Below are 144179 nucleotides of genomic sequence, written 5' to 3' on the forward strand. Positions count from 1 at the left end.
GTAAAAACCTGAGAAATCCGTCCGTCTTCGTCATTTGTTATCGAATCTCCTTAAAGCCAGATCGTCACATTGGCCGCTCTTCTCTCTGAAACGGTTGTACTTATCGTCTGCAAAGCTATGTCGCGTGCTGCGGTATGCGGAGACTCTAAAAGCACCATAGTAGAACACAGATAAAGCTTCTAAGTTGATGTAATAGGCAGTAAGTAGTAGTACAATTCAAGTTTTAGGTATCGATTATTGACTTTTTAGCTGGCTTTGGTGCCTTGGACATGAGCTAGGACCTTAAGAATCTGCATTAAAGGAGGACTAGCAGCCGAGTTGCACGGGAGAATGTGAAAAGTGTTCAAATAGAGTAAAAACCGGAGAAATCCGTCCGTTTTAGTCATTTTTATCGAATCGACTTAAAGCCAAATCGTCACATTGGCCGCTCTGCTCTCTGAAACGGTTGTACTTATCGTCTGCAAAGCAATGTCGCGTACGGCGGTATACAGAGACACTAAAAGCCCCATAGTAGAACACAGATGTAGCTTCTAAGATGATGTAATAGCCAGTAAGAAATAGTACAATTCTAGTTTTATTAATCGGTTATTGACTTTTTACCCTTGTTTGGTGCCTTGGACATGAGCTAGGAACTTAAGATTTTACATGCAGGAGGACTAGCAGCCGAGTTGCACGGGAGAATGTGAAAAGTGTTCAAATGTAGTAAAAACCAAACTGAGAAATCCGTCCGTTTTCGTCATTTGTTATCGAATCGACTTAATGCCAGATAGTCACATTGGCCGCTCTTCTCTCTGAAACGGTTGTACTTATCGTCTGAAAAGCTATGGCTCGTGCTGCGGTATGCGGAGACACTAAAAGCTCCATAGTAGAACACAGATGAAGCTTCTATGATGATGTAATACCCAGTAAGAAGTAGTACAATTCAAGTTTTAGGTATCGATTATTTGCTTTTTAGCTGGCTTTGGAGACTTGGACATGAGCTAGGACCTTAAGATTCTGCATGAAAGGAGGACTAGCAGCCGAGTTGCACGGGAGAATGTGAAAAGTGTTCATATGTAGTAAAAACCTGAGAAATCCGTCCGTTTTCGTCATTTGTTATCGAATCGACTTAAAGCCAGATCGTCACATTGGCCGCCCTCCTCTCTGAAACGGTTGTACTTATCGTCTGCAAAGCTATGTCGCGTGCTGCGGTATGCGGAGACACTAAAAGCACCATATTGGAACACAGATGAAGCTTCTAAGTAGATGTAATAGCCAGTAAGAACTAGTACAATTCAAGTTTTAGGTATCGATTATTGACTTTTTAGCTGGCTTTGATGCCTTGGACATGAGCTAGGACCTTAAGATTCTGCATGGAAGGAGGACTAGCAGCCGAGTTTCACGGGAGAATTTGAAAAGTGTTCATATGTAGTAAAAACCTGAGAAATCGGTCCGTTTTCGTCATTTGTTATCGACTCGACTGAAAGCCAGATCATCACATTGGCCGCTCTTCTCTCTGAAATGGTCCTAATTATCGTCTGCAAAGCTATGTCTCTTGCTCCGGTATGCGGAGACACTAAAAGCACCATAGTAGAACACGGATGAAGCTTCTAAGTTGATGTAATAGCCATTAAGAAGTAGTACACTTCAAGTTTAAGGTATCGATTATTGACTTCTTAGATGGATTTGGTGCCTTGGACATGAGCTAGGACCTTAAGATTCTGCATGAAAGGAGGACTAGCAGCCGAGTTGCACGGGAGAATGTGAAAAGTGTTCATATGTAGTAAAAACCTGAGAAATCCGTCCATTTTCGTCATTTGTTATCGAATCGACTTAAAGCCAGATCGTCACATTGGCCGCTCTTCTCTCTGAAACGGTTGTACTTATCGTCTGCAAAGCTATGTCGTAAGCTACGGTAGGCGGAGACACTAAAACCACCACAGTAGAACACAGATGAAGCTTCTAATTTGATGTAATAGCCAGTAAGAAGTAGTACAATTCAAGTTTTAGGTATTGATTATTGACTTTTTAGCTGGCTTTGATGCCTTGGACATGAGCTAGGACCTTAAGAATTTACATGCAGGAGGACTAGCAGCCGAGTTGCACGGGAGAATGTGTAAAGTGTTCATATGTAGTAAAAACCTAAGAAATCCGTTCGTTTTCGTCATTTGTTATCGAATCGACTTAAAGCCTGATTGTCACATTGGCCGCTCTTCTCTCTGAAACGGTTGTACTTATCGTCTGCAAAGCTATGTCGCGTGCTGCGGTTTGCGGAGACACTAAAAGCACCATATTGGAACACAGATGAAGCTTCTAAGTTGATGTAATAGCCAGTAAGAAGTAGTACACTTCAAGTTTAAGGTATCGATTATTGACTTCTTAGATGGATTTGGTGCCTTGGACATGAGCTAGGACCTTAAGATTCTGCATGAAAGGAGGACTAGCAGCCGAGTTGCCCAGGAGAATGTGAAAAGTGTTCATATGTAGTAAAAACCTGAGAAATCCGTCCGTTTTCGTCATTTGTTATCGAATCGACTTAAAGCCAGATCGTCACAATGGCCGCTCTTCTCCCTGAAACGGTTGTACTTATCGTCTGCAAAGCTATGTCGCGTGTTGCGATATGCTGAGACACTAAAAGCACCATAGTAGAATACAGTTCAAGCTTCTAAGTTGATGTAATAGCCAGTAAGAAGTAGTACAATTCAAGTTTTAGGTATTGAATATTGACCTTTTTGTTGGCTTTGGTGCCTTGGACATGAGCTAGGACCTTAAGATTCTGCATGAAAGGAGGACTAGCAGCCGAGTTGCACGGGAGAATGTGAAAAATGTTCATATGTAGTAAAAAAATGAGACATCCGTCCGTTTTCGTCATTTGTTATCGAATCGACTTAAAGCCACATCGTCACATTGGCCGCTCTTCTCTCTGAAACGGTTGTACTTATCGTCTGCAAAACTATGTCGCGTGCTGCGGTATGCGGAGAAACTAAAAGCACCGTAGTAGAACACAGATGAAGCTTCTACGTTGATGTAATAGCCAGTAAGAAGTAGTACAATTCAAGTTTTAGGTATTGATTATTGACTTTTTAGCTGGTTTTGGTGCCTTGGACATGAGCTAGGACCTTGATATTCTGCATGAAAGGATGACTAGCAGCCGAGTTGCACGGGAGAATGTGAAAAGTGTTCATATGTAGTAAAAACCTTAGAAATCCGTCCGTTTTCGTCATTTGTTATCGAATCGACTTAAAGCCAGATCGTCACATTGGCCGCTCTTCTCTCTGAAACGGTTGTACTTATGGTCTGCAAAGCTGTGTCGCGTGCTGCGGTATGCGGAGAAACTAAAAGCACCATAGTAGAACACAGATGAAGCTTCTAAGTTGATGTAATAGCCAGTAAGAAGTAGTACAATTCACGTTTTAGGTATCGATTATTGACTTTTTAGCTGGCTTTGGTGCCTTGGACATGAGCTAGGACCTTAAGATTCTGCATGAAAGGAGGACTAACAGCCGAGTTGCACGGGAGAATGTGAAAAGTGTTCATATGTAGTAAAAACCTGAGAAATCCGTCCGTTTTTGTCATTTGTTATCGTATCGACTTAAAGCCAGATCGTCACACTGGCCACTCTTCTCTCTGAAACTGTTGTACTTATCGTCTGCAAAGCTATGTCGCATGCTGCGGTATGCGGAGACAGTAAAAGCACCATAGTAAAACACCGATGAAGCTTCTAAGTTGATGTAATAGCCAGTAAGAACTAGTACAATTCAAGTTTTAGGTATCGATTATTGACTTTTTAGCTGGCTTTGATGCCTTGGACATGCGCTAGGACCTTAAGATTCTGCATGAAAGGAGGACTAGCAGCCGAGTTGCACGGGAGAATTTGAAAAGTGTTCATATGTAGTAAAAACCTGAGAAATCCGTCCGTTTTCGTCATTTGTTATCGACTCGACTTAAAGCCAGATCATCACATTGGCCGCTCTTCTCTCTGAAATGGTCCTAATTATCGTCTGCAAAGCTATGTCTCTTGCTCCGGTATGCGGAGACACTAAAAGCACCATAGTAGAACACGGATGAAGCCTCTAAGTTGATGTAATAGCCAGTAAGAAGTAGTACACTTCAAGTTTAAGGTATCGATTATTGACTTCTTAGATGGATTTGGTGCCTTGGACATGAGCTAGGACCTTAAGATTCTGCATGAAAGGAGGACTAGCAGCCGAGTTGCACGGGAGAATGTGAAAAGTGTTCATATGTAGTAAAAACCTGAGAAATCCGTCCATTTTCGTCATTTGTTATCGAATCGACTTAAAGCCAGATCGTCACATTGGCCGCTCTTCTCTCTGAAACGGTTGTACTTATCGTCTGCAAAGCTATGTCGTATGCTGCGGTAGGCGGAGACACTAAAACCACCACAGTAGAACACAGATGAAGCTTCTAATTTGATGTAATAGCCAGTAAGAAGTAGTACAATTCAAGTTTTAGGTATTGATTATTGACTTTTTAGCTGGCTTTGATGCCTTGGACATGAGCTAGGACCTTAAGATTTTACATGCAGGAGGACTAGCAGCCGAGTTGCACGGGAGAATGTGTAAAGTGTTCATATGTAGTAAAAACCTGAGAAATCCGTTCGTTTTCGTCATTTGTTATCGAATCGACTTAAAGCCTGATTGTCACATTGGCCGCTCTTCTCTCTGAAACGGTTGTACTTATCGTCTGCAAAGCTATGTCGCGTGCTGCGGTATGCGGAGACACTAAAAGCACCATATTGGAACACAGGTGAAGCTTCTAAGTTGATGTAATAGCCAGTAAGAAGTAGTACACTTCAAGTTTAAGGTATCGATTATTGACTTCATAGATGGATTTGGTGCCTTGGACATGAGCTAGGACCTTAAGATTCTGCATGAAAGGAGGACTAGCAGCCGAGTTGCCCAGGAGAATGTGAAAAGTGTTCATATGTAGTAAAAACGTGAGAAATCCGTCCGTTTTCGTCATTTGTTATCGAATCGACTTAAAGCCAGATCGTCACATTGGCCGCTCTTCCCTCCGAAACGGTTGTACTTATCGTCTGCAAAGCTATGTCGCATGCTGCGGTATGCGGAGACACTAAAAGCACCATAGTAGAACACAGATGAAGCTTCTATGATGATGTAATAGCCAGTAAGAAGTAGTACAATTCAAGTTTTAGGTATCGATTATTGACTTTTTAGCTGGCTTTGGTGCCTTGGACATGAGCTGTTACCTTAAGATTCTGCATGAAAGGAGGACTAGCAGCCGAGTTGCACGGGAGAATGTGAAAAGTGTTCATTTGTAGTAAAAACCTGAGAAATCCGTCCGTTTTCGTCATTTGTTATCGAATCGACTTAAAGCCAGATCGTCACATTGGCTGCTCTTCTGTCTGAAACGGTTGTACTTATCGTCTGCAAAGCTATGTCGCGTGATGCGGTATGCCGAGACACTAAAAGCACCATAGTAGAACACAGATGAAGCTTCTAAGTTGATGTAATAGCCAGTAAGAAGTAGTACAATTCAAGTTTTAGGTATCGAATATTGACTTTTTAGCTGGCTTTGGTGCCTTGGACATGAGCTAGGACCTTAAGATTCTGCATGAAAGGAGGACTAGCAGCCGAGTTACACAGGAGAATGTGAAAAGTGTTTATATGTAGTAAAAACCTGAGAAATCCGTCCGTTTTCGTCATTTGTTATCGAATCGACTTAAAGCCAGATCGTCACATTGGCTGCTCTTCCCTCCGAAACGGTTGTACTTATCGTCTGCAAAGCTATGTCGCATGCTGCGGTATGCGGAGACACTAAAAGCACCATAGTAGAACACCGATGAAGCTTCTAAGTTGATGTAATAGTCAGTAAGATGTAGTACAATTCAAGTTTTAGCTTCTGATTATTGACTTTTTAGCTGGCTTTGGTGCCATGGACATGAGCTATTACCTTAAGATTCTGCATGAAAGGAGGACTAGCAGCCTAGTTGCACGGGAGAATGTGAAAAGTGTTCATATGTAGTAAAAACCTGAGAAATCCGTCCATTTCTTCATTTGTTATCGAATCGACTTAAAGCCTTATTGTCACATTGGCCGCTCTTCTCTCTGAAACGGTTGTACTTATCGTCTGCAAAGCTGTGTCGCGTGCTGCGTTATGCGGAGAAACTAAAAGCACCATAGTAGAACACAGATGAAGCTTCTAAGTTGATGTAATAGCCATTAAGATGTAGTACAATTCAAGTTTTAGCTACTAATTATTGACCTTTTAGCTGGCTTTGGAGCCTTGGACATGGGCTAGGACCTTAAGATTCTGCATGAAAGGAGGACTAGCAGCCGAGTTGCACGGGAGAATGTGAAAAGTGTTCATATGTAGTAAAAACCTGAGAAATCCGTCCGTTTTGGTCATTTGTTATCGAATCGACTTAAAGCCAAATCGTCACATTGGCCGCTCTTCTCTCTGAAACGGTTGTACTTATCGTCTGCAAAGCTATGTCGCGTGCTGCGGTATGCGGGGACACTGAAATCACCATACTAGAACACAGATGAAGCTTCTAATTTGATGTAATAGCCAGTAAGAACTAGTACAATTCAAGTTTAGGTATCGATTATTGACTTTTTAGCTGGCTTTGATGCCTTGGACATGAGCTAGGACCTTAAGATTCTGCATGAAAGGAGGACTAGCAGCCGAGTTGCACGGGAGAATTTGAAAAGTGTTCATATGTAGTAAAAACCTGAGAAATCCGTCCGTTTTCGTCATTTGTTATCGAATCGACTTAAAGCCTGATTGTCACATTGGCCGCTCTTCTCTCTGAAACGGTTGTACTTATCGTCTGCAAAGCTGTGTCGAGTGCTGCGGTATGCGGAGAAACTAAAAGCACCATAGTAGAACACAGATGAAGCTTCTAAGTTGATGTAATAGCCAGTAAGAAGTAGTACACTTCAAGTTTAAGGTATCGATTATTGACTTCTTAGATGGATTTGGTGACTTGGACATGAGCTAGGACCTTAAGATTCTGCATGAAAGGCGGACTAGCAGCCGAGTTGCACGGTAGAATGTGAAAAGTGTTCATATGTAGTAGAAACCTGAGAAATCCGTCCATTTTCGTCATTTGTTATCGAATCGACTTAAAGCCAGATCGTCACATTGGCCGCTCTTCTCTCTGAAACGGTTGTACTTATCGTCTGCAAAGCTATGTCGTATGCTGCGGTAGGCGGAGACACTAAAATCACCACAGTAGAACACAGATGAAGCTTCTAATTTGATGTAATAGCCAGTAAGAAGTAGTACAATTCAAGTTTTAGGTATTGATTATTGACTTTTTAGCTGGCTTTGATGCCTTGGACATGAGCTAGGACCTTAAGATTTTACATGCATGAGGACTAGCAGCCGAGTTGCACGGGAGAATGTGTAAAGTGTTCATATGTAGTAAAAACCTGAGAAATCCGTTCGTTTTCGTCATTTGTTATCGAATCGACTTAAAGCCTGATTGTCACATTGGCCGCTCTTCTCACTGAAACGGTTGCACTTATCGTCTGCAAAGCTGTATCGCGTGCTGCGGTATGCGAAGACACTAAAAGCACCATATTGGGACACAGATGAAGCTTCTAAGTTGATGTAATAGCCAGTAAGAAGTAGTACACTTCAAGTTTAAGGTATCGATTATTGACTTCTTAGATGGATTTGGTGCCTTGGACATGAGCTAGGACCTTAAGATTCTGCATGAAAGGAGGACTAGCGTCCGAGTTTGCCCAGGAGAATGTGAAAAGTGTTCATATGTAGTAAAAACCTGAGAAATCCGTCCGTTTTCTTCATTTGTTATCGAATCGACTTAAAGCCAGATCGTCACATTGGCCGCTCTTCCCTCCGAAACGGTTGTACTTATCGTCGGGAAAGCTATGTCGCATGCTGCGGTATGCGGAGACACTAAAATCACCATAGTAGAACACAGATGAAGCTTCTAAGTTGATGTAATAGCCAGTAAGATGTAGTACAATTCAAGTTTTAGCTACTGATTATTGACTTTTTAGCTGGCTTTGGAGCCTTGGACATGAGCTAGGACCTTAAGATTCTGCATGAAAGGAGGACTAGCAGCCGAGTTACACAGGAGAATGTGAAAAGAGTTTATATGTAGTAAAAACCTGAGAAATCCGTCCGTTTTCGTCATTTGTTATCGAATCGACTTAAAGCCAGATCGTCACATTGGCCGCTCTTCTCTCTGAAACGGTTGTACTTATCGTCTGCAAAGCTATGTCGCGTGATGCGGTATGCGGAGACACTAAAAGCACCATAGTAGAACACATATGAAGCTTCTAAGAAGATGTAATAGCCAGTAAGAAGTAGTACAATTCAAGTTTTAGGTATCGATTTTTGACTTTTTAGCTGTCTTTGGTGCCTTGGAGATGAGCTTGGACCATAAGATTCTGCATGAAAGGAGGAGTAGCAGCCGAGTTGCACGGGAGAATGTAAAAAGTGTTCATACGTAGTACAAACTTGAGAAATCCGTCCGTTTTCGTCATTTGTTATCGAATCGACTTAAAGCCAGATCGTCACATTGGCAGCTCTTCTCTCGAATACGGATGTACTTATCGTCTTCAAAGCTATGTCGCGTGCTGCGGTATGCGGAGACACTAAAAGCACCATAGTAGAACACAGATGAAGCTTCTAAGTTGATGTAATAGCCAGTAAGAAGTAGTACAATTCAAGTTTAAGGTATCGATTATTGACTTCTTAGACGGATTTGGTGCCTTGGACATGAGCTAGGACCTTAAGATTCTGCATGAAAGGAGGACTAGCAGCCGAGTTGCACGGGAGAATGTGAAAAGTGTTCATATGTAGTATAAACCTGAGAAATCCGTCCGTTTTCGTCATTTGTTATCGACTCGCCAGATCGTCACATTGGCCGCTCTTCTCTCTAAAACGGTTGTACTTATCGTCTGGAAAGCTATGTCGCGTGCTGCGGTATGCGGAGACACTAAAAGCACCACAGTAGAACACAGATGAAGCTTCTATGATGATGTAATAGCCAGTACGAAGTAGTACAATTCAAGTTTTAGGTATCGATTATTGACTTTTAAGCTGGCTTTGGTGCCTTGGACATGAGCTGTTACCGTAAGATTCTGCATGAAAGGAGGACTAGCAGCCGAGTTGCACGGGAGAATGTGAAAAGTGTTCATATGTAGTAAAAACCTGAGAAATCCGTCCGTTTTCGTCATTTGTTATCGAATCGACTTAAAGCCAGATCGTCACATTGGCTGCTCTTCTCTCTGAAACGGTTGTACTTATCGTGTGCAGAGCTATGTCGCGTGCTGCGGTATGCAGAGACACTAAAAGCACCATAGTAGAACACAGATGACACTTCCAAGTTGATGTAATAGCCAGTAAGAAGTAGTACAATTCAAGTTTTAGTTACTGATTATTGACTTTTTAGCTGGCTTTGGTGCCTTGGACATGAGCTAGGACCTTAAGATTCTGCATGAAAGGAGGACTAGCAGCCGAGTTACACAGGAGAATGTGAAAAGTGTTCATATGTAGTAAAAACCTGAGAAATCCGTCCGTTTTCGTCATTTGTTATCGAATCGACTTAAAGCCAGATCGTCACATTGGCTGCTCTTCCCTCCGAAACGGTTGTACTTATCGTCTGCAAAGCTATGTCGCATGCTGCGGTATGCGGAGACACTAAAAGCACCATAGTAGAACACAGATGGAGCTTCTAAGTTGATGTAATAGCCAGTAAGATGTAGTATAATTCAAGTTTTAGCTACTGATTATTGACGTTTTAACTGGCCTTGGAGCCTTGGACATGAGCTAGGATCTTAAGATTCTGCATGAAAGGAGGACTAGCAGCCGAGTTACACAGGAGAATGTGAAAAGTGTTTATATGTAGTAAAAACCTGAGAAATCCGTCCGTTTTCGTCATTTGTTATCGAATCGACTTAAAGCCAGATCGTCACATTGGCCGCTCTGCTCTCTGAAACGGTTGTATTTATCGTCTGCAAAGCTATGTCGCGTACGGCGGTATTCGGAGACACTAAAAGCACCATAGTAGAACACAGATGTAGCTTCTAAGATGATGTAATAGCCAGTAAGAAATAGTACAATTCAAGTTTTAGGAATCGGTTATTGACTTTTTACCCTTGTTTGGTGCCTTGGACATGAGCTAGGAACTTACGATTTTACATGCAGGAGGACTAGCAGCCGAGTTGCACGGGACAATGTGTAAAGTGTTCATATATAGTAAAAACCTGAGAAATCCGTCCGGTTTCGTCATTTGTTGTCGAATCGACTTAAAGCCAAATCGTCACATTGGCCGCTCTTCTCTCTGAAACGGTTGTACTTATCGTCTGCAAAGCTATGTCGCGTGCTGCGGTATGCGGAGACACTAAAAGCACCATAGTAGAACAAATATGAAGCTTCTAAGAAGATGTAATAGCCAGCAAGACGTAGTACAATTCAAGTTTTAGGTATCGATTATTGACTTTTTAGCTGTCTTTGGTGTCTTGGAGATGAGCTTGGACCATAAGATTCTGCATGAAAGGAGGAGTAGCAGCCGAGTTGCACGGGAGAATGTGAAAAGTGTTCATACGTAGTACAAACTTGAGAAATCCGTCCGTTTTCGTCATTTGTTATCGAATCGACTTAAAGCCAGATCGTCACATTGGCCGCTCTTCTCTCGGAAACGGTTGTACTTATCGTCTTCAAAGCTATGTCGCGTGCTGCGGTATGCGGAGACACTAAAAGCACCATAGTAGAACACAGATGAAGCTTCTAAGTTGATGTAATAGCCAGTAAGAAGTAGTAGAATTCAAGTTTTAGGTATCGATTATTGACTTTTTTGCTGGCTTTGATGCCTTGGACATGAGCTAGGACCTTAAGATTCTGCATGAAAGGAGGACTAGCAGCCGAGTTGCACGGGAGAATTTGAAAAGTGTTCATATGTAGTAAAAACCTGAGAAATCCGTCCGTTTTCGTCATTTGTTATCGAATCGACTTAAAGCCAAATCGTCACATTGGCCGCTCTGCTCTCTGAAACGGTTGTATTTATCGTCTGCAAAGCTATGTCGCGTACGGCGGTATTCGGAGACACTAAAAGCACCATAGTAGAACACAGATGTAGCTTCTAAGATGATGTAATAGCCAGTAAGAAATAGTACAATTCAAGTTTTAGGAATCGGTTATTGACTTTTTACCCTTGTTTGGTGCCTTGGACATGAGCTAGGAACTTACGATTTTACATGCAGGAGGACTAGCAGCCGAGTTGCACGGGACAATGTGTAAAGTGTTCATATGTAGTAAAAACCTGAGAAATCCGTCCGGTTTCGTCAATTGTTATCGAATCGACTTAAAGCCAAATCGTCACATTGGCCGCTCTTCTCTCTGAAACGGTTGTACTTATCGTCTGCAAAGCTATGTCGCGTGCTGCGGTATGCGGAGACACTAAAAGCACCATAGTAGAACAAATATGAAGCTTCTAAGAAGATGTAATAGCCAGCAAGACGTAGTACAATTCAAGTTTTAGGTATCGATTATTGACTTTTTAGCTGTCTTTGGTGTCTTGGAGATGAGCTTGGACCATAAGATTCTGCATGAAAGGAGGAGTAGCAGCCGAGTTGCACGGGAGAATGTGAAAAGTGTTCATACGTAGTACAAACTTGAGAAATCCGTCCGTTTTCGTCATTTGTTATCGAATCGACTTAAAGCCAGATCGTCACATTGGCCGCTCTTCTCTCGGAAACGGTTGTACTTATCGTCTTCAAAGCTATGTCGCGTGCTGCGGTATGCGGAGACACTAAAAGCACCATAGTAGAACACAGATGAAGCTTCTAAGTTGATGTAATAGCCAGTAAGAAGTAGTACAATTCAAGTTTAAGGAATCGATTATTGACTTCTTAGATGGATTTGGTGCCTTTGACATGAGCTAGGACCTTAAGATTCTGCATGAAAGGAGTACTAGCAGCCGAGTTGCACGGGAGAATGTGAAAAGTGTTCATATGTAGTAAAAACCTGAGAAATCCGTCCGTTTTCGTCATTTGTTATCGACTCGCCAGATCGTCACATTGGCCGCTCTTCTCTCTGAAACGGTTGTACTTATCGTCTGGAAAGCTATGTCGCGTGCTGCGGTATGCGGAGACACTAAAAGCACCATAGTAGAACACAGATGAAGCTTCTATGATGATGTAATAGCCAGTAAGAAGTAGTACAATTCAAGTTGTAGGTATCGATTATTGACTTTTAAGCTATCTTTGGTGCCTTGGACATGAGCTAGGACCTTAAGATTCTGCATGAAAGGAGGACTAGCAGCCGAGTTACACAGGAGAATGTGAAAAGTGTTTATATGTAGTAAAAACCTGAGAAATCCGTCCGTTTTCGTCATTTGTTATAGAATCGACTTAAAGCCAGATCGTAACATTGGCCGCTCTTCTCTCTGAAACGGTTGTACTTATCGTCTGCAAAGCTATGTCGCGTGCTGCGGCATGCGGGGACACTAAAATCACCCTAGTGGAACACAGATGAAGCTTCTAAGTTGATGTAATAGCCAGTAAGAAGTAGTACAATTCAAGTTTTAGGTATCGATTATTGACTTTTTAGCTGGCTTTGATGCCTTGGACATGAGCTAGGACCTTAAGATTCTGCATGAAAGGAGGACTAGCAGCCGAGTTACACAGGAGAATGTGAAAAGTGTTTATATGTAGTAAAAACCTGAGAAATCCGTCCGTTTTCGTCATTTGTTATCGAATCGACTTAAAGCCAGATCGTCATATTGGCTGCTCTTCCCTCCGAATCGGTTGTACTTATCGTCTGCAAAGCTATGTCGCATGCTGCGGTATGCGGAGACACTAAAAGCACCATAGTAGAACACAGATGGAGCTTCTAAGTTGATGTAATAGCCAGTAAGATGTAGTACAATTCAAGTTTTAGCTACTGATTATTGACTTTTTAGCTGGCCTTGGAGCCTTGGACATGAGCTAGGGTCTTAACATTCTGCATGAAAGGAGGACTAGCAGCCGAGTTACACAGGAGAATGTGAAAAGTGTTTATATGTAGTAAAAACCTGAGAAATCCGTCCGTTTCCGTCATTTGTTATCGAATCGACTTAAAGCCAGATCGCCACATTGGCCGCTCTTCTCTCTGAAACGGTTGTACTTACCGTCTGCAAAGCTATGTCGCGTGCTGCGGCATGCGGGGACACTAAAATCACCCTAGTGGAACACAGATGAAGCTTCTAAGTTGATGTAATAGCCAGTAAGAAGTAGTACAATTCAAGTTTTAGGTATCGATTATTGACTTTTTAGCTGGCTTTGATGCCTTGGACATGAGCTAGGACCTTAAGATTCTGCATGAAAGGAGGACTAGCAGCCGAGTTGCACGGGAGAATTTGAAAAGTGTTCATATGTAGTAAAAACCTGAGAAATCCGTTCGTTTTCGTCATTTGTTATCGAATCGACTTAAAGCCAGATCGTCACATTGGCCGCTCTTCTCTCTGAAACGGTTGTACTTATCGTCTGCAAAGCTATGTCGCGTGCTGCGGTATGCGGAGACACTAAAAGCACCATAGTAGAACACATATGAAGCTTCTAAGATGATGTAATAGCCAGTAAGAAGTAGGACAGTTCAAGTTTTAGGTATCGATTATTGACTTTTTAGCTGGCTTTGGTGCCTTGGAGATGAGGTAGGACCTTAAGATTCTGGATGAAAGGAGGAGTAGCAGCCGAGTTGCACGGGAGAATGTGAAAAGTGTTCATATGTAGTAAAAACCTGAGAAATCCGTCCGTTTTCGTCATTTGTTATCGAATCGACTTAAAGCCTGATTGTCACATTGGCCGCTCTTCTCTCTGAAACGGTTGTAATTATCGTCTGCAAAGCTGTGTCGCGTGCTGCGGTATGCGGAGAAACTAAGAGAACCATAGTAGAACACAGATGAAGCTTCTAACTTGATGTAATAGCCAGTAAGAAGTAGTACAATTCAAGTTTTAGGTATCGTTTATTGACTTTTTAGCTGGCTTTGGTGCCTTGGACATGAGCTAGGACCTTAAGATTCTGGATGAAAGGAGGAGTAGCTGCCGAGTTGCACGGGATAATGTGAAAAGTGTTCATATGTAGTAAAAACCTGAGAAATCCGTCCGTTTTCGTCATTTGTTATCGAATCGACTTAAAGCCAGATCGTCACATTAACCGCTCTTCTCTCTGAAACGGTTGTACTTATCGTCTGCAAAGCAATGTCGCGTGCTGCGGTATGCGGAGACACTAAAAGCACCATAGTAGAACACAGATGAAGCTTCTAAGTTGATGTAATAGCCAGTAAGAAGTAGTACAATTCAATTTAATGGTATCGATTATTGACTTCTAAGCTGGCTTTGATGCCTTGGACATGAGCTAGGACCTTAAGATTCTATATGAAAGGAGGACTAGCAGCCGAGTTGCACGGGAGAATGTGAGAAGTGTTCATATGTAGTAAAAACCTGAGAAATCCGTCCGTTTTCGTCATTTGTTATCGAATCGACTTAAAGCCAGATCGTCACATTGGCCGCTCTTCTCTCTGAAACGGTTGTACTTACCGTCTGCAAAGCTATGTCGCGTGCTGCGGTATGCGGAGACACTAAAAGCACCATAGTGGAACACATATGAAGCTTCTATGATGATGTAATAGCCAGTAAGAAGTAGTACAATTCAAGTTTAAGGTATCGATATCGACTTCTTAGATGGATTTGGTGCCTTGGACATGAGCTAGGACTTTAAGATTCTGCATGAAAAGAGGACTAGCTGCCGAGTTGCACGGGACAATATGAAAAGTGTTCATATGTAGTAACAACCTGAGAAATGCGTCCGTTTTCGTCATTTGTTATCGAATCGCCTTAAAGCCAGATCGTCACTTGGCCGCTATTCTCTCTGAAACGGTTGTACTTATCGTCTGCAAAGCTATGTCGCGTGATGCGGTATGCGGAGACACTAAAAGCACCATAGTAGAACATAAATGAAGCTTCTAAGTTGATGTAATAGCCAGTAAGAAGTAGTACAATTCAAGTTTTAGGTATCGGTTACTGAATTTTTAGCTGGCTTTGGTGCCTTGAACATGAGCTAGGACCTTAAGATTCTGTATGAAAGGAGGACTAGCAGCCCAGTTTCACGGGAGAATGTGAAAACTGTTCATATGTAGTAAAAACCAACCTGAGAAATCCGTCCGTTTTCGTCATTTGTTATCGAATCGACTTAAAGCCAGATCGTCACATTGGCCGCTCTTCTCTCTGAAACGGTTGTACTTATCGTCTTCAAAGCTATGTCGCGTGCTGCGGTATGCGGAGACACTAAGAGCACCATAGTAGAACACAGATGAAGCTTCTAAGTTGATGTAATAGCCAGTAAGAAGTAGTACAATTCAAGTTTAAGGTATCGATTATTGACTTCTTAGATGGATTTGGTGCCTTGGACATGAGCTAGGATCTTAAGATTCTGCATCAAAAGGAGGACCAGCAGCCGAGTTGCACGGGAGAATGTAAAAAGTGTTCATACGTAGTAAAAACCTGAGAAATCCGTCCCTTTTCGTCATTTGTTATCGAATCGACTTAAAGCAAGATCGTCACATTGGCCGCTCTTCTCTCTGAAACGGTTGTACTTATCGTCTGCAAAGCAATGTCGCGTGCTGCGGTATGCGGAGACACTAAAAGCACCATAGTAGAACACAGATGAAGCTTCTAAGTTGATGTAATAGCCAGTAAGAAGTAGTACAATTCAATTTAATGGTATCGATTATTGACTTTTAAGCTGGCTTTGATGCCTTGGACATGAGCTACGACCTTAAGATTCTACATGAAAGGAGGACTAGCAGCCGAGTTGCACGGGAGAATGTGAGAAGTGTTCATATGTAGTAAAAACCTGAGAAATCCGTCCGTTTTCGTCATTTGTTATCGAATCGACTTAAAGCCAGATCGTCACATTGGCCGCTCTTCTCTCTGAAACGATTGTACTTATCGTCTTCAAAGCTATGTCGCGAACGGCGGTATGCGGAGACACTAAAAGCACCATAGTAGAACACCGATGAAGCTTCTAAGATGATGTAATAGCCAGTAAGAAGTAGTACAATTCAAGTTTTAGGTATCGATTATTGACTTTTTAGCTGGCTTTGGTGACTTGGACATGAGCTAGGACCTTAAGATTCTGCATGAAAGGAGGACTAGCAGCCGCGTTGTACGGGAGAATGTGAAATGTGTTCATATGTAGTAAAAACCTGAGAAATCCGTCCGTTTTCGTCATTTGTTATCTAATCGACTTAAAGCCAGATCGTCACATTGGCTGCTCTTGTCTCTGAAACGGTTGTACTTATCGTCTGGAAAGCTTTGTCGCGTGCTGCGGTATGCGGAGACACTAAAAGCACCATAGTAGAACACAGATGAAGCTTCTAAGATGATGTAATAGCCAGTAAGAAGTAGTACAATTGAAGTTTTAGGTATCGATTATTGACTTTTTAGCTGGCTTTGGTGCCTTGGACATGAGCTAGGACCTTAAGATTCTGCATAGAAGGAGTACTAGCAGCCGAGTTGCACGGGAGAATGTGAAAAGTGTTAATATGTAGTAAAAACCTGAGAAATCCGTCCGTTTTCGTCATTTGTTATCTAATCGACTTAAAGCCAGATCGTCACATTGGCTGCTCTTGTCTCTGAAACGGTTGTACTTATCGTCTGGAAAGCTTTGTCGCGTGCTGCGGTATGCGGAGACACTAAAAGCACCATAGTAGAACACAGATGAAGCTTCTAAGATGATGTAATAGCCAGTAAGAAATAGTACAATTCAAGTTTTAGGAATCGGTTATTGACTTTTTACCCTTGTTTGGTGCCTTGGACATGAGCTAGGAACTTAAGATTTTACATGCAGGAGGACTAGCAGCCGAGTTGCACGGGAGAATGTGTAAAGTGTTCATATGTAGTAAAAACCTGAGAAATCCGTCCGTTATCGACATTTGTTATCGAATCGACTTAAAGCCAGATCGTCACATTGGCCGCTCTTCTCTCTGAAACGGTTGTACTTATCGTGTGCAGAGCTGTGTCGCGTGCTGCAGTATGCAGAGACACTAAAAGCACCATAGTAGAACACAGATGACACTTCCAAGTTGATGTAATAGCCAGCAAGAAGTAGTACAATTCAAGTTTTAGTTACTGATTATTGACATTTTAGCTGGCTTTGGTGCCTTGGACATGAGCTAGGACCTTAAGATTCTGCATGAAAGGAGGGCTAGCAGCCGAGTTACACAGGAGAATGTGAAATGTGTTTATATGTAGTAAAAACTTGAGAAATCCGTCCGTTTTCGTCATTTGTTATCAAATCGACTTAAAGCCAGATCGTCACATTGGCTGCTCTTCTCTCTGAAACGGTTGTACTTATCGTCTGGAAAGCTTTGTCGCGTGCTGCGGTATGCGGAGACACTAAAAGCACCATAGTAGAACACAGATGAAGCTTCTAAGATGATGTAATAGCCAGTAAGAAGTAGTACAATTCAAGTTTTAGGAATCGGTTATTGACTTTTTAGCTGGCTTTGGTGCCTTGGACATGAGCTAGGACCTTAAGATTCTGCATGAAAGGAGGACTAGCAGCCGAGTTGCAGAGGAGAATGCGAAAAGTGTTCATATGTAGTAAAAACCTGAGAAATCCGTCCGATTTCGTCATTTGTTATCGAATCGCCTTAAAGCCAGATCGTCACTTGGCCGCACTTCTCTCTGAAACGGTTGTACTTATCGTCTGCAAAGCTATGTCGTATGCTGCGGTAGGCGGAGACACTAAAACCACCACAGTAGAACACAGATGAAGCTTCTAATTTGATGTAATAGCCAGTAAGAAGTAGTACAATTGAAGTTTTAGGTATTGATTATTGACTTTTTAGCTGGCTTTGATGCCTTGGACATGAGCTAGGACCTTAAGATTCTGCATAGAAGGAGGACTAGCAGCCGAGTTGCACGGGAGAATGTGAAAAGTGTTCATATGTAGTAAAAACCTGAGAAATCCGTCCGTTTTCGTCATTTGTTATCGAATCGACTTAAAGACAGATCGTCACATTGGCCGCTCTTCTCTCTGAAACGGTTGTACTTATCGTCTGCAAAGCTATGTCGCGTGCTGCGGTATGCGGAGACTCTAAAAGCACCATAGTAGAACACAGATGAAGCTTCTAAGTTGATGTAATAGCCAGTAAGTAGTAGTACAAATCAAGTTTTAGGTATCGATTATTGTCTTTTTAGCTGGCTTTGGTGCCTTGGACATGAGCTAGGACCTTAAGAATCTGCATTAAAGGAGGACTAGCAGCCGAGTTGCACGGGAGAATGTGAAAAGCGTTCAAATAGAGTAAAAACCTAAGAAATCCGTCCATTTTCGTCATTTTTATCGAATCGACTTAAAGCCAGATCGTCACATTGGCCGCTCTTCTCTCTGAAACGGTTGTACTTATCGTCTTCAAAGCTATGTCTCGTGCTGCGGTATGCGGAGACACTAAAAGCACCATAGTAGAACACAGATGTAGCTTCAAAGATGATGTAATAGCCAGTAAGAAATAGTACAATTCAAGTTTTAGGAATCGGTTATTAACTTTTTACCCTTGTTTGGTGCCTTGGACATGAGCTAGGAACTTAAGATTTTACATGCAGGAGGACTAGCAGCCGAGTTGCACGGGAGAATGTGTAAAGTGTTCATATGTAGTAAAAACCTGAGAAATCCGTCCGCTTTCGTCATTTGTCATCGTATCGACTTAAAGCCAGATCGCCACATTGGCCGCTCTTCTCTCTGAAACGGTTGTACTTATCGTGTGCAGAGCTATGTCGCGTGCTGCGGTATGCGGAAACACTAAAAGCACCATAGTAGAACACAGATGAAGCTTCTAAGTTGATGTAATAGCCAGTAAGGTGTAGTACAATTCAAGTTTTAGCTACTGATTATTGACTTTTTAGCTGGCTTTGGAGCCTTGGACATGAGCTAGGACCTTAAGATTCTGCATGAAAGGAGGACTAGCAGCCGAGTTACACAGGAGAATGTGAAAAGTGTTTATATGTAGTAAAAACCTGAGAAATCCGTCCGTTTTCGTCATTTGTTATCGAATCGACTTAAAGCCAGATTGTCACATTGGCCGCTCTTCTCTCTGAAACGGTTGTACTTATCGTCTGCAATGCTATGTCTCGTGCTGCGCAATGCGGAGACACTAAAAGCACCATAGTAGAACACAGATGATGCTTCTAAGTTGATGTAATAGCCAGTAAGAAGTAGTACAATTCAAGTTTTAGGTATCGATTATTGACTTTTTAGCTGGCTTTGGTGCCTTGGACATGAGCTAGGACCTTAGGATTTTGCATGAAAGGAGGACTAGCAGCCGCGTTGTACGGGAGAATGTGAAATGTGTTCATATGTAGTAAAAACCTGCGAAATCCGTCCGTTTTCGTCATTTGTTATCAAATCGACTTAAAGCCAGATCGTCACATTGGCTGCTCTTCTCTCTGAAATGGTTGTACTTATCGTCTGGAAAGCTTTGTCGCGTGCTGCGGTATGCGGAGACACTAAAAGCACCATAGTAGAACACAAATGAAGCTTCTAAGATGATGTAATAGCCAGTAAGATGTAGTACAATTCAAGTTTTAGGTATCGATTATTGACTTTTTAGCTGGCTTTGGTGCCTTGGACATGAGCTAGGACCTTAAGATTCTGCATAAAAGGAGGACTAGCAGCCGAGTTGCAGGGGAGAATGTGAAAAGTGTTCATATGTAGTAAAAACCTGAGAAATCCGTCCGTTTTCGTCATTTGTTATCGAATCGACTTAAAGCCAGATCGTCACATTGGCCGCTCTTCTCTCTGAAACGGTTGTACTTATCGTCTTCAAAGCTATGTCTCGTGCTGCGGTATGCGGAGACACTAAAAGCACCATAGTAGAACACAGATGAAGCTTCTAAGTTGATGTAATAGCCAGTAAGGAGTAGTACAATTCAAGTTTTAGGTATCGATTATTGATTTTTTAGCTGCCTTTGGTGCCTTGGACATGAGCTAGGATCTTAAGATTCTGCATCAAAAGGAGGACTAGCAGCCGAGTTGCACGGGACAATGTGAAAAGTGATCATACGTAGTAAAAACCTGAGAAATCCGTCCCTTTTCGTCATTTGTTATCGAATCGACTTAAAGCCAGTTCGTCACATTGGCCGCTCTTCTCTCTGAAACGGTTGTACTTATCGTCTTCAAAGCTATGTCGCGTGCTGCGGTATGCGGAGACACTAAAAGCACCATAGTACAACACAGATGAAGCTTCTAAGTTGATGTGATAGCCAGTAAGAAGTAGTACAATTCAAGTTTTAGGTATTGATTATTGACTTTTTAGCTGGCTTTGGTGCCTTGGACATGAGCTAGGACCTTAGGATTCTGCATGAAAGGAGGACTAGCAGCCGCGTTGTACGGGAGAATGTGAAATGTGTTCATATGTAGTAAAAACCACAGAAATCCGTCCGTTTTCGTCATTTGTTATCAAATCGACTTAAAGCCAGATCGTCACATTGGCTGCTCTTCTCTCTGAAACGGTTGTACTTATCGTCTGGAAAGCTTTGTCGCGTGCTGCGGTATGCGGAGACACTAAAAGCACCATAGTAGAACACAGATGGAGCTTCTAAGATGATGTAATAGCCAGTAAGAAGTAGTACAATTCAAGTTTTAGGTATTGATTATTGACTTTTAAGCTGGCTTTGATGCCTTGGACATGAGCTAGGACCTTAAGAATCTGCATGAAAGGAGGATTAGCAGCCGAGTTACACGGGAGAATGTGAAAAGTGTTAATATGTAGTAAGTACCTGAGAAATCCGTCCGTTTTCGTCATTTGTTATCGAATCGAGTTAAAGCCGGATCGTCACATTGGCCGCTCTTCTCTCTTAAACGGTTGTACTTATCGTCTGCAATGCTATGTCTCGTGCTGCGCAATGCGGAGACACTAAAACCACCACAGTAGAACACAGATGAAGCTTCTAATTTGATGTAATAGCCAGTAAGAAGTAGTACAATTGAAGTTTTAGGTATTGATTATTGACTTTTTAGCTGGCTTTGATGCCTTGGACATGAGCTAGGACCTTAAGATTCTGCATAGAAGGAGGACTAGCAGCCGAGTTGCACGGGAGAATGTGAAAAGTGTTCATATGTAGTAAAAACCTGAGAAATCCGTCCGTTTTCGTCATTTGTTATCGAATCGACTTAAAGCCAGATCGTCACATTGGCCGCTCTTCTCTCTGACACGGTTGTACTTATCGTCTGCAAAGCTATGTCGCGTGCTGCGGTATGCGGAGACTCTAAAAGCACCATAGTAGAACACAGATGAAGCTTCTAAGTTGATGTAATAGCCAGTAAGTAGTAGTACAAATCAAGTTTTAGGTATCGATTATTGTCTTTTTAGCTGGCTTTGGTGCCTTGGACACGAGCTAGGACCTTAAGAATCTGCATTAAAGGAGGACTAGCAGCCGAGTTGCACGGGAGAATGTGTAAAGTGTTCATATGTAGTAAAAACCTGAGAAATCCGTCCGTTTTCGTCATTTGTTATCGAATCGACTTAAAGCCAGATCGTCACATTGGCCGCTCTTCTCTCTGACACGGTTGTACTTATCGTGTGCAGAGCTATGTCGCGTGCTGCGGTATGCGGAAACACTAAAAGCACCATAGTAGAACACAGATGAAGCTTCTAAGTTGATGTAATAGCCAGTAAGATGTAGTACAATTCAAGTTTTAGCTACTGATTATTGACTTTTTAGCTGGCTTTGGATCCTTGGACATGAGCTAGGACCTTAAGATTCTGCATGAAAGGAGGACTAGCAGCCGAGTTACACAGGAGAATGTGAAAAGTGTTTATATGTAGAAAAACCTTAGAAATCCGTCCGTTTTCGTCATTTGTTATCGAATCGACTTAAAGCCAGATAGTCACATTGGCCGCTCTTCTCTCTGATACGGTTGTACTTATCGTCTGCAAAGCTATGTCGCGTGCTGCGGCATGCGGGGACACTAAAATCACCCTAGTGGAACACAGATGAAGCTTCTAGTTCGATATAATAGCCAGTAAGAAGTAGTACAATTCAAGTTTTAGGTATCGGTTATTGACTTTTTAGCTGGCTTTGATGCCTTGGACATGAGCTAGGACCTTAAGATTCTGCATGAAAGGAGGACTAGCAGCCGAGTTGCACGGGAGAATTTGAAAAGTGTTCAAATGTAGTAAAAACCTGAGACATCCGTCCGTTTTCGTCATTTGTTATCGAATCGACTTAAAGCCAGATTGTCACATTGGCCGCTCTTCTCTCTGAAACGGTTGTACTTATCGCCTGCATTGCTATGTCTCGTGCTGCGCAATGCGGAGACACTAAAAGCACCATAGTAGAACACAGATGATGGTTCTAAGTTGATGTAATAGCCAGTAAGAAGTAGTACAATTCAAGTTTTAGGTATCGATTCTTGATTTTTTAGCTGCCTTTGGTGCCTTGGACATGAGCTAGGATCTTTAGATTCTGCATCAAAAGGAGGACTAGCAGCCAAGTTGCACGGGACAATGTGAAAAGTGTTCATACGTAGTAAAAACCTGAGAAATCCGTCACTTTTCGTCATTTATTATCGAATCGACTTAAAGCCAGATCGTCACATTGGCCGCTCTTCTCTCTGAAACGGTTGTACTTATCGTCTTCAAAGCTATGTCGCGTGCTGCGGTATGCGGAGACACTAAAAGCACCATAGTACAACACAGATGAAGCTTCTAAGTTGATGTGATAGCCAGTAAGAAGTAGTACAATTCAAGTTTTAGGTATTGATTGTTGACTTTTTAGCTGGCTTTGGTGCCTTGGACATGAGCTAGGACCTTAGGATTCTGCATGAAAGGAGGACTAGCAGCCGCGTTGTACGGGAGAATGTGAAATGTGTTCATATGTAGTAAAAACATGCGAAATCCGTCCGTTTTCGTCATTTGTTATCAAATCGACTTAAAGCCAGATCGTCACATTGGCTGCTCTTCTCTCTGAAACGGTTGTACTTATCGTCTGGAAAGCTTTGTCGCGTGCTGCGGTATGCGGAGACACTAAAAGCACCATAGTAGAACACAGATGAAGCTTCTAAGATGATGTAATAGCCAGTAAGAAGTAGTACAATTCAAGTTTTAGGTATCGATTATTGACTTTTTAGCTGGCTTTGGTGCCTTGGACATGAGCTAGGACCTTAAGATTCTGCATGAAAGGAGGACTAGCAGCCGAGTTGCAGGGGAGAATGTGAAAAGTGTTCATATGTAGTAAAAACCTGAGAAATCCGTCCGTTTTCGTCATTTGTTATCGAATCGACTTAAAGCCAGATCGTCACATTGGCCGCTCTTCTCTCTGAAACTGTTGTACTTATCGTCTTCAAAGCTATGTCGCGTGCTTCGGTATGCGGAGACACTAAAAGCACCATAGTAGAACACAGATGCAGCTTCTAAGATGATGTAATAGCCAGTAAGAAGTAGTACAATTCAAGTTTTAGGTATTGATTATTGACTTTTAAGCTGGCTTTCATGCCTTGGACATGAGCTAGGACCTTAAGATTCTGCATGAAAGGAGGATTAGCAGCCGAGTTGCACGGGAGAATGTGACAAGTGTTCATATGTAGTAAAAACCTGAGAAATCCGTCCGTTTTCGTCATTTGTTATCGAATCGACTTAAAGCCAGATCGTCACATTGGCCGCTCTTCTCTCTGAAACGGTTGTACTTATCGTCTTCAAAGCTATGTCTCGTGCTGCGGTATGTGGAGACACTAAAAGCACCATAGTAGAACACAGATGAAGCTTCTAAGTTGATGTAATAGCCAGTAAGAAGTAGTACAATTCAAGTTTTAGGTATCGATTATTGATTTTTTAGCTGCCTTTGGTGCCTTGGACATGAGCTAGGATCTTAAGATTCTGCATCAAAAGGAGGACTAGCAGCCGAGTTGCACGGGACAATGTGAAAAGTGTTCATACGTAGTAAAAACCTGAGAAATCCGTCCCTTTTCGTCATTTGTTATCGAATCGACTTAAAGCCAGTTCGTCACATTGGCCGCTCTTCTCTCTGAAACGGTTGTACTTATCGTCTTCAAAGCTATGTCGCGTGCTGCAGTATGCGGAGACACTAAAAGCACCATAGTACAACACAGATGAAGCCTCTAAGTTGATGTGATAGCCAGTAAGAAGTAGTACAATTCAAGTTTTAGGTATTGATTATTGACTTTTTAGCTGGCTTTGGTGCCTTGGACATGAGCTAGGACCTTAGGATTCTGCATGAAAGGAGGACTAGCAGCCGCGTTCTACGGGAGAATGTGAAATGTGTTCATATGTAGTAAAAACCAAAGAAATCCGTCCGTTTTCGTCATTTGTTATCAAATCAACTTAAAGCCAGATCGTCACATTGGCTGCTCTTCTCTCTGAAACGGTTGTACTTATCGTCTGGAAAGCTTTGTCGCGTGCTGCGGTATGCGGAGACACTAAAAGCACCATAGTAGAACACAGATGGAGCTTTTAAGATGATGTAATAGCCAGTAAGAAGTAGTACAATTCAAGTTTTAGGTATTGATTATTGACTTTTAAGCTGGCTTTGATGCCTTGGACATGAGCTAGGACCTTAAGAATCTGCATGAAAGGAGGATTAGCAGCCGAGTTACACGGGAGAATGTGAAAAGTGTTCTTATGTAGTAAAAACCTGAGAAATCCGTCCGTTTTCGTCATTTGTTATCGAATCGACTTAAAGCCAGATCGTCACATTGGCCGCTCTTCTCTCTGAAACGGTTGTACTTATCGTCTTCAAAGCTATGTCGCGTGCTGCGGTATGCGGAGACACTAAAAGCACCATAGTAGAACACAGATGAAGCTTCTACGTTGATGTAATAGCCAGTAAGAAGTAGTACAAATCAAGTTTTAGGTATCGATTATTGATTTTTTAGCTGCCTTTGGTGCCTTGGACATGAGCTAGGATCTTAAGATTCTGCATCAAAAGGAGGACTAGCAGCCGAGTTGCACGGGACAATGTGAAAAGTGTTCATACGTAGTAAAAACCTGAGAAATCCGTCACTTTTCGTCATTTATTATCGAATCGACTTAAAGCCAGATCGTCACATTGGCCGCTCTTCTCTCTGAAACGGTTGTACTTATCGTCTTCAAAGCTGTGTCGCGTGCTGCGGTATGCGGAGACACTAAAAGCACCATAGTACAACACAGATGAAGCTTCTAAGTTGATGTGATAGCCAGTAAGTAGTAGTACAATTCAAGTTTTAGGTATTGATTATTGACTTTTTAGCTGGCTTTGGTGCCTTGGACATGAGCTAGGACCTTAGGATTCTGCATGAAAGGAGGACTAGCAGCCGCGTTGTACGGGAGAATGTGAAATGTGTTCATATGTAGTAAAAACCTGCGAAATCCGTCCGTTTTCGTCATTTGTTATCAAATCGACTTAAAGCCAGATCGTCACATTGGCTGCTCTTCTCTCTGAAACGGTTGTACTTATCGTCTGGAAAGCTTTGTCGCGTGCTGCGGTATGCGGAGACACTAAAAGCACCATAGTAGAACACAGATGAAGCTTCTAAGATGATGTAATAGCCAGTAAGAAGTAGTACAATTCAAGTTTTAGGTATCGATTATTGACTTTTTAGCTGGCTTTGGTGCCTTGGACATGAGCTAGGACCTTAAGATTCTGCATGAAAGGAGGACTAGCAGCCGAGTTGCAGGGGAGAATGTGAAAAGTGTTCATATGTAGTAAAAACCTGAGAAATCCGTCCGTTTTCGTCATTTGTTATCGAATCGACTTAAAGCCAGATCGTCACATTGGCCGCTCTTCTCTCTGAAACTGTTGTACTTATCGTCTTCAAAGCTATGTCGCGTGCTTCGGTATGCGGAGACACTAAAAGCACCATAGTAGAACACAGATGCAGCTTCTAAGATGATGTAATAGCCAGTAAGAAGTAGTACAATTCAAGTTTTAGGTATTGATTATTGACTTTTAAGCTGGCTTTCATGCCTTGGACATGAGCTAGGACCTTAAGATTCTGCTTGAAAGGAGGATTAGCAGCCGAGTTGCACGGGAGAATGTGACAAGTGTTCATATGTAGTAAAAACCTGAGAAATCCGTCCGTTTTCGTCATTTGTTATCGAATCGACTTAAAGCCAGATCGTCACATTGGCCGCTCTTCTCTCTGAAACTGTTGTACTTATCGTCTTCAAAGCTATGTCTCGTGCTGCGGTATGCGGAGACACTAAAAGCACCATAGTAGAACACAGATGAAGCTTCTAAGTTGATGTAATAGCCAGTAAGAAGTAGTACAATTCAAGTTTTAGGTATCGATTATTGATTTTTTAGCTGCCTTTGGTGCCTTGGACATGAGCTAGGATCTTAAGATTCTGCATCAAAAGGAGGACTAGCAGCCGAGTTGCACGGGACAATGTGAAAAGTGTTCATACGTAGTAAAAACCTGAGAGATCCGTCCCTTTTCGTCATTTGTTATCGAATCGACTTAAAGCCAGATCGTCACATTGGCCGCTTTTCTCTCTGAAACGGTTGTACTTATCGTCTTCAAAGCTATGTCGCGTGGTGCGGTATGCGGAGACACTAAAAGCACCATAGTACAACACAGATGAAGCTTCTAAGTTGATGTGATAGCCAGTAAGAAGTAGTACAATTCAAGTTTTAAGTATTGATTATTGACTTTTTAGCTGGCTTTGGTGCCTTGGACATGAGCTAGGACCTTAAGATTCTGCATGAAAGGAGGACTAGCAGCCGCGTTGTACGGGAGAATGTGAAATGTGTTCATATGTAGTAAAAACCTGAGAAATCCGTCCGTTTTCGTCATTTGTTATCAAATCGACTTAAAGCCAGATCGTCACATTGGCTGCACTTCTCTCTGAAACGGTTGTACTTATCGTCTGGAAAGCTTTGTCGCGTGCTGCGGTATGCGGAGACACTAAAAGCACCATAGTAGAACACAGATGAAGCTTCTAAGATGATGTAATAGCCAGTAAGAAGTAGTACAATTCAAGTTTAGGGTATCGATTATTGACTTTTTAGCTGGCTTTGGTGCCTTGGACATGGGCTAGGACCTTAAGATTCTGCATGAAAGGAGGACTAGCAGCCGAGTTGCAGGGGAGAATGTGAAAAGTGTTCATATGTAGTACAAACCTGAGAAATCCGTCCGTTTTCGTCATTTGTTATCGAATCGACTTAAAGCCAGATCGTCACATTGGCCGCTCTTCTCTCTGAAACGGTTGTACTTATCGTCTTCAAAGCTATGTCGTGTGCTGCGGTATGCGGAGACACTAAAAGCACCATAGTAGAACACAGATGAAGCTTCTACGTTGATGTAATAGCCAGTAAGAAGTAGTACAAATCAAGTTTTAGGTATCGATTATTGATTTTTTAGCTGCCTTTGGTGCCTTGGACATGAGCTAGGATCTTAAGATTCTGCATCAAAAGGAGGACTAGCAGCCGAGTTGCACGGGACAATGTGAAAAGTGTTCATACGTAGTAAAAACCTGAGAAATCCGTCACTTTTCGTCATTTATTATCGAATCGACTTAAAGCCAGATCGTCACATTGGCCGCTCTTCTCTCTGAAACGGTTGTACTTATCGTCTTCAAAGCTATGTCGCGTGCTGCGGTATGCGGAGACACTAAAAGCACCATAGTACAACACAGATGAAGCTTCTAAGTTGATGTGATAGCCAGTAAGAAGTAGTACAATTCAAGTTTTAGGTATTGATTATTGACTTTTTAGCTGGCTTTGGTGCCTTGGACATGAGCTAGGACCTTAGGATTCTGCATGAAAGGAGGACTAGCAGCCGCGTTGTACGGGAGAATGTGAAATGTGTTCATATGTAGTAAAAACCAAAGAAATCCGTCCGTTTTCGTCATTTGTTATCAAATCGACTTAAAGCCAGATCGTCACATTGGCTGCTCTTCTCTCTGAAACGGTTGTACTTATCGTCTGGAAAGCTTTGTCGCGTGCTGCGGAATGCAGAGACACTAAAAGCACCATAGTAGAACACAGATGAAGCTTCTAAGATGATGTAATAGCCAGTAAGAAGTAGTACAATTCAAGTTTTAGGTATCGATTATTGATTTTTTAGCTGCCTTTGGTGCCTTGGACATGAGCTAGGATCTTACGATTCTGCATCAAAAGGAGGACTAGCAGCCGAGTTGCACGGGACAATGTGAAAAGTGTTCATACGTAGTAAAAACCTGAGAAATCCGTCCCTTTTCGTCATTTGTTATCGAATCGACTTAAAGCCAGTTCGTCACATTGGCCGCTCTTCTCTCTGAAACGGTTGTACTTATCGTCTTCAAAGCTATGTCGCGTGCTGCGGTATGCGGAGACACTAAAAGCACCATAGTACAACACAGATGAAGCTTCTAAGTTGATGTGATAGCCAGTAAGAAGTAGTACAATTCAAGTTTTAGGTATTGATTATTGACTTTTTAGCTGGCTTTGGTGCCTTGGACATGAGCTAGGACCTTAGGATTCTGCATGAAAGGAGGACTAGCAGCCGCGTTGTACGGGAGAATGTGAAATGTGTTCATATGTAGTAAAAACCAAAGAAATCCGTCCGTTTTCGTCATTTGTTATCAAATCGACTTAAAGCCAGATCGTCACATTGGCTGCTCTTCTCTCTGAAACGGTTGTACTTATCGTCTGGAAAGCTTTGTCGCGTGCTGCGGTATGCGGAGACACTAAAAGCACCATAGTAGAACACAGATGGAGCTTCTAAGATGATGTAATAGCCAGTAAGAAGTAGTACAATTCAAATTTTAGGTATTGATTATTGACTTTTAAGCTGGCTTTGATGCCTTGGACATGAGCTAGGACCTTAAGAATCTGCATGAAAGGAGGATTAGCAGCCGAGTTACACGGGAGAATGTGAAAAGTGTTCTTATGTAGTAAAAACCTGAGAAATCCGTCCGTTTTCGTCATTTGTTATCGAATCGACTTAAAGCCAGATCGTCACATTGGCCGCTCTTCTCTCTGAAACGGTTGTACTTATCGTCTTCAAAGCTATGTCGCGTGCTGCGGTATGCGGAGACACTAAAAGCACCATAGTAGAACACAGATGAAGCTTCTAAGTTGATGTAATAGCCAGTAAGAAGTAGTACAAATCAAGTTTTAGGTATCGATTATTGATTTTTTAGCTGCCTTTGGTGCCTTGGACATGAGCTAGGATCTTAAGATTCTGCATCAAAAGGAGGACTAGCAGCCGAGTTGCACGGGACAATGTGAAAAGTGTTCATACGTAGTAAAAACCTGAGAAATCCGTCCCTTTTCGTCATTCGTTATCGAATCGACTTAAAGCCAGATCGTCACATTGGCCGCTTTTCTCTCTGAAACGGTTGTACTTATCGTCTTCAAAGCTATGTCGCGTGGTGCGGTATGCGGAGACACTAAAAGCACCATAGTACAACACAGATGAAGCTTCTAAGTTGATGTGATAGCCAGTAAGAAGTAGTACAATTCAAGTTTTAGGTATTGATTATTGACTTTTTAGCTGGCTTTGGTGCCTTGGACATGAGCTAGGACCTTAAGATTCTGCATGAAAGGAGGACTAGCAGCCGCGTTGTACGGGAGAATGTGAAATGTGTTCATATGTAGTAAAAACCTGAGAAATCCGTCCGTTTTCGTCATTTGTTATCAAATCGACTTAAAGCCAGATCGTCACATTGGCTGCACTTCTCTCTGAAACGGTTGTACTTATCGTCTGGAAAGCTTTGTCGCGTGCTGCGGTATGCGGAGACACTAAAAGCACCATAGTAGAACACAGATGAAGCTTCTAAGATGATGTAATAGCCAGTAAGAAGTAGTACAATTCAAGTTTAGGGTATCGATTATTGACTTTTTAGCTGGCTTTGGTGCCTTGGACATGGGCTAGGACCTTAAGATTCTGCATGAAAGGATAACTAGCAGCCGAGTTGCAGGGGAGAATGTGAAAAGTGTTCATATGTAGTAAAAACCTGAGAAATCCGTCCGTTTTCGTCATTTGTTATCGAATCGACTTAAAGCCAGATCGTCACATTGGCCGCTCTTCTCTCTGAAACGGTTGTACTTATCGTCTTCAAAGCTATGTCGCGTGCTGCGGTATGCGGAGACACTAAAAGCACCATAGTACAATACAGATGAAGCTTCTAAGTTGATGTGATAGCCAGTAAGAAGTAGTACAATTCAAGTTTTAGGTTTTGATTATTGACTTTTTAGCTGGCTTTGGTGCCTTGGTCATGAGCTAGGACCTTAGGATTCTGCATGAAAAGAGGACTAGCAGCCGCGTTGTACGGGAGAATGTGAAATGTGTTCATATGTAGTAAAAACCTGAGAAATCCGTCCGTTTTCGTCATTTGTTATCAAATCGACTTAAATTCAGATCGTCACATTGGCTGCTCTTCTTTCTGAAACGGTTGTACTTATCGTCTGGAAAGCTTTGTCGCGTGCTGCGGTATGCGGAGACACTAAAAGCACCATAGTAGAACACAGATGAAGCTTCTAAGATGATGTAATAGCCAGTAAGAAGTAGTACAATTCAAGTTTTAGGTATTGATTATTGACTTTTAAGCTGGCTTTGATGCCTTGGACATGAGCTAGGACCTTAAGATTCTGCATGAAAGGAGGATTAGCAGCCGAGTTGCACGGGAGAATGTGACAAGTGTTCATATGTAGTAAAAACCTGAGAAATCCGTCCGTTTTCGTCATTTGTTATCGAATCGACTTAAAGCCAGATCGTCACATTGGCCGCTCTTCTCTCTGAAACTGTTGTACTTATCGTCTTCAAAGCTATGTCTCGTGCTGCGGTATGCGGAGACACTAAAAGCACCATAGCAGAACACAGATGAAGCTTCTAAGTTGATGTAATAGCCAGTAAGAAGTAGTACAATTCAAGTTTTAGGTATCGATTATTGATTTTTTAGCTGCCTTTGGTGCCTTGGACATGAGGTAGGATCTTAAGATTCTGCATCAAAAGGAGGACTAGCAGCCGAGTTGCACGGGACAATGTGAAAAGTGTTCATACGTAGTAAAAACCTGAGAAATCCGTCACTTTTCGTCATTTGTTATCGAATCGACTTAAAGCCAGATCGTCACATTGGCCGCTCTTCTCTCTGAAACGGTTGTACTTATCGTCTTCAAAGCTATGTCGCGTGCTGCGGTATGCGGAGACACTAAAAGCACCATAGTACAACACAGATGAAGCTTCTAAGTTGATGTGATAGCCAGTAAGAAGTAGTACAATTCAAGTTTTAGGTATTGATTATTGACTTTTTAGCTGGCTTTGGTGCCTTTGTGGGGCGGCGAAGAAGTTGTCGAATGAGTTGTTTGAATGTTCATTTCACGTAACAGACTATTGCCGATGCAACATATGTGGGACGGCGAAGAAGTCGTTGTTTAATGTTGAATGAAAGTTGAACATTGCCACCTTAAATCACGCGAGCCTGGCAACTAATTTGGTGGCCAGTCAGAAAGCGAAGGGAAACTTACTGACCTTAGTTCCCAGTCTGCACGGCCACATTCCTGTACATCCCAGCTAAACGAAAAATATCCATAGTTCTTCACGGGATTAGGGCTGCTTCAATAAAATTTAAAGTTCCAAACAAGATTTTATTATCTTAAAGGCTCACACAAATTACTCGAAACTTCTGAAAATGCTAAAGACATTAAATATTGTTAATTCAGCCAATCGTTTAATAGTTCAGAGGCGACTTCTACAGCAAGTTCCTCCCGAATAGTTCATTACTCTAACTAACGGTGCTCTATTAATAGTTCGCAATAATGTAAAAAAAAAAAAGATTAATGCTCGCCTTAAAAGTGGAGTTAGTCACCACTTGCCACGCGGAATTATACTTCACACAACACAATAACAGTTTGTTACCGAAGTCTAAACGATCCAGGACGGTGTACAGTCCTCGCGATTTTCAATGTCCGTTTACATTGCTAAGTACGCGCATGTCACAGCCCGCTATGACGTCACCCGAGGCGAGGCGCGATCGGACGTTAAGCTCGCGTGGACTAGGCGTTGGTCTAATGCGGAGTGAGCTTACTACTGCCTCTGCCGCTCTTTTTATATAGCTCCGGCGCGTACCGCCAAGAGAGCATCTGTTCTTTCCGTTCCTATGCAGATGCCTGCAGCGTCCAAATGATCGCTATCTCAGGCACATAATCTTAAATATCACATTTAATAATAGCTTTACAAACTTCTCAATTTTTGTATACATACATCTGAGCAGTACAGAAGCACGTAGAAAATCTCAGCCCGCTAAAATTAAAACTTTACTCTCTAGAATTTTTACAATGGAACTAACGGTAGATTGTTACCTCTGAACCATAGCTTTATCAAGACTTGTATCAGCTGTTAATTATGCTACAAGACTAAAACTTGGTGTAGCTTTGTTAATTGTCCTATCTAATCATTGGTCTTAAAGAATTTGTTTTATCATTAAAATTTAAAGTACTTAATCTATAATGCTTATGTACATTTTACTCACAAAAGTAGTTTTTACTAAATTACTAAAAAAACTAGAAGAGGTAACTGATTGTGGTATTTCCACTATTATTATTAGGGTGAACTGAAGCATCCTACCAATTTTCAATATTGTAGCTCTATTATTTCGCGCCTCTGATTTTTCCGAAAAACGCGGATTCTGGAGTCAATTTTAGTTTTATGGTTTTGGAAACCAGCACCACTCATTAATGACTTCTTACTGCACCTTCTCACCAAATTTTGGCTTCCTAGCGTCATTATTTAGCGCCTCCTATTTTTCTTTCAAAACGTGAATTTTACGTAAACTACTAATTTTATAACATTAAGATTTGTTACCTGAAACATTATTACATAGTACTATACTTTAACAAAGTTTTACACACAAATCTTAATTTTTACTTTTATGTTAAATGTGGTGCAATACTATATGCAGGCGCGTTACGATGACGTGACGCTACTAGCAGTGAACTAGGGTAAGTCCCGTGCACTCGCTCGCCTCTGTATCTTATACATGATACAGCGCTTGCTTTGCTTCATCACCCCCTTTTTAATTTTCGTGAAAATCTATTTTTGAACAAAATTAAATTTCTAAAAGAACAAACAAGCGATGTATTACTTTGGTATACCTCTTTCAACTTAAGTTGCTTCTTCTTAGGAAATTCCTTATTACTACATACACAAAATAACCATACTCATATACACATAGAAAACCTAGTACAGAAGACATTCACAAATTATTTACATACATTTACATGGAAATATAAATTTTTCAATGGTTACAAAATAGTTATTTTTTTTTTTAAAAAATCAGTCTCTTCCTGAAAAAGAAAATACACACGACTTTTATCACTGCAACGCACTCACATTTTTCTTTTACTATAATACTCGGCACTGTGGTGGGTGTCCTATTGTAACACTCATTTAATTTCACTGATTGACAAAATTGTGGGAGGAAATTGTATTCACTGTGGTTTGCGTCTCTACTTCCAATCTCCCTACCGCTTGTTGTCAGTCATTCATGCAGCCTGCATGTCCCTGAGAAACAGACAATACAGTCTAAGTTTCTGTTTTCAACTTATATCTAAGGTAGGACAAAGTACATTTTATAGTTTATATTCTGGCACTATTTTACTAATTGTGAAGTTGTCAGAAAGACATTTAGCACTAAGTCGTATCTGATACAATAGCTCCTACTTTCTTCTTTCATAAATAATCTTTTAGGTTCCTAAATAGTGAAAATTCTTTTAGCAAATTAATATATTAAGATCTTGCTTCAACTTAGAAAATTGAGTAACCTTTTAGTTTTAATGTACTCTGGCTTAATTATCGTATGGATTAGTTCATCAAAGAAGTCATTTGCTGACCAGCACTTTGCTTTATTGTATGAATTACTAAAGAAATTAGTTATTTTCAGTATACCGATTCCAAATTTCTGCATTTTCCAATATTTATGTGTTTCTGTTGTCTGTTTAACTATTTATTTGCCTCAAGCAAGATTTAGCGTTTTTCACCATTTCACGAGACGTGAGGGAATTATTCTTTAATCCTACATCATTTACTTCAATTTACTTACTTCACTTCTTCACCTTATTCATTTTCTCCCTTTTCTTCCAGATTCAAAATACTTCATTTCTCCACTTCTTTCTCCCTTTTCCTTTTGTCAGCCTATTGACGTCCTGTTTCTATACATTTGGTGCGATCCTCACACCACTTCCACACATCTCCATTTATTTAATTCTAAAACGCCATTGCTTGCCTCTATGAGCATTACCTTCTTACGCTGTTTTCCTTCAGACAACCTTATTTCTAGCAACATACTACCTTCTGCATAATCTCATGGATTCATTCAGTTGTGCGACTGGATTCGTGATTTCCTGTCAGGAAGGTCGCAGTTCGTAGTAATAGACGGCAAATCATCGAGTAAAACTGAAGTGATATCAGGTGTTCCCCAGGGAAGCGTCCTGGGACCTCTACTGTTCCTGATCTATATAAATGACCTGGGTGACAATCTGAGCAGTTCTCTTAGGTTGTTCGCAGATGATGCTGTAATTTACCGTCTAGTAAGGTCATCCGAAGACCAGTATCAGCTGCAAAGCGATTTAGAAAAGACTGCTGTATGGTGTGTCAGGTGGCAGTTGACGCTAAATAACGAAAAGTGTGAGATGATCCACATGAGTTCCAAAAGAAATCCGTTGGAATTCGATTACTCGATAAATAGTACAATTCTCAAGGCTGTCAATTCAACTAAGTACCTGGGTGTTAAAATTACAAACAACTTCAGTTGGAAGGACCACATAGATAATATTGTCGGGAAGGCGAGCCAAAGGTTGCGTTTCATTGGCAGGACACTTAGAAGATGCAACAAGTCCACTAAAGAGACAGCTTACACTACACTCGTTCGTCCTCTGTTAGAATATTGCTGCGCGGTGTGGGATCCTTACCAGGTGGGATTGACGGAGGACATCGAGAGGGTGCAAAGAAGGGCAGCTCGTTTTGTATTATCGCGTTATAGGGGAGAGAGTGTGGCAGATATGATACACGAGTTGGGATGGAAGTCATTACAGCATAGACGTTTTTCGTCGCGGCGAGACCTTTTTACGAAATTTCAGTCACCAACTTTCTCTTCCGAATGCGAAAATATTTTGTTGAGCCCAACCTACATAGGTAGGAATGATCATCAAAATAAAATAAGAGAAATCAGAGCTCGAACAGAAAGGTTTAGGTGTTCGTTTTTCCCGCTCGCTGTTCGGGAGTGGAATAGTAGAGAGATAGTATGATTGTGGTTCGATGAACCCTCTGCCAAGCACTTAAATGTGAATTGCAGAGTAGTCATGTAGATGTAGATTCATATTCATACCGTACTTCGTATACTGCAAAGTGTCTCTCTTAGTTGTAGTTTCTAACCCTTTACAATTACATGAAATATTTTAATTTATTTATTTTAGCCATGTTTGCCTCTTATTGGTACTCAGACTTTTGTTTTGCCATTCACTAGGTAGATCCTTACTAAGAATACTTAAAACCTAATAGCATATATACAACATGAAGACATATGTGATTCTTACCTGTTATGATAGACCAGAAGAAGGGAATGAAACTTGAAAAGGAAATAAAGTTTCACCCAGCTGGGACTGCACGGTACGCCAAACCGTGTATCCGCCAAAGAGTGGCAGACTCCCTACAGTAATTAATTACTGTTAATTTTAAATTCCTTTAGATCCACAATATTTCTTAGACCTAGTTCTCTCTTACTCTTTGGATATTCCAAACGATAGGCATTTGCATATTCAAACCGTACTTCGTATACTGCAAAGTGTCTCTCTTCAACCTTAGCACTTTCCTCATTCTCACTGAAAACCAAATTTTCCTGCAAGTATCCTTTATTCTTTATTACTCTAATAGGCAGTTCCCAAGTTTCATTACTACCGCCTATATGACTTCCTATAAAAGACTCTCTTATCACTTTAGAGTCAGGTAAAGTTAAAATTAAGTTGTTCTGATCAAAATTGATCTTTCCCTGGTACTTTGATAAGAAATCAGTACCAATCAACATATCAACACTTAAGCCTAGCACAATCAAACAAGGATGATCTATTACTACGTCATTTATACCAATGGGTATCAAAGCTTCGTGTTGAACTGGTCTAGAGACTTTTCCAGTAGCACCTATAATCTTTAAGCCACTTACTTTCATAACTGTTAACTTCTCTTTATTGGGTATGGTGTCAAAAAATGTTTGTGATAAAGCACTTGCTTCACTGCCACTGTCAAGCAGACAACGCACAGTGACTCCTGATATGTTTACTTTGATAACAGGGTGAGTTATTTTACATTGAACAGGTTGCTCACACACCTCGTCTAATAAATCTCGTTCTATGTTCTTCCAGCTAAAGTAATTCTGATCAGTTGCAATTACATTTACATTTACATCCTGGGGCTCATCATGCTCTATAATCTTAGCTGCTTTCTCTAATCTGTCCACTAACTTTAAATCGAAGCATCTGACGACTTTTTCTACTTTTGTTTGCTGCACATCAGCCAAACTATCCTCTACCTCTGAGCAACTGCGTCCCTGCGCAATATTGCTGTTCATAAGAATGTCGTCACCTTCAACCATTTGTGGCACGTTTACACAGCTACTAGATTCTTTCACCTCGTTACTATTTCTACCCCCTTCATTCATCATTTCTTCCTCTCTAAAGTTTTGCAGTACTGATTCTACTTCTGCTACTTCTACTTCAGCTTTTAGATTGCCATTTTCATCGAAGATGTTAGCTTTTACTTCATCATTATTCCCATCAGACTCAAACCCATTATCTATTTCTTCCCCATTATCTACCTTGAGTTCCTGTTCTTCCTTGACCCATTTTTCTAGTGTATCCAAAATACTATCCACTATTTTGTGAGAGTGGCTTAACACATCACTGGTATTATCTGTATTTATTTCGTCATCCATGTTGTCTGTCTGTGTATGTTGGCTGATTGTCTGTGTTTCCGTTACTGGCTGTATTACTGTTACCGCCTGGTGAGCGCCAGTTTCCTCATAGACGGGATTTAGTTTCCCACACGCGGCCTGTTGTGTTCATCTGTGACACCACTAGATATAGTAGCATCATGACTCCCTTCTTGTCTTAATGGCATAGTATTTACTTCTCCACTTTCGTCATAGTAGTTGTTACGAAAGCGTGGTGAGTATCTACCCCCTCTTCCTCTGCCACAGCTTTGGTTTCGATAGTTTGTTTTGGTGTGCCTAACTTCCATATTTCTAACGTTCACGTTTCCATTATTTTGTACGTGACTGTTAGAAGATTTGTTATTCTGCTGCACCTGCTCCTCAGCAGCAGCTACTCTTTCCACTCTTTCCAGATATTCAATAAATTTGTCTATATTATCTCTAGGGGCGGAAATGATCCTCTTCTGCCAGTACCACGGCAGCTTACCTTCTAAACCCATAATGATCATATCTGGCTTCATCTTTTCTGTCAAATGTGACAGTCTTGAAACCCACTTCCTAGCGAAATCCTTTACTGATTCACGCCCTGGGAAAAACTTCTTACCACTCCAGAATTCCCTTAACACATCATTTTGTTTGTTATGTGACCAGTATTCGTTGAGAAATGCAGACTTAAATTCAGATAAAGTTTTACATTTGATCATTACATCCGCTGACCATCGCAAAGCATCACCTGACAAATGACTTCTTATAAATGAAATTTTTTCTCTTTCTGACCAAGTGTTGGGGAGAACATCCTCAAAGTCATTCCAAAATTCAAGAGGGTGAATGTACTTATCAGGATCAAAGCGCAAAAACTGTCGACACCCTATAAAAGCGGCGTCAACTGAAGTCACATGCTGTACAGTAGAATGACTAGAATTAACAGAGGTTACTCTATTTTCTAGGTTAGCAATGTTAGTATTTAATTCCTCTACTTGTGACTCTACTGCTTCTATCCTGGCAGAACATCTTTGTTCCACTGCACCACGAATTTCGGTACAGGTTTCTTTTACTTTCTCAATGTTTTTCTGACAAGTATCTACTTTAATTTGTACCTCTTTAACTTTGTCAGAGAAAAGTTTGGACTCGTTGCTCAATCTTTCGGACAACCTCACTTCCAAAAGTTCATCTGCCTCTTGATAATTTTTTTGAATTTGATCTATTTCACATTTGAAAGTACTATGCATTTTAGTTAACTGTTGCCCTACTTTTACTTGAATGTCATGATGAATAGCATCTATCTTATAATTCAAACTATTCCATTTTGATTGCAGTTCTTCTTTTAGTTCTTTATTACTAACCTCAATTTTATTCTTCAGCTTTTTATTACTATTTTCAATTTTAGCCTCAATTTTATTTTGGTTTGATTCGAGTTTGGCAAACAGTATTTGCATCCAATCCGGAGCTTCTACCTTGATACTTTATATCTCTTGACTTGACTGAGCTGGAGATATATTGAGCTCAGTTTCACTACCTGACAAAGTTAGCAACTCTACTGGCTCCCTTTTGACTTCTATTTCACTTATTGATTGCATCCCTGCACTCTCATTTAAATTAAAGTCATAATTTACTGGTAACAAATTACGTTCTAGTTCAATATTTGAGGGATTAATGGAACCATCCTCATTAAACTCAATTCCTGATCCTGAGGATTCTTGGTCAGAGACCGGTTCCCTTCTGAAATGTACACTACTTTCCATATCTTTTAGTTTGTTAGCAGCAGTTAATAAATATTTTAAAAGTCTTTGACTTAACTTAAATGCTTGATTTCGACGAATGATGTCGTCGCGGTGTACCAGCAATCGTGATGCGACGCGTCGCGACGTATTGAAGGCAGCAGCAGCAGCTGTAGCGTCGAGTACCGCCACAGGAATCGCCTACTGCAATAGCTCCAGGGGGGGGGGGGGGGGGGGGGGCAGCAAGGCACCGTTGACCGCTCGGCGCAGCCGGCAGCTGTCTCGCAGATCAGCGCAGCTCCGCGATGACGCACCGTCTTCCTTTAGTCTCAGCGCCGTCGGCAGCCGCGATCCAGCATCGTCGCCTTCCTCACCATCGTCACTAACCAACGTACAGCGGTAGACACTTATTGTTTATACACTACACCCGCCTTTACTGGTAACACTGTTCCCACACTAGTTCAATTCAGTGTCCTGTTATTGCCTATCGAGTTCGTTAATTTATACCAATCGCTTTCACACATCGAGCACTTTTATTTGCTTTTAATTCAGTTTTCCCGGCCGATAAGCACCATATGTGGGGCGGCGAAGAAGTTGTCGAATGAGTTGTTTGAATGTTCATTTCACGTAACAGACTATTGCCGATGCAACATATGTGGGACGGCGAAGAAGTCGTTGTTTAATGTTGAATGAAAGTTGAACATTGCCACCTTAAATCACGCGAGCCTGGCAACTAATTTGGTGGCCAGTCAGAAAGCGAAGGGAAACTTACTGACCTTAGTTCCCAGTCTGCACGGCCACATTCCTGTACAGCCCAGCTAAACGAAAAATATCCATAGTTCTTCACGGGATTAGGGCTGCTTCAATAAAATTTAAAGTTCCAAACAAGATTTTATTATCTTAAAGGCTCACACAAATTACTCGAAACTTCTGAAAATGCTAAAGACATTAAATATTGTTAATTCAGCCAATCGTTTAATAGTTCAGAGGCGACTTCTACAGCAAGTTCCTCCCGAATAGTTCATTACTCTAACTAACGGTGCTCTATTAATAGTTCGCAATAATGTAAAAAAAAAAGATTAATGCTCGCCTTAAAAGTGGAGTTAATCACCACTTGCCACGCGGAATTATACTTCACACGGACGGCACAGTAACAGTTTGTTACCGAAGTCTAAACGATCCAGGACGGTGTACAGTCCTCGCGATTTTCAATATCCGTTTACATTGCTAAGTACGCGCATGTCACAGCCCGCTATGACGTCACCCGAGGCGAGGCGCGATCGGACGTTAAGCTCGCGTGGACTAGGCGTTGGTCTAATGCGGAGTGAGCTTACTACTGCCTCTGCCGCTCTTTTTATATAGCTCCGGCGCGTACCGCCAAGAGAGCATCTGTTCTTTCCGTTCCTATGCAGATGCCTGCAGCGTCCAAACGATCGCTATCTCAGGCACATAATCTTAAATATCACATTTAATAATAGCTTTACAAACTTCTCAATTTTTGTATACATACATCTGAGCAGTACAGAAGCACGTAGAAAATCTCAGCCCGCTAAAATTAAAACTTTACTCTCTAGAATTTTTACAATGGAACTAACGGTAGATTGTTACCTCTGAACCATAGCTTTATCAAGACTTGTATCAGCTGTTAATTGTGCTACAAGACTAAAACTTGGTGTAGCTTTGTTAATTGTCCTATCTGATCATTGGTCTTAAAGAATTTGTTTTATCATTAAACATTTGTTTAATGAAGCAAAGCAAGCGCTGTATCATGTATAAGATACAGAGGCGAGCGAGTGCACGGGACTTACCCTAGTTCACTGCTAGTAGCGTCACGTCATCGTAACGCGCCTGCATATAGTATTGCACCACATTTAACATAAAAGTAAAAATTAAGATTTGTGTGTAAAACTTTGTTAAAGTATAGTACTATGTAATAATGTTTCAGGTAACAAATCTTAATGTTATAAAATTAGTAGTTTACGTAAAATTCACGTTTTGAAAGAAAAATAGGAGGCGCTAAATAATGACGCTAGGAAGCCAAAATTTGGTGAGAAGGTGCAGTAAGAAGTCATTAATGAGTGGTGCTGGTTTCCAAAACCATAAAACTAAAATTGACTCCAGAATCCGCGTTTTTCGGAAAAATCAGAGGCGCGAAATAATAGAGCTACAATATTGAAAATTGGTAGGATGCTTCAGTTCACCCTAATAATAATAGTGGAAATACCACAATCAGTTACCTCTTCTAGTTTTTTTAGTAATTTAGTAAAAACTACTTTTGTGAGTAAAATGTACATAAGCATTATAGATTAAGTACTTTAAATTTTAATGATAAAACAAATTCTTTAAGACCAATGATCAGATAGGACAATTAACAAAGCTACACCAAGTTTTAGTCTTGTAGCATAATTAACAGCTGATACAAGTCTTGATAAAGCTATGGTTCAGAGGTAACAATCTACCGTTAGTTCCATTGTAAAAATTCTAGAGAGTAAAGTTTTAATTTTAGCGGGCTGAGATTTTCTACGTGCTTCTGTACTGCTCAGATGTATGTATACAAAAATTGAGAAGTTTGTAAAGCTATTATTAAATGTGATATTTAAGATTATGTGCCTGAGATAGCGATCATTTGGACGCTGCAGGCATCTGCATAGGAACGGAAAGAACAGATGCTCTCTTGGCGGTACGCGCCGGAGCTATATAAAAAGAGCGGCAGAGGCAGTAGTAAGCTCACTCCGCATTAGACCAACGCCTAGTCCACGCGAGCTTAACGTCCGATCGCGCCTCGCCTCGGGTGACGTCATAGCGGGCTGTGACATGCGCGTACTTAGCAATGTAAACGGACATTGAAAATCGCGAGGACTGTACACCGTCCTGGATCGTTTAGACTTCGGTAACAAACTGTTATTGTGTTGTGTGAAGTATAATTCCGCGTGGCAAGTGGTGACTAACTCCACTTTTAAGGCGAGCATTAATCTTTTTTTTTTTTACATTATTGCGAACTATTAATAGAGCACCGTTAGTTAGAGTAATGAACTATTCGGGAGGAACTTGCTGTAGAAGTCGCCTCTGAACTATTAAACGATTGGCTGAATTAACAATATTTAATGTCTTTAGCATTTTCAGAAGTTTCGAGTAATTTGTGTGAGCCTTTAAGATAATAAAATCTTGTTTGGAACTTTAAATTTTATTGAAGCAGCCCTAATCCCGTGAAGAACTATGGATATTTTTCGTTTAGCTGGGCTGTACAGGAATGTGGCCGTGCAGACTGGGAACTAAGGTCAGTAAGTTTCCCTTCGCTTTCTGACTGGCCACCAAATTAGTTGCCAGGCTCGCGTGATTTAAGGTGGCAATGTTCAACTTTCATTCAACATTAAACAACGACTTCTTCGCCGTCCCACATATGTTGCATCGGCAATAGTCTGTTACGTGAAATGAACATTCAAACAACTCATTCGAGGACTTCTTCGCCGCCCCACACCTTGGACATGAGCTAGGACCTTAAGATTCTGCATGAAAGGAGGACTAGCAGCCGTATTGCACGGGAGAATGTGAAAAGTGTTCATATGTAGTAAAAACCTGAGAAATCCGCCCGTTTTCGTCATTTGTTATCGAATCGACTTAAAGCCAGATCGTCACATTGGCCGCTCGTCTCTCTGAAACGGTTCTACTTATCGTCTGCAAAGCTATGTCGCGTGCTGCGGTATGCGGAGACACTAAAAGCACCATAGTAGAACACAGATGAAGCTTCTATGATGATGTAATAGCCAGTAAGAAGTAGTACAATTCAAGTTTGAGGTATCGATTATTGACTTTTTAGCTGGCTTTGGTCCCTTGGACATGAGCTAGGACCTTAAGATTCTGCATGAAAGGAGGACTAGCAGCCGAGTTGCACGGGAGAATGTCAAGAGTATTCATATGTACTAAAAACCTGAGAAATCCGTCCGTTTTCGTCATTTGTTATCGAATCGACTTAAAGCCAGATCGTCACATTGGCCGCTCTTCTCTCTGAAACGGTTGTACTTATCGTCTTCAAAGCTATGTCGCGTGCTGCGGTATGCGGAGACACTAAAAGCACCATAGTAGAACACAGATGAAGCTTCTAAGTTGATGTAATAGCCAGTAAGAAGTAGTACAATTCAAGTTTTAGGTATCAATTATTGATTTTTTAGCTGGCTTTGGTGCCTTGGACATGAGCTACGACCTTACGATTCTGCATCAAAAGGAGGACTAGCAGCCGAGTTGCACGGGACAATGTGAAAAGTGTTCATATGTAGTAAAAACCTGAGAAATCCGTCCGTTTTCGTCATTTGTTATCGAATCGACTTAAAGCCAGATCGTCACATTGGCCGCTCTTCTGTCTGTAACGGTTGTACTTATCGTCTGCAAAGCTATGTCGCGTGCTGCGGTATGAGGAGACACTAAAAGCACCATAGTAGAACACAGATGAAGCTTCTAAGTTGATGTAATAGCCAGTAAGATGTAGTACAATTCAAGTTTTAGGTATCGATTATTGACTTTGTAGCTGGCTTTGGTACCATGGACATGAGCTAGGACCTTAAGATTCTGCATGAAAGGAGGACTAGCAGCCGCGTTGTACGGGAGAATGTGAAAAGTGTTCATATGTAGTAAAAACCTGAGAAATCTGTCCGTTTTCGTCATTTGTTATCGAATCGACTTAAAGCCAGATCGTCACATTGGCCCCTCTTTTCTCTGAAACGGTTGTACTTATCGTCTGCAAAGCTATGTCGCGTGCTGCGGTGTGCGGAGACACTAAAAGCACCATGGTAGAACACAGATGAAGCTTCTAAGTTGATGTAATAGCCAGTAAGAAGTAGTAAATTCAAGTTTTAGGTATCGATTATTGACTTTTTAGCTGGCTTTGGTGCCTTGGACATGAGCTAGGACCTTAAGATTCTGCATGAAAGGAGGACTAGCAGCCGCGTTGCACGGGAGAATGTGAAATGTGTTCATATGTAGTAGAAACCTGAGAAATCCGTCCGTTTTCGTCATTTGTTATCGAATCGACTTAAAGCCCGATCGTCACTTGGCTGCTCTTCTCTCTGAAACGGTTGTACTTATCGTCTGCAAAGCTATGTCGCGTGCTGCGGTATGCGGAGACAATAAAATCACCATAGTAGAACACAGATGAAGCTTCTAAGTTTATTGAAATAGCCAGTAAGAAGTAGTACAATTCAAGTTGTAGGTATCGAATATTGATATTTTAGCTGGTTTTGGTGCCTTGGACATGAGCTGGGACCTTAAGATTCTGCATGAAAGGAGGACTAGCAGCCGAGTTGCTTGGGAGAATGTGAAAAGTGTTCATATGTAGTAAAAACCTGAGAAATCCGTCCGTCTTCGTCATTTGTCATCGAATCGACTTAAAGCCCGATCGTCACATTGGCCGCTGTTCTCTCTGAAACGGTTGTACTTATCGTCTGCAAAGCTATGTCGCGTGCTGCGGTATGCGGAGACACTAAAATCAATATAGTAGTACACAGATGAAGCTTCTAAGTTGAAGTATTAGGCAGTAAGAAGTAGTACAATTCAAGTTTTAGGTATCGATTATTGACTTTTTAGATGGCTTTGGTGCCTTGGCCATGAGCTAGGACCTTAAGATTCTGCATGAAAGGAGGACTAGCATCCGAGTGGCACGGGAGAATGTGAAAAGTGTTCATATGTAGTAAAAACCTGAGAAATCCGTCCGTTTTCGTCATTTGTTATCGAATCGACTTAAAGCCAGATCGACACATTGGCCGCTCTTCTCTCTGAAACGGTTGTACTTATCGTCTGCAAAGCTATGTCGTATGCTGCGGTAGGCGGAGACACTAAAACCACCACAGTAGAACACAGATGAAGATTCAAATTTGATGTAATAGCCAGTAAGAAGTAGTACAATTCAAGTTTTAGGTATTGATTATTGACTGTTTAGCTGGCTTTGATGCCTTGGACATGAGCTAGGACCTTAAGAATCTGCATGAAAGGAGGATTAGCCGCCGAGTTGCACGGGAGAATGTGAAAAGTGTTCATATGTAGTAAAAACCTGAGAAATCCGTCCGTTTTCGTCATTTGTTATCGAATCGACTTAAAGCCAGATCGTCACATTGGCCGCTCTTCTCTCTGAAACGGTTGTACTTATCGTCTTCAAAGCTATGTCGCGTGCTGTGGTATGCGGAGACACTAAAAGCACCATAGTAGAACACAGATGAAGCTTCTAAGTTGATGTAATAGCCAGTAAGAAGTAGTACAATTCAAGTTTTAGGTATCGATTATTGATTTTTTAGCTGGCTTTGGTGCCTTGGACATGAGCTAGGACCTTAAGATTCTGCATCAAAAGGAGGACTAGCAGCCGAGTTGCACGGGACAATGTGAAAAGTGTTCATATGTAGTAAAAACCTGAGAAATCCGTCCGTTTTCGTCATTTGTTAACGAATCGACTTAAAGCCAGATCGTCACATTGGCCGCTCTTCTCTCTGAAACGGTTGTACTTATCGTCTGCAAAGCTATGTCGTATGCTGCGGTAGGCGGAGACCCTAAAACCACCACAATTGAACACAGATGAAGCTTCTAATTTGATGTAATAGCCAGTAAGAAGTAGTACACTTCAAGTTTTAGGTATCGATTATTGACTTTTTAGCTGGCTTTGGTGCCTTGGACATGAGCTAGGACCTTAAGATTCTGCATTAAAGGAGGACTAGCAGCCGAGTTGCAGGGAGAATGTGAAAAGTATTCATATGTAGTAAAAACCTGAGAAATCCGTCCGTTTTCGTCATTTGTTATCGAATCGACTTAAAGCTAGATCGTCACATTGGCCGCTCTTCTCTCTGAAACGGTTGTACTTATCGTCTTCAAAGCTATGTCGCGTGCTGCGGTATGCGGAGACACTAAAAGCACCATAGTAGAACACAGATGAAGCTTCTATGTTGATGTAATAGCCAGTAAGAAGTAGTACAATTCAAGTTTTAGGTATCGATTATTGATTTTTTAGCTGGCTGTGGTGCCCTGGACATGAGCTACGACCTTAAGATTCTGCATCAAAAGGAGGACTAGCAGCCGAGTTGCACGGGACAATGTGAAAAGTGTTCATATGTAGTAAAAACCTGAGAAATCCGTCCGTTTTCGTCATTTGTTATCGAATCGACTTAAAGCCAGATCGTCACATTGGCCGCTCTTCTGTCTGAAACGGTTGTACTTATCGTCTGCAAAGCTATGTCGCGTGCTGCGGTATGCGGAGACACTAAAAGCACCATAGTACAACACAGATGAAGCTTCTAAATTGATGTGATAGCCAGTAAGAAGTAGTACAATTCAAGTTTAGGTATCGATTATTGACTTTTTAGCTGGCTTTGGTGCCTTGGACATGAGCTAGGACCTTAAGATTCTGCATGAAAGGAGGACTAGCAGCCGCGTTGCAGGGGAGAATGTGAAATGTGTTCATATGTAGTAGAAACCTGAGAAATCCGTCCGTTTTCGTCATTTGTTATCGAATCGACTTAAAGCCCGATCGTCACATTGGCCGCTCTTCTCTCTGAAACGGTTGTACTTATCGTCTGCAAAGCTATGTCGCGTGCCGCGGTATGCGGAGACAATAAAATCACCATAGTAGAACACAGATGAAGCTTCTAAGTCGATGTAATAGCCAGTAAGAAGTAGTACAATTCAAGTTTTAGGTACTGATTATTGACTTTTTAGCTGGATTTGGTGCCTTGGACATGAGCTAGGACCTTAAGATTCAGCATGAAAGGAGGACTAGCAGCCGAGTTGCACGGGAGAATGTGAAAAGTGTTCATATGTAGTAAAAACCTGAGAAATCCGTCCGTTTTCGTCATTTGTTATCGAATCGACTTAAAGCCAGATCGTCACATTGGCCGCTCTTCTCTCTGAAACGGTTGTACTTATCGTCTGCAAAGCTATGTCGCGTGCTGCGGTATGCGGAGACACTAAAAGCACCATAGTAGAACACAGATGAAGCTTCTATGATGATGTAATAGCCAAAAAGAAGTAGTACAATTCAAGTTTTAGGTATCGATTATTGACTTTTTAGCTGGCTTTGATACCTTGGACATGAGCTAGGACCTTAAGATTCTGCATGAAAGGAGGACTAGCAGCCGCGTTGGATAGGAGAATGTGAAAAGTGTTCAAATGTAGTAAAATCCTGAGAAATCCGTCCGTTTTCGTCATTTGTTATCGAATCGACTTAAAGCCAGATCGTCACATTGGCCGCTCTTCTCTCTGAAACGGTTGTACTTATCGTCTGCAAAGCTATGTCGCGTGCTGCGGTATGCGGAGACCTTAAAAGCACCATAGTAGAACACAGATGAAAATTCTAAGTTGATGTAATAGCCAGTAAGAAGTAGTACAATTCAAGTTTTAGGTACTGATTATTGACTTTTTAGCTGGCTTTGGTGCCTTGGACATGAGCTAGGACCTTGAGATTCTGCATGAATGGAGGACTAGCAGCCGAGTTGCAAGGGAGAATGTGAAAAGTATTCATATGTGGTAAAAACCTCAGAAATCCGTCCGTTTTCGTCATTTGTTATCGAATCGACTTAAAGCCAGATCGTCACATTGGCCGCTCTTCTCTCTGAAACGGTTGTACTTATCGTCTTCAAAGCTATGTCGCGTGCTGCGGTATGCGGAGACACTAAAAGCACCATAGTAGAACACAGATGAAGCTTCTAAGTTGATGTAATAGCCAGTAAGAAGTAGTACAATTCAAGTTTTAGATATCGATTATTGATTTTTTAGCTGGCTTTGGTGCCTTGGACATGAGCTAGGACCTTAAGATTCTGCATCAAAATGAGGACTAGCAGCCGAGTTGCACGGGACAATGTGAAAAGTGTTCATATGTAGTAAAAACCTGAGAAATCCGTCCGTTTTCGTCATTTGTTATCGAATCGACTTAAAGCCAGATCGTCACATTTGCCGCTCTTCTCTCTGAAACAATTGTACTTATCGTCTGCAAAGCTATGTCGCGTGCTGCGGTGTGCGGAGACACTAAAAGCACCATAGTAGAACACAGATGAAGTTTCAAGACGATGTAATAGCCAGTAAGAGGTAGTACAATTCAAGTTTTAGGTATCGATTATTGACTTTTTAGCTGGCTTTGGTGCCTTGGACATGAGCTAGGACCTTAAGATTCTGCATGAAAGGAGGATAAGCAGCCGCGTTGCACGGGAGAATGTGAAATGTGTTCATATGTAGTAGAAACCTGAGAAATCCGTCCGTTTTCGTCATTTGTTATCGAATCGACTTAAAGCCCGATCGTCACTTGGCCGCTCTTCTCTCTGAAACGGTTGTACTTATCGTCTGCAAAGCTATGTCGCGTGCTGCGGTATGCGGAGACAATAAAATCACCATAGTAGAACACAGATGAAGCTTCTAAGTTTATTGAAATAGCCAGTAAGAAGTAGTACAATTCAAGTTGTAGGTATCGAATATTGATATTTTAGCTGGTTTTGGTGCCTTGGACATGAGCTGGGACCTTAAGATTCTGCATGAAAGGAGGACTAGCAGCCGAGTTGCACGGGAGAATGTGAAAAGTGTTCATATGTAGTAAAAACCTGAGAAATCCGTCCGTCTTCGTCATTTGTCATCGAATCGACTTAAAGCCCGATCGTCACATTGGCCGCTGTTCTCTCTGAAACGGTTGTACTTATCGTCTGCAAAGCTATGTCGCGTGCTGCGGTATGCGGAGACACTAAAATCAATATAGTAGTACACAGATGAAGCTTCTAAGTTGAAGTATTAGGCAGTAAGAAGTAGTACAATTCAAGTTTTAGGTATCGATTATTGACTTTTTAGATGGCTTTGGTGCCTTGGACATGAGCTAGGACCTTAAGATTCTGCATGAAAGGAGGACTAGCATCCGAGTTGCACGGGAGAATGTGAAAAGTGTTCATATGTAGTAAAAACCTGAGAAATCCGTCCGTTTTCGTCATTTGTTATCGAATCGACTTAAAGCCAGATCGTCACATTGGCCGCTCTTCTCTCTGAAACGGTTGTACTTATCGTCTTCAAAGCTATGTCGCGTGCTGTGGTATGCGGAGACACTAAAAGCACCATAGTAGAACACAGATGAAGCTTCTAAGTTGATGTAATAGCCAGTAAGAAGTAGTACAATTCAAGTTTTAGGTATCGATTATTGATTTTTTAGCTGGCTTTGGTGCCTTGGACATGAGCTAGGACCTTAAGATTCTGCATCAAAAGGAGGACTAGCAGCCGAGTTGCACGGGACAATGTGAAAAGTGTTCATATGTAGTAAAAACCTGAGAAATCCGTCCGTTTTCGTCATTTGTTAACGAATCGACTTAAAGCCAGATCGTCACATTGGCCGCTCTTCTCTCTGAAACGGTTGTACTTATCGTCTGCAAAGCTATGTCGTATGCTGCGGTAGGCGGAGACCCTAAAACCACCACAATTGAACACAGATGAAGCTTCTAATTTGATGTAATAGCCAGTAAGAAGTAGTACACTTCAAGTTTTAGGTATCGATTATTGACTTTTTAGCTGGCTTTGGTGCCTTGGACATGAGCTAGGACCTTAAGATTCTGCATTAAAGGAGGACTAGCAGCCGAGTTGCAGGGAGAATGTGAAAAGTATTCATATGTAGTAAAAACCTGAGAAATCCGTCCGTTTTCGTCATTTGTTATCGAATCGACTTAAAGCTAGATCGTCACATTGGCCGCTCTTCTCTCTGAAACGGTTGTACTTATCGTCTTCAAAGCTATGTCGCGTGCTGCGGTATGCGGAGACACTAAAAGCACCACAGTGGAACACAGATGAAGCTTCTAAGTTGATGTAATAGCCAGTAAGAAGTAGTACAATTCAAGTTTTAGGTATCGATTATTGATTTTTTAGCTGGCTGTGGTGCCCTGGACATGAGCTACGACCTTAAGATTCTGCATCAAAAGGAGGACTAGCAGCCGAGTTGCACGGGACAATGTGAAAAGTGTTCATATGTAGTAAAAACCTGAGAAATCCGTCCGTTTTCGTCATTTGTTATCGAATCGACTTAAAGCCAGATCGTCACATTGGCCCCTCTTTTCTCTGAAACGGTTGTACTTATCGTCTGCAAAGCTATGTCGCGTGCTGCGGTGTGCGGAGACACTAAAAGCACCATGGTAGAACACAGATGAAGCTTCTAAGTTGATGTAATAGCCAGTAAGAAGTAGTAAATTCAAGTTTTAGGTATCGATTATTGACTTTTTAGCTGGCTTTGGTGCCTTGGACATGAGCTAGGACCTTAAGATTCTGCATGAAAGGAGGACTAGCAGCCGCGTTGCACGGGAGAATGTGAAATGTGTTCATATGTAGTAGAAACCTGAGAAATCCGTCCGTTTTCGTCATTTGTTATCGAATCGACTTAAAGCCCGATCGTCACTTGGCTGCTCTTCTCTCTGAAACGGTTGTACTTATCGTCTGCAAAGCTATGTCGCGTGCTGCGGTATGCGGAGACACTAAAATCAATATAGTAGTACACAGATGAAGCTTCTAAGTTGAAGTATTAGGCAGTAAGAAGTAGTACAATTCAAGTTTTAGGTATCGATTATTGACTTTTTAGATGGCTTTGGTGCCTTGGACATGAGCTAGGACCTTAAGATTCTGCATGAAAGGAGGACTAGCATCCGAGTTGCACGGGAGAATGTGAAAAGTGTTCATATGTAGTAAAAACCTGAGAAATCCGTCCGTTTTCGTCATTTGTTATCGAATCGACTTAAAGCCAGATCGACACATTGGCCGCTCTTCTCTCTGAAACGGTTGTACTTATCGTCTGCAAAGCTATGTCGTATGCTGCGGTAGGCGGAGACACTAAAACCACCACAGTAGAACACAGATGAAGATTCAAATTTGATGTAATAGCCAGTAAGAAGTAGTACAATTCAAGTTTTAGGTATTGATTATTGACTGTTTAGCTGGCTTTGATGCCTTGGACATGAGCTAGGACCTTAAGAATCTGCATGAAAGGAGGATTAGCCGCCGAGTTGCACGGGAGAATGTGAAAAGTGTTCATATGTAGTAAAAACCTGAGAAATCCGTCCGTTTTCGTCATTTGTTATCGAATCGACTTAAAGCCAGATCGTCACATTGGCCGCTCTTCTCTCTGAAACGGTTGTACTTATCGTCTTCAAAGCTATGTCGCGTGCTGTGGTATGCGGAGACACTAAAAGCACCATAGTAGAACACAGATGAAGCTTCTAAGTTGATGTAATAGCCAGTAAGAAGTAGTACAATTCAAGTTTTAGGTATCGATTATTGATTTTTTAGCTGGCTTTGGTGCCTTGGACATGAGCTAGGACCTTAAGATTCTGCATGAAAGGAGGACTAGCAGCCGCGTTGCACGGGAGAATGTGAAATGTGTTCATATGTAGTAGAAACCTGAGAAATCCGTCCGTTTTCGTCATTTGTTATCGAATCGACTTAAAGCCCGATCGTCACTTGGCTGCTCTTCTCTCTGAAACGGTTGTACTTATCGTCTGCAAAGCTATGTCGCGTGCTGCGGTATGCGGAGACAATAAAATCACCATAGTAGAACACAGATGAAGCTTCTAAGTTTATTGAAATAGCCAGTAAGAAGTAGTACAATTCAAGTTGTAGGTATCGAATATTGATATTTTAGCTGGTTTTGGTGCCTTGGACATGAGCTGGGACCTTAAGATTCTGCATGAAAGGAGGACTAGCAGCCGAGTTGCTTGGGAGAATGTGAAAAGTGTTCATATGTAGTAAAAACCTGAGAAATCCGTCCGTCTTCGTCATTTGTCATCGAATCGACTTAAAGCCCGATCGTCACATTGGCCGCTGTTCTCTCTGAAACGGTTGTACTTATCGTCTTCAAAGCTATGTCGCGTGCTGCGGTATGCGGAGACACTAAAAGCACCATAGTAGAACACAGATGAAGCTTCTAAGTTGATGTAATAGCCAGTAAGAAGTAGTACAATTCAAGTTTTAGGTATCAATTATTGATTTTTTAGCTGGCTTTGGTGCCTTGGACATGAGCTACGACCTTACGATTCTGCATCAAAAGGAGGACTAGCAGCCGAGTTGCACGGGACAATGTGAAAAGTGTTCATATGTAGTAAAAACCTGAGAAATCCGTCCGTTTTCGTCATTTGTTATCGAATCGACTTAAAGCCAGATCGTCACATTGGCCGCTCTTCTGTCTGTAACGGTTGTACTTATCGTCTGCAAAGCTATGTCGCGTGCTGCGGTATGAGGAGACACTAAAAGCACCATAGTAGAACACAGATGAAGCTTCTAAGTTGATGTAATAGCCAGTAAGATGTAGTACAATTCAAGTTTTAGGTATCGATTATTGACTTTGTAGCTGGCTTTGGTACCATGGACATGAGCTAGGACCTTAAGATTCTGCATGAAAGGAGGACTAGCAGCCGCGTTGTACGGGAGAATGTGAAAAGTGTTCATATGTAGTAAAAACCTGAGAAATCTGTCCGTTTTCGTCATTTGTTATCGAATCGACTTAAAGCCAGATCGTCACATTGGCCCCTCTTTTCTCTGAAACGGTTGTACTTATCGTCTGCAAAGCTATGTCGCGTGCTGCGGTGTGCGGAGACACTAAAAGCACCATGGTAGAACACAGATGAAGCTTCTAAGTTGATGTAATAGCCAGTAAGAAGTAGTAAATTCAAGTTTTAGGTATCGATTATTGACTTTTTAGCTGGCTTTGGTGCCTTGGACATGAGCTAGGACCTTAAGATTCTGCATGAAAGGAGGACTAGCAGCCGCGTTGCACGGGAGAATGTGAAATGTGTTCATATGTAGTAGAAACCTGAGAAATCCGTCCGTTTTCGTCATTTGTTATCGAATCGACTTAAAGCCCGATCGTCACTTGGCTGCTCTTCTCTCTGAAACGGTTGTACTTATCGTCTGCAAAGCTATGTCGCGTGCTGCGGTATGCGGAGACAATAAAATCACCATAGTAGAACACAGATGAAGCTTCTAAGTTTATTGAAATAGCCAGTAAGAAGTAGTACAATTCAAGTTGTAGGTATCGAATATTGATATTTTAGCTGGTTTTGGTGCCTTGGACATGAGCTGGGACCTTAAGATTCTGCATGAAAGGAGGACTAGCAGCCGAGTTGCTTGGGAGAATGTGAAAAGTGTTCATATGTAGTAAAAACCTGAGAAATCCGTCCGTCTTCGTCATTTGTCATCGAATCGACTTAAAGCCCGATCGTCACATTGGCCGCTGTTCTCTCTGAAACGGTTGTACTTATCGTCTGCAAAGCTATGTCGCGTGCTGCGGTATGCGGAGACACTAAAATCAATATAGTAGTACACAGATGAAGCTTCTAAGTTGAAGTATTAGGCAGTAAGAAGTAGTACAATTCAAGTTTTAGGTATCGATTATTGACTTTTTAGATGGCTTTGGTGCCTTGGACATGAGCTAGGACCTTAAGATTCTGCATGAAAGGAGGACTAGCATCCGAGTTGCACGGGAGAATGTGAAAAGTGTTCATATGTAGTAAAAACCTGAGAAATCCGTCCGTTTTCGTCATTTGTTATCGAATCGACTTAAAGCCAGATCGACACATTGGCCGCTCTTCTCTCTGAAACGGTTGTACTTATCGTCTGCAAAGCTATGTCGTATGCTGCGGTAGGCGGAGACACTAAAACCACCACAGTAGAACACAGATGAAGATTCAAATTTGATGTAATAGCCAGTAAGAAGTAGTACAATTCAAGTTTTAGGTATTGATTATTGACTGTTTAGCTGGCTTTGATGCCTTGGACATGAGCTAGGACCTTAAGAATCTGCATGAAAGGAGGATTAGCCGCCGAGTTGCACGGGAGAATGTGAAAAGTGTTCATATGTAGTAAAAACCTGAGAAATCCGTCCGTTTTCGTCATTTGTTATCGAATCGACTTAAAGCCAGATCGTCACATTGGCCGCTCTTCTCTCTGAAACGGTTGTACTTATCGTCTTCAAAGCTATGTCGCGTGCTGTGGTATGCGGAGACACTAAAAGCACCATAGTAGAACACAGATGAAGCTTCTAAGTTGATGTAATAGCCAGTAAGAAGTAGTACAATTCAAGTTTTAGGTATCGATTATTGATTTTTTAGCTGGCTTTGGTGCCTTGGACATGAGCTAGGACCTTAAGATTCTGCATCAAAAGGAGGACTAGCAGCCGAGTTGCACGGGACAATGTGAAAAGTGTTCATATGTAGTAAAAACCTGAGAAATCCGTCCGTTTTCGTCATTTGTTAACGAATCGACTTAAAGCCAGATCGTCACATTGGCCGCTCTTCTCTCTGAAACGGTTGTACTTATCGTCTGCAAAGCTATGTCGTATGCTGCGGTAGGCGGAGACCCTAAAACCACCACAATTGAACACAGATGAAGCTTCTAATTTGATGTAATAGCCAGTAAGAAGTAGTACACTTCAAGTTTTAGGTATCGATTATTGACTTTTTAGCTGGCTTTGGTGCCTTGGACATGAGCTAGGACCTTAAGATTCTGCATTAAAGGAGGACTAGCAGCCGAGTTGCAGGGAGAATGTGAAAAGTATTCATATGTAGTAAAAACCTGAGAAATCCGTCCGTTTTCGTCATTTGTTATCGAATCGACTTAAAGCTAGATCGTCACATTGGCCGCTCTTCTCTCTGAAACGGTTGTACTTATCGTCTTCAAAGCTATGTCGCGTGCTGCGGTATGCGGAGACACTAAAAGCACCATAGTAGAACACAGATGAAGCTTCTAAGTTGATGTAATAGCCAGTAAGAAGTAGTACAATTCAAGTTTTAGGTATCGATTATTGATTTTTTAGCTGGCTGTGGTGCCCTGGACATGAGCTACGACCTTAAGATTCTGCATCAAAAGGAGGACTAGCAGCCGAGTTGCACGGGACAATGTGAAAAGTGTTCATATGTAGTAAAAACCTGAGAAATCCGTCCGTTTTCGTCATTTGTTATCGAATCGACTTAAAGCCAGATCGTCACATTGGCCGCTCTTCTGTCTGAAACGGTTGTACTTATCGTCTGCAAAGCTATGTCGCGTGCTGCGGTATGCGGAGACACTAAAAGCACCATAGTACAACACAGATGAAGCTTCTAAATTGATGTGATAGCCAATAAGAAGTAGTACAATTCAAGTTTAGGTATCGATTATTGACTTTTTAGCTGGCTTTGGTGCCTTGGACATGAGCTAGGACCTTAAGATTCTGCATGAAAGGAGGACTAGCAGCCGCGTTGCAGGGGAGAATGTGAAATGTGTTCATATGTAGTAGAAACCTGAGAAATCCGTCCGTTTTCGTCATTTGTTATCGAATCGACTTAAAGCCCGATCGTCACATTGGCCGCTCTTCTCTCTGAAACGGTTGTACTTATCGTCTGCAAAGCTATGTCGCGTGCCGCGGTATGCGGAGACAATAAAATCACCATAGTAGAACACAGATGAAGCTTCTAAGTCGATGTAATAGCCAGTAAGAAGTAGTACAATTCAAGTTTTAGGTACTGATTATTGACTTTTTAGCTGGATTTGGTGCCTTGGACATGAGCTAGGACCTTAAGATTCAGCATGAAAGGAGGACTAGCAGCCGAGTTGCACGGGAGAATGTGAAAAGTGTTCATATGTAGTAAAAACCTGAGAAATCCGTCCGTTTTCGTCATTTGTTATCGAATCGACTTAAAGCCAGATCGTCACATTGGCCGCTCTTCTCTCTGAAACGGTTGTACTTATCGTCTGCAAAGCTATGTCGCGTGCTGCGGTATGCGGAGACACTAAAAGCACCATAGTAGAACACAGATGAAGCTTCTATGATGATGTAATAGCCAAAAAGAAGTAGTACAATTCAAGTTTTAGGTATCGATTATTGACTTTTTAGCTGGCTTTGATACCTTGGACATGAGCTAGGACCTTAAGATTCTGCATGAAAGGAGGACTAGCAGCCGCGTTGGATAGGAGAATGTGAAAAGTGTTCAAATGTAGTAAAATCCTGAGAAATCCGTCCGTTTTCGTCATTTGTTATCGAATCGACTTAAAGCCAGATCGTCACATTGGCCGCTCTTCTCTCTGAAACGGTTGTACTTATCGTCTGCAAAGCTATGTCGCGTGCTGCGGTATGCGGAGACCTTAAAAGCACCATAGTAGAACACAGATGAAGCTTCTAAGTTGATGTAATAGCCAGTAAGAAGTAGTACAATTCAAGTTTTAGGTACTGATTATTGACTTTTTAGCTGGCTTTGGTGCCTTGGACATGAGCTAGGACCTTGAGATTCTGCATGAATGGAGGACTAGCAGCCGAGTTGCAAGGGAGAATGTGAAAAGTATTCATATGTAGTAAAAACCTCAGAAATCCGTCCGTTTTCGTCATTTGTTATCGAATCGACTTAAAGCCAGATCGTCACATTGGCCGCTCTTCTCTCTGAAACGGTTGTACTTATCGTCTTCAAAGCTATGTCGCGTGCTTCGGTATGCGGAGACACTAAAAGCACCATAGTAGAACACAGATGAAGCTTCTAAGTTGATGTAATAGCCAGTAAGAAGTAGTACAATTCAAGTTTTAGATATCGATTATTGATTTTTTAGCTGGCTTTGGTGCCTTGGACATGAGCTAGGACCTTAAGATTCTGCATCAAAATGAGGACTAGCAGCCGAGTTGCACGGGACAATGTGAAAAGTGTTCATATGTAGTAAAAACCTGAGAAATCCGTCCGTTTTCGTCATTTGTTATCGAATCGACTTAAAGCCAGATCGTCACATTTGCCGCTCTTCTCTCTGAAACAATTGTACTTATCGTCTGCAAAGCTATGTCGCGTGCTGCGGTGTGCGGAGACACTAAAAGCACCATAGTAGAACACAGATGAAGTTTCAAGACGATGTAATAGCCAGTAAGAAGTAGTACAATTCAAGTTTTAGGTATCGATTATTGACTTTTTAGCTGGCTTTGGTGCCTTGGACATGAGCTAGGACCTTAAGATTCTGCATGAAAGGAGGACTAGCAGCCGCGTTGCACGGGAGAATGTGAAATGTGTTCATATGTAGTAGAAACCTGAGAAATCCGTCCGTTTTCGTCATTTGTTATCGAATCGACTTAAAGCCCGATCGTCACTTGGCCGCTTTTCTCTCTGAAACGGTTGTACTTATCGTCTGCAAAGCTATGTCGCGTGCTGCGGTATGCGGAGACAATAAAATCACCATAGTAGAACACAGATGAAGCTTCTAAGTTTATTGAAATAGCCAGTAAGAAGTAGTACAATTCAAGTTGTAGGTATCGAATATTGATATTTTAGCTGGTTTTGGTGCCTTGGACATGAGCTGGGACCTTAAGATTCTGCATGAAAGGAGGACTAGCAGCCGAGTTGCACGGGAGAATGTGAAAAGTGTTCATATGTAGTAAAAACCTGAGAAATCCGTCCGTCTTCGTCATTTGTCATCGAATCGACTTAAAGCCCGATCGTCACATTGGCCGCAGTTCTCTCTGAAACGGTTGTACTTATCGTCTGCAAAGCTATGTCGCGTGCTGCGGTATGCGGAGACACTAAAATCAATATAGTAGTACACAGATGAAGCTTCTAAGTTGAAGTATTAGGCAGTAAGAAGTAGTACAATTCAAGTTTTAGGTATCGATTATTGACTTTTTAGATGGCTTTGGTGCCTTGGACATGAGCTAGGACCTTAAAATTCTGCATGAAAGGAGGACTAGCATCCGAGTTGCACGGGAGAATGTGAAAAGTGTTCATATGTAGTAAAAACCTGAGAAATCCGTCCGTTTTCGTCATTTGTTATCGAATCGACTTAAAGCCAGATCGTCACATTGGCCGCTCTTCTCTCTGAAACGTTTGTACTTATCGTCTTCAAAGCTATGTCGCGTGCTGTGGTATGCGGAGACACTAAAAGCACCATAGTAGAACACAGATGAAGCTTCTAAGTTGATGTAATAGCCAGTAAGAAGTAGTACAATTCAAGTTTTAGGTATCGATTATTGATTTTTTAGCTGGCTTTGGTGCCTTGGACATGAGCTAGGACCTTAAGATTCTGCATCAAAAGGAGGACTAGCAGCCGAGTTGCACGGGACAATGTGAAAAGTGTTCATATGTAGTAAAAACCTGAGAAATCCGTCCGTTTTCGTCATTTGTTAACGAATCGACTTAAAGCCAGATCGTCACATTGGCCGCTCTTCTCTCTGAAACGGTTGTACTTATCGTCTGCAAAGCTATGTCGTATGCTGCGGTAGGCGGAGACCCTAAAACCACCACAATTGAACACAGATGAAGCTTCTAATTTGATGTAATAGCCAGTAAGAAGTAGTACACTTCAAGTTTTAGGTATCGATTATTGACTTTTTAGCTGGCTTTGGTGCCTTGGACATGAGCTAGGACCTTAAGATTCTGCATTAAAGGAGGACTAGCAGCCGAGTTGCAGGGAGAATGTGAAAAGTATTCATATGTAGTAAAAACCTGAGAAATCCGTCCGTTTTCGTCATTTGTTATCGAATCGACTTAAAGCTAGATCGTCACATTGGCCGCTCTTCTCTCTGAAACGGTTGTACTTATCGTCTTCAAAGCTATGTCGCGTGCTGCGGTATGCGGAGACACTAAAAGCACCATAGTAGAACACAGATGAAGCTTCTAAGTTGATGTAATAGCCAGTAAGAAGTAGTACAATTCAAGTTTTAGGTATCGATTATTGATTTTTTAGCTGGCTGTGGTGCCCTGGACATGAGCTACGACCTTAAGATTCTGCATCAAAAGGAGGACTAGCAGCCGAGTTGCACGGGACAATGTGAAAAGTGTTCATATGTAGTAAAAACCTGAGAAATCCGTCCGTTTTCGTCATTTGTTATCGAATCGACTTAAAGCCAGATCGTCACATTGGCCGCTCTTCTGTCTGAAACGGTTGTACTTATCGTCTGCAAAGCTATGTCGCGTGCTGCGGTATGCGGAGACACTAAAAGCACCATAGTACAACACAGATGAAGCTTCTAAATTGATGTGATAGCCAGAAAGAAGTAGTACAATTCAAGTTTAGGTATCGATTATTGACTTTTTAGCTGGCTTTGGTGCCTTGGACATGAGCTAGGACCTTGAGATTCTGCATGAATGGAGGACTAGCAGCCGAGTTGCAAGGGAGAATGTGAAAAGTATTCATATGTAGTAAAAACCTCAGAAATCCGTCCGTTTTCGTCATTTGTTATCGAATCGACTTAAAGCCAGATCGTCACATTGGCCGCTTTTCTCTCTGAAACGGTTGTACTTATCGTCTTCAAAGCTATGTCGCGTGCTGCGGTATGCGGAGACACTAAAAGCACCATAGTAGAACACAGATGAAGCTTCTAAGTTGATGTAATAGCCAGTAAGAAGTAGTACAATTCAAGTTTTAGATATCGATTATTGATTTTTTAGCTGGCTTTGGTGCCTTGGACATGAGCTAGGACCTTAAGATTCTGCATCAAAATGAGGACTAGCAGCCGAGTTGCACGGGACAATGTGAAAAGTGTTCATATGTAGTAAAAACCTGAGAAATCCGTCCGTTTTCGTCATTTGTTATCGAATCGACTTAAAGCCAGATCGTCACATTTGCCGCTCTTCTCTCTGAAACAATTGTACTTATCGTCTGCAAAGCTATGTCGCGTGCTGCGGTATGCGGAGACACTAAAAGCACCATAGTAGAACACAGATGAAGCTTCTATGATGATGTAATAGCCAGTAAGAAGTAGTACAATTCAAGTTTTAGGTATCGATTATTGACTTTTTAGCTTGCTTTGGTGCTTTGGACATGAGCTAGGAACTTAAGATTCTGCATGAAAGGAGGACTAGCAGCCGAGTTGCACGGGAGAATGTGAAAAGTGTTCATATGTAGTAAAAACCTGAGAAATCCGTCCGTTTTCTTCATTTGTTATCGAATCGACTTAAAGTTAGATCGTCACATTGGCCGCTCTTCTCTCTGAAACGGTTGTACTTATCGCCTGCAAAGCTATGTCGCGTGATGCGGTATGCGGAGACACTAAAAGCACCATAGTAGAACACAGATGAAGCTTCTAAGTTGATGTAATAGCCAGTAAGAAGTAGTATAATTCATGTTTTAGGTATCGATTATTGACTTTTTAGCTGGCTTTGGTGCCTTCGATATGAGCTAGGACCTTAAGATTCTGCATGAAAGGAGGACTAGCAGCCGAGTTGCACGGGAGAATGTGAAGAGTGTTCATATGTAGTAAAAACCTGAGAAATCCGTCCGTTTTCGTCATTTGTTATCGAATCGACATAAAGCCAGATCGTCACATTGGCCGCTCTTCTCTCTGAAACGGTTGTACTTATCGTCTGCAAAGCTATGTCGCGTGCTGCGGTATGCGGAGACTCTAAAAGCACCATAGTAGAACACAGATGAAGCTTCTAAGTTGATGTAATAGCCAGTAAGAAGTAGTACAATTCAAGTTTTAGGTACTAATTATTTACTTTTTAGCTGGCTTTGGAGCCTTGGACATGAGCTAGGACCTTAAGATTCTGCATGAAAGGAGGACTAGCAGCCGCGTTGCACGGGAGAATGTGAAATGTGTTCATATGTAGTAAAAACCTGAGAAATCCGTCCGTTTTCGTCATTTGTTATCGAATCGACTTAAAGCCCGATCGTCACAATGGCCGCTCTTCTCTCTGAAACGGTTGTACTTATCGCCTGCAAAGCTATGTCGCGTGATGCGGTATGCGGAGACACTAAACGCACCATAGTAGAACACAGATGAAGCTTCTAAGTTGATGTAATAGCCAGTAAGAAGTAGTACAATTCAAGTTTTAGGTATCGATTATTGACTTTTTAGCTGGCTTTGGTGCCTTGGACATGAGCTAGGACCTTAAGATTCTGCATGAAAGGAGGACTAGCAGCCGCGTTGTACGGGAGAATGTGAAATGTGTTCATATGTAGTAAAATCCTGAGAAATACGTCCGTTTTCGTCATTTGTTATCGAATCGACTTAAAGCCAGATCGTCACATTGGCCGCTCTTCTCTCTGAAACGGTTGTACTTATCGTCTGGAAAGCTTTGTCGCGTGCTGCGGTATGCGGAGACACTGAAAGCACCATAGTAGAACACAGATGAAGCTTCTAAGATGATGTAATAGCCAGTAAGAAGTAGTACAATTCAAGTTTTAGGTATCGATTATTGACTTTTTAGCTGGCTTTGGTGCCTTGGACATGAGCTAGGACCTTAAGATTCTGCATGAAAGGAGGACTAGCAGCCGAGTTGCACGGGAGAATGTGAAAAGTGTTCATATGTAGTAAAAACCTGAGAAATCCGTCCGTTTTCGTCATTTGTTATCGAATCGACTTAAAGCCCGATCGTCACATTGGCCGCTCTTCTCTCTGAAACGGTTGTACTTATCGTCTGCAAAGCTATGTCGCGTACTGCGGTGTGCGGAGACACTAAAAGCACCATGGTAGAACACAGATGAAGCTTCTAAGTTGATGTAATAGCCAGTAAGAAGTAGTACAATTCAAGTTTTAGGTACTGATTATTTACTTTTTAGCTGGCTTTGGAGCCTTGGACATGAGCTAGGACCTTAAGATTCTGCATGAGAGGAGGACTAGCAGCCGCGTTGCACGGGAGAATGTGAAATGTGTTCATATGTAGTAAAAACCTGAGAAATCCGTCCGTTTTCGTCATTTGTTATCGAATCGACTTAAAGCCAGATCGTCACATTGGCCGCTCTTCTCTCTGAAACGGTTGTACTTATCGGCTGCAAAGATATGTCGCGTGATGCGGTATGCGGAGACACTAAAAGCACCATAGTAGAACACAGATGAAGCTTCTAAGTTGATGTAATAGCCAGTAAGAAGTAGTACAATTCAAGTTTTAGGTATCGATTATTGACTTTTTAGCTGGCTTTGGTGCCTTGGACATGAGCTAGGACCTTAAGATTCTGCATGAAAGGAGGACTAGCAGCCGAGTTGCACGGGAGAATGTGAAAAGTGTTCATATGTAGTAAAAACCTGAGAAATCTGTCCGTTTTCGTCATTTGTTATCGAATCGACTTAAAGCCAGATCGTCACATTGGCCGCTCTTCTCTCTGAAACGGTTGTACTTATCGCCTGCAAAGCTATGTCGCGTGATGCGATATGCGGAGACACTAAAAGCACCATAGTAGAACACAAATGAAGCTTCTAAGTTTATGTAATAGCCAGTAAGAAGTAGTACAATTCAAGTTTTAGGTATCGATTATTGACTTTTTAGCTGGCTTTGATGCCTTGGACATGAGCTAGGACCTTAAGAATCTGCATGAAAGGAGGACTAGCAGCCGAGTTGCAGGGAAGAATGTGAAAAGTGTTCATATGTAGTAAAAACCTGAGAAATCCGTCCGTTTTCGTCATTTGTTATCGAATCGACTTAAAGCCAGATCGTCACATTGGCCGCTCTTCTCTCTGAAACGTTTGTACTTATCGTCTGCAAAGCTATGTCGCGTGCTGCGGTATGCGGAGACAATAAAATCACCATAGTAGAATACAGATGAAGCTTCTAAGTTGATGTAATAGCCAGTAAGAAGTAGTATAATTCAAGTTTTAGGTATCGATTATTGACTTTTTAGCTGGCTTTGGTGCCTTGGACATGAGCTAGGACCTTAAGATACTGCATGAAAGGAGGACTAGCAGCCGAGTTGCACGGGAGAATGTGAAAAGTGTTCATATGTAGTAAAAACCTGAGAAATCTGTCCGTTTTCGTCATTTGTTATCGAATCGACTTTAAGCCAGATCGTCACATTGGCCGCTCTTCTCTCTGAAACGGTTGTACTTATCGCCTGCAAAGCTATGTCGCGTGATGCGATATGCGGAGACACTAAAAGCACCATAGTAGAACACAGATGAAGCTTCTAAGTTGATGTAATAGCCAGTAAGAAGTAGTATAATTCAAGTTTTAGGTATCGATTATTGACTTCTTAGCTGGCTTTGGTGCCTTGGACATGAGCTAGGACCTTAAGATACTGCATGAAAGGAGGACTAGCAGCCGAGTTGCACGGGAGAATGTGAAAAGTGTTCATATGTAGTAAAAACCTGAGAAATCCGTCCGTTTTCGTCATTTGTTATCGAATCGACTTAAAGCCAGATCGTCACATTGGCCGCTCTTCTCTCTAAAACGGTTGTACTTATCGTCTGCAAAGCTATGTCGCGTGCTGCGGTATGCGGAGACTCTAAAAGCACCATAGTAGAACACAGATGAAGCTTCTAAGTTGGTGTAATAGCCAGTAAGAAGTAGTACAATTCAAGTTTTAGGTATCGATTATTGACTTTTTAGCTGGCTTTGATGCCTTGGACATGAGCTAGGACCTTAAGATTCTGCATGAAAGGAGGACTAGCAGCCGAGTTGCACGGGAGAATGTGAAAAGTGTTCATATGTAGTTAAAACCTGAGAAATCCGTCCGTTTTCGTCATTTGTTATCGAATCGACTTAAAGCCAGATCGTCACATTGGCCGCTCTTCTCTCTAAAACGGTTGTACTTATCGTCTGCAAAGCTATGTCGCGTGCTGCGGTATGCGGAGGCTCTAAAAGCACCATAGTAGAACACAGATGAAGCTTCTAAGTTGGTGTAATAGCCAGTAAGAAGTAGTACAATTCAAGTTTTAGGTATCGATTATTGACTTTTTAGCTGGCTTTGGTGCCTTGGACATGAGCTAGGACCTTAAGATTCTGCATGAAAGGAGGACTAGCAGCCGAGTTGCATGGGAGAATGTGAAAAGTGTTCATATGTAGTAAAAACCTGAGAAATCTGTCCGTTTTCGTCATTTGTTATCGAATCGACTTAAAGCCAGATCGTCACATTGGCCCCTCTTTTCTCTGAAACGGTTGTACTTATCGCCTGCAAAGCTATGTCGCGTGATGCGATATGCGGAGACACTAAAAGCACCATAGTAGAACACAGATGAAGCTTCTAAGTTTATGTAATAGCCAGTAAGAAGTAGTACAATTCAAGTTTTAGGTATCGATTATTGACTTTTTAGCTGGCTTTGATGCCTTGGACATGAGCTAGGACCTTAAGAATCTGCATGAAAGGAGGACTAGCAGCCGAGTTGCAGGAAAGAATGTGAAAAGTGTTCATATGTAGTAAAAACCTGAGAAATCCGTCCGTTTTCGTCATTTGTTATCGAATCGACTTAAAGCCAGATCGTCACATTGGCCGCTCTTCTCTCTGAAACGTTTGTACTTATCGTCTGCAAAGCTATGTCGCGTGCTGCGGTATGCGGAGACAGTAAAATCACCATAGTAGAATACAGATGAAGCTTCTAAGTTGATGTAATAGCCAGTAAGAAGTAGTATAATTCAAGTTTTAGGTATCGATTATTGACTTCTTAGCTGGCTTTGGTGCCTTGGACATGAGCTAGGACCTTAAGATACTGCATGAAAAGAGGACTAGCAGCCGAGTTGCACGGGAGAATGTGAAAAGTGTTCATATGTAGTAAAAACCTGAGAAATCTGTCCGTTTTCGTCATTTGTTATCGAATCGACTTTAAGCCAGATCGTCACATTGGCCGCTCTTCTCTCTGAAACGGTTGTACTTATCGCCTGCAAAGCTATGTCGCGTGATGCGATATGCGGAGACACTAAAAGCACCATAGTAGAACACAGATGAAGCTTCTAAGTTGATGTAATAGCCAGTAAGAAGTAGTATAATTCAAGTTTTAGGTATCGATTATTGACTTCTTAGCTGGCTTTGGTGCCTTGGACATGAGCTAGGACCTTAAGATACTGCATGAAAGGAGGACTAGCAGCCGAGTTGCACGGGAGAATGTGAAAAGTGTTCATATGTAGTAAAAACCTGAGAAATCCGTCCGTTTTCGTCATTTGTTATCGAATCGACTTAAAGCCAGATCGTCACATTGGCCGCTCTTCTCTCTAAAACGGTTGTACTTATCGTCTGCAAAGCTATGTCGCGTGCTGCGGTATGCGGAGACTCTAAAAGCACCATAGTAGAACACAGATGAAGCATCTAAGTTGGTGTAATAGCCAGTAAGAAGTAGTACAATTCAAGTTTTAGGTATCGATTATTGACTTTTTACCTGGCTTTGGTGCCTTGGACATGAGCTAGGACCTTAAGATTCTGCATGAAAGGAGGACTAGCAGCCGAGTTGCACGGGAGAATGTGAAAAGTGTTCATATGTAGTAAAAACCTGAGAAATCTGTCCGTTTTCGTCATTTGTTATCGAATCGACTTAAAGCCAGATCGTCACATTGGCCGCTCTTCTCTCTGAAACGGTTGTACTTATCGCCTGCAAAGCTATGTCGCGTGATGCGATATGCGGAGACACTAAAAGCACCATAGTAGAACACAGATGAAGCTTCTAAGTTGATGTAATAGCCAGTAAGAAGTAGTATAATTCAAGTTTTAGGTATCGATTATTGACTTCTTAGCTGGCTTTGGTGCCTTGGACATGAGCTAGGACCTTAAGATACTGCATGAAAGGAGGACTAGCAGCCGAGTTGCACGGGAGAATGTGAAAAGTGTTCATAAGTAGTAAAAACCTGAGAAATCCGTCCGTTTTCGTCATTTGTTATCGAATCGACTTAAAGCCAGATCGTCACATTGGCCGCTCTTCTCTCTAAAACGGTTGTACTTATCGTCTGCAAAGCTATGTCGCGTGCTGCGGTATGCGGAGACTCTAAAAGCACCATAGTAGAACACAGATGAAGCTTCTAAGTTGGTGTAATAGCCAGTAAGAAGTAGTACAATTCAAGTTTTAGGTATCGATTATTGACTTTTTAGCTGGCTTTGGTGCCTTGGACATGAGCTAGGACCTTAAGATTCTGCATGAAAGGATGACTAGCAGCCGAGTTGCACGGGAGAATGTGAAAAGTGTTCATATGTAGTAAAAACCTGAGAAATCTGTCCGTTTTCGTCATTTGTTATCGAATCGACTTAAAGCCAGATTGTCACATTGGCCGCTCTTCTCTCTGAAACGGTTGTACTTATCGCCTGCAAAGCTATGTCGCGTGATGCGATATGCGGAGACACTAAAAGCACCATAGTAGAACACAGATGAAGCTTCTAAGTTTATGTAATAGCCAGTAAGAAGTAGTACAATTCAAGTTTTAGGTATCGATTATTGAATTTTTAGCTGGCTTTGATGCCTTGGACATGAGCTAGGACCTTAAGAATCTGCATGAAAGGAGGACTAGCAGCCGAGTTGCATGGAAGAATGTGAAAAGTGTTCATATGTAGTAAAAACCTGAGAAATCCGTCCGTTTTCGTCATTTGTTATCGAATCGACTTAAAGCCAGATCGTCACATTGGCCGCTCTTCTCTCTGAAACGGTTGTAATTATCGTCTGCAAAGCTATGTCGCGTGCTGCGGTATGCGGAGACTATAAAAGCACCATAGTAGAATACAGATGAAGCTTCTAAGTTGATGTAATAGCCAGTAAGAAGTAGTACAATTCAAGTTTTAGGTATCGATTATTGACTTTTTAGCTGGCTTTGGTGCCTTGGACGTGAGCTAGGACCTTAGGATTATGCATGAAAGGAGGACTAGCAGCCGCGTTGTACGGGAGAATGTGAAATGTGTTCATATGTAGTAAAATCCTGAGAAATACGTCCGTTTTCGTCATTTGTTATCGAATCGACTTAAAGCCAGATCGTCACATTGGCCGCTCTTCTCTCTGAAACGGTTGTACTTATCGCCTGCAAAGCTATGTCGCGTGATGCGGTATGCGGAGACACTAAAAGCACCATAGTAGAACACAGATGAAGCTTCTTAGTTGATGTAATAGCCAGTAAGAAGTAGTACAATTCAAGTTTTAGGTATCGATTATTGACTTTTTAGCTGGCTTTGGTGCCTTGGACATGAGCTAGGACCTTAAGATTCTGCATGAAAGGGGGACTAGCAGCCGAGTTGCACGGGAGAATGTGAAAAGTGTTCATATGTAGTAAAAACCTGAGAAATCTGTCCGTTTTCGTCATTTGTTATCGAATCGACTTAAAGCCAGATCGTCACATTGGCCGCTCTTCTCTCTGAAACGGTTGTACTTATCGCCTGCAAAGCTATGTCGCGTGATGCGATATGCGGAGACACTAAAAGCACCATAGTAGAACACAGATGAAGCTTCTAAGTTTATGTAATAGCCAGTAAGAAGTAGTATAATTCAAGTTTTAGGTAACGATTATTGACTTTTTAGCTGGCTTTGGTGCCTTGGATATGAGCTAGGACCTTAAGATTCTGCATGAAAGGAGGACTAGCAGCCGCGATGCACGGGAGAATGTGAAATGTGTTCATATGTAGTAAAAACCTGAGAAATCCGTCCGTTTTCGTCATTTGTTATCGAATCGACTTAAAGCCCGATCGTCACATTGGCCGCTCTTCTCTATGAAACGGTTGTACTTATCGCCTGCAAAGCTATGTCGCGTGATGCGGTATGCGGAGACACTAAAAGCACCATAGTAGAACACAGATGAAGCTTCTAAGTTGATGTAATAGCCAGTAAGAAGTAGTACAATTCAAGTTTTAGGTATCGATTATTGACTTTTTAGCTGGCTTTGGTGCCTTGGACATGAGCTAGGACCTTAAGATTCTGCATGAATGGAGGACTAGCAGCCGCGTTGTACGGGAGAATGTGAAATGTGTTCATATGTAGTAAAATCCTGAGAAATACGTCCGTTTTCGTCATTTGTTATCGAATCGACTTAAAGCCAGATCGTCACATTGGCTGGTCTTCTCTCTGAAACGGTTGTACTTATCGTCTGGAAAGCTTTGTCGCGTGCTGCGGTATGCGGAGACACTGAAAGCACCATAGTAGAACACAGATGAAGCTTCTAAGATGATGTAATAGCCAGTAAGAAGTAGTACAATTCAAGTTTTAGTTACTGATTATTTACTTTTTAGCTGGCTTTGGAGCCTTGGACATGAGCTAGGACCTTAAGATTCTGCATGAAAGGAGGACTAGCAGCCGCGTTGCACGGGAGAATGTGAAATGTGTTCATATGTAGTAAAAACCTAAGAAATCCGTCCGTTTTCGTCATTTGTTATCGAATCGACTTAAAGCCCGATCGTCACATTGGCCGCTCTTCTCTCTGAAACGGTTGTACTTATCGCCTGAAAAGCTATGTCGCGTGATGCGGTATGCGGAGACACTAAAAGCACCATAGTAGAACACAGATGAAGCTTCTAAGTTGATGTAATAGCCAGTAAGAAGTAGTACAATTCAAGTTTTAGGTATCGATTATTGACTTTTTAGCTGGCTTTGGTGCCTTGGACATGAGCTAGGACCTTAAGATTCTGCATGAAAGGAGGACTAGCAGCCGCGTTGTACGGGAGAATGTGAAATGTGTTCATATGTAGTAAAATCCTGAGAAATCCGTCCGTTTTCGTCAATTGTTATCGAATCGACTTAAAGCCAGATCGTCACATTGGCTGGTCTTCTCTCTGAAACGGTTGTACTTATCGTCTGGAAAGCTTTGTCGCGTGCTGCGGTATGCGGAGACACTGAAAGCACCATAGTAGAACACAGATGAAGCTTCTAAGATGATGTAATAGCCAGTAAGAAGTAGTACAATTCAAGTTTTAGGTATCGATTATTGACTTTTTAGCTGGCTTTGGTGCCTTGGACATGAGCTAGGACCTTAAGATTATGCATGAAAGGAGGACTAGCAGCCGAGTTGCACGGGAGAATGTGAAAAGTGTTCATATGTAGTAAAAACCTGAGAAATCCGTCCGTTTTCGTCATTTGTTATCGAATCGACTTAAACCCAGATCGTCACATTGGCCCCTCTTTTCTCCTTAACGGTTGTACTTATCGTCTGCAAAGCTATGTCGCGTGGTGCGGTATGCGGAGACAATAAAATCACCATAGTAGAATACAGATGAAGCTTCTAAGTTGATGTAATAGCCAGTAAGAAGTAGTATAATTCAAGTTTTAGGTATCGATTATTGACTTCTTAGCTGGCTTTGGTGCCTTGGACATGAGCTAGGACCTTAAGATTCTGCATGAAAGGAGGACTAGCAGCCGAGTTGCACGGGAGAATGTGAAAAGTGTTCATATGTAGTAAAAACCTGAGAAATCCGTCCGTTTTCGTCATTTGTTATCGAATCGACTTAAAGCCAGATCGTCACATTGGCCGCTCTTCTCTCTAAAACGGTTGTACTTATCGTCTGCAAAGCTATGTCGCGTACTGCGGTGTGCGGAGACACTAAAAGCACCATGGTAGAACACAGATGAAGCTTCTAAGTTGATGTAATAGCCAGTAAGAAGTAGTACAATTCAAGTTTTAGGTATCGATTATTGACTTTTTAGCTGGCTTTGGTGCCTTGGACATGAGCTAGGACCTTAAGATTCTGCATTAAAGGAGGACTAGCAGCCGCGTTGCACGGGAGAATGTGAAATGTGTTCATATGTAGTAGAAACCTGAGAAATCCGTCCGTTTTCGTCATTTGTTATCGAATCGACTTAAAGCCCGATCGTCACATTGGCCGCTCTTCTCTCTGAAACGGTTGTACTTATCGTCTGCAAAGCTATGTCGCGTGCTGCGGTATGCGGAGACAATAAAATCACCATAGTAGAACGCAGATGAAGCTTCTAAGTCGATGTAATAGCCAGTAAGAAGTAGTACAATTCAAGTTTTAGGTACTGATTATTGACTTTTTAGCTGGCTTTGGTGCCTTGGACATGAGCTAGGACCTTAAGATTCTGCATGAAAGGAGGACTAGCAGCCGAGTTGCATGGGAGAATCTGAAAAGTGTTCATATGTAGTAAAAACCTGAGAAATCCGTCCGTTTTCGTCATTTGTATCGAATCGAATTAAAGCCAGATCGTCACATTGGCCGCTCTTCTCTCTGAAACGGTTGTACTTATCGTCTGCAAAGCTATGTCGCGTGCTGCGGTATGCGGAGACACTAAAAGCACCATAGTAGAACACAGATGAAGCTTCTATGATGATGTAATAGCCAGTAAGAAGTAGTACAATTCAAGTTTTAGGTATCGATTATTGACTTTTTAGCTGGCTTTGGTGCCTTGGACATGAGCTAGGACATTAAGATTCTGCATGAAAGGAGGACTAGCACCCGCGTTGGATAGGAGAATGTGAAAAGTGTTCATATGTAGTAAAAACCTGAGAATTCCGTCCGTTTTCGTCATTTGTTATCGAATCGACTTAAAGCCAGATCGTCACATTGGCTGCTCCGATCTCTGAAACGGTTGTACTTATCGTCTGGAAAGCTTTGTCGCGTGCTGCGGTATGCGGAGACACTAAAAGCACCATAGTAGAACACAGATGAAGATTCTAAGTTGATGTAATAGCCAGTAAGAAGTAGTACAATTCAAGTTTTAGGTATCGATTATTGACTTTTTAGCTGGCTTTGGTGCCTTGGACATGAGCTAGGACCTTAAGATTCTGCATGAAAGGAGGACTAGGGCCGCGTTGTACGGGAGAATGTGAAATGTGTTCATATGTAGTAAAATCCTGAGAAATCCGTCCGTTTTCGTCATTTGTTATCGAATCGACTTAAAGCCAGATCGTCACATTGGCTGCTCTTCTCTCTGAAACGGTTGTACTTATCGTCTGGAAAGCTTTGTAGCGTGCTGCGGTATGCGGAGACACTGAAAGCACCATAGTAGAACACAGATGAAGCTTCTAAGATGATGTAATAGCCAGTAAGAAGTAGTACAATTCAAGTTTTAGGTATCGATTATTGACTTTTTAGCTTGCTTTGGTGCCTTGGACATGAGCTAGGACCTTAAGATTCTGCATGAAAGGAGGACTAGCAGCCGAGTTGCACGGGAGAATGTGAAAAGTGTTCATATGTAGTAAAAACCTGAGAAATCCGTCCGTTTTCGTCATTTGTTATCGAATCGACTTAAAGCCAGATCGTCACATTGGCCCCTCTTTTCTCTGAAACGGTTGTACTTATCGTCTGCAAAGCTATGTCGCGTACTGCGGTGTGCGGAGACACTAAAAGCACCATGGTAGAACACAGATGAAGCTTCTAAGTTGATGTAATAGCCAGTAAGAAGTAGTACAATTCAAGTTTTAGGTATCGATTATTGACTTTTTAGCTGGCTTTGGTGCCTTGGACATGAGCTAGGACCTTAAGATTCTGCATTAAAGGAGGACTAGCAGCCGCGTTGCACGGGAGAATGTGAAATGTGTTCATATGTAGTAGAAACCTGAGAAATCCGTCCGTTTTCGTCATTTGTTATCGAATCGACTTAAAGCCCGATCGTCACATTGGCCGCTCTTCTCTCTGAAACGGTTGTACTTATCGTCTGCAAAGCTATGTCGCGTGCTGCGGTATGCGGAGACAATAAAATCACCATAGTAGAACACAGATGAAGCTTCTAAGTCGATGTAATAGCAAATAAGAAGTAGTACAATTCAAGTTTTAGGTACTGATTATTGACTTTTTAGCTGGCTTTGGTGCCTTGGACATGAGCTAGGACCTTAAGATTCTGCATGAAAGGAGGACTAGCAGCCGAGTTGCATGGGAGAATGTGAAAAGTGTTCATATGTAGTAAAAACCTGAGAAATCCGTCCGTTTTCGTCATTTGTTATCGAATCGAATTAAAGCCAGATCGTCACATTGGCCGCTCTTCTCTCTGAAACGGTTGTACTTATCGTCTGCAAAGCTATGTCGCGTGCTGCGGTATGCGGAGACACTAAAAGCACCATGGTAGAACACAGATGAAGCTTCTAAGTTTATGTAATAGCCAGTAAGAAGTAGTACAATTCAAGTTTTAGGTATCGATTATTAACTTTTTAGCTGGCTTTGGTGCCTTGGACATGAGCTAGGACCTTAAGAATCTGCGTGAAAGGAGGACTAGCAGCCGAGTTACAGGGAAGAATGTGAAAAGTGTTCATATGTAGTAAAAACCTGAGAAATCCGTCCGTTTTCGTCATTTGTTATCGAATCGACTTAAAGCCAGATCGTCACATTGGCCGCTCTTCTCTCTGAAACGTTTGTACTTATCGTCTGCAAAGCTATGTCGCGTGCTGCGGTATGCGGAGACAATAAAATCACCATAGTAGAATACAGATGAAGCTTCTAAGTTGATGTAATAGCCAGTAAGAAGTAGTATAATTCAAGTTTTAGGTATCGATTATTGACTTCTTAGCTGGCTTTGGTGCCTTGGACATGAGCTAGGACCTTAAGATACTGCATGAAAGGAGGACTAGCAGCCGAGTTGCACGGGAGAATGTGAAAAGTGTTCATATGTAGTAAAAACCTGAGAAATCCGTCCGTTTTCGTCATTTGCTATCGAATCGACTTAAAGCCAGATCGTCACATTGGCCGCTCTTCTCTCTAAAACGGTTGTACTTATTGTCTGCAAAGCTATGTCGCGTGCTGCGGTATGCGGAGACTCTAAAAGCACCATAGTAGAACACAGATGAAGCTTCTAAGTTGGTGTAATAGCCAGTAAGAAGTAGTACAATTCAAGTTTTAGGTATCGATTATTGACTTTTTAGCTGGCTTTGGTGCCTTGGACATGAGCTAGGACCTTAAGATTCTGCATGAAAGGAGGACTAGCAGCCGAGTTGCACGGGAGAATGTGAAAAGTGTTCATATGTAGTAAAAACCTGAGAAATCCGTCCGTTTTCGTCATTTGTTATCGAATCGACTTAAAGCCAGATCGTCACATTGGCCGCTCTTCTCTCTGAAACGGTTGTACTTATCGCCTGCAAAGCTATGTCGCGTGATGCGGTATGCGGAGACACTAAAAGCACCATAGTAGAACACAGATGAAGCTTCTAAGTTGATGTAATAGCCAGTAAGAAGTAGTACAATTCAAGTTTTAGGTATCGATTATTGAATTTTTAGCTGGCTTTGATGCCTTGGACATGAGCTAGGACCTTAAGAATCTGCATGAAAGGAGGACTAGCAGCCGAGTTGCAGGGAAGAATGTGAAAAGTGTTCATATGTAGTAAAAACCTGAGAAATCCGTCCGTTTTCGTCATTTGTTATCGAATCGACTTAAAGCCAGATCGTCACATTGGCCGATCTTCTCTCTGAAACGGTTGTAATTATCGTCTGCAAAGCTATGTCGCGTGCTGCGGTATGCGGAGACTATAAAAGCACCATAGTAGAATACAGATGAAGCTTCTAAGTTGATGTAATAGCCAGTAAGAAGTAGTACAATTCAAGTTTTAGGTATCGATTATTGACTTTTTAGCTGGCTTTGGTGCCTTGGACATGAGCTAGGACCTTAGGATTATGCATGAAAGGAGGACTAGCAGCCGCGTTGTACGGGAGAATGTGAAATGTGTTCATATGTAGTAAAATCCTGAGAAATACGTCCGTTTTCGTCATTTGTTATCGAATCGACTTAAAGCCAGATCGTCACATTGGCCGCTCTTCTCTCTGAAACGGTTGTACTTATCGCCTGCAAAGCTATGTTGCGTGATGCGGTATGCGGAGACACTAAAAGCACCATAGTAGAACACAGATGAAGCTTCTTAGTTGATGTAATAGCCAGTAAGAAGTAGTACAATTCAAGTTTTAGGTATCGATTATTGACTTTTTAGCTGGCTTTGGTGCCTTGGACATGAGCTAGGACCTTAAGATTCTGCATGAAAGGGGGACTAGCAGCCGAGTTGCACGGGAGAATGTGAAAAGTGTTCATATGTAGTAAAAACCTGAGAAATCTGTCCGTTTTCGTCATTTGTTATCGAATCGACTTAAAGCCAGATCGTCACATTGGCCGCTCTTCTCTCTGAAACGGTTGTACTTATCGCCTGCAAAGCTATGTCGCGTGATGCGATATGCGGAGACACTAAAAGCACCATAGTAGAACACAGATGAAGCTTCTAAGTTTATGTAATAGCCAGTAAGAAGTAGTATAATTCAAGTTTTAGGTAACGATTATTGACTTTTTAGCTGGCTTTGGTGCCTTGGATATGAGCTAGGACCTTAAGATTCTGCATGAAAGGAGGACTAGCAGCCGCGATGCACGGGAGAATGTGAAATGTGTTCATATGTAGTAAAAACCTGAGAAATCCGTCCGTTTTCGTCATTTGTTATCGAATCGACTTAAAGCCCGATCGTCACATTGGCCGCTCTTCTCTATGAAACGGTTGTACTTATCGCCTGCAAAGCTATGTCGCGTGATGCGGTATGCGGAGACACTAAAAGCACCATAGTAGAACACAGATGAAGCTTCTAAGTTGATGTAATAGCCAGTAAGAAGTAGTACAATTCAAGTTTTAGGTATCGATTATTGACTTTTTAGCTGGCTTTGGTGCCTTGGACATGAGCTAGGACCTTAAGATTCTGCATGAATGGAGGACTAGCAGCCGCGTTGTACGGGAGAATGTGAAATGTGTTCATATGTAGTAAAATCCTGAGAAATACGTCCGTTTTCGTCATTTGTTATCGAATCGACTTAAAGCCAGATCGTCACATTGGCTGGTCTTCTCTCTGAAACGGTTGTACTTATCGTCTGGAAAGCTTTGTCGCGTGCTGCGGTATGCGGAGACACTGAAAGCACCATAGTAGAACACAGATGAAGCTTCTAAGATGATGTAATAGCCAGTAAGAAGTAGTACAATTCAAGTTTTAGTTACTGATTATTTACTTTTTAGCTGGCTTTGGAGCCTTGGACATGAGCTAGGACCTTAAGATTCTGCATGAAAGGAGGACTAGCAGCCGCGTTGCACGGGAGAATGTGAAATGTGTTCATATGTAGTAAAAACCTAAGAAATCCGTCCGTTTTCGTCATTTGTTATCGAATCGACTTAAAGCCCGATCGTCACATTGGCCGCTCTTCTCTCTGAAACGGTTGTACTTATCGCCTGAAAAGCTATGTCGCGTGATGCGGTATGCGGAGACACTAAAAGCACCATAGTAGAACACAGATGAAGCTTCTAAGTTGATGTAATAGCCAGTAAGAAGTAGTACAATTCAAGTTTTAGGTATCGATTATTGACTTTTTAGCTGGCTTTGGTGCCTTGGACATGAGCTAGGACCTTAAGATTCTGCATGAAAGGAGGACTAGCAGCCGCGTTGTACGGGAGAATGTGAAATGTGTTCATATGTAGTAAAATCCTGAGAAATCCGTCCGTTTTCGTCAATTGTTATCGAATCGACTTAAAGCCAGATCGTCACATTGGCTGGTCTTCTCTCTGAAACGGTTGTACTTATCGTCTGGAAAGCTTTGTCGCGTGCTGCGGTATGCGGAGACACTGAAAGCACCATAGTAGAACACAGATGAAGCTTCTAAGATGATGTAATAGCCAGTAAGAAGTAGTACAATTCAAGTTTTAGGTATCGATTATTGACTTTTTAGCTGGCTTTGGTGCCTTGGACATGAGCTAGGACCTTAAGATTATGCATGAAAGGAGGACTAGCAGCCGAGTTGCACGGGAGAATGTGAAAAGTGTTCATATGTAGTAAAAACCTGAGAAATCCGTCCGTTTTCGTCATTTGTTATCGAATCGACTTAAAGCCAGATCGTCACATTGGCCCCTCTTTTCTCCTTAACGGTTGTACTTATCGTCTGCAAAGCTATGTCGCGTGCTGCGGTATGCGGAGACAATAAAATCACCATAGTAGAATACAGATGAAGCTTCTAAGTTGATGTAATAGCCAGTAAGAAGTAGTATAATTCAAGTTTTAGGTATCGATTATTGACTTCTTAGCTGGCTTTGGTGCCTTGGACATGAGCTAGGACCTTAAGATACTGCATGAAAGGAGGACTAGCAGCCGAGTTGCACGGGAGAATGTGAAAAGTGTTCATATGTAGTAAAAACCTGAGAAATCCGTCCGTTTTCGTCATTTGTTATTGAATCGACTTAAAGCCAGATCGTCACATTGGCCGCTCTTCTCTCTGAAACGGTTGTACTTATCGCCTGCAAAGCTATGTCGCGTGATGCGGTATGCGGAGACACTAAAAGCACCATAGTAGAACACAGATGAAGCTTCTAAGTTGATGTAATAGCCAGTAAGAAGTAGTACAATTCAAGTTTTAGGTATCGATTATTGACTTTTTAGCTGGCTTTGGTGCCTTGGACATGAGCTAGGACCTTAGGATTATGCATGAAAGGAGGACTAGCAGCCGCGTTGTACGGGAGAATGTGAAATGTGTTCATATGTAGTAAAATCCTGAGAAATACGTCCGTTTTCGTCATTTGTTATCGAATCGACTTAAAGCCAGATCGTCACATTGGCCGCTCTTCTCTCTGAAACGGTTGTACTTATCGCCTGCAAAGCTATGTCGCGTGATGCGGTATGCGGAGACACTAAAAGCACCATAGTAGAACACAGATGAAGCTTCTTAGTTGATGTAATAGCCAGTAAGAAGTAGTACAATTCAAGTTTTAGGTATCGATTATTGACTTTTTAGCTGGCTTTGGTGCCTTGGACATGAGCTAGGACCTTAAGATTCTGCATGAAAGGGGGACTAGCAGCCGAGTTGCACGGGAGAATGTGAAAAGTGTTCATATGTAGTAAAAACCTGAGAAATCTGTCCGTTTTCGTCATTTGTTATCGAATCGACTTAAAGCCAGATCGTCACATTGGCCGCTCTTCTCTCTGAAACGGTTGTACTTATCGCCTGCAAAGCTATGTCGCGTGATGCGATATGCGGAGACACTAAAAGCACCATAGTAGAACACAGATGAAGCTTCTAAGTTTATGTAATAGCCAGTAAGAAGTAGTATAATTCAAGTTTTAGGTAACGATTATTGACTTTTTAGCTGGCTTTGGTGCCTTGGATATGAGCTAGGACCTTAAGATTCTGCATGAAAGGAGGACTAGCAGCCGCGATGCACGGGAGAATGTGAAATGTGTTCATATGTAGTAAAAACCTGAGAAATCCGTCCGTTTTCGTCATTTGTTATCGAATCGACTTAAAGCCCGATCGTCACATTGGCCGCTCTTCTCTATGAAACGGTTGTACTTATCGCCTGCAAAGCTATGTCGCGTGATGCGGTATGCGGAGACACTAAAAGCACCATAGTAGAACACAGATGAAGCTTCTAAGTTGATGTAATAGCCAGTAAGAAGTAGTACAATTCAAGTTTTAGGTATCGATTATTGACTTTTTAGCTGGCTTTGGTGCCTTGGACATGAGCTAGGACCTTAAGATTCTGCATGAATGGAGGAATAGCAGCCGCGTTGTACGGGAGAATGTGAAATGTGTTCATATGTAGTAAAATCCTCAGAAATACGTCCGTTTTCGTCATTTGTTATCGAATCGACTTAAAGCCAGATCGTCACATTGGCTGGTCTTCTCTCTGAAACGGTTGTACTTATCGTCTGGAAAGCTTTGTCGCGTGCTGCGGTATGCGGAGACACTGAAAGCACCATAGTAGAACACAGATGAAGCTTCTAAGATGATGTAATAGCCAGTAAGAAGTAGTACAATTCAAGTTTTAGTTACTGATTATTTACTTTTTAGCTGGCTTTGGAGCCTTGGACATGAGCTAGGACCTTAAGATTCTGCATGAAAGGAGGACTAGCAGCCGCGTTGCACGGGAGAATGTGAAATGTGTTCATATGTAGTAAAAACCTAAGAAATCCGTCCGTTTTCGTCATTTGTTATCGAATCGACTTAAAGCCCGATCGTCACATTGGCCGCTCTTCTCTCTGAAACGGTTGTACTTATCGCCTGAAAAGCTATGTCGCGTGATGCGGTATGCGGAGACACTAAAAGCACCATAGTAGAACACAGATGAAGCTTCTAAGTTGATGTAATAGCCAGTAAGAAGTAGTACAATTCAAGTTTTAGGTATCGATTATTGACTTTTTAGCTGGCTTTGGTGCCTTGGACATGAGCTAGGACCTTAAGATTCTGCATGAAAGGAGGACTAGCAGCCGCGTTGTACGGGAGAATGTGAAATGTGTTCATATGTAGTAAAATCCTGAGAAATCCGTCCGTTTTCGTCAATTGTTATCGAATCGACTTAAAGCCAGATCGTCACATTGGCTGGTCTTCTCTCTGAAACGGTTGTACTTATCGTCTGGAAAGCTTTGTCGCGTGCTGCGGTATGCGGAGACACTGAAAGCACCATAGTAGAACACAGATGAAGCTTCTAAGATGATGTAATAGCCAGTAAGAAGTAGTACAATTCAAGTTTTAGGTATCGATTATTGACTTTTTAGCTGGCTTTGGTGCCTTGGACATGAGCTAGGACCTTAAGATTATGCATGAAAGGAGGACTAGCAGCCGAGTTGCACGGGAGAATGTGAAAAGTGTTCATATGTAGTAAAAAGCTGAGAAATCCGTCCGTTTTCGTCATTTGTTATCGAATCGACTTAAAGCCAGATCGTCACATTGGCCCCTCTTTTCTCCTTAACGGTTGTACTTATCGTCTGCAAAGCTATGTCGCGTGCTGCGGTATGCGGAGACAATAAAATCACCATAGTAGAATACAGATGAAGCTTCTAAGTTGATGTAATAGCCAGTAAGAAGTAGTATAATTCAAGTTTTAGGTATCGATTATTGACTTTTTAGCTGGCTTTGGTGCCTTGGACATGAGCTAGGACCTTAAGATTCTGCATTAAAGGAGGACTAGCAGCCGCGTTGCACGGGAGAATGTGAAATGTGTTCATATGTAGTAGAAACCTGAGAAATCCGTCCGTTTTCGTCATTTGTTATCGAATCGACTTAAAGCCCGATCGTCACATTGGCCGCTCTTCTCTCTGAAACGGTTGTACTTATCGTCTGCAAAGCTATGTCGCGTGCTGCGGTATGCGGAGACAATAAAATCACCATAGTAGAACGCAGATGAAGCTTCTAAGTCGATGTAATAGCCAGTAAGAAGTAGTACAATTCAAGTTTTAGGTACTGATTATTGACTTTTTAGCTGGCTTTGGTGCCTTGGACATGAGCTAGGACCTTAAGATTCTGCATGAAAGGAGGACTAGCAGCCGAGTTGCATGGGAGAATCTGAAAAGTGTTCATATGTAGTAAAAACCTGAGAAATCCGTCCGTTTTCGTCATTTGTATCGAATCGAATTAAAGCCAGATCGTCACATTGGCCGCTCTTCTCTCTGAAACGGTTGTACTTATCGTCTGCAAAGCTATGTCGCGTGCTGCGGTATGCGGAGACACTAAAAGCACCATAGTAGAACACAGATGAAGCTTCTATGATGATGTAATAGCCAGTAAGAAGTAGTACAATTCAAGTTTTAGGTATCGATTATTGACTTTTTAGCTGGCTTTGGTGCCTTGGACATGAGCTAGGACATTAAGATTCTGCATGAAAGGAGGACTAGCACCCGCGTTGGATAGGAGAATGTGAAAAGTGTTCATATGTAGTAAAAACCTGAGAAATCCGTCCGTTTTCGTCATTTGTTATCGAATCGACTTAAAGCCAGATCGTCACATTGGCTGCTCCGATCTCTGAAACGGTTGTACTTATCGTCTGGAAAGCTTTGTCGCGTGCTGCGGTATGCGGAGACACTAAAAGCACCATAGTAGAACACAGATGAAGATTCTAAGTTGATGTAATAGCCAGTAAGAAGTAGTACAATTCAAGTTTTAGGTATCGATTATTGACTTTTTAGCTGGCTTTGGTGCCTTGGACATGAGCTAGGACCTTAAGATTCCGCATGAAAGGAGGACTAGCGGCCGCGTTGTACGGGAGAATGTGAAATGTGTTCATATGTAGTAAAATCCTGAGAAATCCGTCCGTTTTCGTCATTTGTTATCGAATCGACTTAAAGCCAGATCGTCACATTGGCTGCTCTTCTCTCTGAAACGGTTGTACTTATCGTCTGGAAAGCTTTGTAGCGTGCTGCGGTATGCGGAGACACTGAAAGCACCATAGTAGAACACAGATGAAGCTTCTAAGATGATGTAATAGCCAGTAAGAAGTAGTACAATTCAAGTTTTAGGTATCGATTATTGACTTTTTAGCTTGCTTTGGTGCCTTGGACATGAGCTAGGACCTTAAGATTCTGCATGAAAGGAGGACTAGCAGCCGAGTTGCACGGGAGAATGTGAAAAGTGTTCATATGTAGTAAAAACCTGAGAAATCCGTCCGTTTTCGTCATTTGTTATCGAATCGACTTAAAGCCAGATCGTCACATTGGCCCCTCTTTTCTCTGAAACGGTTGTACTTATCGTCTGCAAAGCTATGTCGCGTACTGCGGTGTGCGGAGACACTAAAAGCACCATGGTAGAACACAGATGAAGCTTCTAAGTTGATGTAATAGCCAGTAAGAAGTAGTACAATTCAAGTTTTAGGTATCGATTATTGACTTTTTAGCTGGCTTTGGTGCCTTGGACATGAGCTAGGACCTTAAGATTCTGCATTAAAGGAGGACTAGCAGCCGCGTTGCACGGGAGAATGTGAAATGTGTTCATATGTAGTAGAAACCTGAGAAATCCGTCCGTTTTCGTCATTTGTTATCGAATCGACTTAAAGCCCGATCGTCACATTGGCCGCTCTTCTCTCTGAAACGGTTGTACTTATCGTCTGCAAAGCTATGTCGCGTGCTGCGGTATGCGGAGACAATAAAATCACCATAGTAGAACACAGATGAAGCTTCTAAGTCGATGTAATAGCAAATAAGAAGTAGTACAATTCAAGTTTTAGGTACTGATTATTGACTTTTTAGCTGGCTTTGGTGCCTTGGACATGAGCTAGGACCTTAAGATTCTGCATGAAAGGAGGACTAGCAGCCGAGTTGCATGGGAGAATGTGAAAAGTGTTCATATGTAGTAAAAACCTGAGAAATCCGTCCGTTTTCGTTATTTGTTATCGAATCGAATTAAAGCCAGATCGTCACATTGGCCGCTCTTCTCTCTGAAACGGTTGTACTTATCGTCTGCAAAGCTATGTCGCGTGCTGCGGTATGCGGAGACACTAAAAGCACCATGGTAGAACACAGATGAAGCTTCAAAGTTGATGTAATAGCCAGTAAGATGTAGTACAATTCAAGTTTTAGGTATCGATTATTGACTTTTTAGCTGGCTTTGGTGCCTTGGACATGAGCTAGGACCTTAAGATTCTGCATTAAAGGAGGACTAGCAGCAGAGTTGCACGGGAGAATGTGAAAAGTATTCATATGTAGTAAAAACCTGAGAAATCCGTCCGTTTTCGTCATTTGTTATCGAATCGACTTAAAGCCAGATCGTCACATTGGCCGCTCTTCTTTCTGAAACGGTTGTACTTATCGTCTTCAAAGCTATGTCGCGTGCTGCGATATGCGGAGACACTAAAAGCACCATAGTAGAACACAGATGAAGCTTCTAAGTTGATGTAATAGCCAGTAAGAAGTAGTACAATTCAAGTTTTAGGTATCGATTATTGATTTATTAGCTGGCTTTGGTGCCTTGGGCATGAGCTAATACGTTAAGATTCTGCATGAAAGGAGGACTAATAGCCGAGTTGCACGGGAGAATGTGAAAGGTGTTCATATGTAGTAAAAACCTCAGAAATCCGTCCGTTTTCGTCATTTGTTATCGAATCGACTTAAAGCCAGATCGTCACATTGGCCGCTCTTCTCTCTGAAACGGTTGTACTTATCGTCTGCAAAGCTATGTCGCGTGCTGCGGTATGCGGAGACACTAAAAGCAACATAGTAGAACACAGATGAAGCTTCTATGATGATGTAATAGCCAGTAAGAAGTAGTACAATTCAAGTTTTAGGTATCGATTATTGACTTTTTAGCTTGCTTTGGTGCCTTGGACATGAGCTAGGACCTTAAGATTCTGCATGAAAGGAGGACTAGCAGCCGCGTTGGATAGGAGAATGTGAAAAGTGTTCATATGTAGTAAAAACCTGAGAAATCCGTCCGTTTTCGTCATTTGTTATCGAATCGTCTTAAAGCCAGATCGTCGCATTGGCTGCTCTTCTCTCTGAAACGGTTGTACTTATCGTCTGGAAAGCTTTGTCGCGTGCTGCGGTATGCGGAGACACTAAAAGCACCATAATAGAACACAGATGAAGCTTCTAAGATGATGTAATAGCCAGTAAGAAGTAGTACAATTCAAGTTTTAGGTATCGATTATTGACTTTTTAGCTGGCTTTGGTGCCTTGGACATGAGCTAGGACCTTAAGGTTCTGCATGAAAGGAGGACTAGCAGCCGCGTTGGATAGGAGAATGTGAAAAGTGTTCATATGTAGTAAAAACCTCAGAAATCCGTCCGTTTTCGTCATTTGTTATCGAATCGACTTAAAGCCAGATCGTCACATTGGCCGCTCTTCTCTCTGAAACGGTTGTACTTATCGTCTGCAAAGCTATGTCGCGTGCTGCGGTGTGAGGAGACACTAAAAGCAACATAGTAGAACACAGATGAAGCTTCTATGATGATGTAATAGGCAGTAAGAAGTAGTACAATTCAAGTTTTAGGTACTGATTATCGACTTTTTAGCTGGCTTTGGTGCCTTGGACATGAGCTAGGACCTTAAGATTCTGCATGAAAGGAGGACTAGCAGCCGAGTTGCACGGGAGAATGTGAAAAGTGTTCATATGTAGTAAAAACCTGAGAAATCCGTCCGTTTTCGTCATTTGTTATCGAATCGACTTAAAGCCAGATCGTCACATTGGCCGCTCTTCTCTCTGAAACGGTTGTACTTATCGCCTGCAATGCTATGTCGCGTGATGCGGTATGCGGAGACACTAAAAGCACCATAGTAGAACACAGATGAAGCTTCTAAGTTGATGTAATAGCCAGTAAGAAGTAGTACAATTCAAGTTTTAGGTATCGATTATTGACTTTTTAGCTGGCTTTGGTGCCTTGGACATGAGCTAGGACCTTAAGAATCTGTATGAAAGGAGGACTAGGAGCCGAGTTGCACGGGAGAATGTGAAAAGTATTCATATGTAGTAAAAACCTGAGAAATCCGTCCGTTTTCGTCATTTGTTATCGAATCGACTTAAAGCCAGATCGTCACATTGGCCCCTCTTCTCTCTGAAACGGTTGTACTTATCGTCTTCAAAGCTGTGTCGCGTGCTGCGGTATGCGGAGACACTAAAAGCACCATAGTAGAACACAGATGAAGCTTCTAAGTTGATGTAATAGCCAGTAAGAAGTAGTACAATTCAAGTTTTAGGTATCGATTATTGATTTTTTAGCTGGCTTTGGTGCCTTGGACATGAGCTAGGACCTTAAGATTCTGCATCAAAAGGCGGACTAGCAGCCGAGTTGCACGGGAGAATGTGAAAAGTGTTCATATGTAGTAAAAACCTGAGAAATCCGTCCGTTTTCGTCATTTGTTATCGAATCGACTTAAAGCCAGATCGTCACATTGGCCGCTCTTCTCTCTGAAACGGTTGTACTTATCGTCTGGAAAGCTTTGTCGCGTGCTGCGGTATGCGGAGACACTAAAAGCACCATAGTAGAACACAGAAGAAGCTTCTAAGATGATGTAATAGCCAGTAAGAAGTAGTACAATTCAAGTTTTAGGTATCGATTATTGACTTTTTAGCTGGCTTTGGTGCCTTGGACATGAGCTAGGACCTTAAGATTCTGCATGAAAGGAGGACTAGCAGATGAGTTGCAGGGGAGAATGTGAAAAGTGTTCATATGTAGTAAAAACCTGAGAAATCCGTCCGTTTTCGTCATTTGTTATCGAATCGACTTAAAGCCAGATCGTCACATTGGCCGCTCTTCTCTCTGAAACGGTTGTACTTATCGTCTTCAAAGCTATGTCGCCTGCTGCGGTATGCGGAGACACTAAAAGCACCATAGTAGAACACAGATGAAGCTTCTAAGTTGATGTAATAGCCAGTAAGAAGTAGTACAATTCAAGTTTTAGGTATCGATTATTGACTTCTTAGCTGGCTTTGGTGTCTTGGACATGAGCTAGGACCTTAAGATTCTGCATGAAAGGAGGACTAGCAACCGAGTTGCACGGGAGAATGTGAAAAGTGTTCATATGTAGTAAAAACCTGAGAAATCCGTCCGTTTTCGTCATTTGTTATCGAATCGACTTAAAGCCAGATCGTCACTTTGGCCGCTCTTCTCTCTGAAACGGTTGTACTTATCGTCTGCAAAGCTATGTCGCGTGCTGCGGTATGCGGAGACAATAAAATCACCATAGTAGAACACAGATGAAGCTTCTAAGTCGATGTAATAGCCAGTAAGAAGTAGTACAATTCAAGTTTTAGGTATCGATTATTGACTTCTTAGCTGGCTTTGGTGCCTTGGACATGAGCTAGGACCTTAAGATTCTGCATGAAAGGAGGACTAGCAACCGAGTTGCACGGGAGAATGTGAAAAGTGTTCATATGTAGTAAAAACCTGAGAAATCCGTCCGTTTTCGTCATTTGTTATCGAATCGACTTAAAGCCAGATCGTCACATTGGCCGCTCTTCTCTCTGAAACGGTTGTACTTATCGTCTGCAAAGCTATGTCGCGTGCTGCGGTATGCGGAGACAATAAAATCACCATAGTAGAACACAGATGAAGCTTCTAAGTCGATGTAATAGCCAGTAAGAAGTAGTACAATTCAAGTTTTAGGTATCGATTATTGACTTCTTAGATGGATTTGGTGCCTTGGACATGAGCTAGGAAGTTAAGATTCTGCATGAAAGGAGGACTAGCAGCCGAGTTGCACGGGACAATATGAAAAGTGTTCATATGTAGTAACAAAATGAGAAATCCGTCCGTTTTCGTCATTTGTTATCGAATCGCCTTAAAGCCAGATCGTCACTTGGCCGCTCTTCTCTCTGAAACGGCTGTACTTATCGTCTGCAAAGCTATGTCGCGTGCTGCGGTATGCGGAGACACTAAAAGCACCATAGTAGAACACAGATGAAGCTTCTAAGTTGATGTAATAGCCAGTAAGAAGTAGTATAATTCAAGTTTTAGGTATCGATTGTTGACTTTTTAGCTGGCTTTGGTGCCTTGGACATGAGCTAGGACCTTAAGATTCTGCATGAAAGGAGGACTAGCAGCCGAGTTGCACGGGAGAATGTGAAATGTGTTCATATGTAGTAGAAACCTGAGAAATCCGTACGTTTTCGTCATTTGTTATCGAATCGACTTAAAGCCCGATCGTCACATTGGCTGCTCTTCTCTCTGAAACGGTTGTACTTATCGTCTGCAAAGCTATGTCGCGTGCTGCGGTATGTGGAGACAATAAAATCACCATAGTAGAACACAGATGAAGCTTCTAAGACGATGTAATAGCCAGTAAGAAGTAGTACAATTCAAGTTTTAGGAATCGATTATTGACTTCTTAGATGGATTTGGTGCCTTGGACATGAGCTAGGAAGTTAAGATTCTGCATGAAAGGAGGACTAGCAGCCGAGTTGCACGGGACAATATGAAAAGTGTTCATATGTAGTAAAAAAATGAGAAATCCGTCCGTTTTCGTCACTTGTTATCGAATCGCCTTAAAGCCAGATCGTCACTTGGCCGCTCTTCTCTCTGAAACGGCTGTACTTATCGTCTGCAAAGCTATGTCGCGTGCTGCGGTATGCGGAGACACTAAAAGCACCATAGTAGAACACAGATGAAGCTTCTAAATTGATGTAATAGCCAGTAAGAAGTAGTATAATTCAAGTTTTAGGTATCGATTATTGACTTTTTAGCTGGCTTTGGTGCCTTGGACATGAGCTAGGACCTTAAGACTCTGCATGAAAGGAGGACTAGCAGCCGAGTTGCACGGGAGAATGTGAAATGTGTTCATATGTAGTAGAAACCTGAGAAATCCGTAGGTTTTCGTCATTTGTTATCGAATCGACTTAAAGCCCGATCGTCACATTGGCCGCTCTTCTCTCTGAAACGGTTGTACTTATCGTCTGCAAAGCTATGTCGCGTGCTGCGGTATGTGGAGACAATAAAATCACCATAGTAGAACACAGATGAAGTTTTAAGTCGACGTAATAGCCAGTAAGAAGTAGTACAATTCAAGTTTTAGGTATCGATTATTGACTTTTTAGCTGGCTTTGGTGCCTTGGACATGAGCTATGACCTTAAGATTCTGCATGAAAGGAGGACTAGCAGCCGAGTTGCACGGGAGAATGTGAAAAGTGTTCATATGTAGTAAAAACCTAAGAAATCCTTCCGTTTTCGTCATTTGTTATCGAATCGACTTAAAGCCAGATCGTCACATTGGCTGCTCTTCTCTCTGAAACGGTTGTACTTATCGTCTGGAAAGCTTTGTCGCGTGCTGCGGTATGCGGAGACACTGAAAGCACCATAGTAGAACACAGATGAAGCTTCCAAGTTGATGTAATAGCCAGTAAGAAGTAGTACAATTCAAGTTTTAGGTATCGATTATTGACTTTTTAGCTGGCTTTGGTGCCTTGGACATTAGCTAGGACCTTAAGATTCTGCATGAAAGGAGGACTAGCAGCCGAGTTGCACGGGAGAATGTGAAAAGTGTTCATATGTAGTAAAAACCTGAGAAATCCGTCCGTTTTCGTCATTTGTTATCGAATCGACTTAAAGCCAGATCGTCGCATTGGCCGCTCTTCTCTCTGAAACGGTTGTACTTATCGTCTGCAAAGCTACGTCGCGTGCTGCGGTATGCGGAGACTCTAAAAGCACCATAGTAGAACACAGATGAAGCTTCTAAGTTGATGTAATAGCCAGTAAGAAGTAGTACAATTCAAGTTTTAGGTATCGATTATTGACTTTTTAGCTGGCTTTGATGCCTTGGACATGAGCTAGGACCTTAAGAATCTGCATGAAAGGAGGACTAGCAGCCGAGTTGCAGGGAAGAATGTGAAAAGTGTTCATATGTAGTAAAAACCTGAGAAATCCGTCCGTTTTCGTCATTTGTTATCGAATCGACTTAAAGCCAGATCGTCACATTGGCCGCTCTTCTCTCTGAAACGGTTGTACTTATCGCCTGCAAAGCTATGTCGCGTGATGCGGTATGCGGAGACACTAAAAGCACCATAGTAGAACACAGATGAAGCTTCTAAGTTGATGTAATAGCCAGTAAGAAGTAGTACAATTCAAGTTTTAGGTATCGATTATTGACTTTTTAGCTGTCTTTGGTGCCTTGGACATTAGCTAGGACCTTAAGATTCTGCATGAAAGGAGGACTAGCAGCCGCGTTGTACGGGAGAATGTGAAATGTGTTCATATGTAGTAAAATCCTGAGAAATACGTCCCTTTTCGTCATTTGTTATCGAATCGACTTAAAGCCAGATCGTCACATTGGCTGCTCTTCTCTCTGAAACGGTTGTACTTATCGTCTGGAAAGCTTTGTCGCATGCTGCGGTATGCGGAGACACTGAAAGCACCATAGTAGAACACAGATGAAGCTTCTAAGATGATGTAATAGCCAGTAAGAAGTAGTACAATTCAAGTTTTAGGTATCGATTATTGACTTTTTAGCTGGCTTTGGTGCCTTGGACATGAGCTAGGACCTTAAGATTCTGCATGAAAGGAGGACTAGCAGCCGAGTTGCACGGGAGAATGTGAAATGTGTTCATATGTAGTAAAAACCTGAGAAATCCGTCCGTTTTCGTCATTTGTTATCGAATCGACTTAAAGCCCGATCGTCACATTGGCCGCTCTTCTCTCTGAAACGGTTGTACTTATCGCCTGCAAAGCTATGTCGCGTGATGCGGTATGCGGAGACACTAAAAGCACCATAGTAGAACACAGATGAAGCTTCTAAGTTGATGTAATAGCCAGTAAGAAGTAGTACAATTCAAGTTTTAGGCATCGATTATTGACTTTTTAGCTGGCTTTGGTGCCTTGGACATGAGCTAGGACCTTAAGATTCTGCATGAAAGGAGGACTAGCAGCCGCGTTGTACGGGAGAATGTGAAATGTGTTCATATGTAGTAAAATCCTGAGAAATACGTCCCTTTTCGTCATTTGTTATCGAATCGACTTAAAGCCAGATCGTCACATTGGCTGCTCTTCTCTCTGAAACGGTTGTACTTATCGTCTGGAAAGCTTTGTCGCATGCTGCGGTATGCGGAGACACTGAAAGCACCATAGTAGAACACAGATGAAGCTTCTAAGATGATGTAATAGCCAGTAAGGAGTAGTACAATTCAAGTTTTAGGTATCGATTATTGACTTTTTAGCTGGCTTTGGTGCCTTGGACATGAGCTAGGACCTTAAGATTATGCATGAAAGGAGGACTAGCAGCCGAGTTGCACGGGAGAATGTGAAAAGTGTTCATATGTAGTAAAAACCTGAGAAATCCGTCCGTTTTCGTCATTTGTTATCGAATCGACTTAAAGCCAGATCGTCACATTGGCCCCTCTTTTCTCTGAAACGGTTGTACTTATCGTCTGCAAAGCTATGTCGCGTACTGCGGTGTGCGGAGACACTAAAAGCACCATGGTAGAACACAGATGAAGCTTCTAAGTTGATGTAATAGCCAGAAAGAAGTAGTACAATTCAAGTTTTAGGTATCGATTATTGACTTTTTAGCTGGCTTTGATGCCTTGGACATGAGCTAGGACCTTAAGAATCTGCATGAAAGGAGGACTAGCAGCCGAGTTGCAGGGAAGAATGTGAAAAGTGTTCACATGTAGTAAAAACCTGAGAAATCCGTCAGTTTTCCTCATTTGTTATCGAATCGACTTAAAGCCAGATCGTCACATTGGCCGCTCTTCTCTCTGAAACGGTTGTACTTATCGTCTGCAAAGCTATGTCGCGTGCTGCGGTATGCGGAGACTCTAAAAGCACCATAGTAGAACACAGATGAAGCTTCTAAGTTGATGTAATAGCCAGTAAGAAGTAGTACAATTCAAGTTTTAGGTACTGATCATTTACTTTTTAGCTGGCTTTGATGCCTTGGACATGAGCTAGGACCTTAAGATTCTGCATGAAAGGAGGACTAGCAGCCGCGTTGCACGGGAGAATGTGAAATGTGTTCATATGGAGTAAAAACCTGAGAAATCCGTCCGTTTTCGTCATTTGTTATCGAATCGACTTAAAGCCAGATCGTCACATTGGCCGCTCTTCTCTCTGAAACGGTTGTACTTATCGCCTGCAAAGCTACGTCGCGTGATGCGGTATGCGGAGACACTAAAAGCACCATAGTAGAACACAGATGAAGCTTCTAAGTTGATGTAATAGCCAGTAAGAAGTAGTACAATTCAAGTTTTAGGTATCGATTATTGACTTCTTAGCTGGCTTTGGTGCCTTAGACATGAGCTAGGACCTTAAGATTCTGCATGAAAGGAGGACTTGCAGCCGCGTTGTACGGGAGAATGTGAAATGTGTTCATATGTAGTAAAATCCTGAGAAATACGTCCGTTTTCGTCATTTGTTATCGAATCGACTTAAAGCCAGATCGTCACATTGGCTGCTCTTCTTTCTGAAACGGTTGTACTTATCGTCTGGAAAGCTTTGTCGCGTGCTGCGGTATGCGGAGACACTGAAAGCACCATAGTAGAACACAGATGAAGCTTCTAAGATGATGTAATAGCCAGTAAGAAGTAGTACAATTCAAGTTTTAGGTATCGATTATTGACTTTTTAGCTGGCTTTGGTGCCTTGGACATGAGCTAGGACCTTAAGATTCTGCATGAAAGGAGGACTAGCAGCCGCGTTGCACGGGAGAATGTGAAAAGTGTTCATATGTAGTAAAAACCTGAGAAATCCGTCCGTTTTCGTCATTTGTTATCGAATCGACTTAAAGCCAGATCGTCACATTGGCCCCTCTTTTCTCTGAAACGGTTGTACTTATCGTCTGCAAAGCTATGTCGCGTGCTGCGGTATGCGGAGACAATAAAATCACCATAGTAGAATACAGATGAAGCTTCTAAGTTGGTGTAATAGCCAGTAAGAAGTAGTACAATTCAAGTTTTAGGTACTGATTATTTACTTTTTAGCTGGCTTTGGAGCCTTGGACATGAGCTAGGACCTTAAGATTCAGCATGAAAGGAGGACTAGCAGCCGCGTTGCACGGGAGAATGTGAAATGTGTTCATATGTAGTAAAAACCTGAGTATTCCGTCCGTTTTCGTCATTTGTTATCGAATCGACTTAAAGCCCGATCGTCACATTGGCCGCTCTTATCTCTGAAACGGTTGTACTTATCGCCTGCAAAGCTATGTCGCGTGATGCGGTATGCGGAGACACTAAAAGCACCATAGTAGAACACAGATGAAGCTTCTAAGTTGATGTAATAGCCAGTAAGAAGTAGTACAATTCAAGTTTTAGGTATCGATTATTGACTTTTTAGCTGGCTTTGGTGCCTTGGACATGAGCTAGGACCTTAAGATTCTGCATGAAAGGAGGACTAGCGGCCGCGTTGTACGGGAGAATGTGAAATGTGTTCATATGTAGTAAAATCCTGAGAAATCTGTCCGTTTTCGTCATTTGTTATCGAATCGACTTAAAGCCAGATCGTCACATTGGCCCCTCTTTTCTCTGAAACGGTTGTACTTATCGTCTGCAAAGCTATGTCGCGTACTGCGGTGTGCGGAGACACTAAAAGCACCATGGTAGAACACAGATGAAGCTTCTAAGTTGATGTAATAGCCAGTAAGAAGTAGTACAATTCAAGTTTTAGGTACTGATTATTTACTTTTTAGCTGGCTTTGGAGCCTTGGACATCAGCTACGACCTTAAGATTCTGCATGAAAGGAGGACTAGCAGCCGCGTTGCACGGGAGAATGTGAAATGTGTTCATATGTAGTAGAGACCTGAGAAATCCGTCCGTTTTCGTCATTTGTTATCGAATCGACTTAAAGCCAGATCGTCACATTGGCTGCTCTTCTCTCTGAAACGGTTGTACTTATCGTCTGGAAAGCTTTGTCGCATGCTGCGGTATGCGGAGACACTGAAAGCACCATAGTAGAACACAGATGAAGCTTCTAAGTTGGTGTAATAGCCAGTAAGAAGTAGTACAATTCAAGTTTTAGGTACTGATTATTTACTTTTTAGCTGGCTTTGGAGCCTTGGACATGAGCTAGGACCTTAAGATTCAGCATGAAAGGAGGACTAGCAGCCGCGTTGCACGGGAGAATGTGAAATGTGTTCATATGTAGTAAAAACCTGAGAAATCCGTCCGTTTTCGTCATTTGTTATCGAATCGACTTAAAGCCCGATCGTCACATTGGCCGCTCTTCTCTCTGAAACGGTTGTACTTATCGCCTGCAAAGCTATGTCGCGTGATGCGGTATGCGGAGACACTAAAAGCACCATAGTAGAACACAGATGAAGCTTCTAAGTTGATGTAATAGCCAGTAAGAAGTAGTACAATTCAAGTTTTAGGTATCGATTATTGACTTTTTAGCTGGCTTTGGTGCCTTGGACGTGAGCTAGGACCTTACGATTCTGCATGAAAGGAGGACTAGCAGCCGCGTTGTACGGGAGAATGTGAAAAGTGTTCATATGTAGTAAAATCCTGAGAAATACGTCCCTTTTCGTCATTTGTTATCGAATCGACTTAAAGCCAGATCGTCACATTGGCTGCTCTTCTCTCTGAAACGGTTGTACTTATCGTCTGGAAAGCTTTGTCGCATGCTGCGGTATGCGGAGACACTGAAAGCACCATAGTAGAACACAGATGAAGCTTCTAAGATGATGTAATAGCCAGTAAGAAGTAGTACAATTCAAGTTTTAGGTATCGATTATTGACTTTTTAGCTGGCTTTGGTGCCTTGGACATGAGCTAGGACCTTAAGAATCTGCATGAAAGGAGGACTAGCAGCCGAGTTGCACGGGAGAATGTGAAAAGTGTTCATATGTAGTAAAAACCTGAGAAATCCGTCCGTTTTCGTCATTTGTTATCGAATCGACTTAAAGCCAGATCGTCACATTGGACCATCTTTTCTCTGAAACGGTTGTACTTATCGTCTGCAAAGCCATGTCGCGTACTGCGGTGTGCGGAGACACTAAAAGCACCATGGTAGAACACAGATGAAGCTTCTAAGTTGATGTAATAGCCAGTAAGAAGTAGTACAATTCAAGTTTTAGGTACTGATTATTTACTTTTTAGCTGGCTTTGGAGCCTTGGACATTAGCTAGGACCTTAAGATTCTGCATGAAAGGAGGACTAGCAGCCGCGTTGCACGGGAGAATGTGAAATGTGTTCATATGTAGTAGAAACCTGAGAAATCCGTCCGTTTTCGTCATTTGTTATCGAATCGACTTAAAGCCAGATCGTCACATTGGCCGCTCTTATCTCTGAAACGGTTGTACTTATCGCCTGCAAAGCTATGTCGCGTGATGCGGTATGCGGAGACACTAAAAGCACCATAGTAGAACACAGATGAAGCTTCTAAGTTGATGTAATAGCCAGTAAGAAGTAGTACAATTCAAGTTTTAGGTATCGATTATTGACTTTTTAGCTGGCTTTGGTGCCTTGGACATGAGCTAGGACCTTAAGAATCTGCATGAAAGGAGGACTAGCAGCCGAGTTGCACGGGAGAAATTGAAAAGTGTTCATATGTAGTAAAAACCTGAGAAATCCGTCCGTTTTCGTCATTTGTTATCGAATCGACTTAAAGCCAGATCGTCACATTGGCCGCTCTTCTCTCTGAAACGGTTGTACTTATCGCCTGGAAAGCTATGTCGCGTGATGCGGTATGCGGAGACACTAAAAGCACCATAGTAGAACACAGATGAAGCTTCTAAGTTGATGTAATAGCCAGTAAGAAGTAGTATAATTCAAGTTTTAGGTATCGATTATTGACTTTTTAGCTAGCTTTGGTGCCTTGGACATGAGCTAGTTCCTTACGATTCTGCATGAAAGGAGGACTAGAAGCCGCGTTGCACGGGAGAATGTTAAATGTGTTCATATGGAGTAAAAACCTGAGAAATCCGTCCGTTTTCGTCATTTGTTATCGAATCGACTTAAAGCCAGATCGTCACATTGGCCGCTCTTCTCTCTGAAACGGTTGTACTTATCGCCTGCAAAGCTATGTCGCGTGATGCGGTATGCGGAGACACTAAAAGCACCATAGTAGAACACAGATGAAGCTTCTAAGTTGATGTAATAGCCAGTAAGAAGTAGTACAATTCAAGTTTTAGGTATCGATTATTGACTCCTTAGCTGGCTTTGGTGCCTTAGACATGAGTTAGGACCTTAAGATTCTGCATGAAAGGAGGACTAGCAGCAGCGTTGTACGGGAGAATGTGAAATGTGTTCATATGTAGTAAAATCCTGAGAAATACGTCCGTTTTCGTCATTTGTTATCGAATCGACTTAAAGCCAGATCGTCACATTGGCTGCTCTTCTTTCTGAAACGGTTGCACTTATCGTCTGGAAAGCTTTGTCGCGTGCTGCGGTATGCGGAGACACTGAAAGCACCATAGTAGAACACAGATGAAGCTTCTAAGTTGATGTAATAGCCAGTAAGAAGTAGTACAATTCAAGTTTTAGGTATCGATTATTGACTTTTTAGCTGGCTTTGGTGCCTTGGACATGAGCTAGGACCTTAAGATTCTGCATTAAAGGAGGACTAGCAGCCGAGTTGCACGGGAGAATGTGAAAAGTCTTCATATGTAGTAAAAACCTGAGAAATCCGTCCGTTTTCGTCATTTGTTATCGAATCGACTTAAAGCCAGATCGTCACATTGGCCCCTCTTTTCTCTGAAACGGTTGTACTTATCGTCTGCAAAGCTATGTCGCGTGCTGCGGTATGCGGAGACAATAAAATCACCATAGTAGAATACAGATGAAGCTTCTAAGTTGGTGTAATAGCCAGTAAGAAGTAGTACAATTCAAGTTTTAGGTACTGATTATTTACTTTTTAGCTGGCTTTGGAGCCTTGGACATGAGCTAGGACCTTAAGATTCAGCATGAAAGGAGGACTAGCAGCCGCGTTGCACGGGAGAATGTGAAATGTGTTCATATGTAGTAAAAACCTGAGTAATCCGTCCGTTTTCGTCATTTGTTATCGAATCGACTTAAAGCCCGATCGTCACATTGGCCGCTCTTATCTCTGAAACGGTTGTACTTATCGCCTGCAAAGCTATGTCGCGTGATGCGGTATGCGGAGACACTAAAAGCACCATAGTAGAACACAGATGAAGCTTATAAGTTGATGTAATAGCCAGTAAGAAGTAGTACAATTCAAGTTTTAGGTATCGATTATTGACTTTTTAGCTGGCTTTGGTGCCTTGGACATGAGCTAGGACCTTAAGATTCTGCATGAAAGGAGGACTAGCGGCCGCGTTGTACGGGAGAATGTGAAATGTGTTCATATGTAGTAAAATCCTGAGAAATCCGTCCGTTTTCGTCATTTGTTATCGAATCGACTTAAAGCCAGATCGTCACATTGGCCCCTCTTTTCTCTGAAACGGTTGTACTTATCGTCTGCAAAGCTATGTCGCGTACTGCGGTGTGCGGAGACACTAAAAGCACCATGGTAGAACACAGATGAAGCTTCTAAGTTGATGTAATAGCCAGTAAGAAGTAGTAACATTCAAGTTTTAGATACTGATTATTTACTTTTTAGCTGGCTTTGGAGCCTTGGACATGAGCTAGGACCTTAAGATTCTGCATGAAAGGAGGACTAGCAGCCGCGTTGCACGGGAGAATGTGAAATGTGTTCATATGTAGTAGAAACCTGAGAAATCCGTCCGTTTTCGTCATTTGTTATCGAATCGACTTAAAGCCAGATCGTCACATTGGCCGCTCTTCTCTCTGAAACGGTTGTACTTATCGTCTGCAAAGCTACGTCGCGTGCTGCGGTATGCGGAGACTCTAAAAGCACCATAGTAGAACACAGATGAAGCTTCTAAGTTGATGTAATAGCCAGTAAGAAGTAGTACAATTCAAGTTTTAGGTATCGATTATTGACTTTTTAGCTGGCTTTGATGCCTTGGACATGAGCTAGGACCTTAAGAATCTGCATGAAAGGAGGACTAGCAGCCGAGTTGCAGGGAAGAATGTGAAAAATGTTCATATGTAGTAAAAACCTGAGAAATCCGTCCGTTTTCGTCATTTGTTATCGAATCGACTTAAAGCCAGATCGTCACATTGGCCGCTCTTCTCTCTGAAACGGTTGTACTTATCGTCTGCAAAGCTATGTCGCGTGCTGCGGTATGCGGAGACTCTAAAAGCACCATAGTAGAACACAGATGAAGCTTCTAAGTTGATGTAATAGCCAGTAAGAAGTAGTACAATTCAAGTTTTAGGTACTGATTATTTACTTTTTAGCTGGCTTTGGAGCCTTGGACATGAGCTAGGACCCTAAGATTCTGCATGAAAGGAGGACTAGCAGCCGCGTTGCACGGGAGAATGTGAAATGTGTTCATATGTAGTAAAAACCTGAGAAATCCGTCCGTTTTCGTCATTTGTTATCGAATCGACTTAAAGCCCGATCGTCACATTGGCCGCTCTTCTCTCTGAAACGGTTGTACTTATCGCCTGCAAAGCTATGTCGCGTGATGCGGTATGCGGAGACACTAAAAGCACCATAGTAGAACACAGATGAAGCTTCTAAGTTGATGTAATAGCCAGTAAGAAGTAGTACAATTCAAGTTTTAGGTATCGATTATTGACTTTTTAGCTGGCTTTGGTGCCTTGGACGTGAGCTAGGACCTTAAGATTCTGCATGAAAGGAGGACTAGCAGCCGCGTTGTACGGGAGAATGTGAAATGTGTGCATATGTAGTAAAATCCTGAGAAATACGTCCCTTTTCGTCATTTGTTATCGAATCGAGTTAAAGCCAGATCGTCACATTGGCTGCTCTTCTCTCTGAAACGGTTGTACTTATCGTCTGGAAAGCTTTGTCGCATGCTGCGGTATGCGGAGACACTGAAAGTACCATAGTAGAACACAGATGAAGCTTCTAAGATGATGTAATAGCCAGTAAGAAGTAGTACAATTCAAGTTTTAGGTATCGATTATTGACTTATTAGCTGGCTTTGGTGCCTTGGACATGAGCTAGGACCTTAAGATTATGCATGAAAGGAGGACTAGCAGCCGAGTTGCACGGGAGAATGTGAAAAGTGTTCATATGTAGTAAAAACCTGAGAAATCCGTCCGTTTTCGTCATTTGTTATCGAATCGACTTAAAGCCAGATCGTCACATTGGCCCCTCTTTTCTCCTTAACGGTTGTACTTATCGTCTGCAAAGCTATGTCGCGTGCTGCGGTATGCGGAGACAATAAAATCACCATAGTAGAACACAGATGAAGCTTCTTAGTTGATGTAATAGCCAGTAAGAAGTAGTACAATTCAAGTTTTAGGTATCGATTATTGACTTTTTAGCTGGCTTTGGTGCCTTGGACATGAGCTAGGACCTTAAGAATCTGCATGAAAGGAGGACTAGCAGCCGAGTTGCACGGGAGAAATTGAAAAGTGTTCATATGTAGTAAAAACCTGAGAAATCCGTCCGTTTTCGTCATTTGTTATCGAATCGACTTAAAGCCAGATCGTCACATTGGCCGCTCTTCTCTCTGAAACGGTTGTACTTATCGCCTGCAAAGCTATGTCGCGTGATGCGGTATGCGGAGACACTAAAAGCACCATAGTAGAACACAGATGAAGCTTCTAAGTTGATGTAATAGCCAGTAAGAAGTAGTATAATTCAAGTTTTAGGTATCGATTATTGACTTTTTAGCTAGCTTTGGTGCCTTGGATATGAGCTAGGACCTTAAGATTCTGCATGAAAGGAGGACTAGCAGCCGAGTTGCACGGGAGAATGTGAAAAGTGTTCATATGTAGTAAAAACCTGAGAAATCCGTCCGTTTTCGTCATTTGTTATCGAATCGACTTAAAGCCAGATCGTCACATTGGACGCTCTTCTCTCTGAAACGGTTGTACTTATCGTCTGCAAAGCTATGTCGCGTGCTGCGGTATGCGGAGACTCTAAAAGCACCATAGTAGAACACAGATGGAGCTTCTAAGTTGATGTAATAGCCAGTATGAAGTAGTACAATTCAAGTTTTAGGTATCGATTATTGACTTTTTAGCTGGCTTTGATGCCTTGGACATGAGCTAGGACCTTAAGAATCTGCATGAAAGGAGGACTAGCAGCCGAGTTGCAGGGAAGAATGTGAAAAGTGTTCATATGTAGTAAAAACCTGAGAAATCCGTCAGTTTTCGTCATTTGTTATCGAATCGACTTAATGCCAGATCGTCACATTGGCCGCTCTTCTCTCTGAAACGGTTGTACTTATCGTCTGCAAAGCTATGTCGCGTGCTGCGGTATGCGGAGACTCTAAAAGCACCATAGTAGAACAGAGATGAAGCTTCTAAGTTGATGTAATAGCCAGTAAGAAGTAGTACAATTCAAGTTTTAGGTACTGATTATTTACTTTTTAGGTGGCTTTGGAGCCTTGGACATGAGCTAGGACCTTAAGATTCTGCATGAAAGGAGGACTAGCAGCCGCGTTGCACGGGAGAATGTGAAATGTGTTCATATGGAGTAAAAACCTGAGAAATCCGTCAGTTTTCGTCATTTGTTATCGAATCGACTTAATGCCAGATCGTCACATTGGCCGCTCTTCTCTCTGAAACGGTTGTACTTATCGTCTGCAAAGCTATGTCGCGTGCTGCGGTATGCGGAGACACTGAAAGCACCATAGTAGAACACAGATGAAGCTTCTAAGATGATGTAATAGCCAGTACGAAGTAGTACAATTCCAGTTTTAGGTATCGATTATTGACTTTTTAGCTGGCTTTGGTGCCTTGGACATGAACTAGGACCTTAAGATTATGCATGAAAGGAGGACTAGCAGCCGAGTTGCACGGGAGAATGTGAAAAGTGTTCATATGTAGTAAAAACCTGAGATATCCGTCCGTTTTCGTCATTTGTTATCGAATCGACTTAAAGCCAGATCGTCACATTGGCCCCTCTTTTCTCTGAAACGGTTGTACTTATCGTCTGCAAAGCTATGTCGCGTGCTGCGGTATGCGGAGACAATAAAATCACCATAGTAGAATACAGATGAAGCTTCTAAGTTGGTGTAATAGCCATTAAGAAGTAGTACAATTCAAGTTTTAGGTACTGATTATTTACTTTTTAGCTGGCTTTGGAGCCTTGGACATGAGCTAGGACCTTAAGATTCTGCATGAAAGGAGGACTAGCAGCCGCGTTGCACGGGAGAATGTGAAATATGTTCATATGGAGTAAAAACCTGAGAAATCCGTCCGTTTTCGTCATTTGTTATCGAATCGACTTAAAGCCCGATCGTCACATTGGCCGCTCTTCTCTCTGAAACGGTTGTACTTATCGCCTGCAAAGCTATGTCGCGTGATGCAGTATGCGGAGACACTAAAAGCACCATAGTAGAACACAGATGAAGCTTCTAAGTTGATGTAATAGCCAGTAAGAAGTAGTACAATTCAAGTTTTAGGTATCGATTATTGACTTCTTAGCTGGCTTTGGTGCCTTGGACATGAGCTAGGACCTTAAGATTCTGCATGAAAGGAGGACTAGCAGCCGCGTTGTACGGGAGAATGTGAAATGTGTTCATATGTAGTAAAATCCTGAGAAATACGTCCGTTTTCGTCATTTGTTATCGAATCGACTTAAAGCCAGATCGTCACATTGGCTGCTCTTCTTTCTGAAACGGTTGTACTTATCGTCTGGAAAGCTTTGTCGCGTGCTGCGGTATGCGGAGACACTGAAAGCACCATAGTAGAACACAGATGAAGCTTCTAAGATGATGTAATAGCCAGTAAGAAGTAGTACAATTCAAGTTTTAGGTATCGATTATTGACTTTTTAGCTATCTTTGGTGCCTTGGACATGAGCTAGGACCTTAAGATTCTGCATGAAAGGAGGACTAGCAGCCGCGTTGTACGGGAGAATGTGAAATGTGTTCATATGTAGTAAAATCCTGAGAAATACGTCCGTTTTCGCCATTTGTTATCGAATCGACTTAAAGCCAGATCGTCACATCGGCTGCTCTTCTCTCTGAAACGGTTGTACTTATCGTCTGGAAAGCTTTGTCGCGTGCTGCGGTATGCGGAGACTCTAAAAGCACCATAGTAGAACACAGATGAAGCTTCTAAGTTGATGTAATAGCCAGTAAGAAGTAGTACAATTCAAGTTTTAGGTATCGATTATTGACTTTTTAGCTGGCTTTGATGCCTTGGACATGAGCTAGGACCTTAAGAATCTGCATGAAAGGAGGACTAGCAGCCGAGTTGCAGGGAAGAATGTGAAAAGTGTTCATATGTAGTAAAAACCTGAGAAATCCGTCAGTTTTCGTCATTTGTTATCGAATCGACTTAAAGCCAGATCATCACATTGGCCGCTCTTCTCTCTGAAACGGTTGTACTTATCGTCTGCAAAGCTATGTCGCGTGCTGCGGTATGCGGAGACTCTAAAAGCACCATAGTAGAACACAGATGAAGCTTCTAAGTTGATGTAATAGCCAGTAAGAAGTAGTACAATTCAAGTTTTAGGTACTGATTATTTACTTTTTAGCTGGCTTTGGAGCCTTGGACATGAGCTAGGACCTTAAGATTCTGCATGAAAGGAGGACTAGCAGCCGCGTTGCACGGGAGAATGTGAAATGTGTTCATATGGAGTAAAAACCTGAGAAATCCGTCCGTTTTCGTCATTTGTTATCGAATCGACTTAAAGCCAGATCGTCACATTGGCCGCTCTTCTCTCTGAAACGGTTGTACTTATCGCCTGCAAAGCTATGTCGCGTGATGCGGTATGCGGAGACACTAAAAGCACCATAGTAGAACACAGATGAAGCTTCTAAGTTGATGTAATAGCCAGTAAGAAGTAGTACAATTCAAGTTTTAGGTATCGATTATTGACTTCTTAGCTGGCTTTGGTGCCTTAGACATGAGCTAGGACCTTAAGATTCTGCATGAAGTTAGGACTAGCAGCCGCGTTGTACGGGAGAATGTGAAATGTGTTCATATGTAGTAAAATCCTGAGAAATACGTCCGTTTTCGTCATTTGTTATCGAATCGACTTAAAGCCAGATCGTCACATTGGCTGCTCTTCTTTCTGAAACGGTTGTACTTATCGTCTGGAAAGCTTTGTCGCGTGCTGCGGTATGCGGAGACACTGAAAGTACCATAGTAGAACACAGATGAAGCTTCTAAGATGATGTAATAGCCAGTAAGAAGTAGTACAATTCAAGTTTTAGGTATCGATTATTGACTTTTTAGCTGGCTTTGGTGCCTTGGACATGAGCTAGGACCTTAAGATTCTGCATGAAAGGAGGACTAGCAGCCGAGTTGCACGGGAGAATGTGAAAAGTGTTCATATGTAGTAAAAACCTGAGAAATCCGTCCGTTTTCGTCATTTGTTATCGAATCGACTTAAAGCCAGATCGTCACATTGGCCCCTCTTTTCTCTGAAACGGTTGTACTTATCGTCTGCAAAGCTATGTCGCGTGCTGCGGTATGCGGAGACAATAAAATCACCATAGTAGAATACAGATGAAGCTTCTAAGTTGGTGTAATAGCCAGTAAGAAGTAGTACAATTCAAGTTTTAGGTACTGATTATTTACTTTTTAGCTGGCTTTGGAGCCTTGGACATGAGCTAGGACCTTAAGATTCAGCATGAAAGGAGGACTAGCAGCCGCGTTGCACGGGAGAATGTGAAATGTGTTCATATGTAGTAAAAACCTGAGTAATCCGTCCGTTTTCGTCATTTGTTATCGAATCGACTTAAAGCCCGATCGTCACATTGGCCGCTCTTCTCTCTGAAACGGTTGTACTTATCGTCTGCAAAGCTATGTCGCGTGCTGCGGTATGCGGAGACACTAAAAGCACCATAGTAGAACACAGACGAAGCTTCTAAGTTGATGTAATAGCCAGTAAGAAGTAGTACAATTCAAGTTTTAGGTATCGATTATTGACTTTTTAGCTGGCTTTGGTGCCTTGGACATGAGCTAGGACCTTAAGATTCTGCATGAAAGGAGGACTAGCGGCCGCGTTGTACGGGAGAATGTGAAATGTGTTCATATGTAGTAAAATCCTGAGAAATCCGTCCGTTTTCGTCATTTGTTATCGAATCGACTTAAAGCCAGATCGTCACATTGGCTGCTCTTCCCTCTGAAACGGTTGTACTTATCGTCTGGAAAGCTTCGTAGCGTGCTGCGGTATGCGGAGACACTGAAAGCACCATAGTAGAACACAGATGAAGCTTCTAAGATGATGTAATAGCCAGTAAGAAGTAGTACAATTCAAGTTTTAGGTATCGATTATTGACTTTTTAGCTGGCTTTGGTGCCTTGGACATGAGCTAGGACCTTAAGATTCTGCATGAAAGGAGGACTAGCAGCCGAGTTGCACGGGAGAATGTGGAAAGTGTTCATATGAAGTAAAAACCTGAGAAATCCGTCCGTTTTCGTCATTTGTTATCGAATCGACTTAAAGCCAGATCGTCACATTGGCCCCTCTTTTCTCTGAAACGGTTGTACTTATCGTCTGCAAAGCTATGTCGCGTACTGCGGTGTGCGGAGACACTAAAAGCACCATGGTAGAACACAGATGAAGCTTCTAAGTTGATGTAATAGCCAGTAAGAAGTAGTACAAATCAAGTTTTAGGTATCGATTATTGACTTTTTAGCTGGCTTTGGTGCCTTGGACATGAGCTAGGACCTTAAGATTCTGCATTAAAGGAGGACTAGCAGCCGCGTTGCACGGGAGAATGTGAAATGTGTTCATATGTAGTAGAAACCTGAGAAATCCGTCCGTTTTCGTCATTTGTTATCGAATCGACTTAAAGCCCGATAGTCACATTGGCCGCTCTTCTCTCTGAAACGGTTGTACTTATCGTCTGCAAAGCTATGTCGCGTACTGCGGTGTGCGGAGACACTAAAAGCACCATGGTAGAACACAGATGAAGCTTCTAAGTTGGTGTAATAGCCAGTAAGAAGTAGTACAATTCAAGTTTTAGGTTCGATTATTGACTTTTTAGCTGGCTTTGGTGCCTTGGACATGAGCTAGGACCTTAAGATTCTGCATTAAAGGAGGACTAGCAGCCGCGTTGCACGGGAGAATGTGAAATGTGTTCATATGTAGTAGAAACCTGAGAAATCCGTCCGTTTTCGTCATTTGTTATCGAATCGACTTAAAGCCAGATCGTCACATTGGCCGCTCTTCTCTCTGAAACGGTTGTACTTATCGTCTGCAAAGCTATGTCGCGTGCTGCGGTATGCGGAGACTCTAAAAGCACCATAGTAGAACACAGATGAAGCTTCTAAGTTGGTGTAATAGCCAGTAAGAAGTAGTACAATTCAAGTTTTAGGTACTGATTATTTACTTTTTAGCTGGCTTTGGAGCCTTGGACATGAGCTAGGACCTTAAGATTCAGCATGAAATAGGACTAGCAGCCGCGATGCACGGGAGAATGTGAAATGTGTTCATATGTAGTAAAAACCTGAGAAATCCGTCCGTTTTCGTCATTTGTTATCGAATCGACTTAAAGCCCGATCGTCACATTGGCCGCTCTTATCTCTGAAACGGTTGTACTTGTCGCCAGCAAAGCTATGTCGCGTGATGCGGTATGCGGAGACACTAAAAGCACCATAGTAGAACACAGATGAAGCTTCTAAGTTGATGTAATAGCCAGTAAGAAGTAGTACAATTCAAGTTTTAGGTATCGATTATTGACTTTTTAGCTGGCTTTGGTGCCTTGGACATGAGCTAGGACCTTAAGATTCAGCATGAAAGGAGGACTAGCAGCCGCGATGCACGGGAGAATGTGAAATGTGTTCATATGTAGTAAAATCCTGAGAAATACGTCCGTTTTCGTCATTTGTTATCGAATCGACTTAAAGCCAGATCGTCACATTGGCTGCTCTTCTTTCTGAAACGGTTGTACTTATCGTCTGGAAAGCTTTGTCGCGTGCTGCGGTATGCGGAGACACTGAAAGCACCATAGTAGAACACAGATGAAGCTTCTAAGATGATGTAATAGCCAGTAAGAAGTAGTACAATTCAAGTTTTAGGTATCGATTATTGACTTTTTAGCTGGCTTTGGTGCCTTGGACATGAGCTAGGACCTTAAGATTCTGCATGAAAGGAGGACTAGCAGCCGAGTTGCACGGGAGAATGTGAAAAGTGTTCATATGTAGTAAAAACCTGAGAAATCCGTCCGTTTTCGTCATTTGTTATCGAATCGACTTAAAGCCAGATCGTCACATTGGCCCCTCTTTTCTCTGAAACGGTTGTACTTATCGTCTGCAAAGCTATGTCGCGTACTGCGGTGTGCGGAGACACTAAAAGCACCATGGTAGAACACAGATGAAGCTTCTAAGTTGATGTAATTGCCAGTAAGAAGTAGTACAATTCAAGTTTTAGGTATCGATTATTGACTTTTTAGCTGGCTTTGGTGCCTTGGACATGAGCTAGGACCTTAAGATTCTGCATTAAAGGAGGACTAGCAGCCGCGTTGCACGGGAGAATGTGAAATGTGTTCGTATGTAGTAGAAACCTGAGAAATCCGTCCGTTTTCGTCATTTGTTATCGAATCGAATTAAAGCCAGATCGTCACATTGGCGGCTCTTCTCTCTGAAACGGTTGTACTTATCGTCTGCAAAGCTATGTCGCGTGCTGCGGTATGCGGAGACACTGAAAGCACCATAGTAGAACACAGATGAAGCTTCTAAGATGATGTAATAGCCAGTAAGAAGTAGTACAATTCAAGTTTTAGGTATCGATTATTGACTTTTTAGCTGGCTTTGGTGCCTTGGACATGAGCTAGGACCTTAAGATTCTGCATCAAAAGGCGGACTAGCAGCCGAGTTGCACGGGAGAATGTGAAAAGTGTTCATATGTAGTAACAACCTGAGAAATCCGTCCGTTTTCGTCATTTGTTATCGAATCGACTTAAAGCCAGATCGTCACATTGGCTGCTCCGATCTCTGAAACGGTTGTACTTATCGTCTGGAAAGCTTTGTCGCGTGCTGCGGTATGCGGAGACACTAAAAGCACCATAGTAGAACACAGATGAAGCTTCTAAGTTGATGTAATAGCCAGTAAGAAGTAGTACAATACAAGTTTTAGGTATCGATTATTGACTTTTTAGCTGGCTTTGGTGCCTTGGACATGAGCTAGGACCTTAAGATTCTGCATGAAAGGAGGACTAGCGGCCGCGTTGTACGGGAGAATGTGAAATGTGTTCATATGTAGTAAAATCCTGAGAAATCCGTCCGTTTTCGTCATTTGTTATCGAATCGACTTAAAGCCAGATCGTCACATTGGCTGCTCTTCTCTCTGAAACGGTTGTACTTATCGTCTGGAAAGCTTTGTAGCGTGCTGCGGTATGCGGAGACACTGAAAGCACCATAGTAGAACACAGATAAAGCTTCTAAGATGATGTAATAGCCAGTAAGAAGTAGTACAATTCAAGTTTTAGGTATCGATTATTGACTTTTTAGCTGGCTTTGGTGCCTTGGACATGAGCTAGGACCTTAAGATTCTGCATGAAAGGAGGACTAGCAGCCGCGTTGCACTTGAGAATGTGAAATGTGTTCATATGTAGTAGAAACCTGAGAAATCCGTCCGTTTTCGTCATTTGTTATCGAATCGACTTAAAGCCCGATCGTCACATTGGCCGCTCTTCTCTCTGAAACGGTTGTACTTATCGTCTGCAAAGCTATGTCGCGTGCTGCGGTATGCGGAGACACTAAAAGCACCATAGTAGAACACAGACGAAGCTTCTATGATGATGTAATAGCCAGTAAGAAGTAGTACAATTCAAGTTTTAGGTATCGATTATTGACTTTTTAGCTGGCTTTGGTTCCTTGGACATGAGCTAGGACCTTAAGATTCTGCATGAAAGGAGGACTAGCACCCGCGTTGGATAGGAGAATGTGAAAAGTGTTCATATGTAGTAAAAACCTGAGAAATCCGTCCGTTTTCGTCATTTGTTATCGAATCGACTTAAAGCCAGATCGTCACATTGGCTGCTCTTCTCTCTGAAACGGTTGTACTTATCGTCTGGAAAGCTTTGTAGCGTGCTGCGGTATGCGGAGACACTGAATGGACCATAGTAGAACACAGATGAAGCTTCTAAGATGATGTAATAGCCAGTAAGAAGTAGTACAATTCAAGTTTTAGGTATCGATTATTGACTTTTTAGCTGGCTTTGGTGCCTTGGACATGAGCTAGGACCTTAAGATTCTGCATGAAAGGAGGACTAGCAGCCGAGTTGCACGGGAGAATGTGAAAAGTGTTCATATGTAGTAAAAACCTCTGAAATCCGTCCGTTTTCGTCATTTGTTATCGAATCGACTTAAAGCCAGATCGTCACATTGGCCCCTCTTTTCTCTGAAACGGTTGTACTTATCGTCTGCAAAGCTATGTCGCGTACTGCGGTGTGCGGAGACACTAAAAGCACCATGGTAGAACACAGATGAAGCTTCTAAGTTGGTGTAATAGCCAGTAAGAAGTAGTACAATTCAAGTTTTAGGTATCGATTATTGACTTTTTAGCTGGCTTTGGTGCCTTGGACATTACCTAGGACCTTAAGATTCTAAATGAAAGGACTGCTAGCATCAGAGTTGCACGGGAGAATGTGAAAAGTGTTCATATGTAGTAAAAACCTGAGAAATCCGTCCGTTTTCGTCATTTGTTATCGAATCGACTTAAAGCCTGATCGTCACATTGGCCGCTCTTCTGTCTGAAACGGTTACATTTATCGTCTGCAAAGCTATGTCGCGTGCTGCGGTATGCGGAGACACTAAAAGCACCATAGTAGAACACAGAAGAAGCTTCTAAGTTGAAGCAATAGCCAGTAAGAAGTAGTACAATTCAAGTTTTAGTTGTCGATTATTCACTTTTTAGCCGGCTTTGGTGGCTTGGACATGACCTATGACCTTAAGATTTTGCTTGAAAAGAGGACTACCAGCCGCGTTGCACGGGAGAATGTGAAAAGTGTTCATATGTAGCAAACACCTGAGAAATCCGTCCGTTTTCGTCATTTGTTATCGAATCGACTTAAAGCCAGTTTGTCACATTGGCCCCTCTTCTCTCTGAAACGGCAGTACTTATCGTCTGCAAAGCTATGTCGCGTGCTGCGGTATGCGGAGACACTAAAAGTACCATAGTACAACACAGATGAAGCTTCTAAGTTAATGTAATAGCCAGTAGGAAGTAGTACAATTCAAGTTTTAGTTATCGATTATTGACTTTTTGGCTGGCTTTGGTGCCTTGGACATGAGCTAGGAACTTAAGATTTTGCATGAAAGGAGGACTAGCAGCCGCGTTGCGCGGGAGAATGTGAAAAGTGTTCATATGTAGTAAAAACCTGAGAAATCCGTCCGTGTTGGTCATTTGTTATCGAATCCACTTAAAGCCAGATCGTCACATTGGCCGCTCTTCTGTCTGAAACGGTTACATTTATCGTCTGCAAAGCTATGTCGCGTGCTGCGGTATACGGAGACACTACAAGCACCATAGTATAACATAGATGAAGCTACTAAGTTGATGTAATAGCCAGTAAGAAGTAGTACAATTCAAGTTTTAGCTATCGATTATTGACTTTTTAGCTGGCTTTAATGCCTTGGACATGAGCTAGGACCTTAACATTTTGCATGAAAGGAGGAGTAGCAGCCGAAGTGCACGGGAGAATGTGAAAAGTGTTCATATGTAGTAAAAACCTGTGAAATCCGTCCGTTTTCGTCATTTGTTATCGAATCGACTTCAAGCCAGATCCACACATTGGCCGCACTCCTGTCTGAAAAGGTTACATTTATCGTCAGCAAAGCTATGTCGCGTGCTGCGGTATGTGGAGACACGAAAAGCACCATAGTTGAACACAGATGAAGCTTCTAAGTTGATGTAATAGCCAGTAAGAAGTAGTACAATTCAAGTTTTAGGTATCGATTATTGACTTTTTACCCCTCTTTGGTGCCTTGGACATGAGCTAGGAACTTAAGATTTTGCATGAAAGGAGGACTAGCAGCCGCGTTGCACCGGAGAATGTGAAAAGTGTTCATATGTTGTAAAAACCTGAGAAATCAGTCCGTTTTCGTCATTTGTTATCGAATCGACTTAAAGCCAGATCGTCACATTGGCCGCTCATCTCTCTGAAACGGTTGTACTTATCGTCTACAAAGCTATGTCGTGTGCTGCGGTATGCGGAGACACTAAAAGCACCATAGTATAACACAGGTGAAGCTTCTAAGTTGATGTAATAGCCAGTAAGAAGTAGTACAATTCAAGTTTTAGTTATCGATTATTGACTTTTTAGCTGGCTTTGGTGCCTTGGACATGAGCTAGGACCTTAACATTTTGCATGAAAGGAGGAGTAGCAGCCGAAGTGCACGGGAGAATGTGAGAAGTATTCATATGTAGTAAAAACCTGAGAAATCCGTCCGTTTTCGTCATTTGTTATCGAATCGACTTAAAGCCAGATCGTCACATTGGCCGCTCTTCTCTCTGAAACGGTTGTACTTATCGTCTGCAAAGCTATGTCGCGTGCTGCGGTATGCGGAGACTCTAAAAGCACTATAGTAGAACACAGATGAGGCTTCTAAGTCGATGTAATAGCCAGTAAGAAGTAGTACAATTCAAGTTTTTGGTACTGATTATTTACTTTTTAGCTGGCTTTGGAGCCTTGGACATGAGCTAGGACCTTAAGATTCTGCATGAAAGGAGGACTAGCAGCCGCGTTGTACGGGAGAATGTGAAATGTGTTCATATGTAGTAAAAACCTGAGAAATCCGTCCGTTATCGTCATTTGTTATCGAATCGACTTAAAGCCCGATCGTCACATTGGCCGCTCTTCTCTCTGAAACGGTTGTACTTATCGCCTGCAAAGCTATGTCGCGTGATGCGGTATGCGGAGACACTAAAAGCACCATAGTAGAACACAGATGAAGCTTCTAAGTTGATGTAATAGCCAGTAAGAAGTAGTACAATTCAAGTTTTAGGTATCGATTATTGACTTTTTAGCTGGCTTTGGTGCCTTGGACATGAGCTAGGACCTTAAGATTCTGCATGAAAGGAGGACTCGCAGCCACGTTGTACGGGAGAATGTGAAATGTGTTCATATGTAGTAAAATCCTGAGAAATACGTCCGTTTTCGTCATTTGTTATCGAATCGACTTAAAGCCAGATCGTCACATTGGCTGGTCTTCTCTCTGAAACGGTTGTACTTATCGTCTGGAAAGCTTTGTCGCGTGCTGCGGTATGCGGAGACACTGAAAGCGCCATAGTAGAACACAGATGAAGCTTCTAAGATGATGTAATAGCCAGTAAGAAGTAGTACAATTCAAGTTTTAGGTATCGATTATTGACTTTTTAGCTGGCTTTGGTGCCTTGGACATGAGCTAGGACCTTAAGATTCTGCATGAAAGGAGGACTAGCAGCCGAGTTGCACGGGAGAATGTGAAAAGTGTTCATATGTAGTAAAAACCTGAGAAATCCGTCCGTTTTCGTCATTTGTTATCGAATCGACTTAAAGCCAGATCGTCACATTGGCCGCTCTTCTCTCTGAAACGGTTGTACTTATCGTCTGCAAAGCTATGTCGCGTGCTGCGGTATGCGGAGACAATAAAATCACCATAGTAGAATACAGATGAAGATTCTAAGTTGATGTAATAGCCAGTAAGAAGTAGTATAATTCAAGTTTTAGGTATCGATTATTGACTTTTTAGCTGGCTTTGGTGCCTTGGACATGAGCTAGGACCTTAAGATTCTGCATGAAAGGAGGACTAGCAGTCGACTTGCACGGGAGAATGTGAAAAGTGTTCATATGTAGTAAAAACCTGAGAAATCCGTCCGTTTTCGTCATTTGTTATCGAATCGACTTAAAGCCAGATCGTCACATTGGCCCCTCTTTTCTCTGAAACGGTTGTACTTATCGTCTGCAAAGCTATGTCGCGTACTGCGGTGTGCGGAGACACTAAAAGCACCATGGTAGAACACAGATGAAGCTTCTAAGTTGATGTAATAGCCAGTAAGAAGTAGTACAATTCAAGTTTTAGGTATCGATTATTGACTTTTTAGGTGGCTTTGGTGCCTTGGACATGAGCTAGGACCTTACGATTCTGCATTAAAGGAGGACTAGCAGCCGCGTTGCTCGGGAGAATGTGAAATGTGTTCATATGTAGTAGAAACCTGAGAAATCCGTCCGTTTTCGTCATTTGTTATCGAATCGAATTAAAGCCAGATCGTCACATTGGCCGCTCTTCTCTCTGAAACGGTTGTACTTATCGTCTGCAAAGCTATGTCGCGTGCTGCGGTATGCGGAGACACTAAAAGCACCATAGTAGAACACAGATGAAGCTTCTATGATGATGTAATAGCCAGTAAGAAGTAGTACAATTCAAGTTTTAGGTATCGATTATTGACTTTTTAGCTGGCTTTGGTGCCTTGGACATGAGCTAGGACCTTAAGATTCTGCATGAAAGGAGGACTAGCACCCGCGTTGGATAGGAGAATGTGAAAAGTGTTCATATGTAGTAAAAACCTGAGAAATCCGTCCGTTTTCGTCATTTGTTATCGAATCGACTTAAAGCCAGATCGTCACATTGGCTGCTCCGATCTCAGAAACGGTTGTACTTATCGTCTGGAAAGCTTTGTCGCGTGCTGCGGTATGCGGAGACACTAAAAGCACCATAGTAGAACACAGATGAAGCTTCTAAGTTGATGTAATAGCCAGTAAGAAGTAGTATAATTCAAGTTTTAGGTATCGATTATTGACTTTTTAGCTGGCTTTGGTGCCTTGGACATGAGCTAGGACCTTAAGATTCTGCATGAAAGGAGGACTAGCAGCCGAGTTGCACGGGAGAATTTGAAAAGTGTTCATATGTAGTAAAAACCTGAGAAATCCGTCCGTTTTCGTCATTTGTTATCGAATCGACTTAAAGCCAGATCGTCACATTGGCCGCTCTTCTCTCTGAAACGGTTGTACTTATCGTCTGCAAAGCTATGTCGTATGCTGCGGTAGGCGGAGACACTGAAACCACCACAGTAGAACACAGATGAAGCTTCTAATTTGATGTAATAGCCAGTAAGAAGTAGTACAATTCAAGTTTTAGGTATCGATTATTGACTTTTTAGCTGGCTTTGATGCCTTGGACATGAGCTAGGACCTTAAGAATCTGCATGAAAGGAGGACTAGCAGCCGAGTTGCAGGGAAGAATGTGAAAAGTGTTCATATGTAGTACAAACCTGAGAAATCCGTCCGTGTTCGTCATTTGTTATCGAATCCACTTCAAGCCAGTTTGTCACATTGGCCGCTCTTCTCTCTGAAACGGCAGTACTTATCGTCTGCAAAGCTATGTCGCGTGCTGCGGTATGCGGAGATACTAAAAGTACCATAGTACAACACAGATGAAGCTTCTAAGTTGATGTAATAGCCAGTAGGAAGTAGAACAATTCAAGTTTTAGTTATCGATTATTGACTTTTTGGCTGGCTTTGGTGCCTTGGACATGAGCTAGGAACTTAAGATTTTGCATGAAAGGAGGACTAGCAGCCGCGTTGCGCGGGAGAATGTGAAAAGTGTTCATATGTAGTAAAAACCTGAGAAATCCGTCCGTGTTGGTCATTTGTTATCGAATCCACTTAAAGCCAGATCGTCACATTGGCCGCTCTTCTGTCTGAAACGGTTACATTTATTGTCTGCAAAGCTATGTCGCGTGCTGCGGTATACGGAGACACTACAAGCACCATAGTATAACACACATGAAGCTACTAAGTTGATGTAATAGCCAGTAAGAAGTAGTACAATTCAAGTTTTAGCTATCAATTATTGATTTTTTAGCTGGCTTTAATGCCTTGGACATGAGCTAGGACCTTAACGTTTTGCATGAAAGGAGGAGTAGCAGCCGAAGTGCACGGGAGAATGTGAAAAGTGCTCATATGTAGTAAAAACCTGTAAAATCCGTCCGTTTTCGTCATTTGTTATCGAATCGACTTCAAGCCAGATCGACACATTGGCCGCACTTCTGTCTGAAACAGTTACATTTATCATCTGCAAAGCTATGTCGCGTGCTGCGGTATGTGAAGACACGAAAAGCACCATAGATGAACACAGATGAAGCTTCTAAGTTGATGTAATAGCCAGTAAGAAGTAGTACAATTCAAGTTTTAGGTATCGATTATTGACTTTTTACCTGTCTTTGGTGCCTTGGACATGAGCTAGGAACTTAAGATTTTGCATGAAAGGAGGACTAGCAGCCGCGTTGCACCGGAGAATGTGTAAAGTGTTCATATGTAGTAAAAACCTGAGAAATCACTCCGTTTTCGTCATTTGTTATCGAATCGACTTAAAGCCAGATCGTCACATTGGCCGCTCATCTCTCTGAAACGGTTGTACTTATCGTTTACAAAGCTATGTCGTGTGCTGCGGTATGCGGAGACACTAAAAGCACCATAGTATAACACAGGTGAAGCTTCTACGTTGATGTAATAGCCAGTAAGAAGTAGTACAATTCAAGTTTTAGTTATCGATTATTGACTTTTTAGCTGGCTTTGGTGCCTTGGACATGAGCTAGGACCTTAACATTTTGCATGAAAGGAGGAGTAGCAGCCGAAGTGCACGGGAGAATGTGAGAAGTGTTCATATGTAGCAAAAACCTGAGAAATCCGTCCGTTTTCGTCATTTGTTATCGAATCGACTTAAAGCCAGATCGTCACATTGGCCGCTCTTCTCTCTGAAACAGTTGTACTTATCGTCTGCAAAGCTATGTCGCGTGCTGCGGTATGCGGAGACTCTAAAAGCACCATAGTAGAACACAGATGAAGCTTCTAAGTTGATGTAATAGCCAGTAAGAAGTAGTACAATTCAAGTTTTAGGTACTGATTATTTACTTTTTAGCTGGCTTTGGAGCCTTGGACATGAGCTAGGACCTTAAGATTCTGCATGAAAGGAGGACTAGCAGCCGCGTTGCACAGGAGAATGTGAAATGTGTTCATATGTAGTAAAAACCTGAGAAATCCGTCCGTTTTCGTCATTTGTTATCGAATCGACTTAAAGCCCGATCGTCACATTGGCCGCTCTTATCTCTGGAACGGTTGTACTTATCGCCTGCAAAGCTATGTCGCGTGATGCGGTATGGGGAGACACTAAAAGCACCATAATAGAATACAGAAGAAGCTTCTAAGTTCATGTGATAGCTAGTACGAAGCAGTACAATTCAAATTTAGTTATCGATTATTGATTTTATACACGGCTTTGGTGCCTTGGACATGAGCTAGGACCTTAAGATTCTGCATGAAAGGAGGACTAGCAGCCGAGTTGCACGGGAGAATGTGAAAAGTGTTCATATGTAGTAAAAACCTGAGAAATCCGTCCGTTTTCGTCATTTGTTATCGAATCGACTTAAAGCCAGATCGTCACATTGGCCCCTCTTTTCTCTGAAACGGTTGTACTTATCGTCTGCAAAGCTATGTCGCGTACTGCGGTGTGCGGAGACACTAAAAGCACCATGGTAGAACACAGATGAAGCTTCTAAGTTGATGTAATAGCCAGTAAGAAGTAGTACAATTCAAGTTTTAGGTATCGATTATTGACTTTTTAGCTGGCTTTGGTGCCTTGGACATGAGCTAGGACCTTACGATTCTGCATTAAAGGAGGACTAGCAGCCGCGTTGCACGGGAGAATGTGAAATGTGTTCATATGTAGTAGAAACCTGAGAAATCCGTCCGTTTTCGTCATTTGTTATCGAATCGAATTAATGCCAGATCGTCACATTGGCCGCTCTTCTCTCTGAAACGGTTGTACTTATCGTCTGCAAAGCTATGTCGCGTGCTGCGGTATGCGGAGACACTAAAAGCACCATAGTAGAACACAGATGAAGCTTCTATGATGATGTAATAGCCAGTAAGAAGTAGTACAATTCAAGTTTTAGGTATCGATTATTGACTTTTTAGCTGGCTTTGGTGCCTTGGACATGAGCTAGGACCTTAAGATTCTGCATGAAAGGAGGACTAGCACCCGCGTTGGATAGGAGAATGTGAAAAGTGTTCATATGTAGTAAAAACCTGAGAAATCCGTCCGTTTTCGTCATTTGTTATCGAATCGACTTAAAGCCAGATCGTCACATTGGCTGCTCCGATCTCTGAAACGGTTGTACATATCGTCTGGAAAGCTTTGTCGCGTGCTGCGGTATGCGGAGACACTAAAAGCACCATAGTAGAACACAGATGAAGCTTCTAAGTTGATGTAATAGCCAGTAAGAAGTAGTATAATTCAAGTTTTAGGTATCGATTATTGACTTTTTAGCTGGCTTTGGTGCCTTGGACATGAGCTAGGACCTTAAGATTCTGCATGAAAGGAGGACTAGCAGCCGAGTTGCACGGGAGAATTTGAAAAGTGTTCATATGTAGTAAAAACCTGAGAAATCCGTCCGTTTTCGTCATTTGTTATCGAATCGACTTAAAGCCAGATCGTCACATTGGCCGCTCTTCTCTCTGAAACGGTTGTACTTATCGTCTGCAAAGCTATGTCGTATGCTGCGGTAGGCGGAGACACTGAAACCACCACAGTAGAACACAGATGAAGTTTCTAATTTGATGTAATAGCCAGTAAGAAGTAGTACAATTCAAGTTTTAGGTATCGATTATTGACTTTTTAGCTGGCTTTGATGCCTTGGACATGAGCTAGGACCTTAAGAATCCTCATGAAAGGAGGACTAGCAGCCGAGTTGCAGGGAAGAATGTGAAAAGTGTTCATATGTAGTACAAACCTGAGAAATCCGTCCGTGTTCGTCATTTGTTATCGAATCCACTTCAAGCCAGATCGTCACATTGGCCGCTCTTCTCTCTGAAACGGTTGTACATCTCGTCTGCAAAGCTAGTCGCGTGCTGCGGTATGCGGAGACACTAAATGCACCATAGTAGAACACAGATGAAGCTTCGAAGTTGATGTAATAGCTAATAAGAAATAGTACAATTAAAGTTTTAGGTATCGATTATTGACTTTTTAGCTTGCTTTGGTGCCTTGGACATTACCTAGGACCTTAAGATTCTAAATGAAAGGACTGCTAGCATCAGAGTTGCACGGGAGAATGTGAAAAGTGTTCATATGTTGTAAAAACCTGAGAAATCCGTCCGTTTTCGTCATTTGTTATCGAATCGACTTAAAGCCAGATCGTCACATTGGCCGCTCTTCTGTCTGAAACGGTTACATATATCGTCTGCAAAGCTATGTAGCGTGCTGCGGTATGCGGAGACACTAAAAGCACCATATTAGAACACAGAAGAAGCTTCTAAGTTGAAGCAATAGCCTGTAAGAAGTAGTACAATTCAAGTTTTAGTTGTCGATTATTCACTTTTTAGCCGGCTTTGGTGGCTTGGACATGACCTATGACCTTAAGATTTTGCTTGAAAAGAGGACTAGCAGCCGCGTTGCGCGGGAGAATGTGAAAAGTGTTCATATGTAGTAAAAACCTGAGAAATCCGTCCGTGTTGGTCATTTGTTATCGAATCGACTTAAAGCCAGATCGTCACATTGGCCGCTCTTCTGTCTGAAACGGTTACATTTATCGTCTGCAAAGCTATGTCGCGTGCTGCGGTATACGGAGACACTACAAGCACCATAGTATAACACAGATGAAGCTACTAAGTTGATGTAATAGCCAGTAAGAAGTAGTACAATTCAAGTTTTAGCTATCAATTATTGATTTTTTAGCTGGCTTTAATGCCTTGGACATGAGCTAGGACCTTAACATTTTGCATGAAAGGAGGAGTAGCAGCCGAAGTGCACGGGAGAATGTGAAAAGTGTTCATATGTAGTAAAAACCTGTGAAATCCGTCCGTTTTCGTCATTTGTTATCGAATCGACTTCAAGCCAGATCGACACATTGGCCGCACTTCTGTCTGAAACGGTTACATTTATCATCTGCAAAGCTATGTCGCGTGCTGCGGTATGTGAAGACACGAAAAGCACCATAGATGAACACAGATGAAGCTTCTAAGTTGATGTAATAGCCAGTAAGAAGTAGTACAATTCAAGTTTTAGGTATCGATTATTGACTTTTTACCTGTCTTTGGTGCCTTGGACATGAGCTAGGAACTTAAGATTTTGCATGAAAGGAGGACTAGCAGCCGCGTTGCACCGGAGAATGTGTAAAGTGTTCATATGTAGTAAAAACCTGAGAAATCAGTCCGTTTTCGTCATTTGTTATCGAATCGACTTAAAGCCAGATCGTCACATTGGCCGCTCATCTCTCTGAAACGGTTGTACTTATCGTCTACAAAGCTATGTCGTGTGCTGCGGTATGCGGAGACACTAAAAGCACCATAGTATAACACAGGTGAAGCTTCTACGTTGATGTAATAGCCAGTAAGAAGTAGTACAATTCAAGTTTTAGTTATCGATTATTGACTTTTTAGCTGGCTTTGGTGCCTTGGACATGAGCTAGGACCTTAACATTTTGCATGAAAGGAGGAGTAGCAGCCGAAGTGCACGGGAGAATGTGAGAAGTGTTCATATGTAGTAAAAACCTGAGAAATCCGTCCGTTTTCGTCATTTGTTATCGAATCGACTTAAAGCCAGATCGTCACATTGGCCGCTCTTCTCTCTGAAACGGTTGTACTTATCGTCTGCAAAGCTATGTCGCGTGCTGCGGTATGCGGAGACTCTAAAAGCACCATAGTAGAACACAGATGAAGCTTCTAAGTTGATGTAATAGCCAGTAAGAAGTAGTACAATTCAAGTTTTAGGTACTGATTATTTACTTTTTAGCTGGCTTTGGAGCCTTGGACATGAGCTAGGACCTTAAGATTCTGCATGAAAGGAGGACTAGCAGCCGCGTTGCACAGGAGAATGTGAAATGTGTTCATATGTAGTAAAAACCTGAGAAATCCGTCCGTTTTCGTCATTTGTTATCGAATCGACTTAAAGCCCGATCGTCACATTGGCCGCTCTTATCTCTGGAACGGTTGTACTTATCGCCTGCAAAGCTATGTCGCGTGATGCGGTATGCGGAGACACTAAAAGCACCATAATAGAATACAGAAGAAGCCTCTATGTTCATGTGATAGCTAGTACGAAGCAGTACAATTCAAATTTAGTTATCGATTATTGATTTTATAGACGGCTTTGTTGCGTTGGGCATGAACTAGGACCTTCAGAATTTGCATGAAGGGAGCTCTAGTAGCCGCGTTGCTCGGGGGAATGTTCAAAAGTGTTCATATGTAGTGAAAACCTGAGAAACCCGCCCGTTTTCGTCATTTGCTATCGAATCGACTTATGCCAGATCGTCAGATTAGACGCTCTTCTCTCTGATACGGTTAAATTTATCGTCTGCAAAGCTATGGCGCGTGCTGCGTATGCGGAGATACTAAAAGCACCATAGTAGAACACAGATGAAGCTTCTAAAATGATGTATTAGCCAGTAAGAACCAGTACAACTCAAGTTTTAGCTATCGATTATTGACTTTTTACCCATCTTTGGTGCCTTAGACATGAGCTAGGACCTCAAGATTTTGCATGAAAGGAGGCCTAGCAGCCGCATTGCACGGGAGAATGTGAAAAGTGTTCATATGTAGTAAAAACCTGAGCAATCCGTCCGTTATCGTCATTTGTTATCGATTCGTGTTAAAGTCTAATCGTCACATTGGCCGCTCTTCTCTCTGAAACGGTTGTACTTATCGTCTGCAAAGCTATGTCGTATGCTGCGGTAGGCGGAGACACTGAAACCACCACAGTAGAACACAGATGAAGCTTCTAATTTGATGTAATAGCCAGTAAGAAGTAGTACAATTCAAGTTTTAGGTATCGATTATTGACTTTTTAGCTGGCTTTGATGCCTTTGACATGAGCTAGGACCTTAAGAATCTGCATGAAAGGAGGACTAGCAGCCGAGTTGCAGGGAAGAATGTGAAAAGTGTTCATATGTAGTGAAAACCTGACAAATTCGGCCGTTTTCGTCATTTGATATCGAATCGACTTAATGCCAGATCGTCATATTGGCCGCTTTTCTCTCTGCAATGGTTATATTTATCTTCTGCAAAACTATATCGTGTCCTTCGCTATGCTTAGACACTAAAAGAACCATAGTAGAACACAGAAGAAGACTCTCAGAAGATGTAATCGGCCAGTACGAAGCATTACAATTCACATTTTACTTATCTATTATTGACTTATTAACCGGCTTTGGTTATTTGTACATGAGCTATGACCTTGAGATTGTTCATGAAACGAGGTCTGTCTGCCACGTTGCGCGGGAGAATGTGAAAAGTGTTCATATGTAGTAAAAACCTGAGAAATCCTCCCGTTTTCGTCATTTTCTATTTAATCGACTAATTGCCAGATCTGCAAGCTTATGTCGCGTGCTGCGTTATGCGGAGACAGTCAAAGCATCACAGTAGAACACAGATGAAGCTTCTCTGTTGGTGTAATCAGCGAGAAAGAACCAGTAATAAGTTGTACAATTCAAATTTTAGTTATCATTTATTGACTTATTAGCCTGCTTTGGTACCTTGGACATGAGCTAGGGCCTTAAGATTTTGCATGAAACGCGGTCTGGATGCCACGTTGCACGGGATGATGTGAGAAGTGTCCATTTGTACTAAAAACCTGACAAATCCGACCGTTTTCTTCATTTGCTGTCGAATCGACTTATTGGCAGATCGTCACATCGGCCGCTTTACGCTCTGAGACGGTTAAATTTATAGTCTGCAAACTTATGTCGCCTGCTGCGGTTTGCGGAGACACTAAAAGCACCACAGTAGAAGACAGAAGAAGGTGTTAAGAAGATGTATTCGGCCAGTAAGAAGCAGTACAATTCAAGTTTTAGTTATAGATTACTGACTTATTAGCCGGCTTTGGTGCCTTGGACATGATCGAGGACCTCAAGCTTTTGCATCAAACGAGGTCTGAACGTCACGTTGCACGGGGAAATGTGAAACGTGTTAATATATATTAAAAACCTAAGAAAACCTTTCGCATTTATTTAAGTTCCTTTAGTACAATAAGAATCTGTTAAAAAACTGACTACATTAATCATAATCTTGCTGTACAAGGGAAGTAGCTACTATTATTAACAGTATTTATCAACAGCAAATAAAACAAAAGGTAAAACAGAAAGATTATCAAACGTCTAATGGCACAGTAACGAAACTGAAAACAGTTCGCGACAATTTCTTCTGAAATTATTTCACCAGGAAACAACAAGAACACCGATTGAAGACTACTAAAGTTCCAAAATAAACCACTATACACAAACAACTAATTAGTACTTAGCTTTGGATGCGCCGCTACAGCTGCAACTGGTCAGCGCGGAATGTAAACACAGGTAAGAAGTTAAGTTGCTCGATACGAAACACTCGCAAATATCAGGTCACAACCCAAGAAAGGCGGAGGTGAATGAAGAAACCATTAATAAGTATCTTATATAGTAAATATTATCACAAAAACCGTTAAAATATGTATCTGAAACCTATAAATGTATGAAAACTTAGAGAGCGATTTCACACGCACTCACGCGCCTAATCGTAATGCCAGATCGTCGCAGTGGCAGCTTTGCTCACGGAACTGTTTACATATACATCTGGAAACTTACGTCATGTGCTGGGGTATGCGGTCGCACCACAAACAACAAAATAGGAGCTTCTCATTTGATGCAATCGGCAGGTAAGAAGTGGTACTACTCAAGTTTTAGGTATCAAAAATTCAACTGTAGGCCGGTTCTGGTGTCTTGCAGTTGATAGAGGACCTTGGAACATGCCTGTCTTTTTACCCCCCTCCCCCCTCGTAAGATGACTGTCTACGTACACCCGCCACCCCCCCCCCCCCCTCGTAATATGTCTGCCTACCTACTCACGCCTTCTGAAAATGTGTGTCTACCCACTTCCCCCTCAGAAGATGACTCTCTACTTATCCCCCCAACCGGAAAACGTCAGTTTTCCCACCCCCTCCCCCCTCAGAAGATGACTGTCTACCTACACACCCTCGGAAGATACCTGTCTACTTAACCCCCCCCCCTCGTTTGGAGCATGTCTGCCTACCTACCAGCCTCTCAAAATATGTCTTTCTATCTACATCCCCCACTCCCCTCAGAAGATCACTCTCTACCTACTCCGCACGTGGATGATGCCTGTCTCCCTAACCCACCCTTCAGAAGATGTTTGCCTACATACCCCTTCCTGGAAGATGTCTGTCTACCTACACACCTTTGGAAGAGGCCTGTCTACCTACCCCCTCCCCACCCCTTGGAAGATGTCTGCCCAGCTACCCTCCATCTAAGAAAATATTTGTCTACATACACCCCCTTCGGAAAATGTCTGTCTACCTACTACTGCTCTGATGATGTCTGTCTCCCTACCCCACCCTTCAGAAGATGTCTGCCTACCTTCTACTCCATGGAAGATGTCTATACATACCACCCATCGGGTGATGTTTGTCTACTCGCCCCCCCCCCACCCCATAACATGCCAATCTAACATCCCCCCCTGTGAAGATGCCTATCTATCGCCTAGCTCGGAAGCTACCCCAACTCAGAAGATTCCTATCTACCTGCACTTGGAAGATGACTATCTCTCCATCACCTTCAGAAGACTCTTATCTACCCCCTCAGAAGATGGCTGTATACATACCCCACCCTCAGAATATGACTGTCTCTGATCTCCCACCCTATCTGTCTGTATACCATTCTCACACATCGAGAGAGGTGGTGCAGTGGTTAGCACACTGGACTCGCATTCGGGAGGACGACGGTTCAATCCCGTCTCCGGCCATCCTGATTTAGGTTTTTCGTGATTACCCTAAATCGTTTCAGGCAAATGCCAGGATGGTTCCTCTGAAAGGGCATGGCCAATTTCTTTCCCAATCCTTCCCTAACCCGAGCTTGCGCCCCGTCTCTAATGACCTCGTTGTTGACGAGACATTAAACACTAACCACCACCACCACCATTCTCACAATCAGAAACTGTCTGTCTACCTACCTCCCCCCCCCCCCCGAAGATGTCTGCATATTTTCCTAGGTACCCGCCATTTAGAAGGTGTCTGCCTACCTACACCCACTTCAAAAGATGTGTAACTGACTACCCCACCTCCGAAGATCTCTGTCAAACCCTCCTCCCATCCCTGGAGGATGTATGTGTGCAGACCCCCCTCTTGGAAGACATTTGACAACCGAAAAAAACCGCTTTGGAAGATGTATGACTTCCTACCACTACCCTCGGAAGGTGTATGTCTACCTAGCACCCCCTCGAAGATGCCTGTCTATCTACCGAACCACGGTATATGCCTGCCTCACCCTGTCAGAATATGTCTGTCTACATACCCCACATGGAAGATGTCTGTCTACTTACCCCCCCCCCCCCTTGGAAGATGTTTGTCTACCTAGCCCCTCTTGGAAGATGTCTGCCCACATAAACACACACTCGGAATATGTATGACTAGCCACCACTCCCCTCGGAACATGTATGTCTACCTACCCCACCTCCGGACATGTCTCTCTACCTACGCCCCCACTCATAAGTTGTGTGTCTACCAACCCGCCATTTGAAGATGTCTGTCAACCTGGCCCTCCCTCAGAAAATGTCTGTCTACCTGCCCACCTTGGAATATTTATGTCTACCAAAACCCGGAGGATGTCTGTCTACCCAACACCCCCTCAGAAGATGATTGTCTACCTACCCCCGGAAGATTTCAGTCTACCTGCACCCCCTCACTTCTGAAAGATGCCTGTCAATCAACCCCTCCAACAGAAAATGCCTGTCTACCTACCGCCCCTCGAAAGTTGTATGTCTACCACCCCTCCTCGGGAGATGTCTGTCTACCTACCCCCCTTCAGAAGATGTCTATCTACCTACCCCCCATCCCCTCGGTAAATGCCTGTCTACCCAACCCCCTCTCGGGAAAAGTATGTCTACCTATCCCCACTCGGAAGATGGCAGTCTACCTACCACCTCCCTCGGAATATGTCTGTATATCGAACCCGACCTCGGAATATGATTTTCCACCTAACGCATGGGAGATGTCAGTCCACCTGCACCCCACCTTGTAAAATGCCTGTCTACTTTCCACCCCTTTGGAAGATGTCTATCATCCCACCTCGGAAGATGTCTGTCTACCTACCCCCCTCTGAACATGATTGCCTACTGAACCACAACTCAGAAGATGATTGTCTACTGACCACCCAGAAGATGGAAGCCTACCTGCCCCCTCCCACTACAACAGAAGATGACCATCCATCTAACCCCCTTGGTGGATGTCTGTTCATTTCCCCCCCCCCCCCCCTTGGAGGACTTTGTCTTCCTACCCCCTCGGAAGATGTATGTATTCCATTCGCCCCTCAGAAGAGGTCTATCTTCCAACCCCCTCAGAAGATTTTTGTCTACCTACCCTGCCTTGGTATATGTATGTCTTCCTACACCCCCTCATACGATGTCTGCATACCTACCCCCCTCGGAAGAAGTTTATCATCCCTCTGTTAGAGAATTTCTGTCTACCTTGCCCCCCCCCCCCTCGGAAGATATATGTCTTCATATCCTCTACCCTTGGTGCCTACATACTCAACCTCAGAAGATGTCTACCAACCTACCCCACCTTATAAGAAATCTTTCTACCTACCCCCCCCCCCCCCTCATAATATGTGTGTCTACCACCTCAAGGAGGATGTATGTCTACTCCCCCCCCCCCCTCGTAAGATGTCTATCTTTCCCAGTTGGAAAGATGTCTATCATCCCACTCTTAGAAGGTGTCTGTCTACCTGTCCTCCCACTCTGAAGATGTCTGTGTACCTACCCTCCCTCAGGAGATATCGGTCTAATTGCCCACCGGGACTATGTCTATCTACATACTCTCAGCCTTGGAAAATACGTGCCTACCTACCCCACCCCCTGTAAGATATCTGTCTACCTACAACCTGCCCTCGGATACTGTCTGTCTACATACACCCTGTAATAAGATGTCTGTCTACATACCCCACACTGTCTGTCTTCCTACCCCAACCATCCTCGGAAGATGTTTGTCTACCTACCCCTTCTTGGAAAATGCCTGTCTACCTAAATCTCGCTTGGAAAATATCTGTCTACCTACCCCCCATCCTTGGAAGGTGTCTGTCCACCAACTCTCCTGTCGGAAGATGTATGGCTACCTAACCCCCCTCAGAAGACGTCTGTCTATCTATCTGCCTGTGGAATGTGTATGTCTACCTAACTCCCTTAGACAATGTCAGTCTACATACCCCCCTCGGAAGATACCTGTCTACCAATACTCTTCCCTCTACATGCCAAAACTAATAAGATAGCTGCCAACCTAACCCACCTCAGAAGGTCTCTGTTTATGCACACAAACTGAACATGTATGTCTATCTACCCCCCCAGAAGTTGTCTGTCTACCTGCCCCCTCAGAAAATGTCAGTCGACCTACCCCCCCTTGGAAGATTTCTGTCTACCTATAACACCTCACGGAAAATATCTGTCTACCAGCCCCCTCTCAGAAGATGTCTGTCTACCTACCACCCCCCTCAGAAGTAGTATATCTATCTACCGTACCCTTGGAACATGTCTACCTACCCCCCCCTCCCAGTCAGCAGTTGTCTGTCCACCACCTACATAAGTTGTCTATCTACACCCCCTCGGAAGATGTCTGTCCAATACACCACCCTCAGAAGATATCTGTCCTACCCCTCTCGAAAATGTTAGTCTACCTACACCCCAGATAATGAATGTCTACCAACCCCACCTCGGAAGATGTTTGTCTACCTACCCCATGGAAGATGTGTTTACCTACCACCACTCGTAGTATGTGTGTCTACCTACCCCCATTGGAAAATATCGGTCTACCAACTGCCCTTGAAGATGTATGCCTACATACCCAACACCCTCGGAAGACGTCTGGCTACCTAGCTCCCCCCCACAAAGATATCTGCCTTCATACCCACTTCTCTTGGAAGATGTCTGTCAACGGACCCAAATTCAGAAAACGACTGCCTACCTACCCCACCTCAAAAGATGTCTGCCTACCAACCACCCCTCGGAATATGTATGTCTACCTACACTCATTCGGAATATTGCTTTCTACCACCCCTCCCTCTGAACATGTCTATCTACCTGCCTCCCTCAGAACATGTCTATCTACCAACATCCCCCACCTCTTATGAAGTCTCTCTCACTACCCCCCCCCCCCCTTCGAAAGTGACACCCTACCTACCATCCTCAGGAAATGTCAGTCTTCCTACTCCCCATACCTCAGAAGGTGTGTCTAACTATCCCCATGGACAATGTCTGTCTACATACCCCTAGCCTCAGAAAATACTTGTCTAACTACACCCCTCAGATTATTTCTGTCTACCTACAACCCAGCCTCGGATAATGTCTGTCTACCTACCCCCTCACTAATTGTCTCTCTACCTAAGCTACCTTAGAAGATATCTGTCTACATATCCCTCATCCTCTGAAGCTGTCTGTCTACTACCCCTGCTCAGAAGATGTCTGTCTACTTAAAAACCCCTCAGAACATGTCTGTCTAACAACCCCCCCCCCCCCAGTTGTCTGTCTACCTACCCCCTTGAAGATGTCTGTCTACCTACCCCCAGTAAAATGTCTCTGTACCCATCTTCCCCTCAGAAGATGATTGTCTACCTACCCCCATACAGAAGATGCACCCCTTTCAGAAAATGTCTGTCTACCTACCCCATCCACACACGGAAGATTCCTATCTACCCACTTTGGACAATGCCTTTCTACCCCAACTCAGAAATGTCTATCTACTACCATCTCAGAAGATGTCTGTCTACCTACCCCCCATTGAATATATCTGCCTACCCAACCCATCTTTGGAAGATGATTGGCTACCTACCCCATGGAAGATGTCAGGCAACCTGCCCGCTCACTTAGGAAGATGCCTACCTCCCCCTTGGAAGTGGTCTATTTTCCACCACCCAGAAGATGTCTGTCTAACTACCCCCTCTGAATGTATATGTCTATCAACTATGTCTGTTTACCTACTCCCATAAGATGTCTATCATCCCCCTCAGAAGGTATCTTCCTATATACTCCCTCCCCTTGGAAGATGTCTGTCTACATACCCAAACTAAGATGATGTCTGGCAATCTACTCCCCCACAGAAGATGTCTGTCTACCTACCACCCTTGGAACATCTATGTCTTTCTACTCCCCGGAAGATGTCTGTCAGTCTGCCCAACTTGGAAAATGTCTGTCTACGTGCCCTCCTTCGGAAGATGTCTATCATCCCCAGCCTCAGAAGAATTATGTCTATTTGTCCCGCACCAACAGTAGATGTCTGTGTACCTACCCCCTTAAGAAGAAGTCTGTTTACCAACCCCCCTTCAGGAGATTCTCAAACCACCCACCAGGAAAGTCTCTGTCTACCTATCCCTCCCCCCCCCCCTTTGGGAGATATGTGTCTACCTACAACACAACTCGGTAAATGTCTGTCTACCTACCCCTCAGAAGATGTCTGTTTATCCACACCTCCACAGATGATGTCTATCTACCTACCCCCTGCCCCCATCCTCCGAGGATGTCTGTCTTCCTACACCCTCAGAAGATGTCTGTCTACCTACCCCCCTTGGAAGATGTTGGTCTACTTACCCCTCTAGATGATGTCTGTCTATGTACGCCCCTCAGAAGATGGCTGTCTACCAATCCACCAATGGGAGATGTCTGTCTACCAACCCCCTCGAAAGGTGCCTTTGTGCCTACCCCCTCAGAAGATTGTCTACCTACGAACACTCAGTAAATGTATGTATACCTAACCCCCCCCCCCCCTCGGAAGAAGTCTGTCTAATTATTCCCCACCCCTTGGTAATTTCTGTCTACATACCACTCCCTTGCAAGATGTCTGTGTACCTACTCCCTCTTGAAAGATATCTGTTTACCTACATCTTCTGTGGGGAGGTAGGAAGACACACATCTTCCGCGAGGGGTAGGTAGACAGACATATTCCAAAGCAGGGTACATGGTCAGACATCTTCTGAAGGGTGGTAGGTAGACAGACATCCTCCAAGAGGGGGGGGAGACATTTTCTGTGGTGATAATGGTAGACAAACAATTCCAAGGAGGGGTAGTTAGACAGTCATCTTCTGAGTGGTTGTTTCTTAGTCAGACGTCTTCAAGGGGGAGGATTGGTAGACCCTACAGTTTCCAAGGGGGGAGACATTTTTCGATTGGGGCCAAATAGGTAAACAGATATCCTTTGAGAGGGAGGTAGACATTTTCCGGGGGGGGGGGAGATATTTTCGAGGGGGAGAGTAGATTGACATCTTCTGGGAGGGGGGAGATAGTATTCTTCCATGGGGGGAGGTGAGTTGTCAGACATCTTCAAAGGTTGGGGGGGGGGGGGGTTGGTAGACAGACATCTTCCAAGAAATGTCGGTAAGTAGACAGACATCTTCTGTGGGAAGTGATGGTATGTACACTTACATCTTCTGATGGGTTCGGGTAGATAAACAGGCATCTTTCATGATGGGGGGATAGAGCTCCTCGAAGATGGGGTGTAGATGTCTTTGGCAAGGAGGGTAGATAGACATATTCCGAGAGGGGGTTAGATAGATTTCTTCCATAGCGGGGATAGATAGACTTGTCCCGAGTTTGTGAGGTAGACAGACATACAGACATCTTCCTAGAATTTGGAGGTAGACAAACATATTCAGAATGGGCAGTAGACACATTCCAAATGAAGGGAGGCTGTAGAAATCTTCTGAGTCTAGGATAAATGTTCTCTGAGAGGAGGGGCTAGATGGAAATCTTAACAGGGGTAAGGTAGGTAGTCAGACATATTCTGAGAGGAGGGGGTTGATAGACAGGCATCTTTCATGAGGTGAGTTATAGACATCCGCCTGGGGGATAGACATCTTCTGAGGTGGGGATAGGTATCTTCCAGTGGGTGTAGATATCTGTGGGTGGGGTAGATAGACATTTTCTGAGGTGTTGGTTGATAGTCACCTTCCTAGTGGAGGGATACAGATATTTTCCACCTGGGCTGGGTAGATAATCTTCTGAAGGGGGGTAGACGTCTTCCAAGGGGGGGTAGAGAGACAGCTTCTGAGGGGGGTAGATAGACATTTTCCAAGGATGGGGGCAGATACACATCTTCTGAGGGGGTAGATACACCTCTTCCGAGGAAGGTATGGATAGATAATCTTATGAGGTGGGTGTTGGTAGGCATCAGCTGAAGGGGGCTAGATTGGCATCTTCCGATGTGGAAGGGTTTAGGTAGGCATTTTTAGAGGGAGGGATTTCTTCCCAGGGGTTTAGATAGGCATCTTCCAAGTGGGTGTAGAATGACATCTCAGAGAGGGGGTAGACAAAATCTTCCTAGAGGGGGTAGGTAGAAAGACATCTTTCGATGGGAGAGTAGGTAAGCAGACATCTTTTGAGTGGGGTTGGTAAACTGACATCTTCCAAAGGGGCAAGGTAGACATATAGTTTCTGAGGGTGGGGCATAGGTAGACTGACACTTTCCGATGTGTGGTAAGTAGAATTACATCTTCTGAAGTGATGGGGTAGGTAGACAGACATTTTCCGAAGGGGTGTAGGTATACAGACATATACCTAGGGGGAAGGTAGACAGACATGTCCCGAGTGGTGGTAGGTAGACAGCCATCTTCCAGTTGGGTAGGTACACAGACATCATCCAAGGAGGTTAGAAGGACAGACATTTTCCATGTGGGGGTTGGTAGACATAAATCATCTGAGGGGGGAGAGACATCTTTTGAGGGGAGGGTACATAGACGGACATCTTCAGAGAGGAGGTAGTCATCCTCGGAGAGGGAGATAGTCATCCTCCGAGAGGGGGAATAGATGTCTTCCGAGATGGGAGGCAGTTGTACATCTTCCACTGGTCTTAGCTAGGCAGACATCTTCTGAGGGAGGGTATGTAGACAGACATCTTCTGAGGGGGATAACGTCGACAGTCATCTTCTGATCGGGGTGGGTGGGTAGACAGACATCTTCCGAGTGGTGGTAGGTATGGAGACATCTTCTGAGGCTGGATTCGGTAGACAGGCAACTTCCAAGGGGGGGTGTTGGAAGACAGATATTTTTCAAGGGGTGGGAAACATCTTCTAAAGGATGCAGTTTGGTAAGCAGTATCCTCCGAGAGGGGTCTAGACATTCTGTGAGGGGGATAACGTCGACAGTCATCTTCTGATTGGGGGGGGGGGGGGGGGGGTAGGTAGAAAGGCATCTTCCGAGGAGTGTTAGGTATGGAGACATCTTCTGAGCCTGGGTGCGGTAGAAAGACATCTTCCAAGGGGTGGAGGGGGGTGTTGGAAGACAGACATCTTCCAAGGGGTGGGAAGCACCTTCTAAAGGATGCAGTTTGGTAGACAGACATCCTACGAGAGAGGATGTAGACATTCTCAGATGGGGAGTGTATATCTTCTGAGAGGAGTGGTAGATTGACATCTTCCGAGAGGGGGGAGATACTTTTCTTCCATGGCGGCAATAGATAGATATCTTCCGAGAGGAGGTACATAGATAGACATGTTTAAATGTGTGGTGAATGTACACAGACAACTTTCGAGAAGGGGGGTAGGTATACAGACATCCTCAGAGGGGGTGGGTTGGGAGACAGACATCTTCCGAGATAGGGATAAGATAGAGACAAATCATTCAAGGTGTGGTAGATAAATATACATATTCTGAGGGGTTTAGGTAAACATTCATATTATGACGGGTTGTGGGTGTAGGTAGACAGAAACCATCCGAGGAGGGGTATTTAGGCAGATAATGTCTGAGAGGGTTTATGTAGACTGGCATCTTCTGAGGGGTTGTAGGAGGACAGATATCTTCCAAGTGGAGGGTTGGTAGACAGACATCTTCAGATGTGAGGTGGGGTAGGTAGCCAGACATCTTCCAATAGGGGGTTGGTAGGCAGACATATCACATGAGGGGATGGTTTAGACAGCCTTCTTCTGATGGGTGGGTGGGTAGACTGACATCTTCCATGATGGGGCGTAGGCAGAGAGACATTGTCCGAGGCAGGGTGACTATAGACATTTTTCGAGAGGGGGGGGTAGTTAGACAGACTTCTTCTGGGGGGTTGTAGGTAAACTGACCTCTTCAGAGGGGTGGCATAGAATGACATTTGCCAAGAGGGGTAGGTAGAGAGACATTTTCCGATGGTGGAAAGTAGACAACATCTTCTGATGAGTGTAGGTAGACAGACATCTTCCGAGGGGGATGTGTAGGTGGACATACATCTTCCGATGGTTGGTGGGTACATAGACAGACATATTCCAATGGGTGCGGTAGGTAGAGAAACATCTTCCAAGTGCGGGCGTCGTAGACAGATATCATACAAAAGTTCATGTAGGTAGACACACATCTTCTAAGGGGGTGTAGGGAGACAGACATTTTCCGAGGGGTGTACATAGACATACATTTTCCACGTGGGGTCTAGGTAGACAGACATCTTCAGATGAGGGGGTAATTAGACAATCATCTTCTGGGGTAGGCTGACAGATATATTCAGAAGTATGGGTTGGTAGACAATACTTTATGACTGGAGGGATGTAGAGAGACATCTTCCAAGGGGTGTAAGTAGGTAGACAGACCTCTTCTGTTGTGGGATTTGTAGGTAGGCAGACATCTTCCCAGTGAAGTTTTGTAGACAGACATCTTCCAACGAGGGGTTAGGTAGACTGACACCTTCTGAGGCAGGGTAGGTAGATAGTCATCTTCGGAGGAGTGTTTGGTATACAGACATCTTCCGAACGGGTGTAGGTATACAGACATATACCTAAGGGGGAGGTAGACAGACATCATGGGAGTGGGGGTACGTAGACAGACAGGTGGGTAGGTATACATACATCTTCCGAGGGGGATTAGGAGGACAGACATTTTCCATTTGAGGGTTGATAGACTTACATCATCTGAGGGAGGAGAAATATCTTTTGAGAGGAGGGTATGTAGACAGACATTTCAGAGAGAGGGTAGACATCATCCGAGAGGGAGGTAGTCATCCTCCAACACAGGGGTAGATATCTTCCAAGAGGGGTGTAAATAAATATCTTCCAAGATGCGAGGTAGATGGACCTCTTCCGAGGGTTTTAGGTAGGCAGACATGTTCCGAGGTGTGGCATGTAGACATACACCTTCTGAGGGGAATAAGGTAGACAGTCATCTTCTTATGGGAAATGGGTAGGTAGACAGACATATTCCAAGGGAGGGGGGTAGGTAAGGAGGAGATATATTCTGAGGGTGAGTTCAGTACTCAGACATCTTCTGAGGGGTGTTCATGGTAGACAGACATCTTTCAAAGGGGGGGAGACATCTTCCAAAGTATGCGTTTTGGTATACAGACATCCTCCAAGAGGGGTGTGGACATTCTCTGATGTGGGAGTAGATATCTTCCCAGAGGAGTGGTAGTTTAACAACTTCCGAGAGGGGGGGGGTTGGGTAGGCAGACAGATATCCTCAGAGGTAGGGGTAGGGAGACAGATATCTCCCACAGGAGGGATAAAATCGAATCATTTGAAGGGGGTAGATAGGCATACATCTTCTGAGGGGTTTAGGTAGACATTCATCTTATGACAGGGGAAGGGGGTAGGTAGACAGATTATGCGGGGGGGGGGGGGGATATGTAGACAGATATCTTACGAGAGGGGGGTAGTTAGGCAGACATATTCTGAAGAGTTGTAGGAGGATGGACATATTCCAAGGGGGTAGGTAGACAGGCATCTACAGAGGGGGTTAGGTAGACAGTCTTATCAGAGGTGTATAGGTACAGACATCTTCTAAGGGGTTTGGTAGACCAACATTTCCTAAGGAGTGGCAGGTAGACAAACTTCTTCCGAGTGTGGGTGGGTATGTAGACAGACACCAGTAAGGAATTGTAGGCTGACAGACATCCTTTGTGATAGATGGTAGGTAGGCAGAAATATTCCGAAGGGAGGGTTGGAAAACATACATCTTCCAATGGAAGGCGTAGGTAGTCATACATCTTCTGAGGGCTGGGTTTAGGTATACAGAGATCTTTCCAAGGGGGGGCAGGTAAGTAGACAGACATATACTCAGGGCAGGGGGATGAGAGACAGACATTTTCCGAGGGGGAGGGGTAGGTAGACAGACATCTTCTGATGGTTGGGTAGGTAGAGAGACATCTTCCGGGGTGGACAGCTAATCGGACATGGTTTGAGGGAGCTTAGGTAGACAAACATTTCCGATGGGGAGTGTAGGTAGACAGACATATTCTAAGGGTGGGGAGATGAGAGACATTTTCTGATGTGGAGATAGGTAGACAGACGTCTTCTGAGGGGTTGTAGGTAGACAGACATCTTCCAAGCGGGAGCTGTAGGTAGACAGACATCTTCAGAAGGAGATTGTAGGTTGATGGACATATTTTGTGCAGGTAATGATAGATAAACAAATTCCAAGGGGTGGTAGTTTAACAGACATCTTCCCAGGGGGGCTGAGTAGATAGACAGACATCATCCAACGTGGGTAGACAGACATATTCCAGGTGGAGTAGACATCCTCCAAGGGGTAGACATCTTCGAATGGTGGTGAGGGTAGGTAGACATCCTATGAGAGTGGGGTTAGAGATTCTCTGAGAGGGAGGTGTAGATAGCTACCAAGAGTGGAGGTAGATAGACATATTCCGAGTGGGGGGGGGGGGTTGGATAGAAATCTTCTGGGGGTTGAAATTTGGCATTTGGTAGACTGGGCTTTTCTGAGACTGTGTTTGGAAGACATTTTCCGAGGTGGGAGGTAGACAGATATATTCCGAGGCAGTTGGTAGGTAGACAGACTAATTCCAGGGTGGTTGGTATGCTGACAGACATCTTCTGAGGGGGGGGGGGGGGTAGACAGACATCGCCTGAGGGGCTGGAAGACACCTTCCAAAGTTTGGGGGTCTCTAGACATCTTCCGAGACAGGGGTAAACAACTTCCGAGTGGGGGGGCTGAGTAGGGGTTGGGATAGGTAGACAGACAAATTCCGAGAGGGCAGGTAGGTAGATAGACTTCTCCTTAGTGTGGGGGGGGGGGGGGTGTTGAGAGACATCTTTCAGGGTGATAGACATCTTACGAGGTGGGGAGAGAGTTTTTGTGGGGGTATAGATAGACATCTTCACAGGGTGAGGTAGGTGGACGAACATCTTCCTTAGGGGGGTGAGGTAGGCAGATATCTGACGAGGGGGCAGGTAGACAGACATCTCCTGTGGAGAGTTACGTAGACTGACATTTTATAAGGAGCAAGTAGGTAGAATTACATATTAGGTGGTGGGGCGATGAGAGACAGACAGCTTTCGATGGGGTAGAGGTAGTATGAAATCTTCCGATGTGGGAGGTGTAGGTAGATATCATCTGAGAGGGGTAGGTACACAGACATCTCCCGAGGGGTGGGGTAGGTAGACATTCATATTCTGTGGGGAGGGGTAGGTAGTCATACACATTCTAAGGGGGGGGGGGGGATTTAGGTAGACAGACATATTCCAAGGGTGTGGGTAGGTACACAGACATCATCTGAGGGGGGAGGGGCGGTGCAGGTTGACAGAGATCTTCCATGGATGGGTAGCTCGGTAGATATCTTCTGAGGGGGATAGATAGGCATATTTCGAAGGTGGGGTAGATAGCCACCTTCCCAGGGGAGGGGGGGGGGGGGCAGATCATCATGGGTGTGACGTCACGTGAGCTGCACTGCTGTTGAAATAGCTTGTTAATGTTTTATAAATTTTAGACTTCATTTACGTATTTTAAAGTTTTTTTGTGTTATTATTTTTGCCGTAAAAGCAAATTATTAGTGGATATTCATTTATCTCAGTGTTTCCTCCTGTGGTATTGACTCGAGTGGTCTATTATGTGTAAGTGTGCTTCCATGGTTCGTCTAAGCCTCGCGCCTCATCAGCGTGTTTACATTTTGCGGCGTGCACTGCATCTGCAGCGGTTATAAGCTAAGTACTGACGAACTTGTTTGTGCTCTGTAATACGTTATTAAACTGAATAGATTGCAGTGGTGTTGCTTGCCATTTTTGGCGAAATAATGACTTAATAAACTCTTGTAATCGTTCGCTCGCTGTGTTTTATAGAGTTTTCAGTGTGTTGAAGTCGTTTAGTAAATTTCGTGCTTTAGTTTTCAACTGGCGTTTAGTTTAAATTTTTTGGTTTTAGCCAATAATTTTGTGAAGTTTTGCTGGTATTGGTATCGGCTGTGTTGTAGTAGTATTAATACAAGTAGCTGCTTTCTTAGTAGGCAGAGAATTTCGAGACCGTAGTTGTTAGTTCTTAAATAGTGCTGCTTTTGTAACTGAACTTTGGTAACGTAGACGTATAGTTTTTTTTAGTAACTGTAAAATTTTATCGTGAGTGAGAAGTGATTGCTATGTCGTAGGTTTGTGAGTAGTGGATTAAGCTGTGGGATTTGTTCAAAGTATTTTCATTGGGGGGAATGCGGTGGGGAAGCCAGTGGTCATTTGAGGGTGATCCTGTCCTGGGAATGTAGAATCTGTAATAGAAACAAGTTAATAGAGGAGCAGGAGCGTAAGATCTGTGCCCTTCAGGTGCAGTTACAATGCGCAAAGGAGGAACTAGATAAGTTGAGGAGGGTGAAGGGTGCTGGGGAATGGGAACTGGTAGTTGACAAGAAGATAGATAGGAAAAGGAGGTAGTCAGACAGTTTTACTTTGCATACATGCAATAGATACGACAAACTGTCAAAGTTGAGCGGAGAGGAGCCTCGTGTAGCTGTATATGGAGGTAACTTGCAGCCGTCCTCAGCAATTAGGAGGCCTAGGTTCTGCCGCTAGGTAGTTACCGGGTAGAGGTGTGGGCCAGCATTTGCAAGAAGTTTTGTGGAGTGAGTACCAGGTCACAAGCATTGTGAAGCCTAATGCAGGGTTGGCTCAGGTGGCTGAAAGCATAGGGGAGTTACGTAAGAATTTTACAAAGGAGGATCAGGTAGTGATAGTGGGTGGTGCTGGGAGCAGTCGCAATAGGGACAGGGGGTATGATGTCAGTGGTGACTTGGTTAAGATAGCTACTCAAACTGGTGGCACTAATGTGCTTTTCGTGCAACTGTTTCAGCATAATGATCGGCCACACCTTAATGCGGCTGTTGGGGGCGTAATTGTGGGGCTGGGGAGTGCAGTGATGGGAGAGGGCATGGATCACATCTCAGTGGTGCCAGTTGGGTCTATCAGTAGATGGGGTTTCACTAGGCATGGCCTGCACCTCAATAGGTATGCGAAGGAGAGGCTACCTAAGCTTATAGGTGACAGTGTAGTGGGTGGTGGTGGCGGTAGTGGTGTCACTCATGGAAAAATTCCTGTAGTATTTGGTGTTAGAGCTGCACCTTTTTAATACTGAAGTCAGCTGATTGGTATACCAGCTTAAAGGAAGTGCCTCTAAGGTTCAAAAATGGTTCTAATGGCTCTGAGCACTATGCAAATTAACATATGGGGTCATCAGTCGCCTAGAACTTAGAACTAATTAAACCTAACTAACCTAAGGACGTCACACACATCCATGCCCGAGGCAGGATTCGAACCTGCGACCGTAGCAGTCGCGCGGTTCCGAACTGAGCGCTTAGAACCGCAAGACCACCGCGGCCGGCGTGCCTCTAAGGGCTCTCCTCCAGAGGATGTAATGTTTCCAAGTAGAGAAGGAATTGGCATATTTCATCAGAATATAAGAGTTATTAGAGATAGAGTTAGTGAACTGCTAACAGATGTTTACGCTGAAATTATTTGTATATCAGAGCACCACTTCAATAAATTGATAATTTATAGGCTTCCTTTACCAGGCTACATATTACCTGGCTGTTTCTCAAGGAGTTCCTTGCGGGGTGGGGAGGTGTCTCCGTACATAAAAAACAGTACGTTATTTGAGTCCATAGACTTATCACGACACTGCACTGAACAGATATTTGAAAGTTGTGCAGCATTTGTTGAATTTAGTGAAACTCAACTTTTAATTGCTGGTGTTTATAGGGCCTCTAACTCAAACTTCAGAGCATTTTTGCTTAAGCTAGAGAGGGTTCTTGATTCACTTTGTAGGAAGTACCAGAAAGTAGTTATATGTGGGGACTTCAATATTAATTTTGTATATGATTGTGCAAGAAAAAGGGGGGTTGGGTTGTTTGGGGAAGGAGACCAGACAGCGATGTCATTGGTCTCATCGGATTAGGGAAGGATGGGGAAGGAAGTCGGCCATGCCCTTTGAGAGGAACTAACCCAGAATTTGCCGGGAGTGATTTAGGGAAATCACGGAAAACCTGAATCAAGATGGCTGAACGCGGGACTGAACCGTCGTCCTCCCGAATGTGAGTCCAGTGCCTTAACCACTGCGCCACCTCGCTCGGTCCCAAGAAAAATGATGTTGGTAGATCTCCTAAATTCATTTGATCTGATGCCAACTGTGTTTTTTTTTTTTTTTCAAACTAGGGTGCAGGCGAATAGTAGCACAATTATAGACAATATTTTTATTCGTTCTTCAATACTAGATGGGCATCCTGTTAGTAAAAAAGGGAATGGCCTTTCAGACCATAATGCACAAATTTTAACACTAAAAGGTTTTTGTACTCAACCCAATGTCATATTTAGTTACAAAGAACGTAGGAAAGTCAATCCAACAGCAATAGAGTGTTTTTAAAACTTGTCAAGGAACAAGAGTGGCAAGATGTTTATAGTGCCAATAATACAGATGATAAATACAATGCTTTCCATGGCACATTTCTCATGCTCTTTCAGAGTTGTTTTCCATTAGAACATTCTGAATGGGGTACTAGCAGTAATAGACAGCACAGTTGGCTGACTAGTGGGATAATGATTTCATGTAGAACATAGGGCGAATTATATCAAAATGTTAGAAGTAGTCACAATCAAGCTAAATAAAAATTTAGTTTCAACAGGAAATCATACAAATTTCTTCGCAAATACCTTTCTGAGATTGACGTCTGAAATACTCCTCTGTGATACAAACAAGAGAGAGATTGAGTCAATAACTATATCACTGAAGACTAAGGACTCTCATGGATATGATGGAGTGCCTAGAAGCATATTAAAGTACTGTGCTGCACATGTTAGCCCTGTATTTAGCCATATTTGCAATTTTTCCTTTAGAGTTGGTCAGTTTCCTGACCGATTAAAGTACTCATCAGTAAAGCCGCTTTATGGAAAGGGAGAAAGGGATAATATAGATAATTTTAGACCTACTTCTATGCCATCAGTGTTTGCAAAAGTTACCGAAAAGGCTGTGCATGTAAGGTTAATTGATCACTTGATATCACACAATTTGCTGTCAAATGAACAGTTCGGTTTTAGAAGCCGTCTGACAACTGAAAATGTTGTATTCTGGCGTACAGACGTACTTTTATGCAAAATCGTAAGGTCCTAGCTCTTGTCCAATGCACCAAAGCCGACAAATAAGGGAATAACCGATAACTAAAACTTGAATAGTACTGCTTCTTACTGGCTACTACATCTTCTTAGAAGATATTTCTGTGTTATAATATGATGTTTTCAGTTTTCTCCGCATACCGCAACACGCGACATAATTTTGCAGACGATAAATGTAACCGTTTCAGAGAGAAAAGCGGCCAATGTGAAGATGTGGCAATAAAGTCGATTCGATAGCAAATGACGAAAGCGGGCGGATTTCTGAAGTTTTTACTACGTATGAAAAGTTTCCACATTCTCCCGTGCAACGTGGTTTCCAGACGTGGTTTCATGCTGAATCTTTAGGTCGTCGGTCATGTGCAATGTACCAAACCCGGCAAATAAGTGAATAACCGATAACTAAAACTTGACTACTACTGCTTGTTACTGGCCGATAACATCTTCTTAGAAGCTTCTTCTGTGTTCTACTATGGTGCTTTTAGTGTCTCCGCATACAGCGGCAAGAGACATAACTTTGCAGACGATGTATGTGACCGATTCAGAGAGAAAATCGACCAATATGACGATCTGGCGTTAAGTCGATTCTTTTGGCAAATGACGAAAACGGGCGGATTTCTCATGGTGTTACTACATATGAAAGCTTTTCTCATTCTCCCGTGCAACGTGGCGTACAGACGTACTTTCATGCAAAATCTTAAGAACTTAGCTCATATCCAACGTACCAAAGCCGGCAAATAAGTGAATAAACCGATATTTAAACTTGAATAGTACTGCTTCTTATTGGCTATTACATCTTCTTAGAAGCTTTTTCTGTGTTCTAATATGATGTTTTCAGTTTTTTCTGCATACCGCAACACGCGACATAATTTTGCAGCCGCTAAATGTAACCGTTTCAGAGAGAAAAGCGGCCAATATTACGATCTGACATTAAGTCGATTCGATGGAAAATGTCGAAAACGGGCGGATTTCTCATGTTGTTACTACATATGAACATTTTTTATATTCTCCCGTGCAACGTGGCGTACAGACGTACTCTCATGCATAATCTTAAGGTCCTAGCTCATGTCCAATGCACCAAGGCGCAAACAAGTGAATAACCGATAACTAAAGCATGTATACTACTGCTTCCTACTTATGATTATATCTTCTTTGAAGCTTTTTCTGTGTTCTAATATAATGCTTTCAGTTTTTTCCGCATACCCCAACACGCGACATAACTTTACAGACGATAAATGTAACCGTTTCAGAGAGAAAAGTAGCCAATATGACGATCTGACAATAAGTCGATTCAATGGCAAATGTCGAAAACGGGCGGATTTCTCATGTTGTTAGTACATATGAACACTTTTCACATTTTCCCGTGCAACGTGGCGTACATACGTACTTTCATGCAAAATCGTAAGGTCCTAGCTCATGTCCAACCGTGCGACTGCTAAGGTCGCAGGTTCGAATCCTGCCTGGGGCATGGATGTGTGTGATCTCCTTGGGTGAGTTAGGTTTAAGTAGTTCTAAGTTCTAGGGGACTAACGACCTCAGCAGTTGAGTCCCATTGTGCTCAGAGCCATTTGAACTGATGTTCAATGCACCAAAGCCGGCAAATAAGTCAATAGTATAGTTCTGCTTGCTACTTTCGATTACATCTTCTTAGAAGCTTTTTTTGTGTTCTAATATGATGTTTTCAGTTTCTTCCGCATATTGCAATACGCGACATACATTTCCAGACGATAAATGTAACTGTTTCAGAGAGAAAAGCGGCCAATGTGACGATCTGGCATCAAGTCGATTCGATGGCAAATGACGAAACCGGGCGGATCTCACAAATTTTTACTACATATGAACAGTTTTCACATTCCAGCGCGCAATGTGATTTCCAGACGTCGTTTCATGCGAAATCTATAGGTCGTCGGTCATGTCCAATATACCAAAATCGGCAAATAAGTGAATTACCGATAACTATATCTTGAATAGTACTGCTTCTTATTGGCGATTACATCTTCTTCGAAGCTTTTTCTGTGTTCTAATATAATGTTTTCAGTTTTTTTCCATACCGCAACACGCGAAATAATTTTGCAGACGATTGATGTAACCTGTTCAGAGAGAAAAGCGGCCAGTGGGACGATCTGGCAATACATTCGACTCGATAGCAAATGACGAAAGCGATCGGGTTTCTCAGGTTTTTACTACATATGAACGCTTTCCACATTCTCCCGTGCAACGTGTCGTACAGACGTACTTTCTTGCCAAATCTTAAGGTCCTAGCTCATGTCCATTGCACAAAAGCCAGAAAATAAGTGAGTAACCGATAACTAGAACTTGACTAGTACTGCTTGTTACTGGCCAATTACATCTTCTTAGAAGCTTCTTCTGTGACTACTATAGTGATTTTAGTATCTGCGCATACCGCGGCAAGCGACATAACTTAGCATACGATGAATGTAACCGTTTCAGAGAGAAAAGCCACCAGTGTGACGATCTGTCATTAAGTCGATTCGATGGCAAATGACGAAAACGGGCGGATTTCTCATGGTGTTACTACATATGAAAACTTTTCTCATTCTCCCGTGCAACGTGGCGTACAGACGTACTTTCATGCAAAATCTTAAGGTCGTAGCTCATGTCCAATGCACCAAAGCCGGCAAATAAGTGAATAAACCGATAACTGAAACTTGAATAGTACTGCTTCTTACTGGCAATTTCATCTTCTTTGAAGCTTTTTCTGTATTCTAATATAATGTTTTCAGCTTTTTCCGCATACCGCAACACGCGACATAATTTTGCAGACGATAAATGTAACCGTTTCAGAGAGAAAAGCGGCCAATGTGAAGATGTGGCAATAACGTCGATTCGGTAGCAAAAGACGAAAGCGGGCGGATTTCTGAAGTTTTTACTACGTATGAACAGTTTCCACATTCTCCCGTGCAACGTGGTTTCCAGACGTCGTTTCATGCTGAATCTTTAGGTCGTCGGTCATGTGCAATGTACCAAACCCGGCAAATAAGTGAATAACCGATAACTAAAACTTGACTACTACTGCTTGTTACTGGCCGATAAAATCTTCTTAGAAGCTTCTTCTGTGTTCTACTATGGTGCTTTTAGTGTCTCCGCATACCGCGGCAAGAGACATAACTTTGCAGACGATGAATGTGACCGATTCAGAGAGAAAATCGACCAATATGACGATCTGGCGTTAAGTCGATTCTTATGGCAAATGACGAAAACGGGCGGATTTCTCATGGTGTTACAACATATGAAAGCTTTTCTCATTCTCCCGTGCAACGTGGCGTACAGACGTACTTTCATGCAAAATCTTAAGAACTTAGTTCATGTCCAATGTACCAAAGCCGGCAAATAAGTAAATAAACCGATATTTAAACTTGAATAGTACTGCTTCTTATTGGCTATTACATCTTCTTAGAAGCTTTTTCTGTGTTCTAATATGATGTTTTCAGTTTTCTCTGCATACCGCAACACGCGACATACTTTTGCAGCCGCTAAATGTAACCGTTTCAGAGAGAAAAGCGGCCAATATTACGATCTGACATTAAGTCGATTCGATGGAAAATGTCGAAAACGGGCGGATTTCTCATGTTGTTACTACATATGAACATTTTTTATATTCTCCCGTGCAACGTGGCGTACAGACATACTCTCATGCATAATCTTAAGGTCCTAGCTCATGTCCAATGCACCAAGGCGGCAAATAAGTGAATAACCGATAACTAAAGCATGTATATTACTGCTTCCTACTTTCGATTATATCTTCTTTGAAGCTTTTTCTGTGTTCTAATATAATGTTTTCAGTTTTTTCCGCATACCCGAAGACGCGACATAACTTTACAGACGATAAATGTAACCGTTTCAGAGAGAAAAGTAGCCAATATGACGATCTGACAATAAGTCGATTCAATGGCAAATGTCGAAAACGGGCGGATTTCTCATGTTGTTAGTACATATGAACACTTTTCACATTCTCCCGTGCAACGTGGCGTACATACGTACTTTCATGCAAAATCGTAAGGTCCTAGCTCATGTCCAACCGTGCGACTGCTAAGGTCGCAGGTTCGAATCCTGCCTGGGGCATGGATGTGTGTGATCTCCTTGGGTGAGTTAGGTTTAAGTAGTTCTAAGTTCTAGGGGACTAACGACCTCAGCAGTTGAGTCCCATTGTGCTCAGAGCCATTTGAACTGATGTTCAATGCACCAAAGCCGGCAAATAAGTCAATAGTATAGTTCTGCTTGCTACTTTCGATTACATCTTCTTAGAAGCTTTTTTTGTGTTCTAATATGATGTTTTCAGTTTCTTCCGCATATTGCAATACGCGACATACATTTCCAGACGATAAATGTAACTGTTTCAGAGAGAAAAGCGGCCAATGTGACGATCTGGCATCAAGTCGATTCGATGGCAAATGACGAAACCGGGCGGATCTCTCAAATTTTTACTACATATGAACAGTTTTCACATTCCAGCGCGCAATGTGATTTCCAGACGTCGTTTCATGCGAAATCTATAGGTCGTCGGTCATGTCCAATATACCAAAATCGGCAAATAAGTGAATTACCGATAACTATATCTTGAATAGTACTGCTTCTTATTGGCGATTACATCTTCTTCGAAGCTTTTTCTGTGTTCTAATATAATGTTTTCAGTTTTTTTCCATACCGCAACACGCGAAATAATTTTGCAGACGATTGATGTAACCTGTTCAGAGAGAAAAGCGGCCAGTGGGACGATCTGGCAATACATTCGACTCGATAGCAAATGACGAAAGCGATCGGGTTTCTCAGGTTTTTACTACATATGAACGCTTTCCACATTCTCCCGTGCAACGTGTCGTACAGACGTACTTTCTTGCCAAATCTTAAGGTCCTAGCTCATGTCCATTGCACAAAAGCCAGAAAATAAGTGAGTAACCGATAACTAGAACTTGACTAGTACTGCTTGTTACTGGCCAATTACATCTTCTTAGAAGCTTCTTCTGTGACTACTATAGTGATTTTAGTATCTGCGCATACCGCGGCAAGCGACATAACTTAGCATACGATGAATGTAACCGTTTCAGAGAGAAAAGCCACCAGTGTGACGATCTGTCATTAAGTCGATTCGATGGCAAATGACGAAAACGGGCGGATTTCTCATGGTGTTACTACATATGAAAACTTTTCTCATTCTCCCGTGCAACGTGGCGTACAGACGTACTTTCATGCAAAATCTTAAGGTCGTAGCTCATGTCCAATGCACCAAAGCCGGCAAATAAGTGAATAAACCGATAACTGAAACTTGAATAGTACTGCTTCTTACTGGCAATTTCATCTCCTTTGAAGCTTTTTCTGTATTCTAATATAATGTTTTCAGCTTTTTCCGCATACCGCAACACGCGACATAATTTTGCAGACGATAAATGTAACCGTTTCAGAGAGAAAAGCGGCCAATGTTACGATCTGGCATTAAGTCGATTCGAACGCAAATGACGAAAACGGGCGGATTTCTCATGTTGTTACTATTATGTACAACTTTGTCATTCTCCCGTGCAACGTGGCGTACAGACGTAATTTCATGCAAAATCTTAAGGTTATAGCTCACGTCCAATGCACCAAAGCTTGCAAATAAGTGAATAACCGATAGCAAAAACTTGAAAGTACTGCTTCCTACTTTCGATTACATCTTCTTAGAAGCTTTTTTGTGTTCTGATATGATGTTTTCAGTTTTTTCCACATATTGCAAACACGTGGCACAAATTTCCAGACGATAAATGTAACCGTTTCAGAGAGAAAAGCGGCCAATGGGACGATCTGGCAATACATTCGATTCGTTAGCAAATGACGAAAGCGATGGATTTCTCAGGTTTTTACTACATATGAACACTTTCTACATTCTCCCGTGCAACGTGGCGTACAGACGTACTTTCATGCAAAATCCTAAGGTCCTAGCTCATGTCCAATGCAATAAAGCCGCAAATAAGTGAATAACCGATCGCTTGAACTTGAATAGTACTGCTTCCTACTTTCGATTACATCTTCTTAGAAGCTTTTTTTGTGTTCTAATAAGATGTTTTCAGTTTTTTCCGCATATTGCAATACGCGACATACATTTCCAGACGATAAATGTAACTGTTTCAGAGAGAAAAGCAGCCAATGTGAAGATGTTGCAATAAAATAGATTCGGTAGCAAATGAAGAAAGCGGGCGGTTTTCTCCAGTTTTTACTACATATGAACAGTTTCCACATTCCCCCGTGCAATGTGGTTTCCAGACGTCGTTTCATGCAAAATCTTTACGTCGTCGGTCATGTCCAATGTACCAAAGGCGGCAAATAAGTGAATAACCGATAACTAAAACTTGAATAGTACTGCTTCTTATTGGCGATTACATCTTCTTAGAAGCTTTTTCTGTGTTCTAATATGATGTTTTCAGTTCTTTTCCGCATATTGCAACACACGACATAAATTTCCAGACGGTAAATGTAACCTTTTCAGTGAGAAAAGCGGCCAATATGACGCTCTATCATTAATTCGATTCGATGGCAAATGTCGAAAACCGGCGGATTTTTCATGTGGTTACTACATGTGAACACTTTTCACATCCTCCTGTGCATCGTGGTTTCCAGACGTCGTTTCATGCAAAATCATTAGGTCGTCGGTCATGTCCAATGTACCAAAGCCGGCAAATATGGGAATAACTGATAACTAACACTTGAATAACACTGCTTGTTACTGGCCGATTACATTTTCTTAGAAGCATCCTCTGTGTTCTACTATTTTGCCTTTAGTGTCTGCGCATACCGCGGTAATATCGACGTAACTTTGCAGACGATGAATGTAACAGTTTCAAAGAGAAAAGCGGCCAATGTGACGATCTGGCATTAAGTCGATTCGAAGGATAATGTCGAAAACGGTCGGATTTCTCATGTTGTTACTACATATGAACATCTTTTACATTCACCCGTGCAACGTGGCGTACAGACGTACTCTCATGCAAAATCTTAAGGTCCTTGCTCATGTCCAATGCACCAAGGCGGAAAATAAGTGAATAACCGATAACTAAAGCTTGTATATTACTGCTTCCTACTTTCGATTACATCTTCTTAGAAGCTTTTTCTGTGTTCTAATATAATGTTTTCAGTTTTTTCCGCATATTGCAATAAGCGACATAAATTTCTAGGCGATAAATGTAACTGTTTCAGAGAGAAAAGCGGCCAATGTGAAGATCTGGTAATACTTTCGATTCGATAGCAAACGACGAAAGCGATTGAATTCCTCAGGTTATTACTACGTATGAACACTTTCCACATTCTCCCGTGCAACGTGGCGTACAGACGTACTTTCATGCAAAATCTTAAGGTCCTAGTTCATGTCCAACCGTGCGACTGCTAAGGTCGCAGGTTCGAATCCTGCCTGGGGCATGGATGTGTGTGATCTCCTTAGGTGCGTTAGGTTTAAGTAGTTCTAAGTTGTAGGGGACTAATGATCTCAGCAGTTGAGTCCCATTGTGCTCAGAGCCATTTAAACTGATGTCCAATGCACCAAAGCCGGCAAATTAGTAAATAACCGATAGCTAAAACGTGAATAGTACTGCTTCCTACATTCGATTACATCTTCTTAGAAGCTTTTTTCGTGATCTAATATGATTTTTTCAGTTTTTTCCTCACATTGCAATACGCGACATACATTTCCAGACGATAAATGTAATTGTGTCAGAGACAAAAGCTGCCAATGTGAAGATGTGGCAATATAATAGATTCGGTAGCAAATGACGAAAGCTGGCGGTTTTCTGTAGTTTTTACTACATATGAACAGTTTCCACATTCCCCCGTGCAAAGTGGTTTCCAGACGTCGTTTCATGCAAAACTTTAGGTCGTCGGTCATGTCCAATGTACCAAAGGCGGAAAATAAGTGAATAACCGATAGCTAAAACTTGAATAGTACTGCTTCTTACTTGCGATTACATCTTCTTAGAAGCTTTTTCTGTGTTCTAATATGATGTTTTCAGTTTTTTCCTCATACCGGAAAACACGTCAAAATTTTGCAGATGATAAATGTAACCGTTTCAGAAACAAAAGCGGCCAATGTGAAGATGTTGCAATAAAATAGATTCAGTTGCAAATGACGAACGCAGGCATTTTTCTCTAGTTTTTACTACATATGAACAGTTTCCACATTCCCCCGTGCAATGTGGTTTCCAGACGTCGTTTCATGCAAAATCTTTAGGTCTTCGGTCATGTCCAATGTACCAAAGGTGGCAAATATGTGAATAACCGACAACTAAATCTTGAATAGTGCTGCTTCTTATTGGCGATTACATCTTCGTAGAATGTGCTTCTGTATTATACTATGTTGCTTTTGTGTCTCCACATACTGCGGCAAGCGACGTATCTTTGCAGACGATGAATGTCTTTACTACATATGAACACTTTTCACATTTTCATATGCAACGCGTCTGCTAGACCTCCCCTCATGCAAAATCTTAAGGTACTAACTCATGTACAAGGCACCAAAGTCGGCTAAATATTCAATTTTCGGTAATTAAAACTTGAATTGTATTGCTTCTTGCCGGCTACTACATCAACTTAGAAGCTTCTTCTGTGTTCTACTATGGTGCTTTTAGTGTCTCCGCATACCTCAGAACGCAACATAGCTTTGCACACGATAAATGTAACCGTTTCAGAGAGAAGAGCAGCCAATGTGACGATCTGGCATAAAGTAGATTCGATAGCAAATGACGAAAACGAACGAATTTCTCTGGTTTTTACTACATATGAACACTCTTCACATTCTCCCATGCAACGTGGCTGCTAGTCCTCCCTTCATGCAAAATCTTAAAGTTCTAGCTCATGTCCAAGGCACCAAAACCGGCTAAAAAATCCAAAATCGATAACTAAAACTTAAATTGTACTGCTTCTTACTGTCTATTACATAAACTTAGAAGTTTCTTCTGTGTTCCACTACTGTGCTTTCAGTGTATCCGCATATCGCAGCACGCGACACAGCTTTGCACACGATACATGTAACCGTTTCAGAGAGAAGTGTGGCCAAAGTAAGGATTTGACATTAAGTCGATTCGATAGCAAATGACGAAAGCGTTCGGATTTCTTAGGTTTTTACTACATATGAACACGTTTCACATTCTCCCGTGCAACGTGGCTGCTAGTCCTCCATTCATGAAAAATCTTAATGTCCAAGCTCATGTCCAAGGCACCAAAGCCGGCTAAAAAGTCAAAAATCGATAACTAAACTTGAGTTGTACTGCTTCTTACTTGCTATTACATCAACTTATAATCTTATTCTGTGTTCTACTATGGTGCTTTTAGTGTCTCCGCATATCGCAGCACGCAACATAGCTTTGCACACGATAAATGTAACCGTTTCAGAGAGAATAGCGGCCAATGTGACCATCTGACATTAACTCGATTCGATAGCAAATGACGAAACGGGCAGATTTATTAGGTTGTTTCTACATATGAACACTTTTCACATTCCCACGCGCAACGTGGCTGCTAGTCCTCCCTTCATGCAACATCTTAAGGTACTAACTCATGTCCAAGTCACCAAACCAGGCTAGTGAGTCAATAATCGGTAACTAAAACTAGAATTGTAGTACTCCTTACTACCCGATTATATCAACTTAGAAACTTTTTCTGTGTACGACCATGATTCATTTAGTGTCTCCGCATACTTCAAAACGCTACATAGTTTGG

This window comes from Schistocerca gregaria, unplaced genomic scaffold (assembly GCF_023897955.1).
Source record: "Schistocerca gregaria isolate iqSchGreg1 unplaced genomic scaffold, iqSchGreg1.2 ptg000043l, whole genome shotgun sequence".
Classification (NCBI taxonomy): domain Eukaryota; kingdom Metazoa; phylum Arthropoda; class Insecta; order Orthoptera; family Acrididae; genus Schistocerca; species Schistocerca gregaria.